Here is a 116,707-nt window from a genome sequence, read left to right as displayed (position 1 = left end):
TCTAAATTTATTATCATTGTCATCTTTTATTCATTATATTGAACTATTGTCTATGTTTTTTTTGGAAAAAAAAATAAAATTAGAATTGTTTATTTGCAATATCAGTTATTTATTTATTTATGATTACTTTACTTTTGTGTTGTTTCATTATTTGTTACGGGTTGTGTTGAAGCAGCTCGGATGATTGTGAACCATTGAAAGTTAGTGGCTTAGTGCTGTGAGCCTAATGTGGGAAATTGGTCCATCTGCGTTAAAGAAATACAATTGAGAGTATAAGATTAATAACCCACCCACCTAGCCATTTCCAAGCAAACCACAACACAACTCATGCTCAAAGAGGTAAAGCTTCCATTTTCTTCCTCCTTTTATGTTCTTCATGCCAAAAATGGATAAAGGAAACAAAATATTGTAAGGATATTGCTAACGAGCGTCCCGGGGCGTTAGATAAGGAGTAATTATATTGGTTGAAATGATATTAAGTTAGGAATGCATGACAAAATCACGCGTCGTTTGGTGTAATTAATGTTAATTTTACTCTAATATTTGCACTTTAATTCTTTTATCTAACGCCCCGCGAGCGCTCATTAACTTTTGCCATATTGTAATACCCCAGGTTAACATATGCCCACTAGTAGATATTGTCCTCTTTGGTACTATTCGTCTATTTCGTAAGACGCAAGTGCTACCCAAAATGCCTCTAATAAGTTGAATACCTTAATATTGGGTTTGATACTTCAGCTTAGTAGAAGAGAGGACAATATCTACTAATAGGCTAATGTTAACAGAGGGTATTATATTTATACCCCTTGATAGAACAATTATCTATGTATTTTTTTGAACGGGATAGAACAATCATATTTTTGCTAATACAGAGACCCTTATACAACTTATATTTCTAATTTTTTAGAGCTCATATCCGTCACTCTAATCATAGTGAGTATTTCACTCACCACTACAATTTTATGGGAGATCTTAGCTTGCCCATACATTGGTGGAATATATATTATTGTTATTCAAAATCCCGATTTAAATCTTAGAATTCTATGATTACGATTATGTATATGTCACATGATTCGATTTACAATTTTACCTGATTTTACATGTTTATCTTAACTAGCGAAATTCTTACAAGTTTAAAACATGTCTATATAGTTATTTGTACATATATATAATCAATTATTGGTTGCTTAATGGTAAACAACTATTTTCTACCAATAATTAGGTTTCAAACTCATAATTTAAACATATTTTATTAAATTTAGATATGATTTCTTGATTATGCATGTTGGTACGATTCTACGATTCGATTCTGATAAGCCCTTTTGATTCAAAGTAGAATCCCGATTTTAATATCTTTGTAAAAATACTATTGTCTCTCCTTTACATCACACAAACACAACGCATGTATTAGTGGTGTATGTTGGTTCTTTGCCGAATTGCCGCTCCACCATTCTTGTATTGGTAGTTAATTTTAGAATTTTCTACTACTTACAACTAGATTTCTATTTCTGGTTATAGGCATTAGTGATTCACTTCTCTGTTTTAAGGTTCACTGTATGTCAAGCTTATAATGGGAATCTAAAATGGTAAGGGGTTTTTTTAATACTTTTTTTTATTTTATTTATTTATTTAAGGAGAGTATCATACAAGTATTGTCAAATTTCAAACTGAAACCGTTTAACTGTCCGAAACCAACCGACCCGTTCAAAAACCGAAAACCACCTGAACCGTATTTTAAATTAGTAAACCCAAAACCGAATGATCCGAATAATGTTAAAACGTATCAGAACCGAACCGAAATAAAACCAAACCGTTTCTAACCCGAAACCGAATTTAACCCTAAACCGTTTGAACCGAGATAAAAGCCGTTTACACCGAACCGTTAACAAACTGCAACCCGTTTGCATCGAACCGTTTATAAACCAAACCACTTACAAACTTAACCGTTTATGAACCAAACCATTTACAAACTAAACCGTTTATGAACCAAACCATTTATGAATCAAACCGCTTATAAATCGAACCATTTACAAACTGCTTACTATAAAGAAAAGATTAAAATCACGTTAAAAGGAATTTTAAATAAAATCAAATTATGCACACATGTTTAATTTACTACAGGTTACATTATTGTTTTCTCCGACTTTTTTTTATGTAATTATGTATTAAGCAAAATTAATCTTCTTCTTCTCTTTAAACAACACAAGCTAAGCGACACACGAACATTCGCGTGTGTGAGTATATCAAGCTCGATTCTCTTTTTTTTTTTTTTTCTTAGATGGTAGTTTTTTTTAGGTGGTAGTTTTTTTTGTTTAGATGGTAGTTTTTTTTTTCAAGAATTGTAGTTTTATTTTTTTAAAAAAAAGAAATACAAAATTAAGAGGGGTATTTTGAAAAAGTGAAAATTATCACTCGAAACCCCCTTTCACTTTATATATAAGATTAACAAACCGCTGAAATGATCGGTGGGGAAAGGGAGGAGGGGCGGTTTTGGCAGCCGAGGAAAGGAGTGTGTCTGTGTAGCTTCTTCTTAAGCAACAAACATTCTCCTCCATACAAGCGAGATTGGCCCAAATGACAACATTACATTTTGGAGGCTCGAGGAACAGAAGGATTAACACACTGTTCTTAAGTTTGGAAATGTTCCTCCTTGATGCATATATGAGCAGCTTGCAAGAGGAGGATCTTGATAGTAAAAGTAAAATAGTGCAGATTTTACAGAAGTGGAAGATTCAAAGTAAAGGTGTGTCATAAACATCTATCAAGCTATCTAGAAACTGCAACTCATTCATTTTTTTTTTTTCCTTTCTTACTTTGACCATCTTTGTTACTAAAACCAAGGGAGTTTTAATTACGTACAATTTTAATCTACTTCAAGTACATACTTGTGTGAATAAATTATTTGAAAATTGTGATTGAATTGTTTGAAAATTTACCAACTGTGAAGAGTGTTTAGTGCCACAATTTATTTCCCAATTCTTCAACATTAATCCAAAATTCCAAATATTGTTTCATGTGAATGAATTGGGAATCTTGTAAGTTGTGACATTAATCCATATTTTGACTATACGTTAAATATCAACTGCTGTAAAAATACTATTTTATCCCTGAATTACTTGTAGAAGACTAGAAGTCGCACTGTCATAACAAAAGCTCTCCATTTTCCCTAATTTTCCTCAACTATCTACTTCTACAAAACCATCCAAATTCAAACACAAGATGAACTAATCTCAGAATTTGGAGATGGAGAAGAACACTCCCAATTGGTTGGAGCTTCCAGATGAAGTTTGGTTCCTAATTCTATCGAAGTTAAACACAATTCAAATAATCGAAAATGGTTCAAAAGGTTTGTATGTTGTTCCGTATGCTCTGCAAACAACCTTTCATGTTCAAGACCATTGATATGACTCTTCTATTTGGAGTGTGTTTGTAATGATGAGACCTTGATGTACATTGTTCAAAGGTAATTTCATTTTGTGGGTTGCTTAAATTTTTTTCTGGGTGTTTACAATTTTTGAATTTTATTAGTTTATGTCAATGATGTTGGTCAAGAATTGTGAGAAATTATATATTATGGACATATTTTGGCTGTTTTCCTCAAATTATGGATATAATGGTATATGTGCAGTGATGATTTTGGTTCTTTGCTGTTTAATGTTTGCTTTTAATTTGTTGCTCAAGAAAAATTGATGGTGCTTACTCTGTTATTGAAATGGTGACATATTTTTGTACATTCATTTTATGATGTGCTAAAGTTGTGAGAGGGAGCATCTAAAAACTAGGTGCTTTGAAATTGTGGGTGCTTGTGCTACACTACAATGTTTGCTCTACTTATGTGTGTACAACTAGTACAAGTAAAATTTTATTGCCTATATTGTCCCATGTGTTTGATTTGGTGACAGTAAATGACGGTAATGAGAATGAATTTATATGCATTTAACCCTTGCCCTCCTCCAAATACGTCTTTTTAATCGTGATTTTTCATTTCATTTGATTTTTAATCGTGAAATTTCAAATTTGTGCTTCTTTGTACTAGTTCCTATTTAAATCTTTGGCTGGTTATTGCAACTCTGAATTATATTTTGAATAGGTGGAAGAATCTAAAGCATCTGCGACTTGGGCATGACACTGATGTTTCAGATGGAAAACTGATTGAAGCTGTTAAAATGCTCCCTGCACTCGAGGAAGTGGTGATTATCATATGTTCTTTCTCTGTTGATACAATTGAAGCTATAGGCCGCACCTGCCCTTCACTCAAGTCATTTACTTTAAATGATATTGCGTCTAATTATGATTTCCTTAGCATTGGCGATGATGCTGAAGCATTAGTCATTGCTAATTTGCGCACTCTTCAACTGATAGGAAATTGTATGTCAAATAAAGGCTTGAAAGCAATTCTTGATGGATGTCTTCTTCTTGAATCTCTTGATTTACGCGCATGCTATTTCATTGGGCAAAAAATGTGAGCAGATAAAGCACGTGCGACAGCCTGATGACTCCACTTCAGACTATAACCATCAAGTTTTTTGCGATTTAGAGGAGGAATTCAATTACGATACGTATGATTCGGATTTGGATTTGGATTTGGATTTGGATTGTGGCTTCTCCAGATACTGAGGATGAATATACAATATACTTTGGTGATTCCCTGCTTAAGTACTCTATGATTAGTGGATTCTAGGACTGATGTTTTTTTGCTCTCTTTTGGCATTGTTCGCTCTACATTCTACAATCTTGTTTGCCTCTTTTATCTTAGGTTAAATTTCTTTGAACTCTTTCATCAGTCTGGTTTTTTTTGCTTCCACAGTCGTGTTTGCCTGCTTTTCTTATGTTGATTTTGGAATGGTTGTATGACTTGTGTCCAATGTGATTTAATATTTGTCCTTTCTTTTATCGGAATTGGTTGAGAGTCTTGAGACGATGGAGGATTGTTGTATGGCTTCATCATGGCTAGGCTTAGTTTATCTTGTAAAATGCCCTTTTCAGAAACTCATGCAGTTCCTGTTAATGAATCTATTTTTCACATCTATTAATCTCCATCGCTTAAAACAATTTAGAATCACTTCATTTTGTTCACTTTTATTAGTATGAATGCTATTGCTTCCCTAACTCTTACTTCGACCCAAAAAAAAAGAAAAACAGAAAAAGAAATTTGTCCAACAATTACAGCTCAAAACTTTCAGGTGGAAATATATAATTGCAACCATCATACCCTGGTTTTGTGCTCTGTGGAAATCATGCAAATTGTGCTGAGATTGGTAGAAGGCTACAAGTATGTGCAATGATTTGGTAGTGTTTATCGCTTAGTTTATCATAATATTATACTTCCTCCGTTCTTTTTAGTTGACACGTTTCTTTAGTCATATTTGCCAATGCACAAATTCAACTGTTAATATCTTTAATTACCGAATATAAAAAATTATAAAAAGTTGATATTTTGAAAATATATATCGTGACGAATCTAACAAGATTCCGCATGACTATATTTTTCATTACGTATAAATCACAAAACACGGTCAAAAGAGAGTGTGTGAATAGTGCTAAAGTCAAAACGTGTCAACTAATAAAAAACGGAGGTAGTATATCAATTAGTACAATATAATTGCTAATGTTCATTTAGCTGTAAGGTCAGGAATCGATCGAATATAGCTCTCACAGGTCCTCTCGACCCGGGTTAGCGGGCTAGACACTTTAAAAGTGAGGGGGAAAGATAAGGGAATCTACAACCTCAAAGTGTCTCTAGTGGGGTTTGATCTCACAACCTCTTGATTGTGAGATACAAACTTGACCACTAGACCAAGCTATGCTTGGTAACAATGATTTGATATTGGTTAATACTTCCTAGTACTTCCTTGGCTTATACGAAGTACAGAGAGTATTACTAGCAACATACGTTTTTTGATACGCAGTTTAAAACGAAGGTTTAAAGTGTATATAAGCAAATCTATATCTATACTAATATATTAAAAGGCGTTTCTAACAACGTCCACGTGTCACATAAACTCTGCTCACTATGCCACATCACTCATGCAACTACTTATAACGCCACGTCACCCATGCAACTAATCATAACGCCATGTGGCTCTCCCTTCCATGTCATGCACTTATATATAAATAAACTAAAACAACAACCGCTGACATTATTACTTTTTCAAATTGTACATTTGTACACATGTCAAGTTGTGGTTAAAATTTTTCCCGCCTAAATTAATTGCTAACATCATATTTTTATTTTTATTACCTTAATTATTAAAAAAAAACGATTATTATATTATATTATATTATATTATATTCCATATATTATATTATGATGAATTTATGAGTTACTATTTGGCTTCAAAATATAATTACTCCCAGTTAAAGAGTACTTCGTATTGCATAATTTACTTAAATTTATACTCTTCTTCAAAATTAGTTAGATCTAAATAGCATTGTAATTAATGGTTATGTTTTTATAATCTATCTCATACGAGGAACATATGTAAAATAAATATTTATTTCAAAGAAATTTTTAATGTCGTGCATCGCATGAGGCTTATCTAGTAATAATAATAAAAAAAGTTCACAACAAGATTTGAACTCACAACCTCTAACTTTGGAACTTAGTGTTTTACCACCAAGCTATATGATTTTTTTATGTGATATTTTGAATACAAACTATTAATATCTAACAAATGACAATACAACAAATTCAATTACAAGAAAATTGAATTATAAATTACAACATATATTACTGATCAGTTCCACGTAATAATCCGGGGCATCGCCCGAGCCCAAAAACTAGTTAATCATATTAAATTAACACTGATGATTTAGAGTTACCTTCAGTTTAGTTTGTATTTTAATCATTTACATACTCTGTATTTGATTTGCTCCTTTACATGCTAAAATATCTTTTTTTAAATTTTTGGTAAAGGGGTTATTGTTGCTAGTAGTGGAAGGAAGTACAATCTAGGCGACAATAAATTTTCATTAATCTAGTCATGCGAAATTTTGAAGGAATCCTCTCATTGTATAATTTATTAGTATTAAGTTTTTATAATTTCTAAAGATATAAAAGAATATACATTTTAAGACATATTTTAAAGATTATAAAAAATTAAACAAAATTAAAACATTAAAATAGGGAATGAGGGGGGTATATGCTTAACAAATACTCGTACGAGTACTCCATAACAATATTGTAAGTTTCATACACATTTCATAGAAGTATTTAATTTTTGTGAACATTAGGAATTTCCTCGCAAATATGGGCATGTACCTCACTCTTTTGTATTCCCTCTGAACCTATTTTTTTGTCCCATTTGATTTTTCAAAGTTTAATCTCCACGTCTTAAAATGTATAATTCGTAATTTCATTACTATAAAATATACCATAAAATGAATCTTTTAAAATTCCATATAATCATTTAATCTCGTATACGTGTTAAAATTTGACCCAAATATTGATAATGAAAAAAAAAAAAAAAAAAAAAAGGGCAAAGAGTAGTCTATCATAAGTATCAAATTTCAAATCCCATGTTTTAAGAGAAAGCAAATATTTACCACATACTCTTCAGTCTTTACTGCAAGGTCTAAATAAGTAGTACTAGTCTATGTTCCCAATCCAATCATAGGGTTTTACTTATTTTACAGAGAAAAAAAAAAGGAACTTCTGTCTAAGTAATACAGTACTTGTTGTACCTGGAGATTTTTAATTTGCTTCTGTCTAACTTCTTTGGCAGCAATTCTCTCTGCATTTTATGAGGTAACTTTTCAATTAAATCAGAAAATCCACTTAACTTATTTTAATTATTCATGTTCTTGCTACTTATAAGTCTTTTGATCATTGTATTTGTAACAGATTTCAACCTGAAAAATGATGAATCCCAACTCAGTGAAGAAGCTAAAGGGGTGTAGTGAAGATGGGAATTGCAAAAAAGATAAGTTAAGTGAATTACCAGATGAATTAATTATCCACATTCTTGGTTTTTTGCCAATTAGAGAGGCTGTTAAAACTGTCCTACTTCGTCGTTTCGGAAACTTATGGACTTTAATTCCTACCCTTAGGTTTGATAAGAGCAATAGCGAAAAATTTATGTTCAACGTTATGAAATTTCACAAAAATCCTACCCTTGATAAGTTTGAGTTGTTTTTTTTTGGTCCAAATATTTTTGAGTTGTCAAATGTGCATAAAATTTCCAAGCAAAATTTGATCAACTTGACAAATATTGCCTTAACCACCAAAAACCCAAAAGTTGTAAGTGTTCAAAATGATGATTTTTGGTCTCCTAGTCCTTACTATCTTCCATCTGATCCCTTCAGAAATCGATACATCGTTTCGCTTTATCTTCATAACATTGAGATCCAATTCCCAGGTAAAGTTGATATGAGTTCATTAAGGAATTTGGAACTTGTTCATGTGATTATGCATGATGGTACTTTCAAAGTTTTAACAAGTGGGTGTCCTAGATTACAAGAATTGGTGATAGAGTATTCTCACAAATTGACTAAGTTGCACTTTACTTCTCCTAGCATTGAAAAATTGGAGCTTTATTTTGATCATAGTGTAACATTAATAGAGGAGCAATCTTACACATTGAATTGCCCCAACCTCAAGATCTTGCATGTTAAAGGAATATGTTTGGGATATCTGCAAGTGATTAATGCTTCATCTGTTCAATTAGCCAAAATCAATCGATGTACAGAGTGGCCTGGGTGTGAGCCGTACTGTGATGACCCGAATAACATGGCTCAGGGTGAATTTGACAAATTACTCAACAAGCTTCGAAATGTCAAGTTTTTAGAATTGGATAATAGAAATGGGGCTTACATTGTGAGTTTTTGCTTCCTTATTCTAGCTTCTAATGAAAAAAGATGCACACTTGTTTTGGTTTGTCTTCTTTGATTACTTATTATTACTCTATAGTATGAATTACTCCCTCTTCTTTTATTTAAGTCCCTTGATTTTTGCACTATTCACATACACCACTTAGACTCATATTTGTGCTTTATATATGAGAGTTATCATAGTCATGTTGCTACACATCATAATCTGTGGTGATACCTATGATGTAATTATTCGGTCTTTTGTGTATCTAAATTGTCATCATTTTTGCAATTTATGCACATTGCACATAGCTTAGTAAGAAGTTGGATAAATTTAGTTGGATTTATATTTGGAATTGTAATGTGACATCTTAATAGGTCCTATGGTACTGATGCATTCATGTTAGAAAGTTTCATGTATATCACATTGGTTGAATTGCTTATGTTTTGTATCAAAAGAAATTTTGCTTTAAAATATTTTAGATTAGAGGTAGTATTGAATTGAAATCCTCTCATATGTAGTTGTGTATGAATTACAATCATTATGCTTTGTTGTGGGATATGAATCGCTACTTGACCCTAAATGTTAGGACAGGAGTATGAAACATAATGCTCATTTAGTTGCAGGCTTGCATGGTGTTTTTATTTATGGGTGATCATTGCTTAGTATAACTGTATAACACAATACTATAACTACTTGTATAAGACAATTATGATATTACTAATGTTGTGTTTCATTCTGTATCAGCAATTAAAACCCTGTGGAGAATATGGACGTGAGAAACTGATTTTTCGAGCACCTAGAAGATATTTACTTCTCAGGCCAGGAATCTATGGAAGCTGTCTGGTAGACATTATCAGGTTACTAAAAAGCTCATCAATCTTGATGGAAGTTACAATATATGCTGATGTGGTAGGTCATCTATCTGCTTATTGATTTATCTAGCTAATACGAAGTAGTTCAGAAGTATACTTCCTTCACTTTTAGTTGCAACAGATTGACTAAAACCGTGAGAGCTTTTGGTTCAAACAGTTTCACTAAAAGTTAAGGGGAGGAAGTATATAATACTACTATACTAGTACGTATTTAATCTGGGCATACCTTTCATATAACATTGAGATAATTCATGTACTAAAATTTCAGGATTTGTTCTGTGATTGCAATATGCTCATGCATGAGCTATCTTCTCCTTGTGTGCTGGAAAACCTTAGATACTTTATCATTAGTGAATACAAGAAGCCATGTGAAGCCCTCGGTCAGCTGATAGCATTTGTGCTCAAAAGTGCAGTTAAATTGGAAGAAGTGTCTATTGAAGTCAATGGAAAGGATGAGCTGTTTTCAGCAGAGGGACAAGAATTCATTCTGCAGCTGTTAGGCTTCCCAAGAGCGTCACCAAAAGCAAAAGTTGAAATTCAATAAAGTAATTATGAATTCAGCATTGGTAATTCGCCTCTGCCACTGTTAATCTGAAGTTAATTGCAATTGAAATGGTTCAATATTAGTGCTATAACTAATCTAGCTATTAGCCTAGAATGCTTTTGTTATGTACAAGTGTATAAATATGAAGCTAATGAAGAGTTTGTGCCAGACTGAGAGAAGGGTGTTCCATTTCTTCCCGCGTGATGAACTGTTTGAGGCTTACAGTCTGGAAATTCCGAGCAACAGCACTGGTTAGCCTCTCTCCTCTGCTTCAGGTTACCTATGAATATATACTACTTAAACCTTTTGTCTTCAAGCTTTGCTGCCCACAACAGATATGGTTGTGCTATTACTATGACCGCCACCTGTTCTTAGTTTCAAACCTGTTGTATTTACTTGTTTCGTATTGTGGTAAGTTTGGTGTATTTGCTAAGACTTATTTTCCAAGGAATTTTATTTTCTCCTTGATGATAAATGTTAATTCCTTTGTGTGTAAATTAAAAAAAGAGTTTACTTTTCGTAAAGTTTGATGGTGCATGCTATACTACGTATTAGAGATCTAAGAACAACATTAATAATTTAATATGATATACTCAGTATTTTCAATGCTTTTTACACAAATGACCTATGTATACATGTCTTGTGTCTTCAATACGGAATATGGATGCAAATAATATAAACTAGATGAAGCCCGTGCGATGCACGGTTTGTTTGATTATTTTTTTTATTTTATTTTTGTATTTATTAGCTAAAATTTGTTATATATTTAGATAAAATTCCTAATATTAAAAGATAATATTTAATATTTAATTATTTTAAACTTAAAAATCTCATTCGCCAATTTTGCTTACGTGGCATTTGAATTATTTAATTCTAAAAGAAATTAATAATCTCTTATTTAATTGGCTAAAACTAAGATTTATAATCCTACATGGCACGCTAAGAAAATTAGATCGTACGTGGCGCTCTAAAATCTCGGGAAAAAACTCCCCTTTATATATATATATTAGATTTTGCGTGATTAATATATATCGTAACAACCTACCACACTAGAATTTTTTTTTTTATCCTAACCCTAGCCTTTTTCGCCCCCTCTTCCTCCATTGTTGTTTTGAACAAAACCATGAATACTACAAAATTCCAAGGCAACAAAAGAGAACGCTTAAGCGAATTAGCAGATGAATTACTTGTCCATATTCTCTCTTTTCTCCCAAAACTACAGACGCAGTTCGAACAGTCTTACTTCGTCAATTCGGAAACCTATGGACTTTGATTCCTACCCTTACATTCGAAGATCCCAATGACGATGAATTTGTATGCAATGTCCTAAAACACCACAAAAGCCCCGTCATTCACAGGTTGAAATTGTGCGATGTCGTTGGACTTTCACAAGCAACTTTAACAAAATGTGCAAATCTCGCTTCAACAAAAAAAACCGAAGAACTTTTTCTTTTTATGGAGTATGGAGATTTATGTGTTGTGCCTCGTCATGTGTTTCGAAGTCAGCACATTGTTACGCTCGTTCTCGATGGTTTAAAACTCGGACTCAAACGCCCGGTTTTCGTGGGATCATTGATGCGATTGGAACTCGTCAATGTGAGATTTTGTAAAGGCGCGCTTGAAAGAGTGATAGACGGATGCCCTTGTTTGAAAGACTTGCTTATAGTGAACCTGATTGGTATACAGGTGTACAATTTACGGCTCCGAATATCGAAATGTTGATGCTTCAACTTCATGAAAGAGATGTGATGGATTTTACAATTGATTGCCCTAACCTTAGCATCTTGCATGTTGAAAAAACATATATGGGTCAACTACAATTCATCAATGTTTCATCTGTTTATTATGCTTCGATCAACCCTTACAACATTCCTCATTGCGGTTTTGGTCAATTAGTTGATAAGTTCCCAAACATTGAGGTTCTTATTAAGGGTTATGAAGCTTATGCGGTGTTTTTATTTTTTGTTTCCAATAATATTAAGGATCCGTTTGACATCGTTGCAGTTTTTTGTTTTTGTTTTGTTTTTTTTTTTTTTTTTTTAAATCATATGATTTATGTCTTATAATGAATCAAAAATCAGTTAAATTTATTAAAATCATGATAATTTTAAAAACTGACAACATAAACTTGTTTCATGTTTTTGGTTTTTACATTTGTGTATACATTGGAATTAGTTTTCAAGTCTTTTCGTCTTACCACTTTGTACGCAATTCCTATCATCATATTTGTCCATGCTCTTGCTGTGCTTTTGACATGAATGTGAGTAGATGCCTAATCGTTTTAGCTAGCAACTTGTGCTTGATGCGATAAAAGGTATGGATAAAAATACCTTATGATGCATTAACAATGTTAACAAATGTCATTTGTTGATTAATTTAGCATTTTGTATCATTGCAAACCAAATCTTTTACTGTTTTATATACATTTTGTGTTAGAAATCAAGAGTACTGAATCGAAATCCTGTCATCATACAGTCGTGTACAATGTTTGCTCTGTTAGGGGTTACAAATTCTTATTTGATCCTGAATTCAAAGCTTCTAATCATGCACTAGGTGATTAAACAGACTTAAGTTTCTCTCAAAATCTCGGTGTTTATTGACTATTACATGTTTGTGGTACCATCTTAATTAGGATACTACTCTGTATTCATGCATCAATCATGTAGTCCAACAGATTGAATGTTCATGATAGATTGCTTGCCAAGTATGATTATCAAAATCAAGTTTGTGTTATGAGTTCGGATATTAAATTGCTAATTATGTTGTTCCACTCCTCATCACCAGCAATTAAGACACTGTGGAAATTCGAAACTGGATTCGGAAGATAATAACAAATGGGATCGTTTATCTCTGAGACCAAGAGTCCATGGAAGCTGCTTACGAAACATTATTTGTAAGCTGCTAAAGGCGTCGCAGTGCTTGCAGACACTTATTATCTATGCCAATGGGGTAGGTCAATCTAATGTATGTGTACTGTATACATATTGTTATATACTTTCATATAACTTGCTTCATTTAATTTGTTCATCAGGATTATTTCTGTGATTGCAACGTGCTTCAGCGCGAGCTTTCTTCTCCTTGTGTGCTGAAGAAACTTGAAACTATCACCATACATGAATGCGAGAAGCCATATAAAGGCCTACTTCAGCTGATAGAATTTGTGCTTAAAAGTGCCGTAGTCTTGGAAAAACTGGTTATTCGCTGCAGTAAGGATAAATTGTTTTCAACAGAGGGGCTCGAATTCATTAACCAGGTATCAAGCTTCCCAATGGCATCGCGGAATAAAGTGGAAATTAATATTATGTTGAGTACTTAGAAACACCCCCTATTGTGATTTTAGCAGCTCGACGCATGCTATAAGGTGACACTATTAATCTGAGTTGGTGAGTTTGCAATGTAAATGGTTCTATATTAGTGCTAAACTGCTAATATACTGTATTAGTTAGCCTTGAATGTTTTGGATTTCTGCCATAATTTGAAGTACTCTGTAACTCTATTCGGTCATATATCTTCAATTCAGCTAGAAAACGATACTACAATCAGAAAAATATTCTCACTGAAGAAACATTTAGCATAACAAGTTACACAAATTGTAACCTGACTTCTAACAATTACTCAGAAAAAAATCTGTAGAGATTGGAAGGTGTGCAGGTGTGCTCAGATATGCAAGTGAACGATCTTGGCAGTCACCCTTACAGCCTTACAGCCTAGATTGACTTGCATAGTTGCATATGTAACACTGCATAGTAACGGACGTGCACAAAGATAATTATGGGGAAAATACAGAGCTTTGCTAAAGTCCATTGATCTGTCAAAATAATGAGCTAATATATACTACAGTGATGTTAGCAAATGACGATCATGAAGTTGATGACTACTACAGATATTGCATATTCTGATAATCATGAGAAAAAAGATAATAATAATTGTAGCAACTCAATGGTGAACTATTACATTGGTGAACAATCAAATGAAAAGAATTGAGTGGCAAGTTATAACCGGAAACATTCAAAAGCCAAGATGTATAAATGAAAATATAATTCTGTAATTTCAAAAGAATTGAAATTGAAAGGTTGTTCATATTAATTGTTCAAAGATAACCCCCTCTTTCAAAAATTTCATTCTTGAAATACAATATTAACATGGAACTAACATAAGGGTCAATATATGATGAGGAACAAAAATCAAGATCAACAATCCTCCGTTGAATACAGAGTAAAAGAACAAAAAGACAATCCTGAAAGCCATATTCAATAGGATCTACCAGTAATTTCCAGCAGATTTGAAGTTCTGTCCGACATCAACTTTGGCATTACTTCTTACATCTTCCCATTGTAAGTTGAGGTATCTAAAAATCTTCTACGCACCTCCCCATATATGCCTGTAGAAAATGATGAGCAAAAGCATATCAATACGACCCTTCAAGTATTAGCAAATGCAAGGCAGACGATTAAATTATGTTAACACAGAAAGATACACTATCATTAAACTAAACTAAAAACCAGACACATAGATTAATCAAATGAATGCATTAGAAAGGTTGAGAGCAGCTTCAGTGCAAATAAAGAGGTTGCAGCAATCACTAAGTTTTAAGCAAACATTACCCCTCCATATGAAAAACAGGAAGTAGGAACTAAAGCAACACCCCTTGCACTACAGGCTGAGACTTGAAAGATACTTCAGATAAATTAAGGTTCATCCTACATAAGATTCAAACATAAATGCGGTTGTCACTTTTTAGCATATAAGATAAGATGTTACAGCATATACTAGATGTTTTTGAGTTTTACTCGATGAAAAAGTGGCCAGTCACTGAAATTATGAAGATAGCCTGTAAAACTTTTTACTGTGAGTGGATAATGTCATACAGAATGATACTCTGGGACTCAATTAAAGGTATTAAAAATTATATTGAAGCACAGTTTTCATTTCCCTATCCATAGGCCAAAAAAATCTCTGAACATGTCTCTTCTCTCTGTCCCACCCACGGCCACCAGTCAGAAAATGAGAAACTTTTGCCGTTGGGCACTAATACACTAACCAAATATACTACAAAAGAAAAACAGCTCCTCTTCGGGTAGTCTCGCAATGGACAAAGGGTTGGTTTTAACAAAGATGACAAATGCATTGCTGAAGAAGGATGCCATATAGAGTCACAAACATCACCCTGGAGTCTATGTCAAAGGTAATTAAGATATACAACAACAAACAGTTCAATCCTAAGAATATAAGAAAAGATCTGCAGACTAAAGCAACAGGACAATCTGGAAGGATATATTAAGAAAGGCCAACACAGAATTTGATGGGCAGGCTCAGAAAGTGATCAGGAGAAGTAAAAACTCCGTACATGATATTAGAAACAGTTTGCAATGTAAGAGTTAAGACAGTTCCAATGCAATCAGCCCCAGAATCTGAACTCGTTAAGAGGATATCAGAAGTCAGAGGGAAAATATGAGAATCTAGTCCATCCTTGTTCTTGATTTTGGTTGGGCTATAAGCCTATAATAAATCCTATCAGAGGATTTAGAAATATCTTAGATAATTTTTTGGATCCTTATGCAGCAATACCCTTCCATAATAAGTCAAAATGTCAAATGGTAAAAGGAACAAGTAATAAATTATATAAGAGGATTAAAGTTCCTCATAAAGCACGACTTATAGGCTATAATCATCTAGTTGATGTCAGATATCCAGTGATGCGCAGGTGCAATATGGTAGGCAATAAATATGTTTACGAGTTTGACAGGATCCTAGCCGGAAAAGAAGGCCAAATTCTATTCTAACAGTACAGGTACAATAGCATACAATTCAGAATATTCAAGGATTTGATCCTTTCAAGGTGAATTGGGATAACAAAAATCATTTATGAGAACAAACACACCAAATCCATTTACACAATGTGCAAAAAAAAATATATATATATAAAATAAAATAAACAAGAAGAAGAAGAAAGTGCATACCCTTTCAACGTTGATTGAGAATGAGCATAGTCAAGGGAACTACAAAGAGATACAAAAGGCATACATGTTAAGCAATATTTTTCCCCTAAAAATTCTATCTTTAACAAAATTCAACAATACTATACATGCCTTTCTCTGATTTAGTCAATATTGATAAATGAGACCATTTCTAACTCACATTTACTTTTAGTAAAAATGATGTCATAAAAATATACCAAAGCACTTCATCACCAAACCAAAAACTCACTCACTAAATCAAGCATGTGGTAAGTTACATTACCTGTTCCATATTTCAGATACTTGCCGTGATCCGTTGTATAAAATAAACCACATTAAAATAACGATTAGTGTATCTGCCCAAGTTAAGGAGCTCAATATTAAGATAAAAAAGAAATTCCTGTGAACAGACTAACTTTGGATAGCAAAAATCACTTCATCAAAATCCAATACAAGGAATTTATAACTTTGATAAATAGGCTTACTATCACATGCAACAGAAAAGGCCATAAGTAACCCAGCAAAACGAATAAAACAATGTAAACCAAGTATCCATCCTCAAGAGTTAAATTGATTTAACAATGTAAATCAAGTATCCATCCTGAAATAAAGGTATAAGTAATCGTAGCTGTTTGCAAATAATGACACCGAGACTAGATTGAAATCACATCAAGGCACCAGCAGTCATTGACAGGAAAGCTACTTCAGAACATGTGTAGGAAACACACACGGAAAATGCCTTATTAGAGTTCACGACTCTAAGCATCACATAGAAGTAACAAATAATACTATAACTCCACAAATAACTAATACCATCGTTCTACACACATAGATTTTAAAAACTCCATGATTTAGAGCTGATGGCGTGACACACAAACATAGAAAGCACATGTTAGAGATTTTTAAAAACTCGAACACAATCAAATGAAGCATCAAGGATACTGAAAAGGTAACGCTCCCACCAATCTAACATATAGAGTCCAAAAGTGACATTGTAAAGGTAGATCTTGCGTTGCAACCAATTCATGATTGCTTGACGACCACGACCTGCAAAATCCTAGATCAATGTCACAACTCAAATACATATATTCTCCTAGATTTGACTTGAAACCTATGAAAATTATCATCATAAACAATATACATCTAATCACAACAATGATTTGCTTCATCACTAATACAAACATAAACTAATGTTGAGTAAACAAGTAATATCATATAAGTATGAATTTCTAATAATTCTTCATCATAATACTACTCATAAATACTGCAATTAATACCACATAACAAATCTAAATGCAGAATTCAATAATTTATCAAAAAAAATAAAAAATCTTGCAACATTTTGTTTGCCAAATTTAAAATTTCCAGAACCTAAACACCGATAATATCAATCAAATTGAAACTTTTAGCTCTTATTATTTCTTGATTGATATAAGTTAATCAAAAATAAAAATAAATTACCCAGAGTACGAACCGTTGCCCTAATTCGAATTAGGTTTCCCCAATTCAGCTGATCTCGAGCAAAAACACAATCAAATTTGCTAATCTTGAGCTAAAACTTGCGAATTCGACAACAAAATCTCAGAAATTCATCCAATTCAGCATGCTAAATATAACGGTTGAATGGAGAAAAACAGTAGTTGAATTTGAAGTATGCGTAATTGGGTCTGCCAACTTTGACCCGATTTGTGTTATTATTCAGTTATATTTTACGTTTCCTAACTTCCTTGAACTTACCAAATAATCTAAGGAATAGTAAAAAACTCAAAACCCAATTATATATGGGCCAGTTTATTATAATCTATCCAATGGACCAATTGGCCTATAAATCCTATAATTACCATTTTTTTTTCTTTTTCTTTGTTTTGGAATAAGGATTGACCACATTCCAACTTTCCAAGTGATTTACAAAGTCCTTTCTTCCTTCTGATTTTAGGGACAGTATAAGACTGTAAGTCTCGACATGGTACGCCATGTTTTTGTTAATGATTGTTTCAAAATAATACGTAGAACACTTCTATGAACATAGATCAGTGTATCAATTTGACAATTTGGCATAAATTCTCATACTATTATCGAGAGAATGATATACCTTAGAGTTTTTAGGTAGGTCGACTTCCCATTGCATAATCAAATTTGGTTAATGTGTGTAGTAGTTGTGAATTTAGCTAAACAAAGAAGATGATGAACCTACACCAATAAACCTACTTGCAATCTTTAGTAAGTAATTGCATATTTCCCTTTCTTTCTTTTTTAAATTGGGCAATATAATGATAAATATTGGATTGTTGTTTGTTTAAAAAGAATAGATTTCATCTCAATTCTGTTTTTGAAATAGCCAAAAATGATACAAATGGAAAAATTCATCAAATTCATCCACTATCCCATGCGTTTGAATTTGTACCTAACCAAAATTTGTAAGATATAATTCAATTTTGATTGTTTAGGTAACGACACACTTGTTTAAATAGTTGGATCTTTGAAAATTGAAGTAAAACAGCAACTTTGCACGTATTTGTACATATTAAAGACAAAATCTCACATTACATGATCTCACTATAATTAGAAGTGCATATTAAATTGTTTAGATATATGTAACTTTCATTCATCTCATAATTGTAAACTAACAATGTTGATAAAAAAGATGATATCTTCCAAGAGCAAAAGCTTTCTCCATTTCAATTACATAAAATTTCAAACCAACAATGATGATCCAATACTTTTGCAAATTAGAATGGAAATTAAATTATATATATACCAAGAAATCCATAACCATGATCATCTTGAATACTAGTACTAGTAGGAAAGAATTAGGTACATATAAAATACGTAGTAGTAAAAGAATACTATAAAATCTATATAATCTAAAAAAATTTACTAACAAGTGAATAAATCACTCATTTATAACAATAGTACTATACTAATGTGCATAAAACACTAATTCTATTTCAATATCAATAAACATTAAAACCCCATCTTTGTCCTTCATTCTCATCAATAGCCAGTAGGAAACTCACAACTTCCAAATTCTGCAAAAAAAAGAAAAAAAAAATCATAAGTCATTTAAAAAAAAAATAATAATAATAATAATGATAATTTTGTTGATTAATTAAGTTAACTAATATAATTAAGGAGCATAATAACAATTAAGACTTACTAGGAGGTTGGGTTACAACATGAGCAGCACCACCAAAATCACACGTACCAGCCGCACGTGTCTTCATTTGATAGTAACTATTAAAAGCATACGACGCATGTGCATTAAGGTTACCCGGATTGTAACACGTGGCACCAGGCTGAATCGGACGGCAGTCCGCTTTCCCCTGACCACAGGCCCAATCAAGCCCAGCTTGCAACTTCTTGGCCTCAACAGCCTCATTAGCCACACACCAACTCTGGCCCTGTTTAGGGACTACCGTCTTTCCGGCATTATTCGCAGCAGCCGGCGCCACCGCACCACCTACCGGAGCCACCGCACTTATCGTCGGAGCCACCGCACCTGTCGCCGGATCCACCGCATCAGCCGCCGGAGACACCGCGCCGACTGCCGGAGTCGCCGCCGCAGCTTTCGACGCGGTGAGAGGGACATCATAGACTTTTTGCTCAGTTGGGTAAAAAAGCCCATAGTTTCTCTCGCTTGTTGGGCCGGGCTTTTGGTTTTCGTTAAACAAAGCGAATAAGTAAACGTCCAATGGAATTTTGGGCCTTAAAGGGGTCCCACCACCTGTTAAGACTCTTTTGATTAAGTTTCCGTTGTATGCTGCTGCATTTTGGCTGCTTGCTCCTATTTCGTTTTCATCTCCTTTTGATGGCCAACCTGTGGAAAAACAAAAAAAAAATTATTAATTTTCATACAAATAATTGTTGTATTGTTTCATGGATTATTTAATAATGAAATATTCATCCATAGAGATTAGCACTAAAGACAAAAACATATACCAATAAAGTTACACGTAACGGTCTTATTATTATACGTAAAAAGAACAAACTTATTTTATCGTAATTAGAACCTACGTCTTATGACAAATCATTTTACTTATTAATATTATACCTAAGTACTTTACAGTAATAAGAAGTTTAGAACATTATTTTTCTTAAATAAATGATTATCATATCGATTTCTATGATTAGCAAGGATACGTTGATGTAACATTTGTTTATGATTATACATAATCTTTACGTAACTAAACGAATAATAAAGAAACGGAGAGAGTAACGCTTAATGAAACAAAGAAATACCTGTTTCAGTGACGACAATTTTGAGGTCGTTGAAGTTAAGGGCATCCATAGCAACATAAACAGCATCCAATTGGGCCTCAAAAAGGTTATTATACTTAAGCCCATTACCCGAATCCACATTACCAGAATTGGGCCTAAACAAGGCATAATCCAACGAAATATCACCCGAATTAGCCGAATAAGCAAAAAACGGGTAAGCATTAACCATCATATAAGACTTAGTTTTCTTCAAAAACTCAAGCATAGGCTTAATAAACGGGTCCATAAGTTCCTGTTTAAACGACCCGGATGAAGGCGGGTACGAGTTCTGGAGGACGGAATAAGAAATAGGAGATGATATCTTTATGTCATTTGCTAGAGAATTCTTCTGTAAAGTGGCATAGACATTGTTCATGGCGGGAACGACGTAGGATGTCACTTTCGAGTCGGCATTCGCTTCGTTCCCGACCGCGATGGCAATGATGTTCGAGCTCGGTTGGTAAGGTAGGATGTTGGTTTGCACCCATGAGTCCGTGAATGACTGACTACCGGCTGCTTCGGCTAGCTTTTCGTTCGGGAGGGCGACGGTGACGGCTATTTTTGAACCGGAGAACGCTTTTAGGACGCTTGCATCGGTGTCGTAGAGCTTCACACGTGTTATTCCTTGTTGTTTAAGGAGTTGTACCACCTTGTCGGGGGTTGGAAGGTTGTTCGCTATTCTTCCGTAGTTGACCCCAATTTGTCCGGTCTCTACAAAACAAAAGATATATTAAAAAAAAAAAAAAAAAAAACAATATTAGAATCATAATATTAATGAAAATTTAATATTATTACCATAGAAATGTAACAATATTAAGTAGTATGGTCCGATACACTTTATAAAAATGTGTATCGGACCATATTAAATCCCTCCCGATACTGTAATAGAAGTATCGGGAGAGGATTATTGATAATATAAATAGAGAATAAAATTACGTACCGGCGGCGAGGGCGGAGGTGGAGAGGAGGAGGAAGGAAAAGAGGAAGGAAGGGAGGGAAGAAGGAGCCATAGTTGTGTTTTAGAGGAGAAGTGAGAGAGGTTAGGAAAAAGAGAGAGGGAGGTTTATAGTTTATATAAGGAGGAAAAATGGGGGGTTAGGAAAGAAAGTGGGGGTTTAGAGTTGACAGAGTGGAAGGAAAGAAAAGAGGAGTAAAAACGTGATAATGGCCAAAATGGGGGGACGTTATTTCAGAAAATGCCGTGGTCTTTGGTGTTGTGGGTTGTTATGTTTTCTTATTTTTAATTAATTATTGTTTTTTGTATTTAGTCAATGTAAATATTTATTAATCCTTTTACTTCTTGTTGTAACTGAGTTTTACAAACAACTACTTTCACCTGTTTTTGTGAACATGATTATTAGGTTTCCATCAAAAAAAAAATTTAAGTTTAGTTTTCAAAGTAAATAAAAATGGTCCGCTTATTTATAATACGCTACTAACAAATATAGTTTATGGCAATCCTTGTTTATATTTATTGATTTATCTTATCTAAATTTATTGACATTTTAATAGATGCATCTATCAAGTTTGACCGGCTAAAAATTTCTACGTAAAAAACTAATAACTAATTCCGTCGAACAATTTTATACTCCATATTTTGTAATCATGTATATATAAGCTGTATTAAAAATAAAAAAAGGCAACTTGATTTTTTTTTTTTTTTTAACATTACATAGTAACATATGATATACAAAGCTTGCATAGCCTATGTGCCGACTTGCTTCCATGAAGTATTAAACTACAACAATTTTGATAGAAATTAAAGTCCATACCTATGCAATTTGATCATCTTGCTAATGAAAACTATCTACGTAATTACGTATGATAATTATAATATTTAGATAGATACCCGAAAAAACATTAGAAGACAAAATTGAATACACATATTCTCCACTAGACGATTTTTTTTTAATTAATTGCCATTTCTTTAATAAGTTTCACACTAATTAGATTAATTTTTAATTTGGACCAACGTCATTTTCCATATATATACCAAAGTTTCCAAGTGTTCATATGTTGTTTTTCACTTGACCCATGGCCCACATATTGAATTTAGAACAACTATAAGGTGACAAATAATTAATGTAGGGACCTAAAATATTATTTTCAACAGATTAAAATTTTAATAAACGTTAGAAATAGTTGTACGTTACGAAGTTATTGCATGGGCTATGAGTGTTTTTTTTAAAATGGAAATAGTGAGTCCAACAAGTACTTGATAGTAAATTTTCTTATTTTTTACTCCTTGATAGTTTAGGTCACGGGTTTTGTGAGAAGACGTACCTAAACTCCTCAATGTATCTTACTTTAAAAAAAAAAAATAAGTGTTTTTTTTTAAATGGAAATAGTAAGTCCAACAAGTACTTGATAAATAGACAGCTAGAATCTATTTGCTGAATGCTGACAATTTGTCATCTAATTGCAACGGTCGACTTAAAATTGTAATCATATTGATGTGATTATATGAACATAATTAATCTATGTTTTTAGATGTTGCTTAACAGTTAATGTTTTGATGTTTGAATGATAGTTGTCCTTGCTAATTATATCAATTGTCAACGATATTATTTTTTTTTGTCTTCAAGTTGAGTAACAATATGATGATGAATTTAAACCTTACAAGAAAAGAACAGTTTATTGTTTAAACATTTAATATTTTCTTGTTCATCTTGTTAATTAATGGCATTAGATTTATTCCTTGAAGGTAGCCTAACATACACGAAGACAGCCTTAGGTGTAATAAAATCCTTAAAGTTAACTAGAAAATTTTAATGAAATCACATTTTTATAAGTTTTTGTCATACAAAAACAATGTAAAATATTGGTAGTACAGTTGAGAAAAATAATGGAAAAGTGCATAGACTTTTTCATGGAGGAATACTTTGTCCAACTGCATATTGACTCATGGTGTTGCGAAAAAGTAGCCAACCTTTTGTTGGTTAATAACCCACTACCTTGACCCCTGGTTATGCATACGTAACTACTGTAATTTTTTAGGTATGGAAAACCCAGATCAAATGAAAATTAAACCTGATTAATTTTCAATCCTTACGATTTTTTAGTCCTTTTAATCTCGAGTGTCAAACCTTCACTATTAGCCATAATCTAGTGCAAGTAGATTAATATTACGTATTAGTGGACCAATTCTACCAAAAGGTTAAGCTCAATGACAGATCATCCAAGAGGCCATTAGGGGCCTGGCCCCTTGTCCAAGCCGAAAAATCATTAGTGTGATTATTGTAATTTATTGACATAGCTAGTAAAAAGAAATACTATAGTAGGCCCAACTTTATGTACTCCTACGTAATGTATATGGTTTTATACATTCTAGTATATTCTACCACGGCAAAGCTAAAGCCTAAATCCCATTTTTGAGTTTTTGACCTTTCTACCTAATTTATCTCCTAGCATTTAGATTCTCTAGTTATTATTATTACTTATTTCTCTAATTTTTTCTAAACCTTAGGGTGTACTAGCAAAGTATAAATTTGGCGACATTGATCTCATTTGTTTTTATTACTTCAGTTGTATAATTGTATTTATATGTAACACAAAATTTTGATCGGCTCCCTAAAGTATTATTTTCAAGATCCGTCACTAGTTGAGCAGATGGTTGAAACTCGTGATCGATTTATATACTCTATCACGCTCCGTCACATGATCGATTTATATACTCTATCATTACATAAGTCCGTATTTGTAATTTGTATCATTGTATGTAGTTCTACTCAAACTTTTTATTATATTGAAAAAGCTCTGCAATAGTTTTGTGACAAATTCTAATGTTTTAATCCAGTCAAAATATAACTAATTCAGATATTAGTGTTGAACAAATCAGCGATGAACCTATAAATCTACCAAAAAAAGGTTTTAACACGTATTTTTGTATAAACATGTACGTAGTACTCCGTACTTGAATCAAAAGGCCTTTAGGATTGGTACGGTATTATTTTCTATTTAACTAATTCAACTATTACTTATGCTGAACACATACGTTAAACATCCACACATCAATACTCCGTATTTGGTTTGATTTGATTTAAGTTGATAGTTATACTATTGTCTAAAAGCCATACGGTTTGATTTGATTTAATTTGATAGTTATACTATTGTCTAAAAGCCAACAACTACAGAGTAAAATAACATCTAACATGAAATACAACAACAAAATGGCATCAACAATAATTACTAATTGTTACACGCTTCTTATAATTAACTTCAGCTTAATTTCAGTTCAGTCCAGTTCAGTTCAGTTCAATTTAGTTCAGCTTCTAATTTTCTTCTCTTATCAAATATTCATTTCAGCTCAGTTCAGTTCAGTTCAGTTCAGCTCTGCTCTAATCAGTTCAGTTCAGCTCCAATCAATTCAGCTCAGCTCGGTTCAGTAAATGTGAACAGACTCGTAATTTCTACCATATGATCTTCAATATTAAATGGAAATAAGTCAAAATATAGTTTGTCTGTATCTATGACAGTTATGTGTTATTTTGGTTGACCTATAAATACTTGGTATAAAAGAAAATTGTAGTTGGGGCAATTCTCATTTGTGGCAAGATGATATCGTGTTTCAATGGGAACTTGGAGAGTTGGAAATACACACATTACGCGGAAAAAGGTAGGAGTAACATCACTTTCATTTGTGCTCATCTTTATTTTGATTTATTACAAGTAGTTTGGGTAACCAAGTGAAATGTGAATGGTGAAGGCGTGAAGCCGAAATTTTTAGTTGGACTCCCTATCGATAATAAATTAAAAAAAGAATGAGTTGAACTTTTATGTATGATATTTTAGGACAATTGATAAGAATGAAGAATTAAAATGGAGAAACATGATAAGATAAAGGGTAAATGCAAAAAATACGTAGTATATAAATTTATTCTTTACTAGAACTACTATATTATGTACAGAACGTTCACTTCATTATTTGTCATATTTAGAAACGATAATATTTTTATATTTGTGTATAGGTAAACCATTTTCCCGAATCATGAGAATAGGCATATAAAGGATGCTTGCATAGCATAGAATCATTTGGTCATTCACTATTACGGCAGCACACCCTCCCTTGAACAAATGTCTATTTCACTGGCATAAATACATATTATACTCTTAACAACAAAGAAAAATCGTACAATAACTATCACTATCTTGCCAAAGATACTTGTCCGCGAATTTAAATGATATGGCACCATATAACTGTTAAGATTTCTCAATCAATAAGAAGTTAGATATACGATGCACAAGATCACTCTTACAGTCTTGAGTTGAAGCGTCCGAGCTTCAATGTTATAAGGATCCCAGCTCTACCGAGCTTTTTTAGTATTTCAGGTTCAAGGGTGGTAGTCATGAAGTTAGACAACATGATCCACTTTCAAGGGTATATTGGTATTATCAATAGTTAACAACTGATACAAAATGTCCGTGAATGGATCATTTGTCCACTCCAACTCTCCAATAGAAATTTCTAATTTTTGGCTAACAATATGCCAGTGCTTGATCCTAACTATTTGTAATAACAACAAAACATACAATACGTGAGAGTGCCCTCGAAATTTTTTCCCTTCTAGCTCCAGTATCTAATTTTCACATCGACAATGATAAGTTTACTTCGAATGGGTCCCTATACGCCAGAACAAATCTATCTAAGCTCAACCTGAAGTCCTGAAGTCATCTACAGTTCATCAATATCATGCAGTGGCATGGCATCTGGCAGAGAAGAAATTCCAAGCAGCTCTCCACCGTATAAGAGGAACAATACGAAAAAAACTAGAAGCATCATAAAGCTTAAACCGATGATTAACCCAAGGCGCCTTTTAGGTGCTACTACGTGTTTTTCATCTGATTTAGCTTCACTTGAATCTTCATTATCATTATTGTTCTCACAAGAGTTTCTGTCTGTTACTTGCTCTGCTCTTTCAGTGCTGACCTCTGCAATCTCACCAGGTTTTTTATCAAATAATCCTTTAAATTGCTGCTTAGCTTTTCTTGCAGTTTCCTGATCAATGGTGAAAAATAGCAGTAAGAATTTGGTACAAACGGTATGGCCAAAATTCATTTAGTAACAAAAATACCTGTTCCCTTTGCTTCAATTTTTGCAAGGCTGCTTTAGCATCAGATTCAGCTGATTTGTCAAATTTCATCATCTGCAATCATTGGAAAGACACAGTTACATTGCCAATTTGTCATAATAGCTCATTAACAGAATACCTTATCGAAATACCTTGCTATTATGCCATCATTGGAAGAGTAGATTACCTTATCGAAATTATTTTTTGCCTCCTCAAATTCTCCAAGTTCCATGTAGGCCATTCCACGGCGATACAAAGCTTTGACATGGACAGGGTTGGCATCTAATACCTGCAGTGATATTTGACATCCTAATTAATATGCATCAATGGAATTCAGAGCATATACTTTTTAAGTACTCTTCTGTTTTTACTGTTTAGAATACGGCATTTAAATTTTAAAACATAGCACAGCTTCATCTATGACTACTCAGGTTGTAGAGTTATGGTTTCAATCCCAACTTAATATCAACTACAGATGTAATTGGTATAAAGTATCAATCCACAAAAGTTCACAGCTATACTCTATTGGTGACGACACACATCACGTAAGGAATTTCTTGACGTACAATTTAAAGCCAAATCAATCAAATTTGTTAAGCAAACTAACTAGAATTGGTAAAAAAAAAACAGAAAAAAAAAAAAAAAAAAAAAAAAAAAAAAAAAAAATCTAAAAACAAAATCCACAATAGGAAGAAAGATAAGCAGATGACAAACAACTCTTCCCATTTTCCATGTCTAAAAGGAGTTTTACACCACAACGTACCTTGTCACATGTTTCAATGGACTTTCTGCACTCCCCCATTTTCAGATAGCAGGCAGCAACATTTAAATGTAACATGTTCTTCACGTCAAATCAAAAAAGTTAGTAATATACTGAGTGAATATTACAGAAAATTAAAACGGGAAAAATAAATAAAAAAGAAATATAAACGATAATAAACCAATATTAGGACCTACTCTTGCATTCAGAAACTCTTTCCCTTCTTCATCATCCTGGGGATTAACATGATTAAAGTCCCGAAGCACCTGTAAGGATAATGATCTGGTATATTAGTAACAAAATTGTGGTGGCTTAGTCCTATTATTGTAAGAATCACCCAAATTTAAACAAATATATAAAAGCCAAGTAGGCATTTTAACACTAATACACTATTCAAAAAAAATAAATAAATAAATAAAATAAAAGAAGGCATTTAACAATGGTACTGAAAAATCTAAATTCTGACAAAAATGTAAGCAATGCTTTTTTTTTTTTTTTTTGAAAGCAAATTACTAAGCAATGCCTTTGCCCTCATTTTTTTTAATGCTTATATAAAGAGTGATCAATATATATAATTAAGATTTAGATCCTCTACATAATTAACATGAATTTTTCACAAGTTTCAAATCATGTAAGTAAAGGTGACCATGTTAAAGAAGGAAACATGTACCTTCTCATATTTAGCTTTTGCCAATCCATACTTTCCTTCCTTGAAAAGCCTGTTACCCTAACAATGGACAATCAGAGAAAGTTTCAATTTTCACATTTTTGAAGCAGAATTAACCAACCAAGAACTACAAAAGCTGTACAAAAATTTTCTACTGTACTTAACAGTAAAAGCATTAATTGCCAAGGTCATTGAAGAGTACAATAATAGAATTAAAATGTCAGAATAGCAAATAGCATTTTTAGACAGCCCATAATGACACAGAACATGATATCACAACAGAATCAGTAACTGAGGCAAAGCAACACTGATCCTGTAGATCAATGATAGTGCAATACCGTGGATCTAATATTCTCTGCCTCGTCCATAATACTTTTGAAATCCAAACCAGTCCAGTCCTGTCAAGAAAGACCGGTGTAATGTTAATCAGAAAGCAAAAAAATCTCACAGTACATGCACAAAAAAAAAAAAAAAAAAAAAAAAAAAAAAAAAAAAAAAACTTGCTAATCCTTCATAACACAAACACCTTGATGTTAATGCTCATGCATCTAACAGTTAAACCAAGAATCTATTACTCTTCGAGGATGAGAGGGCATTGTGTCAAGATGACATGCAATATACATGAAAGGGTGACCTCCCATACAAGTTTTCCTATGCTAAACTTCATACTATCCCGTTCCCTTGAAATCGTACACCGTAATAATGAACAATAAATGGTCCAGTTCTCAACTCAGAATTCATTTGGTGCTTAGTAAATACTACCCATCTACTCCAATTAAATTTCAAGTTAAATTAAAAGAAAGTGGAAACTTGTATACCTTTGGCATCTCGAAATTAAGAAGTTCAATTTCCCATTCCACATATGCCCCTTCTGGAACATTAGCTGGCCTAGTAACCAAAAGCATAATGAGATATGTAAATCAGCACTTTCAAACAAGAAGAATCATTGCAAAAGAAAAATTTTATTTCATAAACAATGAAAAATATTGCTTCTATCTTCTTTCTTTTCTTTTCTTTTCTTTTTTTTTTTTTTTTTTTTTTGAATAAGAGATTGAGAGAAACAAGATGAGAAAGTAACCTTGGAAACTTGTCATATGCATAATCAGGCGGACAAGTAACAAGAGCTAGTTCCCCAGGTAACATTAATCGTACAGACATTTCAAAGCCTTCTGGTACCTACAAAGACAAAGAATATGAGCCATTCACAATGTCACATTATGTGTACGTATGCGAGTATGCAGCTCCGTCCTAGTGAAAGTAGGCAAAGATGATGATTGATCACTTTAAAGAGTCAAACCAATTGACTAACTGATGAGCAATATGCATGTAAGAAATTGGTTATTCCAGACCTAATTGGAAGATGATAGGCCCACAAGGAAACAATGACAAGCAAGTGCACAATGTCAACCAAATGTGCACGATATACAGATTCTATTATTAAGAGCCAAAACAAAGCCAATTGTATTCCCACCATATGATTTCAGCTACACAGCACTCTGCTGCCAAGGCTTCTATGACACCGTTCAATTGACAAGGAAAGATCTCGTCATTTCTCCAACACTTCAAAGGTAATAGAACAGAATTAACTCCTTCCATCCACATTCAGGTGTAGTCTAGATTTATAGGCAGAAATCAAGGAGGGTTAACAAAGAGATAATTATTCTTATTAGTTACTACAGTATTATTTTACTGACGTAGTGACTTTCAAATATAAAAGTTGAGGGCAGATTAAAATAAATACATCGAATATTGGTAAGATCCAGATTAAAAAAATAGTGTCGAGTTGATAAGAATTGCTTTGTGCTTATTTTGAACAAAAAAAGGCATCTGCGTATACACTCTTCTAGCATAATACTAACAAATAGGCCAATTCATATTAATGCAAAGGGCAGGGGAGTCTTTCCCTTCTTGATAACAGCAACTGTATCGAACAATAATTTTTTTTTTAATGCATTTTGTTTTATCCTCTTTATTTATACAATCTACAGTACATAATGTGCACGATAAAGATAACAGCTCACCAGGCCTTCTCCAGAGCAGAACTCTAGTGGCTGACCATAATTATCAATTCTTGTATCATAGAAGACTGTCTTCTTGTCATCCAGAAGCATGCCCTTGTAATGGACACATAGTTGACTGTCCTGAAGTGGGCAGTCCATGGGAAATTCCCCTAGTAATCAGAAAGAATGAGAAAAGCTTAAACATACACCAAATGAAATATTGCAAGGCCTGATCAAAAACAGGATCAAATAAACCATCACAGATTAAAACTCATACCCCTCTCTTTTCAGTATGTAATATCATTAAACCAGACCAGATACCTTTGGGAGGAAAATTTCAGTGTCATAGCTCAAATATATAACTATTTAATGCAATATCAATCAGAAACATAATTATAAAAGCAGCGAAAAATATAATTTTGAATAATGCAACACATTGGAGTTACTGGAGTACAAAAATTACAGTACAACTAGTCATTCAAAACCCACCTAAGAAAAGAAAGAAAAATAACTGTAAACAGAATCGAGAAATGAGTTTTATAAAGAATTCAGAGAAGCCAAAGCCACCACGTGTACATACTGGCCACAGCACACTACAATATGGAATCTGAGGAATGCAAAGCTTGGCAGATCCGTAAATTCCAGCAAAAGAGGAGGTATATACAAACTGAATGGAGAGTACAATTTGCAAGCCACAACAGCCTGCTAGAATGCATGCATAGAATAATCATAATATGTACACAATGTGACTACATCTTTTCACCTCCACTATTAACATCCAGAAGCCAGTGAAAGATGTGGACTGATGGGAAAAAAAAAAAAAAAAAAACACGATGACGATACACAAGATATCATCTGGTATTATCTAATCAACGTATAATATCAGAATCCAAACCACAGACATACACACTCACAAAAAACAAATAAACAAAAAAGAAAAATAAAAGATTCGAACCTTCTCCATCACGGATCCGTCTCTTAATGAGTCGTCCATCTCCAAGCACATCGCGGACCTGACATTACAGAAAACCCATTACCATGACCTCCTAATCTAATCATAAAAGCATTCAGTAGATCACTCAAATTGAACAATAAGTATTTCTAAATTCTCAGAAAACATGGTATATGTTACTGATATATATATATACCAGCTCATGTTGAAGTATCGAGAATTCAACATTGGCACCTGAGGTTTGGCCAAGAGTACGGATGACATAGCTCACAGCTACATCAGAATATATAAATAAATGGGGCATTTATAATCATCTAACTAAACAGCTAAGCAGAGATAAAATAGAAGAATGTGATCATGATGTCAAAATGATACAGAGTAATATTTTAAATATTAACATTCATAAGCCTCTCATATGAATTTCATGTTATCTGCTACCAGATTGTTGCAGTGGCCACGTAACTCACTAAGATGATGACTGACTAAGGCAATTTGGTGACAAGAAACTACTCAACACTTAAAGAGCATACTATATCTTACTGAAAAGTCATCAATGGAAAAAGTTAGTTAAACAATTTTCAGCAAAAAGACATTTTTATCAATCAAAAATAAAATAAATTGATACACACAAGGAAGCTAGAATGCATGATTATTTTAAAAAGATGAAACAAACCTGGACAAAGTGAACTAGTTCCACTTCAAAATGAACTTCTTCCAGACCTTTTATTTGAGGAAGGACTGAACATTCAGTCAAGTATTGATTGGTTACATAGATCATGGCCTTCTCCCTCCTTGTCATAGTTCCGATTCCCATCTCAAGACCTTTAGGCAACTGTCACCACATAGATTTAAAGTGTTTAGGCATCATTTCCATGAAGAACAGGAAGAGAGGTGATCCTCAAGTTAACTTCAACCAATGGCATCTCAAGCCAATCCAAGTGTAACAAACTAACCTCTGAGTTTCCAAATGTAAAGAAAAACGGTTCCCCCTCAACATGACTCCAAATCAACCTTCCATCTGCAGTTTTTGCAGATATCCTGAAATGAAGCATAATTTACATTAAGAAATTAAGGCGTTCATTGTTCACAACAAGCATGCAAATATTTTGATTACAAGAACTTGGTTTTTTTTGGTTAAGTAAATTTAATCTTCAACAGAGGAAACTAAAGAACTTTTCTTTTAACATGTTCAGAAGGAGCCTTTTTTCACAAAAAAAGTTAGATTAATGCTTCACCAAATAGGCACAATCCCCAAATGTACGAAATTTTCATTTCTTCCAAAAAATGAAACTTCCAGGTACAAGGCTCCTAAGCCAATAAGATAGTTTCCCTTACACCAAGTCAATCAAACACCATCCTAACTGCCATATCATATCCGCCATAGTCTAACCAGCACCTTGCAGCCTCTAGAAACCATACTGGAATTCACCAATCAAGCAATGACGAGAGACAACCACTGCAAATTGTAGAGGAAACTAACTTAGCCAAGAATCATGCCCCAGCATTTTCTCTCTCTATCCTTTCCTTGCTCTTTCTAGATGTGGATAAAAAACCAACTGACCCATTGTAGTGGATTGTAAGAGAAATTACTTATAAAACTTCAAACAAGCATCAACTTAAGTTAGATCCAACCAAGAAACTAAAGGAAAACAGAGATATGGCAGTTGGCACAGGAAGAATCATATACCAAGCTTTTACTTCATAAGGAGCCCTTGGCGACTCCCAACCTTGCCCGTCTTTTATGACCTACACATGTAAAGCAAGTATAAATGCACTGGAAGAAACAAGATATTATGCTAGTACTACATGAACTTCATTTTGTGATATTACCCATCAATTTTTTGGGGAAATGGGGGTAAAATGAGACATTATCTTTAATCTTTTTACGTATGGGCCGAGTTCATCACCTAATTACTAATGCTAGACAATGTATCATGCTAAAGGAAGAGAAAATGATATGTGGCTCTGTCAACTGGTTTAACTTCTAGACACTTATTATATCGAAGAGCATCACTCAATCACATATACCACAGGTTAACTGCCAGTATAATTTGTACATATGTATACCTATCAAAACACTCAGACCAGACAAGGATCAGAGGAAACCAGAATCTGAACAAGTGTTCTATTGCAGACTGTATTAACAATCCAAAATCATGAGCCAAAATAAATAAGACAACCATTCTGCACTGTGAAACCTTTTCATGCTTTCTTTTTATCCTAGAACACGTCTTTAGAATATTGAATTCTGCAGTTTTACGACATGTTTGCTATGTGTAATGCATTGGGGATAGCCGGATAGGGGATGGGCAAATTCGGAATTGCATTACAATTCAATTAAACGTAGCTTTAGCAGCAAGAAGAGGAAGATCAGTTAATCTATAATCAGAGGAAATTAGGAAGAAATGATGAAGAATTTTATCATGTTTCGTTTTAGTTTCAATTTGAACCTGAGAGATACCCTCAAAAGCAAAATATCAATTATATCTTCTGTAATTCTCATATAATCAATCAAGTTCATCTCCCTCTAATTTTTGCCCAGAATTTCAGTTTATTACACTATGATAAGAAAAATGGAAATTATATGCCAAACAAGATTGTGACCTTTTACATACCTTTTTCACAACTCCAAGATCTTCAGAAATAACCTGAAAATAAAACAAGTTTGATGTTTTAAAAATAATTGTGATTTTTATACAACAGAAGCTAAACTTCATGCCTAATATTTTATAGGCACCCAAACAGCCCAAGGCACTTGAAATCAAAAAGGACAAAATATGACTTATGAATTTATGATCTTCAATGTTACCTCACAAAACGAAAAGAATCTCATTCTTGTCTTATTATAAATATTGTTTGTCGGTAATTTCCTTTCCAAAAAATTTCACTACAAAGTAGACATTATAGTGTTATCATATCAACATACAAATAAATCTTACCTTAGCTTTGCCAAAATCAATGAGTTCAATCTCAAAGTTGAGATCAACATCCTTTGGGAAGCCGTCTGAGACTGGAACTGGGCAATCAGGTTCACCATAATGCATCCCAGATTTCATCCTGAACTGCATACAAATGATAATAGCAGAATGATAAACCCAAAGCAGGAATTTCAGAACCTAAAAATCATCAAAATGCATGCACAATACAGAAGCAGGATCAGCAGGCCAGCATCTTCCTTAGACATAGAGTATTATCTTTCATTACTTTGTGATGCAAGCAGAGATCATCTATGAGTCAGCACTCAGCACCAATAAGCAATAGCCAACTTTAAGGTGCGTCAAAAAAGGACCTATAACTTTGGATTTCCCGTGTCTAACATATTACGGAGTAAAACAACTTGAGACATAAGCTTACTGTCAATATACAGCACCTATAAGTATCACGAGGAAAGTTCATATGATCAAATGATACACATCCACACAATTTTGGAAGATGCAAGAAGAAAACCTAAACCCTCAACATCTATCGGCTAAAGCTAACACATCTCTTTGCAGCAGGCATATATGTCCTTACAATCTGAAACCACCTGTCTTTGCTTTTCTGTTTTATTTCCCCAACACCCCCTCCCAAAGATGAGAAGATCCAGAAGTTGGACTTTCCTGTATTGCCGTTGATATTGTCTTCAACATTACACATTTATATGTTATGTTGATGTTGTATCAACAGCTTACTAAACAACTTGTCTGTAGCACAAACAGAATATTACCATGCAAACTTCACCCTTCTGCATTGTAGGTATTCCTTCAAGCAATCCCAGTATCATTTTGCTTTTACCCAAAACTTGCCTTATAGGCGCTCCCGTACCTGCTAGAGCAGAAATATTAACAATATACATGGCATCAAGGTGTAAATTTAACTTTCAAAAAGCATCAAATACAAAGTCACCAAAGGCCATAAATGATAGCTAAAAAAAAATTCTGCAAGCACTAAAGATGACATATCAGCACCGAAATCCATTGTAATTAATTGAGATTTAGAAAATTACAACCAAAAGTTAAACGCACAAAAATTATCAAGCACCAAATAGCCGTTTAGAAAGTATCACTAGAGAATAGAGACTCAGACAACAAATTCCTTTCCTAAAGATGATGACAAAGAGGAAAATAATCTAAGAAAAGCATATAAAGAGACCAATGAAAAGACAGAAATCTAGATAGCAACTTCTGGTTGCTGCACATGACACTATATCAAGAATCTAGAATATTTTAGTATCTAGAAGCTCTTTCTAATTTGTGGGGGAGTAAGAGACAACCTTGGAGCCACTTTGGGCAAATGGACTTTGGATATAACGCTTTCCATTTTCCAAGGATACCCCTTTCCAGTCCCTGTTTCACTTACAGGATGTCATATCTTTCTTGCACTTTCATTTTTCTTCCATCCTCAATACAGCATTTTTCAACCTCGTAGAGTCCAGGAGAAGAAACACAGAGATGCAACAGAAAAGTGGCAGACACAGTAGCAGGCTAGCAGTAAGAAACTAAGAAACAGATCGTTGCACTTTTATAATAAGATGCCTCACAACAATTTGACCAATGCTTTGACACTTACATGCACAAAATAAATGAAGTTTCACTAATCCATAACATTACCATGATAAATGGCGAGAAAGAGACTAATAAGATCATTAGATCACAACAAAGAATATTCATTAAAGAGAATAACAGAAGTACAATGCTTTCGTTGTTAGCGCTAAGCAACTAATATAACCACATGGCTGATATTTACATGTTGGAAATGCTTAGCTGAATATACAATTTAAGGTGAAAGACAATTGTAATAACCAACAATGTTACAAGGAAGAACACTAACATCCAACATTAAAGCCATTATGGTTGATTGGTCCAAGAAAGAGTTCAGCAATTAATATAACAACATTAGTTTAAGTCTCGGGGGAAGTACTCAAGACTTCATATTGTATCCTATCCCGTCTACATCACTGCCCTTTGCGGCTTCTAATAAATTCCGAAACCACATATATTAGGACCAAAAAAAAAAAAAAAAAAAAAAAAAAAAAAAAAAAAAAAAATTATACCGACCTCCAAAATCTTTTCTGGTAGAGTAAACACCAACTCCTTCCATTGTACGCACAGTGCAATGGTAGATTACCTAAATAATTACGAGATACAAATTATTTCATCAAAATTAAGAAATACTTTACTATACAATAATCAAGGCAATATTAATCATCAAAATATGATATAATTATGAAAAATTTAATTATCAAAAACCTGATCACCATCAGAAGGTGTAGATTCTCCTCCACCAGGTCTCAATTCAGCTTTCAACAATCCCCCTGGCACAAGATTCTTCTTTCTTCTGAAATTAGAAACAAAATTTATGAGAAATTCATCACAAAATGAAGCAATTAAATCTGAAAAATTGCCAAAAAAAAAAATTAGTCGAAATAACTGAATTGAACCTTTTATCATCTTCGGAAGGCTGCTTCTTCTTCGGCGGAGGCATGGTGTCCTGCTCCACAGATTCCAAGACCGCCATTAGACTAAAATGATGAAGAAATTGCTCGTAATTTGGTAGAAATCTTCAATTTGAGTGAAATTGCCCCAAATTTTGCACGCCAATAGCTTAATTATGAGCAGAATTTGGTAGAATAGAGGAGATTAACGGTAGAAATTAGGGATTTGGATGATTACTCTAAAAAGTTAGGGAGTGAATTGAAGTGGAGTGGTTAAATTAATTTGATGGTTGAGGAGCTAAGTACACCGTTACTAATTACTATTCCTTACCTCCTTAATTATATGTCTATTCTCTTTATTATATGAGTAATAAATGAAAGAAATAGAACTTTGTAATTCAAGTTTTTTTTTTATTTTTTACGGGATAGTCCAAGTTTTACGAGGGTAATTCAAGTTATTTAAGCTACACAAATTCTTGAATATAGTGCACTTTTATTAAATTACTATAAGGCGGATTAAAGTTATCTTAAGTAATTAAATATGCCATTTAAAAAAAAAAAGTAATTAAAGATGTCCTTTTTTTGACAAGGTATTTAGGGCCTGTTCACATTTACTTAATTTCAGTTCAGTTCAATTCAGCTCCAATCAGTTCAGTTCAGTTTAGTTCCAATCAGTTCAGTTCAGCTCTTAATTTCCCTCTCTCATAAAATATTGATTTCAATTCAGTTCAATTCAGCTCCAATCAGTTCAGTTCAGTTCAGCTCCAATCAGTTCAGTTCAGTTCAGCTCCAATCAGTTCAGTTCAGTTAAGCTCCAATCAGTTCAGTTCAGTTCAACTCAGTTTAGTAGATGGGAACAGACCCTTAGTTTAATCGTTATATTACTTATATGTACTCAATTTCCCAAAATAAATTTTACCCTTAAAAACAATATAAATCAACATAAAAATTGCTATTAAAGATCCTATTTTATTAAAATGATCAGATCAAATTATATTTTATTTTCTACTTGTATTTGAGTTTATTTTGTGGCTTAAATAATGGTGAAAGTTTTATATTTGAAATTTGTATTTTAATATAAATCTAATAACATCTTACTACCTCCGTTTTTTCTTAGTTGACACATTTTGACTTTAGCACTATTCATACACTTTTCTTTGTCTGTGTTTTATGATTTATACAAAATGAAAAATAAAGTCATGTGGGGTCTAGTTAGATTCATCACAGTATATATTTTCAAAATATCAACTTTTTATAATTTTTGCTTATCGATAATTAGAGATATTAACGGTTAAATTTGTATATTGGCAAATGTGACTAAAGAAACGTGTCAGTTAAAAAGAAACGGATGAAGTATTTAACAATATTTTATCTTAAAAATAATGTACAAATAAAATCAATGTTTAGTCAAATATGAAGATTAGATTAGATTATGCGAGCTAACCATAATCAGATTATTGTTGCGAACCATAAGACTTTCTCTGAAAAAAAGTGTGGCAGGATAAAATTTAGAGGGCATATTTAGAAACGTGTTAAGCCAAATTCATTACTCCTTCCGATTTTTCAAATGTTACACTTGTCTTAATTTGGCTTTTTTCAAGTGTTACTATTCTTTTTTTTTTTTTTTTTTTACAAACTACTAGTTGCACATTTTTAGGAAGATTATCTGTTTACTCCGTATCTCTCTATTGTCTACACTCATTGTTCCTTAGAGCATGGCAATTATGGAAATAATTGGGTAAAAAGATATGAATTGGTAGCTTGTACTCAATTTGGTTTGTATAAGATTGCCAAAATGCATAGTTTGATGGGTAAGTTACCAATTGTTGAAGGAGAAATTATACTAGTATTTACAACATTAGGCTTTGGTGCGAAACACGGCCACATCATGCAAGTTTGGTCAGTTTCATAGGCTCCATACGGCACCAAACCTTTCACCACAAGTTTGTATCCAAATGACAGCGAGACTGCGAGAGTAATCGACACATTAGACATGGATGAGTATATGCTTGTAACAATATCAACAAAGTCCTGCACCCATATGGTAGATTGGTAGGTGGTATTGGTAAACCAAATGTGGCATAATGTTCCTGCTTGTAAAGAGGCGCCTTGCTATTCCTTTTATGCTCATTATCATAATTAATACAAAAAATAAAATTCGCTGTCTTATTAAGATCATGATGAGATATTTCCAGCACCTTATTGTTTGAAAGGATAGTTAGCATAACTAAATACAATGCACAATGACAACTGACAAGTATCCAACTATCAACCCTTTGGAAGCTGCTTACTAAACAATTTCTTGAAGGAGTCTCTTCACTTGACAATTTCTTGAGGCTTGCACGAGCTTAGAGTTGCGATGTATGAGCAGAGGAGTAATATACACTTGGCACCAGTGCACCACTGTACCTGAAACTCATCATCAGACAATGATAGGTGCAAAGTCAGAGAGGGTAAACTATCAAAATTATCATCAAACCTGACACCCAATAATTCCTTTTATAGCAACATCCAAATTTACTGAATTTGACAAGGTGATCTCATGGTCGCTGCATTTCACAAGGAAGAATTGGTGACATAACAGTTACTGCCACCAAATTCCAACTACCAAGTTTCGAAAGAATGAAATCTGGCCTAACAGGATCACTACTCAATTCAATTCTTTAATATAGAAAGAAAAAAAAATCCCTGTCAAGGTCTGAAAACCATTATCCTTTGGAAGCCAAAGCAAGCCCTTAATTGATGAGGAAAAAGGTGAACAGAGAGGCCAAAAAATAATGTCAAACCCGGTGCATTTCAGGATTTTAAGGCACTAACCAAGTGAATCGTTGTAACATGCCTAAGAGATGAAAATACTATTGACCAAATATCCTCTACAGGTCAAATTACATGTCCACAACATGCAGAGAGAGCAATTAAATCAAAATCTCCAGTTACGTAGAGGGTAATGAAGAGGAAAATCAAAAATTTTCTCCCTGAGTTACTTTAGCCCAGGTTCACAGGTTGGGGGTGTTATTTCTAAGACAATCAAAACTGTAAAACCAAACAAAGTAGACTAGTAGAGCAAGAAAATTACATAACGGGATTGCAAGATTTCATTTTTAAAAAAAAAAGTTGAATCACATCACAAGTCATCTATCTTGAACATGATTTCGGTGGACAATTGGACATGCATCAGTCCAAGATCAGAATACACTTTAGTTGCAATCAAACGGGAAATTCTTTTAATAAGATTTCTGCTCACCTTAAATTAATTTCTACACTATATATTAAAGAGGGAGAGTGCAGAAGTCAGCTCCGGAGTACAGAAATCCCTACTATTTAAATGCCTTGGTTTTTCCCCTAATTATATCATACTAGCACAATAATCTCTCATTATTTACATTCCATTATACTTTTGTGTCACTGTGGTGAACTGATGACAGACTCGCACGGTATTATTTTTCTAGATACTAGCATTATCATATAAAATTAATAATCTGACCTAAAAATTATAAACTTCAAAAACTATCACCAAAATCCTAGGATTTACCTTGGAGGTGGATCTTTTACATATTTCACATAATTTCTCCCCTCATATCAAGACAGAGATTAAGTGTTAAGAAAGCAAAGCTGAAGGAACAAGGAAGCTTGCTGATATTTATCTTTTGGGTGGAGCGACGAAGAAGTAAATCTAACCTGCCACATATCAAGTGGTAAGAGATTTTTTATTTGACTTTACCCGTCATAATTCATCTATCAGAAGACCAAATCGGCTATGGAAACAAAACCCAGGCGAATTTCAGCCTAAAAATCAAGAGGGGCCACATTTTTTGGACCAGAATAGACTAACTGGACTAGAAACTAACGCACATTAGTCCAATTCACAAGTCAAAATTGAAAATTTCAGCCAAAACCTGAACTATATCCTGGGCCAGAACTGATCAGCTCAAAAATTCAGCTAATCTGGATAAAAATAACAACACCACCCCCCCCCCCCCCTTCTCTGCCACTTAAGATCCAAACTTTGGTGGGGTTTGCCAGTCCATTCATTTCAACAGGCGTACAAATGATAAAATCAAGTAAATATTTAAACAAAATACTATATACAAGGAATTTGATCACAAGGACATACCAGACTGTCAAAAGCTTCTTTGGGGACGTAAGATCGTGCTAAAACAGAATTTGCTTGAGCTCAAAAACCATAGACAATGGCAAGTGAATGCAAAGCCAAGAGCAGTTAAAGATGTGCATTTAGCCAGAAGCCCTATGTGGAGGCGGCCCTTTTAAACCTTGAGCTTTCATCATACACAAATACTTGGGGGGTGGCACAGCACCAGCCTTCATGCAGAGATCTATTACAGCAGGTGCGTGTCCGTAATAATTGCGGTCTTCATGCAAAAGTGCTGGAGGGTCTTGAGGCCGACGAAACCACACCATTTTAGGTGGTACCAAATCATCTACACCTGCCTTTTCCCAGAAATGATTACCTCGCCAATTCTGATACTTGAATACTCCACAAAGTCGGGCCTTATGGCCTGATGGCCCCACATGAACTTCTGAACAGTATTTGCAGACCTTAGCTGAATAGACTAACAAGAGCTTTTGCACACCATGTCTAAGAATTTCCCATGCGCTTAATGTTCGGTTTCCTATGGCTCTCAGTTGATCTGCAGACAAGGAATCAGGTCCGCTCAAATCAAGATCTACATTAGGGTCAGACAAACAGTTTAAAGATTGAATATCCAAATCATGAGGAATAGCTCCTGCCTGACAGCACAGTTCAACGACAGCAGGAACACGATCAAAATCAAATCTTTGCTGGTGCTTGATCACATCTTGGACCATGTTATCGAGATGGAATGTCTCCACAGGGACAAGTATATCATTTAAACTTGCCCTGATCCATTGATGAGTCTGATTCTTGTTCAATCGTCTGTGGCCATGGCACGAACGAATAAGGTGACCTGTCTCACCAACATGTACTTCCGGACAGTACCTGAAAGAAGTTGCACCAATCAAAAGTAGAAAAGATGATGTAACTACAAAATCTGAAGCAGATAGTACCAAAAACAAGTATTTGAAAACAGCATTCAAGAGAGAATATTTTACTTGAATCTCATAACTCATCATAAAGGACAGTGATATATAAGTTGCAAGACTTCACAAATACACAACAAACAAATGAGAAATTTTCTGAACCACTTTTGGACAATGCTGGATGAATTATTGGCATCCCCTGTTATACACCCATACATTTATGTTCCTATATAATTATTTCAAGAAAGTAAGTTTGACGTGAGTCTCTTAACTCAACAGAAAGGGGATACATAAGCTTCAAGAATTTAAGAGTACACAACAAACAAATGAGAGAATCGTCGAATCACTAATCTGCCAATGATAATTAAACTAATGGGATTAATTTAAGTTTTAACAGGCTTAACACATATGAATAAATGTTGAAACAGAAACCCAACAAGTGTGATTCTTCAGCTTTCTGTTCTTAAATATCAACAAGGAATTAAATGCAACACAATTAAGGGCAAATAAATCAATATGTTAATAAATAATTAGTAAATAAATAAAAAAAAACCTACTTGCAGGCTAGTACTGGCAACACCTTGAGGAGTGCAGAGACACCGCAGATGACGGCACATCGAGCTTGAAGAACTTCTTCTGCAATAGGAATCATGGATCGGATTGGATATCCACTAGACCTGTTTTCTATCCTCTGCTTTATCATTGGCCTCAGCTTATTCCAGTCAATCTTTGTATTATTAGCATACCATCTTCTTCCCATCTCATTAGTCTCTACATTAGCTATCAACATTCCACTCAAGATTTTAAACCAATTCTTATGCTTAATTAATGCCATGTCTTGAAATGATTGCTCCAAGGAATTAATTTTTCCAGAGTAATAGTTGAAGAAAAGTTTGCACAGTCTGGCTAATGAGTCGTATTGAGACTGCGAGTTTAGGTCCACGAAACAGTCCAAACCTGGCCCAGACGTCTAATACAGTAACACGTAAACAAAAAAATTCAGAGATATTCAAACTAGATGGAGACAGAGATCAGGTCAAATCTAAAAATCAGGCAAACAGATATCTATAAATTCGATCTAATGCAGTAACAATGTCAGATTTAGAGCCGAAAAAAATATATAGAGAAAAGAAATAGTGCAATTTAAATCAAAAGTAGGGAAAGTACTTAAAATTTGGAATGAGGATGCAATTTCAATATCAAATTCATGAATCATCCAATACAATGTTCAGTTATGTAGTTCAATTGAAAAATTGAACTAAAACCAATTTCTTCATCTTCTACATACTAGCATTTCGCTATGAATAACTACTTTATACAATCATATTCTCTTTTTTCTTATCTGATAATTATAAGTTCTAGTATGAAAGGAATCAAACTCATTACACTATGAAATCGAACCTCTACACACCCAACAAGGTAAAGCCCATCACACCTAAAAACACACCCATGAACTTGTGAAGATAAAAACACATATCAAATCGAAACTCATTAGACATAAAACTACATACACCTGTTACATTAAAAGTCTTAGGACACATTGCAACCTGTATTTCACTCTAAAACTCATCACATTCCTTTTCTACAAAGACTTACACTTGATACACCATACAATTTGAGGATAAATTCATTACACTTTCTTCACAGGAAAATCGATACACTTAAACACCTCCCAACATGCAATTCTATTACAATTTTGTACTATGTAAACACCCATATAAAAAAAGATACACCTTCAATGCCTCGCCTTTGCCAAACAACTCAACATCACAAAAAGAACATCCAATTCAGATATTCCCATCAACCGATATCAAATATCCACATCAACTGATATCAAATATCCCCATCAACCCCGTCCCTGATCGAGGGCAAGAGGGGCAGATAAAAGTCCTTTTTTTTTTTTTTTGAATAGTTTGATTCTAACAATTAAAGGGTTACATAAACAAAAGTCAGTCAACAACACATTAGCAAAAAACAACCAAAATTGTATCATTTATCTGAGTAGGCTCGAAAAATTACGTTAATTTCTTCTCACTTGAGTATAGTATAACAACAGCAACAATCGAAACCTTAATACAAGATTTTATCTCATGTACTCATCAACCATGATCTTCTCTTTGAATTCCCTTCTATGTAATGTTTTCTTGCTTAAGTATAAGGATAGCAAAATTCTAGGAACAAAATTGCTCGTTATAATCTTTCATAACTTCGGTAACCATAATTAATAGTTCCATAATCCACCTTGGAAGAACCCTAAATTGACTATACTAACAATTAAATCAACGATTAACACTAGATTTTGAAATTGATATTCGATATTTTACCTCATAAGCAGCTTCAAGAGAAGAGAGAAAGTGCACTTCAATGGAGGAGTGAGAGGGGGGCGAAGTGCAGCGAGTCAGCGCAGACGTTAACAGGACTATAGGAGGGCAAAGGTTAAAGAATTAACTTGAAAAGCATTAGCCCCTCTTCTTTTGAGCCCTTAGGCCAGCAGAGCAGAGCTGATTTCAACATTATTATTAATATTATTAATATTATTATTATTATTATTATTATTATTAACTGCATATACCATTGATTTAGGTGAGTGAAAATATAAATAAATGTGTACCGTATTTAACATATGTTAATAGTATAAAGATAAAAGATAACAGTTTACTTATATTCATTTCACAAAAATTTTAAAATAAAATGATTTAATGAGTAATAATGATTTTACTTATAAATATGTCTTAGTCATATATTTTTAACCCTCAAAATAATAATGATATACAAAGTACTACTTGAAAACAACCTCTTTTTTTTTTTAATTCTTAAATTGTATGGAAAGATTTGAAAAATAATTCAACTCAATAAACTAACAATCCATACTCACATAAGATGTTTCTATACATTGTGATTCTAATATCAAATGTTTATAAAAAGAAGTTGTTATTAATTGTTATTATTATTATTTATTTATTTGAAAGAATTGTTATAATTATTAGAAATTATTAATTAATAATATTATTAAATATTAATTCTTAATAGTTTGAATTATTTAAATATTATTATTGATAATTATTATTATGATTAATAAATATTAATTATTATTAATATTAATAATTATTATAATTATTTTTAATATTAATAATTATTATAATTATTTTTAATATTAATAATTATTATAATTATTTAAAATAATTAATTATTATCATCAATACAATATTAATTATTATTGTTATTATTAATTATTATTTGAAAATAGAGCAGGGCAGAGCAGAGTAGAGCAGATTTGATCTGAGCAAAGCAAGACTCAGCACAGCATAGCAGCTATAAAGAACGAAGCCTTAGTTTGGTTAGGTTTATTGTTTCAAACTTACGGTTTGATTTTTTTTTTGTTGTACCGGTTCACCTTTTGGACTCGTCGGACTTAAGGCTTGGCTCTGAATGGTTAGGTTTCATAACCTTCCCAACTGTTGTTATGGGGGATTGAATACGTGGTTCTCCCTGCCAAGTACAACACTACAACCCCCATAACTACTACGCTAACAATCAATTGATATTTACGGTTTGATTCAAATCAGCAATTTTATTTATTCGATTTTGTTTCTTAAAAAATTAAAAATCAAACTAGAATAAAAGTGTGTTTTCTTTACTTTATTATGGCCTTGTTTGACAATTGGCTGTTGGCTGTTGGCTGTCGACTGGTTTGACTGGCTGGTTTGACTGACTGTTTGTATTAGCTTTTTTGTTGGTTGTTTGACTTTTTATTAGTCTAAAAACATGTTTGGTAAAATTGGATGTTGGATGTTATTAGTAACTTAGGTAGCCAAAAGCTACTCTAAGTAGCTTTTTCATTTTGGCTTAAAAGCTTTTCAGCTGACTGAAAAAACCATTTACCAAACACAAATTTTGGATGTTTGACCAAATGAAAAAGTCAAAAGCCAAAAGCCAATCAAAAAGCCATTTACCAAACAAGTCCTATATCTGGACTTTTAGAACTTATTAGACCAATCAGATATTACGAGGGGCACTCTATCTTAGATTTTACTTCCTAGCTAGCATCTATAAGCAAATTAAGGCAATATGTAATGTCATGTGTATTTTTGGCTGCACTAACTTATCCTTGCTTCAAAATATGTACATTCGCCAAATTGTCTAGTCACATATGAAGTTTTGTGATTAAACTAGTAACTATTTTAAAATAATTAATATACTATGGTATTGTAAAACCACAAACCAAACCACACCAAACTGTTTTGTTTACTTTGGTTGGACATGAAATATGGTTTAATTTGCTTTTTAAGTCTATAACCGTCTTTTTTTTTTAGTGTGTGTTCCACCTGGTCACCCTTTAGGCTAATACAGATTCGGGATCAGTTCTAAGTGGACACAATTTTTTTTTTTATTTTTTTTTTTTAGTGTTTAACCGTTTCTTTGGTAAAATTGTGTACAATTACTCTAATTTGGGCTTTGAGGAACTCAACGAGTCAACTATGTAAAGAAGATAATGTAGAATTAAACTATGAACTTTACCGCCTTCACCAAATTAACTACACCTCTTTTAATCTGATCTATTACTCCCCCTATCGCCACCGTCTCCACCCCGGAATCCGACACTACTTCCACTTTTCAAGTTTCAGAGATACTACTCATCAATTATTAGGTAAACCTTTACCAATTTGTTCTTAAACCTAAAATTAATTCGCTATTCATCTTTTTAATCTCTAATTAATATGTTTCATGTTTGCTAAATCATCAAATATGTTACTTCTTACTATTAATTTGATTTTACCCTAATTTTGGCGCTAGTTAGTTGATGAATTGATGTATAAAATTGAGTAGTTTTGCTTATTTGTTTTTGCTTGTGTATTAGATGGACTAATTCAGTTGCAATGATTTAAAGTCCGGAGATTTGGAGTGAATTTTTCAAATGTGTTACTAATTACCACAAAAAATAAAAAAAAACAAATGAAGAAGAAAGTTATTTCATTTTCGAATGTATTGTATTGTAGTTGTAGATAAACAAGTTTTTATTTTATTTTTTTGAAAGTTTTTTGGGATGCAATATGTTGGATCAACCGATCAAATCAAATGATATCTTGACTAATGTAGAGATAAGTTGATGAATGAAATGTTAAGAACATCGTATGCTAGTAAAATGAAAGTGGAATGGAATAATTAAAGGACCCGAGTTTTTCAGGCTCGGGTATACCCCCATCATTGGTGTTCCTCCACTCTTCGAGATGTTGCGTATAGCGGACTTATACCATTGGATTGAAAGTTTTCTCGCTTTGTGAGGCATCTTGTGCCTATGTGGCTCGCGAAAGAAGGGAAATTTTGTTGTGTATACTTAAGTTGGGTGCAGAGGGAAGGGATGCGAATGGATGACAAATACATGTATAGGCTCTCTATTAAAGTACAAGTAATGTGACCAGTTCTTTATTTCTCATTATGCATTGACCTATAATTCAATATTTGGTCAACTCGATTGAAGTTCTTATTCAATTTGGTGGATATGAAGTTTGTAACTGTACAGTTTATTGTCAATTTTCTTAATATATTGGGTTGATTACAGGTGAGTGAGTAACACTGTAAGGGAGCACTTTGAAGTAGGATGCTTTGAGGAAGTCTTGATTATTCCCTTGCATCTAATATATCTGTGAAGCAATTCAGATATGGCTGCACTTGAGGCCCTGAAAAAGAAGCTTACTCCATTATTTGATGCTGAGAAAGGTTTTTCGTCTGAAACCACCCTTGAATGTGGTGATTCTGACATGGTAAAACTTCCTATCCCTAAAGTTAACAAGAAGGTGTAGTCATGTATAGATTGTTTCATTATTTTAATATGCTATTGTGTTCTTTGCAGCTCTCAGATGGTGGAACCATTAACTTATTGAGCAGATCATATGGAGTTTACAACTTTAATGAGCTAGGATTACAAAAATGCTCTTCGTCTCCAGTAGATGAAAGCAGTCCTAGTGAAAAGACATATCGGATTGCATCCCGTGAGATGAGGGTTTTTGGAGCTATAGGCAGTGGTGCAAGTAGTATTGTTCAGAGAGCTATACACATTCCCACTCATAGAATCATTGCATTGAAGAAGATTAATATTTTTGAGAAGGTGAGTTTTCTTTCTTCTTATGGCTTATCATCATTACTGAATTTATCTGTTTCATCACTAGATGATAAGTGACACTTTAAATTTTTACTTATATCTTTCTCTTTTGTTCTTTGTGTTATTTTAATGATCGTTTAAACTATATTTTATATGAATTTTTTTTGGTGAGATTTGTAAAATTAATACTTTATGTGTCACTCAGGAGAAACGACAACAGCTCCTTACCGAGATCAGGACGCTCTGTGAAGCACCTTGTTCTGAGGGACTTGTAGAATTCTATGGGGCATTTTATATTCCCAACTCTGGACAAATTAGTATTGCTTTGGAGTACATGAATGGTGGATCTCTTGCAGATATCATAAGGGTTCAGAAGTTTATACCAGAACCTCTTCTTTCATCTATTGTCCGAAAGCTTCTATTGGTAATTTGTTCTTTTTTTCTTCTTTCACTTAATTGTACCTAATTTTTTTATGGTGATGTGATGTGGTTTGTTCTATTTTGCTTAAGATTCCTATATTCTGTATTTTTCCTTCAAGGGACTAAGCTACTTGCACGGAGTTCGACATTTGGTGCATAGAGACATTAAGCCAGCCAATTTGCTTATCGACCTCAAGGGAGAGCCAAAGATAACAGATTTTGGTATAAGTGCTGGACTGGAGAATTCTATGGCAATGGTTAGTTCCTATTACTAGGTAGGATGAATTTACTTAAGATATTATCGCTTCACCTATTTGATACATGAATATTTATGTTTCAGTGTGCCACCTTTATTGGAACTGTCACATATATGTCTCCAGAGAGAATTCGTAATGAGTCGTATTCATATCCAGCTGATATTTGGAGCCTTGGTCTTGCACTTTTTGAGTGTGGTACAGGAGAGTTTCCTTACATAGCAAATGATGGACCCGTTAGTCTCATGCTACAGGTTATTTTTATTCTTCTTAATCTTATGTTTATTCTCCCTCTATTTTTTTTTTGATTATATGCTGGTCTCCTACTTGAATACTTTTTGAAGCAATTTATACTGTTCTCTTTTATAATTTAGGTTGTTTATAATTGCCTTGGCTTTGTCAACTCCATCCTTGTTATAGTGGAGGGGCTCCCTTGTTTTTAGCGATATTAATTCACTTTCATTTGTACAGATCTTGGATGATCCTTCTCCCTCACCATCCAAGGAAAAATTCTCGTCAGAATTTTGCTCATTTATTGATGCTTGTCTACAAAAGGATCCTGAGACGCGGCCCACAGCAGAACAGGTGAGTTATATGTCACTTGTGTGATGCTTGCAATAGGATTAGGCCTTTATATCACATATTATGTGCTGATGTGCCAATTAAGTAAGGTTTTCCCTTTGTATGGACTTGCACACGCTTATGCTTGTTGGTGACTTTTGGTTGGACTTGACTCGTCAGGACAATTATAATTGTTGGGACTTGGATAGTTTGCTAGTGGAGGAAAAGAGTTTTTACTGTAATCTTTTATTGATGTGCATTCAATTTCTCATTACAAAATGAGCCCATAAGACACTAACTGTTGTCTTGTTGACCATGCTTATATAAAGTGTTCAAGTGACAAAGCTCTCTATAAAGTCCATTCTAGAAAGGTGCCAAAAATATACAATGCTTCATGGAATTTTCAGTCTGGGTACTCTAGAAATGGCCTTTCTACCGCATGGGGTGTGAATATGTGATTACATAGTATGAAGAATTATCTTTTCCATACATAAATCGATAAATATCCTTTTATCGAATTTTGGTTGGATCATCTTATTGGTCCTTCTAATATGCCCAATTAGCGTTTTGCACACTTGGTTCTCACTCCTAGCTGGACTATAATTCTTAGTGAAACTTTTTATAAAAAGTTCCTGCAGGGACAAACATGTCTCTGTTGTGAGCCTTGGACTTGTGAGCTACCCTGGGCCTTGGCTTGTTACTTGAATGTTGAGAATACTACCTGTGACTTGTAGGCATCTGAGTTTATCAGTGTCATTTCTCTGGATGCCATTTCAGGATTGAGTAAAGTGATCTATGGTTTGAAATTTATATTTTGCTTTTGTGCAGCTTCTTTCACATCCATTTATTACAAAGTACACGGATTCTCAAGTTGACTTAGCAGCTTTTGTTCAAAGGGTTTTCGATCCTGTGCAGAAGTTGAAGGATTTGGCTGACGTAAGCTTCTCGTTCTTATTTACCTTTGTTTACCTTTTAAAGTAATAATATTTTGGATGGTTTGAAATATGGTTTAAATACATGAAAAGTATGAACTTTTCTTTCATACAATTTATATACTCTAGGAACTGCTGCTGAATGGTCACTTTTGAAGTTAATGATTAGTTTCTAGGGTTAGTGTTGTTTCTTTATAGTAGACTACTCCTAAGTCTTTTAGCCAGTCTAGATTTGAGATTTTAGTTTTAAAACGTAAACTTTAATAAAGAATATTAAAATTCTGAATTGTTATCGTTTATTCACCTGTGATGTTTGTATTAGAATGTTTTTTGGGTGTAGAGAGAGCGCAAAGGCTATGATGTAGATAAATCTGACCTCAGGTCTTGGGTACCATTCCCCCAAGATTTGAACAATTTAACTAACCTAGCTAGTGGCATCCACTGTCTACCTTAGAATTTGCAAATGCATGAGTTGCTATTGAAGCTTGAGAGCTGACAGCCTGATGCAACTTGAGCTGAGAACATATAGTTAACTTATAGCTCATGTATTTGCTCTCAATTTCCAAAATTTTGTTTATGCAGATGCTTAGTATCCACTATTACTTGCTCTTTGATGGACCTGATGATGAAGAGTGGCAACATGTGAAGTCGCTCTACAGTGAAGAATCTGTTTTCAGGTTTGTATGTTTCTTTCCTTTATTACTTATTACACTATAAAATTTAACAATTTGAGAAGAAAGCTATCTCATGTTCAAATGCATTGTAGATATAACAGGTCTTTTCATTTTGCCAGTTTTTCTGGGGTGCAATATGTAGGATCAAATGATATCTTCACGAAATTGTCGGATGTACGGAGAACCCTAGCAGGCAAATGGCCTCCTGAGAAGCTCATCCACGTCGTAGAGAAACTGCAGTGTCGTGCTCATGGTAGAGGTGGAGTTGCAATTCGGGTATCTGGATCATTGATTGTTGGAAACCAGTTTATTATATGCGGTGACGGTATGCAAGTAGAGGGCTTGCCAAATTTTAGAGATCTCGACATTGATCTATCAAGCAAACAAATGGGAACATTTAAAGAGCAATTTATCATTGAAGCAGGAGACGCCATCGGATGTTACTATATTACTAGTCAAGAGCTTTACATCATGTCATCGAACAGCTAAGATTGCTACATGCCTTCTTTTAGTAACGAGGCTAGTGTATTCCACTAAGAGTTATAATTCTTTAAGTTGACAAGCACTCTTAAGTTAGAAGTGTGTAACTTGTAAATCCAATTTGTATAGTGGTACTAGCTAGCACTGCAGCCTAGCATCAATTATACTGTAATGTATGTATAACATTGCTTTGTAATTTTAACAAAAATCATCATTATTTAGCTCCAAATCAAAGTCAGTCCTATTATCTCAAGTATGTTTAGTTGTTTACTCTATTTACAACATTAATATTACACCTTAATTTGTAACCCAAAATCGTGAGGAATACTCTTTAGTCAATAATTAATACTTCATAATAATCTTTTAGCTCTAAAAAGTTAATTGGAATAGTCTGCTTGTATATAACATGTGAAAGAAACAGCTACACGGCTACACTTGTATCATTTTTCCTTAAGAATGAAGATCATCCAAGTACAGTACCATCAAGCTTTCAAATACAAAATTTGGGAGGAAAAAAGGTGGGGAAACAGCTAATGGTCTGTGGATGGTGTAAGAATCAACAAAGAGTATATTAAACATATGAAGAAAGACCTGTACATTTCTACAAAGTACAAACAGTTGCTTAACACACGACAAAGTAATCTCGGATTGTTCTTTTTTTCAAGGAAGATGGAGGACTTAAAACAGAAGAAGGGCTCCTCGATGCAGATTCAGGAGTTTTATCAAAGGCTTCATTCAAGTTAACTCCTGGAAGTAATCTATCTCTAAGGAGCTTGTTGGGTATGGTTTCTGGAGTCTTCAACTCGACTATGCTTTGATCTTGTATTACTTCTTTATGACTTGTTCTACACGGGCTTTCCTTCTGCAGAGAAGCCTCTTGGCAGTCAGTTTTAGATACTGCCATCACTCTCCTCCGAACAGCAGTTGTTCTTGGTGACAGATAATTTCTATTTTGTACATTCCAAAAGCGAACCTAGGAAGCAAGGAAATAATTAATATCATAAAGTGGAGGCAAAAAACTGTAAACTGCTTTTAAACTGTAATGTTATAGCTTACTGTGAAGTCATCTGAAGCCGTGGCAATCTTCCCTGGTTCTTGTAGGCACCTGTGGCATACAATTGAATGCTTGGATGAGTTTCTATTTGTTGCTTGATAGTATGATATTGGCATTGACTAATACGTATATTTAAAAACATACCAATCGACTGCAGTGACTTCTTTTTCATGGCTTGTTAATGAAATGGGATCTTGATGAGGATCATCTACCTGATTTCAACAAATTTTGAGTAAAGTACTTTACCAAAAAGGCTATATGAATCACTATTTTTGCTATATTGAAAAGTGAATACAAACCTGCCAAATGTAGGCATTTCCGTCTCCAGATCCACTCAGTATGTGAGATGCATCTGGACTGATGCTTGACTGCAACCACACAAAACCAGAACCAAATTAGAACGATCAAAGCATTTATACATAGAGTTTCATGTATTTGAACATGCAAAGACCGGTTGTTTTACCTTTATAAAAAATGATCCTATTTGGCAGCCTGTGAAGGAGCTGATAGGACCTTTTTCTGGTTGGAGAACATTATACAAATATATTCTGAAACAAAGAAATACAAAAATCAAATTAAGGGAAAATCAAAGGCATAATCTGACATTATGCTTAATTGTCTTAAAGGTACCTATTATCTGTACAAGATGCAGAAAGCAGCACTCCGTTATGATCTTGGGATAGGCTAGTTATGCCATGTTGTCTCCCATTCTGTAAAGATATCGAACGACTCATAGAATTAAGACTATGTACAAAGGACTGGATAAAGCAGAATAAGATAAATATAAAGTCTTGCTGATAAGAGTGATCACAATGTACTTGTGGGATTGGAAAAAGAACAATATTTATACTAACCGTGTTTGTCATGGACTCATGAAGTGGACTAGCTTGAGCAGCTGGAACTCGAAGATGTCTTGTGTCCCAGAACTTTACAACACTGAAATTGAATTACGACAATGTCAAACTAATACAGATCGAGACTTTAAGAGTATTGGCATAGGTCTGATTGGGAGTGATATCTGTAGTACCTGTCTACTGCCCCTGCTGTGGCAATTGAGACTCCATCTCTGAGATAAAGAACTGATGTTACAGTCATTGAAGCTGCCTGAAAGCATGAAATGTCAATTATACTAATACAATCGCAAGGAATTTTCTAATTATTATTTTTGCTAAATAGGATACTTACCTTTCTTTTTATGAACCGCTTACGTTTAGCAGAGGTATGAGCCCCAGTAACCTGTTCAGTTGACCTTTAACAAAGCAATTAAACAACCTATCAGATAAAAGCTTTTGATTCAGATAATATGATTCAAAAGAACTGTCATTCACTTACATTATCCCGTCTCTCCCTTGGCAAGGGTTACACCTCAAGTCCCATAGCGCAAAGGATCCATCTCTTGATCCAGATACAACAAGATCTGTCAGGTTGTAAAGTAACCAAATATTAAATATTGTACACCTCTTAAACACACACTAACAGTTGAGGCAGAAGGACCATATAAACCTATATCCTTACCAGAATTTGTAGGATGGCAAGAGACAGATTTAACACTGCCTACATGGCCTCTTAACATTCCATAACATTTCTTTTGCTCAACATCCCATAACTTGATCTGGCAAGAAAAAGGATAACACCCATAAACAAATTTTCAATCAGAACAGTCTACTCTTTCTTGGTTATGCGCAACAGTTCAATTGTGCTTACACTCATTTTCATTAACTATGGGAATGGCTCAATCTTTTGAACATTTTGTGCTAACAAGCCAAGAGTTTGGAACATTTAGGTTATATGTAATTATATACAGACAAGCCCCAATAGCTGATGTTTGACAACAATCAATGTATTGGCTCATTATATAGCAAGCTAAAATTGTTGACGAACCATGAATGCGCTAAGTAGGTTGTTATAAAGGACAGAAGAAACACCGGTTTGACTTAAACGTTCCTTAAAAACACCTAGTAGGCTAATTCCCTGCTCTACCACACCAAAATATTGCTAATAATGCGTTGAAAGTTTTAGTAGCTTACAGTATGGTCAGCTGAAGCTGTCAGAACCCTAGTGTCATCCTGCAATGAACAATTGCATCACAATACAAAATCATTTAGTCCTCATAGCTTTTTGAACAAATAACATCACCAAAAACCAAAACACACTGTAGTACAAATGTGCCAAATAAAAGGTCAATTGAGAAAAGGGGGTCACCTTAGTCCAGCAGATATCATAAACAGAATTATCATGAGCAACCCAGCTCGAAACAATTGCTTTCTCTGCATTGATCAAAAGAAAGCACAAAAATAGACCTCATTAGCTCATCAGACGGATTCATCATAAAAAACCCCAAATCAAAATTGATTGTGAAGCAGACAATAAATTATTTTTTTCAGAAACCTGCATTTTTTTGGTGGGTTGCTGAAGGTTTAAGCTTCAAACGAGTATTGATTAAGTTCACATAACCTTCTTCATCTGTAACACCCAGAATATGGGCATTCCTAATTGTCTGCATATGTAACAAATTTAAATATTCAGCAAAAAATAACACACACCCACAATTAAATCAATAAAATGAGTAATCCCAGATAAATATTTGTCAAAAATTAAATAATATTTCCAGAAAATGGGCATTTCTATTTGTCTGCAAAATATCAATATGAACAATGAACAAATAGAAAACACCCACTATAAAAAAAACAAATCCTAATTAATAATTGACAAAAATCCAATAATCTCCAGACCATAAACAATCTTCATTTTCTGACAAAATTTAACTAAATCTACAATATTTTATAAAATGAACAAATCAAGCTTACTCACTATAAAAATCAATAAACCCCAAATAAAAATTAGCAAATAAAATCAGAAATTTAGACAAATAATAAGAAATTAGAGGTACCTTAGCAAAGGAGACCGACATCGGTGGAGTAGGAACGCCATCATGTGAGCTCTCTACACCTCTGCTACAGCTGGGTTCATCGTTCCGATCATCTAATGAGGTATTATAAACAAATAATGGTCGTTTTCTTCCTGGAAAAATTAGATTAAACATTTAAGACTTCAAAATAAACCCAGAAAAATTAAGAATTAAGAAGTGAAGAAGAAGGATTGTATCATACCTTTGAACCCGTGAAGCTCTCTTGATTTAATATCATGTAGGATTGAGTAGGAATTATAGATCTCCATTGTTATTGAGGTTTAGAGAGAGGAGAGACGAAGAAAGACAGGAGAGAGAAAAGTTGGAGAATTGAGATTTTTGCAGTGTTTTAAGTGGTTTTGAGTAGGGTGGCGGGAGGAGAGAAGAGCGGGAATATTTTCGAAATTTGATGTTTTGGTGGTCTGACCGCCAATCTGTCCCTCTTTACTTCTTTGACGTGTTAATTTTTGTTTTTGTTTATCTAAAAAAATGGTAAGAACAACCTTGAGGTCCTAGAGTCCTTGACTTAAATTTCAACCGTTCCGTTCAATTCTCAGGCTTTACGGTTTTAAAATTACTACAGTAGTATTACGGATTAGACACTTTGAAGTTTCAAGTATGATTGAAGAGTAACAGAATTCCTACCTCTATTGGCTACTCCATATCACTTCTATTTGACAAGATTTGACCGTGTTAGTGATAGTAAGTCAATAGTCACTACTCCTTCTATTTAGATTGTTTCAAAGAACGAGTAAATTTTACATTGTTTTATTTATTTTTTTTTTTATTGTTGTCTAATCATATTTTGTTCGCTAAGTTCCCCTAATATGCGACATTTGCACGTGTTTTCCTCTTTATCTCTATCCTTATTGCATTGGTTTTTTATTGTTATTCTCTATCTCTCTCCTAAATTCCTAATCTTAAATTTCATGTATTACCCTGTTACTGCAATATTAGAGAAACGGAGAAAGTTTAGGAAGAATTTAAAATGTTGCAATTAATTTCAAACAAGAGTTACTCATAGATTTCAATAATTTAAACGAGCCGATATTTTGAAAATTAAATCTATATAGCGATTCATTTATCTTAGGATCGAAGTTGTATCAGAGTGGAAACCTAATAAAATTGGTCCAAACAAAATATGGAACACAAACAAATGTTCTTGTATAAAATGGTTTTCCATGCCTTTTTTGCATTCCATATCATGTTTTTTTTCTTTTTCTTTTTTTTTTTTTAATATTGCATCGTGCCCCATATGTGCTCACCTCCCCCACATGCCAGCCTTTTCAATCTTAAGTTCATTTTATTTCAACTTATACGAAGTACTAATACTATAAGCTAAGACAAGTTCAAATAAATTACCGTACATAGTAATACGAGTATAGAATATCAATAGACAGATTAATATGAAGTATTCCAGCATAAAATAATCGAATGAACTATACAAAGCCATACCAATTGCTAAATATTTTACCAAGCAAAGCTTGATGGAGTTGGTGGAAAACTCACCTTATGATTTCAATGTCATATGTTCGATCCCCACTAACTACATTATGATTAGTGAGATTCTCTTACCTCCCTCCTGTACCCTAGCACTCTCAATTCTCAAGAATTGACCTACGAAGTTGGACCGACTAAACCTGTAAAAAGTGCCGGCTAAGTAGAGTCCTTTATCTAAAAAAAAAATGTTCAATAGCCCAACATAGGGATGTTCATAAATCGGTCCGGACCGAAAAATGGACCGGACCACCGGTCTTCGGGTCTAGAAATTTATTTTTCTGATCTTCGGTCCGGTCCGGTCCAAAACCCTATAAAACCGGTCTTGGCCTAGACCGATTTTTTTTTATTAAAAATAAACCTTAAATAATGGTTAAGATTATCCTTAATAAGCTTAGAAAACTTTAAATTTATGAGAAAAAAAAAAAAAGTATAAGTGTAAATTTTCCTTTACTTTTTTCGAGTTTTCCATTAAATTATTGAAAAATTGGAATTCTTTTTTTAAAAAGTCTTAAATCGGTCCGAAACGGTCCGATCCGAGTTTTAGACCAATTCTTTTGGTTCGATTCGGATTTGGTCATAGCTTAATCGATCCGGTTTTCGGTTCTTAAAATTCTAATTTTCGATATTCGATTCGGTCTGAAACCGATGAACAGCCCTAGCCCAACATACAATTAAAGGGTCCAATTAGTCCGATAATGGGCTTAAAAACTAAGTCGGTGAAATATGGAGAGAAAATTTTAATTTTTGAATAGGAATTGATTGGATCACTCAAAGCAGCAGGTGAAAGGCGCTTCAGTTGCTTACTTTAAACAGCGTACCATTCAAGCTCTCGTTTATTCTTCTCTAAATTTCGACAAAAAAAAATGTCAAGTACGCCTAATCAAGCTCAGGAAGAAGATAAGAAGCCTGGCGATCAATCTGCTCATATCAACCTCAAAGTCAAAGGCCAGGTTTTCAATTTGTTTTGGTTTAATTGATTTGTTTTTTTTTAGGGTTCATAATTTATTTCAATTTTGGTTTTGTTGCCGTTTTTAATTGTTTATTATTATTTATTTTCTATTATTAGCTAGAATTATGTGTTTAAAAACTAAATTTGTTTATCTGCTATTTTTCTGTGTAGTTGTTTTGCTATAAATTGTTTGAGAGTGTTAATTAGTGTGTGGAATTAAGAATGATTTAAATTATTGGAATATTAATATTATTTGGAGAAAATTAGGTTATATGATTTGTAATTGGTAAATTATATGAGTTTTAATGTGAAATTTAGTTTGAATTTCAAGAACTTTTGGTAATTTCCTGTTTAGTTTAATGCAGATTGACCACTAAATTGTGAATATTACAGATGTGGTGAATATTGATTTTGTTGGATAGGGATTAATTGGCAGCTTTAGGAAGTTTGTGATGTATGAATTACCTGACTTGTATTTTGTTACTTTTTTTTTTTTTTTTTTTTTTTGGAGGAGTATGTTGTAACAAATACAAAGTATGCAATTGACTCCATTAACTCTCTTTAAAATTCAAACTAAATAAATCTGCTCTGAAGTGGTGCTGATGTTGCGTGAATCGTTTAGCATAGGAAGTAAAGTGTAACTCATGTGCATGCTAAGAGAGTATAAGGAGTGAGTGCAAAAATGCTTTGCTCCTTAGAGAATGTGGAATTGTAATTATTAGTTTATTACTATGTTTCGAGGAATCGTAGGGGAATTATCAATTTATTAGTGATTGTAATGACAAGTCTTTTGTCTATGAGATATGTTATTTGGTTCCAGGGGTAGGGTGTTTTCATTACTTTTGGCTGGAGGAATCTTAGGTAATAATGGTAATTGAAACGTCTAGTCATACACACTAATTTTTACCCTTATGAAGAGTGGAGGAGTGGGATCGTGGAGGAATTAAACGAGGGAGAGGGAGACCGAAAATGACTTGGTTGGAAGGAGTTAGGAAGGATATGAAGTATATGGATTTGCATGAGGAGGAGGCATTGGATCGTAAGGGATGGAGGAGGGGGATCTTTGTCGATGATTACACGGAATAATCAAATTTGGTTCATGTAGCCGACCCCACTTATGGAATTAAGGCTTTGATTGATTGGGAAGGGGGGCTTGTGTATATTCATTAGTCTTATGTACGCATTGTATATGGTAAGACTTGATTCTGCCTTTAGATGGCTCTGCTCACGTTAATATGTCATCAGCTCAAATTTGGTCACGTCTAGATTTTTTTATATGACTAAAAAAGTTTCAGACGTTAAGGCAAAGTTGAAATCTGTATGTTTTGTACACTTGTTTGAGATTCTTAGTTCAACATTGTAAAAGTGACACTTTTTAAGACCCAAGACTGAAGTGAGGATTACGCGTAATACAAAGAAGATAAAGATGTATATTGCTCATGATAACACGCTTATCTCATTTAAGGGTTTAACTAAATACTGTTTTCTTCCAAATACTTGCAACACCTTGTCTATATTGTATCCTTAATATTCCTAATGCAAGCGACGTTTGACAGATTATAAATTCTTGGTGCTATATGATTTGAGGAGCTAATGAATCTGATCCATACGCTTTTGAGGCAGTTTATATCAGTCTTTGTCAAGAAAATATGTTAATGGGAACGGAAGTCCTGTCTCTTTCAGCTTTGTGGTGTGTAATATTAATGCCTGGCACTTGTGGCGGTGGTGGGGTTGTAAGCCAGATGAAACTCATTAGTGCATAATATGTGCTGTAAGATATTTTATTTTTTATGATTCTAAGAACGTAGTATGGGCAATTTTGAAGTATGTCATAGTTTGTACATCCTTTCCTCTCCATATATGATTAGCTTCATGTTATTGTTACAGATTGAGATAAATTGTGGTATTAATTTCATTGAATGATCTCATTTTGTTATGTTGAGTGAATCTTGTTTTGTTGTAGTTAGATTTTTATATGTCCAGTCTAAAGCAGTCCTGTATGGACTAATAACTGAATCATGCAATTGCATCATTTTTTGTTATAAAAGCTGCCTGATTTCACATATAATCCTGGCTTGATTTTTTTTTCTTTTCAGGATGGCAATGAAGTTTTCTTCCGAATCAAGAGGTCCACCCAACTGAAGAAGCTCATGAATGCATATTGTGACCGGCAGTCAGTGGAGTTTGACTCTATTGCTTTCCTGTTTGATGGACGTCGACTACGTGCAGATCAGACTCCGGATGAGGTATGTTCCCTTATGCTGCTTTCCCTCTGCAGATTATCTTTTTGTTGCAATAGATCCTTTCATGTCTCTACTTGTCACTTTGTAACCTCATTTTTGCACATAATTTGCACAGTTGGAAATGGAAGATGGTGATGAGATAGATGCTATGCTTCATCAGACTGGAGGCACTCTTGCCTTCTAGAGGATCTACTTTGACACTTCGGTAGGATGAAGTAGGCTTCCGTGTATTGTTTTGTTTCATTGGATAGGCCATGGCATGGTATAGTAACTATATAGTCTAAACCTATCGGCTATGTAACTTCAGTGAAATTATGATCTTTACCATTAGCTTCTAGTACTAATCTGTGTGGATGGTTAACAAGATTGCAAGAAGACAGCTTGTAACTTGTAAGCATAGCAAGCTTGAGATTAATTTTGTGTCTGTACTCTATACATTGTTATTGATTGGTTGCAGGATAACCCCCTCCTCCCCCCCCCCCCCCCCCTCCTCTTTATTTCTGTAATCATAAATCTTTTGCTGTACTTTTCAAAAAAAAAAAAAAAAAAAAAAAAAAAAAGAGAGAGAGAGTAAAAAATGTATACGGACTGTCATAAAATAGGTAAATTTTTTTAAATTAAATGTTGAAGTATGAAATATCCAACATCTTAATCAAAGTAGGGTAAGTCAATCTTAAGATTGAGGGGTGTTCACAAATTGAACCTTGGACCAAATTATGTCAATTGTGTTTTGTGTCTTCCCAAGTTGTCAATTTGATTAATCCTTTACACCGGCGACCACCACAACCAATCCTCATCCCCCTTCCTCACTAGTTCTTTTCCAATTATTCCTTGAGGCTGTTGTAGGGCAGTAATGTTGCTGGGAGGGGCAACGATAAAGGGTAGGGTAAGAATAATAAGCACCAAGTTAACTATCTTGTAATCTTTTTATTTCAAGACAAGATCCCGTCGCTAAGAGTCCATAATCTTCCAAAACCAATCGCAACATTATAAAATAACATTGATAAGTATATTAATCAACATAGGTTCTTAAATCCGAGTATCAAATTTGTCTACATCATTGGATTCATCACCTTTAAATATGATAACATTGAATCCAACCAAGATTTTTCATTCTCTGATCGTAAATCAAAACTATGTAACATACATTAACTCGAGAAATCCCAACAAGTATAGCAATCAACTTAATACCGAGTATCAAATTTGTCTACATCATCTCCTATAAACATGATAACATTGAACTCAATCAATAATTTTCATTCTCTTAGGGCAAATCAAAACTCTGTAACACATACTAACCAAGAAATCTCGATAAGTATAGCAATCAACACAAGTACTTATAACCGAGTATCAAAATTGTCTATATCATCGCCTCTAAACACTATAACATTGAATTCAACCAAGATTTTTCATTCTCTCAGCGTAAATCAAAACACTGTAACACACAATAACCAAGAAATCCCGATAAGTATAGTAATCAACACATGTGCTTAAAATCTAGTATCAAATTTGTCTACATCATCGCCTCTAAACACGATAACACCAAGTTCAACCAAGATTTTCCATTCCCTTAGCATAAATTAAAACTCTGCAGCATATATTAACCAAGAATTCCAGATAAGTAATCAACACAAGTTCTTAATACTGAGTATCTAATTTGTCTACATCATCGTCTCTAAACACGATAACACTGAATTCAACCAACATCATCCATTCTCTTAGTGTAAATCAAAACTCTGCACATACAATAACCAAGAAATCCCAACAAGTATAGCAGTCAACATAGGTACTTAAAACCGAGTATCAAAATTGTCTGCATCATCGCCTATATACACGATAACACCGAGTTCAACCAAGATTTTCCATTCCCTTAGCGTAAATCAAAACCCTGCAACATACATTAACCAAGAATTTCCGATAAGTAATCAACACAAGTTCTTAATACCGGTATCAAATTTGTCTACATCATCGCCTCTAAACACGATAACATTGAGTTCAACCAAGATCTTCCATTCTCTCAGTGTAAATTAAAACTCTGCACCTACAGTAACCAAGAAATTCCAATAAATGCAGTATTCAACACAGTTACTTAAAACCCAGTATCAAATTTGTTTACATCATCGCCTCTATATACAATAACATCGAGTTCAACTAAAATTTTCCATTCTCTCGTCGTAAATCAAAACTCTACAACATACATTAATAAAAAAACACCAAATAAATATAATAATCAACACAAGTTTTTAATACAGAATATCAAATTTGCCAACATCATCGCCTGTACAATTCCATTAAAAAACAAAATCACCAAAACCGAATTAATCATGATTGGGCTATGTTTGTATTGGGCTTCAAAACTTGCAGTCGCCGCTGACTCCATATTTTTTTTTTTTTTTTTTTTACAAATAAAGTGGAGAAGACCAAAACTCCAATTATAAAAGAGAGACTCAAAATTGAAAAAAATAAAAAAGGGGGAGAAAAGTGGTGCATTCAAGGAGGGAGGGAGACTGTTAGCGTGATAACGAAGCGAAGCTCGAAGAAGAGAGAGAAAAATGTCTGGAACTCAGGAAGAAGACAAGAAGCCCGGTGACCAAGGTGCTCACATCAATCTCAAAGTCAAGGGTCAGGTAATTTTTTCAAGGATTTAGGGTTTATTTTTTCTGATTTTTATGCTTAATTTTTAATTTTTGTGATTTTTATGCTTAATTTTTTAATTTTTGTGATTTATATGCTTAGTTTTTAAAATTTTTGTGGTTTGTGTAATTCTAGGGTTTATGCTGCTTTGTGTGGTTTGATTTTTGGTGGTAATTCACTCTATTGTTTCGTTTAATTTGATTTATTTGTGTTTTTCATTAATTTTTGTTTGCGATTAACTGTTAGTGTTTCCGGATTGCTTGAATTTAAGTAATACGAGTAGATGATTTTAGTAGGCATTTGATTAAAGTGATCTGTTCATTTGATTTTGAGTTGATTCAATTGTTACAATTAAGTACAAAAATTCATTAATTACTTTATTTTAAAAAATTGATTAAATTATTGCTGATACCATGGGGTAGAATCATTGAATCAATTGTCAATTAAGCCTTTGAATCAAATTATGTGTTGTTTTTAGAATTGCAAGATCTTGTCAGAGTGAATTACTGGTTTGAGTGTACAATTTTCCTTAATTTGTTTTTAATTGTTGGATGCTGAGTACAAAGGATGTCGCTGGTCCTTGGATTTAGATTTTCGTATTCAGGGGAGGAACAATCTGTTTACCAGTACGCGTTAGAGGTGACTTAGCGGGTTACAAGGTCATGAGGCATTCACGGTTTTATTTAAGACCATATTAGTTTGGAAATAGTTATAATTGATGGATAGTTTGGAAATAGTTATAATTGATGGATAGTTTGGAAATAATTATAATTGATGGATAAGTTGGAAATAATTATAATCGGTGGATAGTTTGGAAATAATTATAATCGGTGGATAGTTTGGAAATAAATATAATCGATGGATAGTTTGGAAATAATTATAATAGATGGATAAGTTGGAAATTATTATAATTGATGGATAATTTGGAAATAATTATAATCGATGGATAATTTGGAAATAATTATAATCGATGGATAGTTTGGAAATAGTTATAATTGATGGATAGTTTGGAAATAGTTATAATTGATGGATAGTTTGGAAATAATTATAATTGATGGATGGTTTGGAAATAATTATAATTGATGGATGGTTTGGAAATAATTATAATTGATAGATGGTTTGGAAATTGTTATAATTGATGGATAGCAAGGGGCGAGTGTGAAAGAGGAACAAAGATTGAGTAGGATTTACCTTTTATGTATTACAAGTTAATAAATTTGTTGTAGAAGCACCTTATCTGTGGTGCAATTTTAATTTAAACGTCCATGTTTGTTGCTCACTGCCAAGCTTTTGTGGTGTTCTATGATGTTGGAACATGTTTAGTGATAGGTTACTGAGTTTGCTGGATGAAATTGTAGTCGATATATCATACATGTGGGCTCTATCTGACTATCTGCATATCGTTTTTGTTGGTGTTTGATGGTTAGTAGCTGTGTTAAAGCAACCTCATGCACTAGACATTATGAATCGGTGATATTAATTGATTGACAGCTGATTTAATTTGATTGACAGTCAATTATTAATCAAATTCCTTCACATCACCACTAGATGCAATACAATGAACTAAATCAAATTTATTCTCATAATCTGTATCTTATATAATTGCATTATATCTTTTTGATTTATTTCCATTATTTCCTAATATCTTTCCTAATTGTATTCAATCATATTTTTTCCCTTATTAATACAATTTCATATTACAGCATACATTTCTATAGTTTCTCATGTGTAATTATTATAATCTTGATAATGATGGTTACTGTGTAGTGTATAATACAAGTAGTCAAGTATTGATTTGTGATATCATATTTCAATTATAGCTGAAAGCATACTCTTTCCGTCTTTTTGAAAATGCTTGGTTAAAGAAGTAGGCTACAGGTTCTATTGCCTCTATGGAAGAGGGGGATGATGAGTGAATAAAATATGCTCGATATATACTACTGTTGCAAAATTTTTGCAATGTAGTTATCCATCTGTTATCCATGAAACTAGACCATTGATCATTCTATTTTCCCAATTTACTTAATCCTGTCCACTGCAGGATAAATTAGACGATCTTATATATATATATATATATATATATATATATATATATATATATATATATATATATATATATATATATATATATATATATATATATATATATATATATATATATACTTTTCTGTCGATGAAATTGGGCGAACATCTATTCATTGTTTCACTTTACCCTTTAGCTTTGTAAAATACTAAAATCAGTTACAGAATATTTAAGTTTCAAATAAATTCTATGGTTTGAGTTCTAGATCATGAGGTGCCATTTTTGTAACCTTAAGGACTGATACCTTCTCAGATCTAGTTAGTTATGAGTTATGACACAAGTTGCCCCCCTGCCCCCATTAGAACAAGTGGATTATCCCTAATGATCTTTTCACATGAATATCACTTACGGAGTATCTGAAATAATTTGATCTTTTTTGGGTCCTTGTACTGAACTTATTTTTAGCTCTGAAATGAGCCTCCAACTTTGTAGCCGTTATCTAAACTTGTTTGAACTTATCATAACCTCCTAAACTAATATGAACATTTTTTTTTTCCAAAATCTTTATTTTTTAAGTTGAGGAATTGAGAAGGCGGCCTTGAAGCTGGTATTAAAAAGCATTCCTTTTGCATGCATGCGTGTGTTTTTACCGTTCCCTTTTATCTCTACCACATGGCTTTGCTGATGTCAAGTTAAAATCTCCTGGCCATGATTTCTGTTCCAGTGTCTGATATGATATTTACCTCTAACTGAGCGTATTACACTTTTTATCTATTTTGAGTATATGCATCAGGACTGCTTCAGTTCTTAATGTGTTTCTGTTTGGGGCCTGTTTTAGGATGGGAATGAGGTCTTCTTTCGTATCAAGAGGTCTACACAGCTGAAGAAACTTATGAATGCTTACTGTGACCGACAATCAGTGGAATTGAACTCCATTGCTTTCTTGTTTGATGGGCGTCGACTTCGAGCCGAGCAGACTCCTGAAGAGGTGTCTCTCTTCTTCTCTCTCTTTTTTCTGTTTTACTCTGTACTTATGTATCCTGGTTTAGGGGGTCTATATCGGTTTTACTTTTCTTATTGGTCTTGAGTCAGATTGTCAGAACAATGATGGGTTTAATGGGAATACTTGCTTTTTCTGTTCCTATATCTCTCTAACTAATTTATGTTATTTGCAACAGTTGGAAATGGAGGATGGTGATGAGATAGACGCTATGCTTCATCAGACTGGAGGTGCTATGATCTAGTTATTGCCGTACCTCAGGTTTACTAGGTTGAAAAAAAGGTTTAGGTTATCTCTGAGATTGGCTTTGTGAAAGACCATGTCTAAAACTTTATTGTAACTTGATGAGTCTATTTTGAACTTAATTGCTCTGTTGGATCTCTGTTTGTTGTCGTGAATTCTGGATGCTTGGTATGTCATTACCTGTTAGGGCATCGCCCCAAAGCACATCTTATTATCTAAACTACATGGAAACTATTTTGTATATTCTCATTGTCTGTGGCTTTGGAACCAAATTCATTCTTTGTTGTCAAATGAAATATCTTAGGATGTTTATAAACGTGCTCAAAGTTTGAGTTCGATTGTAATTAAGCTTGAGCTATCCGAGGAGTACTATGCTTGAAATTTGATTATCTAACCAATGGTTATTTGGTTTTGCGAGCTCAGTTTGAAGCTTGATTACTTTTCCCTTGGGAATTAGTTTGGTAAAGACTAGTAGACTACTGTGCTGGAAATTGCTTTCATTGTTCAGTCCCTTTTGACAGTTTGACCTATGTATTTGATTTTCTTGTTTCAATTGCTTGGAAATCATAGTTCTTGCTAATTTGTGATATTAGTAATGTGTCTGCATCTGATAGCTGAACTATTACTTGCATTGTAATTTTTATTTATTTATTTATTTTTATTTTTAGAAAACCGATTTTTTCTCGCCGGTTTTCATTATACTAAATTTGTATTTTATTTATTCATAAAAAAAAAAAAAGTATATAATCGGAAATGGTTATCATTATTTTAATAAAAAAAATAAAAATTAATTTGCACCTGTGCCATTATATTTTAAACGGTATCAAAGTCGGTATCCAAACTACTTTCGTATCCAATCTCATGCAACCTACTGTATTTTGCTATGGGCAGAATAGTTCATGAAAACTTGACTCCAATCAAGGCCACAAAATAATTGAAGCCTTTTTCCTATGTGGGCCTTATCCAATTACACAACCACCTTTTCTTAGCCACAAAATTCCCACATCATTCAACAAACACTAGGAATAGTAGTGACAAACTAATTTCTGATCTTTTACTCTATCCTTTCCCTAACGCCATTACTCGTAACACTCTCACCTTCTTCAATGGCTACCACATCCACCACCACCTCCCTCTTTTACTCCAAATCTCCCATCAAACCCTCTATTACTCCCTTTACTCCTACGGTCCTCCCTTTTCTAACCACTCCAACTCGTCGCCTTCGGCTCACTCCAATGATGGTCACAGGAACAGACTTCCTAGGCGATTTCGGAGCCAGAGACCCTTTCCCAGCTGAACTAGAGAGCAACTTCGGCGAAAAAGTCCTAGGAAACGTGAGCACAGAACATAAGATTCTCATCCCACAAACTAAAGCTCTTGCTCTTTCGGAACAGCCTTGTATTCCTATATCTCCTACTGATGCTCCAATGTCTAAGGATGATGCTAAGCAGCTCCTCTTGAAGGTCGTGGGATGGCGATTACTCGAAGACGTAACCGAAGATGGTAAGGTCGTGTTGAAGTTGAAGTGTTTGTGGAAGTTGAAGGATGTTGAAGCAGGAGTTGAGTTGAAAGATAGGATTTCTAAGGTTGTTGAAAGTGCTGGAACTGGAAATTTCCCTGTTTTTCATCAGGAGGATAATAATCAGATGACTGCTGTTTTGTGGACTGAGCAAATTGGTGGGTTGAGTGTTAATGATTTTATTGTTGCTGCTAAAATTGATAAGGTTAAGATTTCTGATCTTCTTCCTAAGAAGAGATTTTGGGCTTAGTATTTTTTGTTCTTGAAAGATGTAACAGAAATTGGTTGAATTAATTCAATTGATTACATTATCCCTGTTTTGCAACAATACATAGAGGTTTATCTTCACTTTTTTCCCCAAAAACATCTTATCTCTATGTTAAGACAAAATTCTTTATTTTTGCATATTTCACTTGTCCGAAATTAGTAGTTAAGTATATGAAGTAAATTTCTTTAGTAACTATTCAAAATAATAGATACATAAATGAAGTTATTTCGTTGATAATTATTTTGATCAAATTGGCGTATTTAATGGCACCAATTTGGGTAGAATTTTCTTGCCTAAAATTGTGGTTCGGTCCCATTGCAATTTGTAGTTGATTTACTGTGGTCTTTTTAAGATGCGACCATATTGAGAACTATGAGAAGTTGAGATTCTTGAGAACTGAGTTGGAGGTGACTTCAACTTCAATCACTTAAAATTTTGTCATTGAAATAAGAATCTCATGTCCATTATTACTGAATTAGTATAGACCAATTTTAGGAACATATAATGGAAGAGGAAGTTCTTGCCATTGAAACTAATTTCCATATGTAACCATTGCATAATTGCTTTGAGAGGAGTTTGAGACATAAATTGTGTTAGTGTTGCAAATTTGCTTTGATGGGAAAAATATTACTCCGTAAATCTAATTGGTTGATTATATTATAGCTCTGTCCAAATTGGATTTTTAAAATTTTTTTTACATCGAATCTATGAGAAATGCAAGCTCTCAAGTAACACGAGTGTACATACAATATTGTAAGATAGATATAAAATTATTCTATATGTGTTTAAAAATCGTTTTGAACAAAAATAAAAATAAAGATCACCTATGTGTTTTTTTAACCAATAATGTTGCCTTTGTTACAACAATAATTAAAATAAATAATAAATTCTTAAGGATCCACTCATAATGTAAAAAAAAAAAAAAAGAAAAAAAAAAGAAAAAACCATTAGTATTTGAAAAAATTAACCCTAATATATGACGTTGCAAAATAATACTGTCTCCACTTTTAAATACTTGCTCCATTTTTTAATGCGCGGAGTTTTAGGAGAAATTGAAGAAAATAATAATACTGTATATGGAGGTAGTGGGGTAGGTGGAAGAATAAAAAATTGTAAAAAACAAAAGTAGTGGAAATGATTGGAAGAGGGAGAATATGAGATTAATAAAATATGATCATGGTGAGTCTACTAGGTGAGTGAAATTAGTTAAATACCCCATCTGTTTTTTTAAAATGCATCATTTGATTTTTGCACTATTCACATACCATGGTTGACTTAGGGTTGGTTCACTTCAGCTTAATTTCAGTTCAGTTCGGTTAAGTTCCAATCAGTTCAGTTCAGTTCAGTTCAACTTCTAATTTCCTTCTCTCGTAAAATATTCATTTCACCTCTATTCAATTTAGTTCAGCTCCAATCAGTTCAGTTCAGCTCTTATCCGTTCAGTTTAGTAAATGTGAACAGACTCTTAGTTTTTTCACCTCTATAAAATAAATAAATGTTATTATATAAGATTTGTCATAATGTCTAGTTTCATAATATAATTTTGTTATAATTTTACTAATTAACAATTAAAGATATTGATGGTCAAAGTTGCGTCTCGGCAAATGTGCCGGTCAAACCGATGCAAATAATAAAAAAAAACAAAACAGAGGGAGTAGTGTAAAAGTTTTCAAAATAAGAAAATTGAGTAAGTATTTAAAAACGGCCGAAAAAAAAATGGAGCAAGTATTTAAAAACGGAGGGAGTACTTATTGTACACTTGTAACTGGTAAGTATGTAACGAACAAAATATTTGTACTCTGTAAGAGTAAACCATAAAATGTCTTATAAGCAAACAAAAGTTTTAATCATTGATGTACTTGAAATTTGAAATTTACACACATTTCATGTTTGGCAAACTATTCTCTAATTTTCTTCAGAAAAAAAAAAAAAAACTGTTCTCTAATAATGCTTCAATATTTGGAATTATCTGGCTGAAATGGTAACAAATCCAACTAAATAAAATTTTATTTTATTTTTTAAAAAAACTCATTAATGTTTATTCATATCATATTATAAACATCTCAAATGTACGAAATAGTAACTGATATAGTTTCATTTTAAATTGAAATTTAATGTTCACGTAAAATAACTAAAAAAACTTTATTATAAATAAATTAAATAAGGCAAAAGCTGATGAATGCTTCGGGACATTAGATAACTAAATGTAGAAATATTGAATTTAAATAAAAATTAATTATCTCAATTAACGCATAACTTTAAAATGCAATACTAAATTAATACTCGTATTAGTTTAGAAAATATTTTAAATACTTATCTAATATCCAAAGATGTCGCTAACAAGAGCCTAAATATAAGAAAGAGTATTTTTAAAAATTTGAAATACCCATCAAATCACACACTCACATTAGTGATATGTTAAAGAGTGAAAGTTAGTTCAAGTGATTCTGAAATTGATTGATTCTGAAATTGATTCTCATCACTTGTCTCTCTACTCTTTAAAAACAAAAAAAAACATTAGTGGTATGTTTGGAAATCGGGTCATCAAATGTGAGGGTTTAAAAGACACAAAGACTTCAGATTTGTAATTGGCCCAAATTGTTGACATTCAAAAAATAAAAGCCCAAAAGTTGAAATTTAAAAATACCAAAAATAAAAACTTTAAACATAACTCCCGTAATTTTCTCACAATCTCACCGACATTCCCTCTTTCTCTCTCCTCTTTCCCTTCTTTCCTTCCTTCCTGCAACCACTACTTACTACACTACTACCAGTCATTCCAACTCAAACTAACAAAACCAAAAATCATGAAAACAAATTCAAAAAATCATAATTTGGTTCTCATTTTATTCATATTTGCAATTATACCCTTTACTTTCTCTGAATTTACCTCTAAACATTATGTTGATGCTCTTTCTAAGAGTCTTTTGTATTTCGAAGCGCAACGTTCAGGGCATTTGCCTTATAATCAAAGGGTAGTTTGGAGACATCATTCTGCCCTTCTTGATGGGCTTGGACAAGAGGTACGTCGTATTTTCAGTATCTCAATTTGACGGAAATTTCTATTATACACTCAGGGTGTAAACTGTATCAAGCGTGCAAAAATAATGAGAAGGTTTTTTTTTTTTTTTTGGTGTATTGTTGTGATGATAGAATATACATTGGGGTTATAATGATTTATTTTGATGTATTTTGGTGTATAATCAATTTATAAATCTATAATGCTCTGTTTTATAATTAGGAAAGTGAAATTTTTGAAAAATGTTATTTTATTATTATGCTGTTCATTCTGTTTCAATTTGTTTGCTTGATCTGCAAATGTAACCATAAATAAAAAAAAAGGGAGAAAAAGTGAAAGTGAAAAAAAATGAACAAGTTAGTGTGGGGCCCAAGCTATGAAGAAATAGTACTTTCTTTTGATTACAGGTTAAATGCAACAATATGATTTTTGCAATAATTTACCCATGTTTTTAACTTGTTCATAAGTTAACTACTTCGTACTATATGATTAGATATTTTAATATGAATTGTGCATTGACAATTGTGTTTGTCACTGTTGTACTTTTATATAACTTGAAATAAAATGATTAGAGTACTCGTAGAAGTTTACAATAAAAGGAATGAAGCTAGTAATTCAAGACAATTAGAAAAGGGGATTGAGACAATTATTTTGAGATCGATGGAGTATATGTTAAAAAATTAAGTATGCTATATTGATGACCGAGATGCACTAATGACCAATTTACTTATCATAAATAATTGGTACTCCGTAAATTATAATAAAACAGCATATAAGAAGTTAAAAAGAAATTCACAAGAACAACACATTAATTACAACAATCTACTGTGATTTTGTTATAAATTCTCGAACTCGTTGTACATTTGCATATAACGGCACCCTAAAAACTTGCCATCTGTACCCAATTAGGATGATTTGATTTTCTGTTACAATGAGATATATAGAGTATTTCATGAAAGCATCATTTATTCAGTACGATCGATTTTGCAGTTTTGGGAGAAAACTTACTAACCTTTATATACCTCTCTTCTATTAAAAAAAAAAAAAAAACTAATGTAGATTTAAGTGAAAATATGAAATTTATTTTGTGTTCATATTGCCTAATTTCATTAAAAAATATGTGTACATGTATAGATTGATTTGGTGGGAGGGTACTATGATGCCGGCGACAATGTCAAATTCGGGTTTCCGATGGCGTTTACGGTGACAATGTTGTCATGGGGAGTCCTTGAGTATAGAAAAGAGATGATGGAGGCTGGAGAATATGATCATGCACTTGAAGCAATTAAATGGGGCACAGATTACTTCATCAAAACTCATCCTCATCCAACTGTATTATGGGCTCAGGTTTAATTTGTGCCCTTGTAACGCTTTCTTTTATATTGTTTGTTATACCAATAATTGTTAAATTTTAATATATTGGTATAAGGTATGAATGTATGATGCATTCAGGCATCATTTTAATTATATCAAGGTTGTTACATCTTACATGATAAAACAAAAATTAACTAAAGAGATTTTTCAGGTAGGTGATGGCAACTCTGATCACTATTGCTGGCAACGCCCGGAAGACATGACAACCTCACGGCACGCTTATAAGGTCGACGAAAACAATCCGGGATCAGATGTTGCTGGTGAGACGGCCGCAGCAATGGCAGCTGCATCCTTGGTGTTTAGGACAACCGACCCACATTACTCTAATATGCTCTTGGACCATGCTCAACAAGTAAGCATTTAATAACTTTATAATCTATGTTACTTAAGCTCTTATTTTTAGCTTACATACTTTTGTTAACTTTTTGACTGGATATGAGTATGACCCTTTTTACAATTTTATTTTGGACTAAAGTGGTCCAAAAATTTTATTTGGTCTAACTATTGATCACTTACTTGATCCAAACACTTTTATTCGAGTCCAAATACATTGATCATACGAGTATTTTATTTGTATCAAAATCATAATTAACACGAGTTTGTTACAAAAATGATTTTTTTTTTTTTTTTTTTTGGGTAATTTATTCTATCGGGGTAATATACTTATTTTTTCTTCTTCCTTTTTTTATGAAGTTGTTTGAGTTTGGTGACAAATATAGAGGAAAATATGATGATAGCTTAAAAGAAGCAAAGGGTTATTATCCTTCATGGAGTGGGTACAAAGATGAGTTATTATGGGCAGCTTTGTGGCTGTATAAAGCCAGTAAAAAGGAAAATTATTTGGACTATGCAATCAACAATGCCGTCTCTTTTGGTGGAGTCACTTGGGCCATCAATGAATTCAGTTGGGATCTCAAGTATGCTGGACTTCAAATTATTGCTTCCATGGTAATCATACATTTTACTATGTTTATTACTTGCTCTTTCCCAAATAATTGCAACATATTCAAAGTTTTCCACATTTCTAAATAAATGCATTGTTCCCTCTTCAATTCATCATGTTTACTTGTGTCCACATATTTATGCTCCCACTACTATACACATTTCCATTCAAATAATGTAGACTTTATAGAGTATGTTTTGTATAACTCGATTAGACGTCAAACTGTACCTAAAACTAAATAACTCGATACGATTCAAGTTGGAAGAATATTGATATAACTGTAGTTTTGTACGTACATTACGGTGCTTAAATTGAACTGAATCTGAACTAAATGACTCATCATCTTAGTAAGACTCGAATTAAGCCTAACCTGAATAACCCATTTGTCACATGCAGAGCTTAGTGATTTGCATTGTTGTATTTTCTTGTGATAAACTTACTAGCTCTAAATTTCTTATGATTCATTGTGGCAGCTATTAAGAGAAGAGAAGAATGATAAAAACAGGAAAATACTAGAACAATACAAATCAAAAGCAGAACACTACATTTGTGGTTGCCTCAACAAAAACAAAGTCAACAATGTGAAACGCACCCCAGGGGGCTTACTGTACACCCGCAGATGGAACAACTTACAGTACGTATCAAACGCTGCGTTTTTACTTACAGTCTACTCTGATTACCTTCAAACGACGAGTCAGACTCTAAGCTGTTCCTTGGGAGAAGTAGGCCCAAAAGAAATCATGGGCCAAGCCAAATCACAAGTGGACTACATATTGGGCTCAAACCCAATGGGCCTAAGCTATTTGGTTGGGTTTGGGCCTAAATACCCATTAAGGGTCCATCATAGGGGTGCATCAATCCCATCCTATAAAAAATGGAGAGATTTTATTGGGTGTACTGAGGGATACAATAAGTGGTATGGACATCCAAATCCAAACCCAAATCTTTTGGTTGGGGCCGTTGTTGGTGGGCCCAATGATAAAGATGAGTTTACTGATAAGAGGAGTAATTATATTCAGATTGAAGCTTGTACATACAATACTGCCCCATTAGTTGGAGTTTTTGCTAGGTTGCATAGTATTAAGAATAATACCATATATTGTTCTTCTATTTAGAGTTCCTCATGCTTTAGGAACTTGTTACTTTATATATATATATTTATATATAAATTACAATTTTGAAGTGTGACTCAAGGTGAAGTCCGCTCTCTAAATCTCTTACTCTGAAGTTTTGTGTTTGGACTACCTATAGCCTTGCCTCGCCATGTGAAACTATCAGAAACTAACCTGCATCTAACCTGTAAAATTGCACGAAATTGAGGAACTATGGGAAATGTAGTTAGTACCAACAAATATGAGATCTATATCTATGTAATTGCACAAGATAACAATCATTGGTATACATGATATTTGGGGATGATCAAGATTACTACTATAGTACGCAGTGGCAGATCTTGGCTAAAAATATTAGAGGGGTCGAAATTTAAATCTTTTACCTCTCATTTAAAACTAATCACTATATTCTAATTTTTTATTAGTAAAATAACGTTATTTAATTTCATTAACTAATTAATTACAAATTTACAATAATTTACCATGGACCGGATCTCAAATGGCCCTGGTGGAAGGTTCCCTCCTCCCCTATGATAGTACTATATATTTTGGAAGCAAGAGAGGTGCCACAATAAATTGATATATATCTAAAAACTTGTATTCAAAGTGTCTTATTAGTTATTATAACAAAATTTCCAAATAAATGACATAAGCAGGTAGAACAACTATTCAGCACTTCGACTTCCAGGCAGGAGGGCAGAGGCCTACATGTGAATATCCCGAATTAAGTGGGCTCATTGGTATCCATACCTCAATCCAAAAAGAAAGCACATTGTATACAACATCAAAAATGCATAATATTTAGTAGTCGGTCCAAATTAAAGATTATTACTGTGAGGCTTTGCACTTCTCGTTAATATCATCAGGATTATCATTACCATCATCAACATCATTGATCACCTTATCAGCATAGTTGTGACTTACAACACCTTGACCAGAATTTTCATCCAAGCTTCTTTCCTTCTCATCAGTTAGTTGTTGCAACACCTCTGCCGTTGACGGCGCCCTCTCTCTTCTGTCCGATGATGACACCGTTTCTTCCTTTCCTTCTCCTTTGTGTTGGCTGTATTTCTAACCATCACATACAAATTCACAATTCGTACATAATGTTAAAATTTCATACATCGTATTATGTATGTGTAGATGTATAATTTGTCCCACGTTGAAAAAAAACCTACAGTAATAAAAATCATATTCATTTTGTAAGCTAACAAGTTACGTATCACCCGTATTACTAGCTACTAGCTAGTACGTTAATTTGTTTTATAAATATTTTAGATTTTTGGTATTTTTTTTCCTCGGATTGGGAGCTCTAAGCTCTAGATACGCATACCTTTTCAATTGAAAAAAAAAACTAGAAGAATCATCATATTGCATCTTTTCAGTACGTGTACAAAGAGCGAGGTAAATGAGATTTCTAAACTACTTTCTAGGATATCACACGTCTTAAGACTTTAACCAATTAATTTAATTGATCGTCAGATTCAAGAGATCAACAACTACGAGAACATAATATAATAACGAAAGATCCTACTCGTACTGCTTAAACGTACTAATCAAATCAAGCGATTAAAATTGATAACAAAAACGAATGATAGTTCAAAAATTAATACCTTGATAGATTTAGAAGCAGCATGTGAAGTTGCAAGAAATGGATTAAGTTGTGGAGATTTGCTAGAAAAAAGTTGAACTAGTCGACTCATATTGAAGATCTATTTTGGTGTTAAGATTATCGAGTTTCTAATAATAGAAATAACGTAAATACACATATACACCCCCTTAACGTAGGCATATTAGTTCGTTTCCTCAAAACAAGAAGATCGAAATAAATTTTGTAGTTCGTATTATTATATTATGTATGCATGTCGTGGCGTTTAAAGAGAAGTTTTGTTAACACGTGGTGGAATACAAAACCGCCACGTACTAATTGTTCTTTTTTCATTCTATTTTACCTTTGTTTAATTTCAATTATTATAGAAGCATTATCCACAACTCAACTCAATGATGAAGTCATTTTATTTAATTCAGCATTTTATTATACACATCATGTATGTTTGGTAAATTATGCCAATATTTCTTTTTTGTTTGGTTGTTGTTACCACTTGTTAATGTTTTCTTATACAAGTTTGGAGCATATTTTTCCTACAATCTCCTTTTAGATTTGTTTGCATTTAGGTAAAATTTGTTTATAAGTTGTGAATATTTGGAGAAAAATAAATTGACATATGATGAGGAGAAAGATAGAAAGAAATAAAAAGAAAAAAAACATTTGTTATACTTCTTTTGTTTCTTTCACAAACTTCTTTTATATGTGGTTGACCACAATACACCTTGTGGCCAACCATTATAAGAGTTACTTTGTTAGTGTTATAGGGGTTACTCACTCGGTCAGGGATTACTCGATCGGTAAAGAGTTACTCACTCGGTCTGGGGTTATTAAGTCGATCAGGGATTACTCGATCGGTCAAGGATTACTCGATCGGTCAGGGGTTACTCGTTGATCAAGGATTACTTAGTGTGTCAGCTAGTTGCGCACACAAAAGTTATTGTGTTTCTTTTAAGATGCATCACTTTATAAATTCAAGTTATAATTAACGCATGCAATATATTTGATTAATTTTGTTATTAGTTCTTTCTCCCCGTTGTTGCAACCTTCCAAATATCCAATCAAAGAAGATAGACTTAATACAAGTGAGAAACAATATTGTGAAGAAACCTCAAGAACTGAGGAAAAACTTGCGGAAGAAGATAAAGACAGAGAGAAAATTGGGAGAAATTTTGAGGAAAATTTTATTATGAAAAACTTGTGTAATAATCTTACAATTACAGCTATATATAAACAAGAGAAAATACATAACAAACTCTAACAATATTCTGTTAGAACATAACAAACTTGCTGACTGTACATGCTGACTGTACATAAGGGTATTAGCTCAACACCCCCCCTCAAGAATGACAGGCTGAACATGAGCCAGTCCATTCTTGAGTACTGGCATTTTGAACCAAACCAATTTTAGAAGCTAGAAATCTATGTTGATCAGTTCCCAGTGGTTTGGTCATAATGTCTGCTACTTGCAAAGCAGACTTCACATACTTGAGCTTGATTAGACCAGACTGCACCTTTGCTATGATGTAATGAACATCAATTTTCTGACTCTTGCTCCTCATGTGCTTGGTCTTCTCATGACAACAAGGGTTTTCAGCTATATGAATAGCTGAAATGTTGTCACAATGCAGGGTTATTGGTGTAGGTACATTAACCTTCAGCTCATCCAATAAACCTTCAAGCCATACAACTTCATCGGCATTGTGACTCATGCTCCTATACTCTGCCTCAGTAGAACTTTTAGACACAACCTTCTGTTTCTTTATTTTCCAAGAAATTAGAGAATTTCCTAGAAAAACATAGTAACCAGTGAGATATCTTGCTGAATTTGTACATGTACCCCAATCAGCATCACTATAAGCTGCCAAGGAAAGCTCAGAATTGGTAGGATAAAATAATCCCAAGTTGATAGTACCCTTGAGATATCTTAGAACATGAACTGCTGTAGACCAATGAAGATCCCTAGGCTCACTCAAGAACTAACTTAGTTGCTGAACTGAATAAGAAATATCAGGTCTGAAAAGATTCAAATACAACAATTTCCCAACCAATCTTCTATAAACCTCAGGATCCAATAACAACTCACCATCATCCTTGCTCAATTTCAAGCCTTTAGGCATAGGAAAAGTAGCAGCATTGCAATTTTCCATATTATGATCTCTGAGCAAATCCAGAATATACTTTCTCTGATTCAAAAGAATACCAGAATCAGATCTTGTAACTTCAATACCAAGAAAGTACTTTAGAGCACCATGATCCTTGATAGTGAAAGCACTATGCAGATTAGATTTCAAGGCAGTAATGACAGCTCCATTACTACCAATCACCGGTAAATTATCAACATAAGCCACAACCAATGTTAAAGAATGATAAGTTTGCATAAAAAACAAGGAATAATCCTGTTTCGATTGAGTGAATCCCCAATTGATCAAAAATCTGCACAATTCTTGATTCCAGCACCTAGATGCTTGTTTGAGACCATAAAGTGACCTCTTCAGCTTATATACTTGCCCTGGAACTGCTTTAGAATAACCTTGTGGAGGATGCATGTATACTTCTTCATCAATATAACCATGTAAAAAAGCATTATTTATATATCTAGCTGCTGAATATCCCAATTTTTCACAGCAGCCAAAGCCATTACAACTCTCACAGTTGTCAATTTAGCCACAGGACTAAAAGTATGCTTGTAATCCTTGCCTTCTACTTGTCTATCACCCCTGGCCACCAATCTAGCCTTACACCTTTCAATGTCTCCATTTGGCTTGAATTTTGGTTTTATAAACCCATTTGCATCCTATATCCTTTTTTCCTTCAGGGAGAACAATCAAATCCCAAGTGTCATTGTCTTCTAAAGCTTGAATTTCTATATTCATAGCCTCAATCCATTCAGGATGCTCTTTGGCTTGCTTATAGGAAGAAGGTTCATAAGCAGACATAACCATATTCAGACTATGTATAGACTCAGGAAGTAAAGATGCAAGAGAAGGTTCTGCAAACACATTAAATGTAGCAGAAACATCTGAATCTGACTGAGAAACAGTCCTGTGAGAAGGTTTAGCCAGAATAAAATCCTTGTACTTAGATGGAGTTTTGCACTGTCTGGTAGAATGTCTGACAGGCTCAATGACATTATCAACAGGATCAGGTTGAGGAATATCATTTGAAGATAAAGCAGGAATAGAAGAACTAGAATCAGAATTTCCAGAAATATATGTTTGAAAATCATGAATAGGTGAAGAATTATAGGAATTAGAAGGAGAAGAAAAAGAAAGATGAGGAGATGAAACAGAAGAATATGGTTTTGAATTCTGAGAAAAATCTAGAGCAGGATTCACCATAGGTTTAGGGGTAGGAGCATGTGAAGAAGAATCAGGAGTCTGAATCTGAGTCTTGAAAGGAAACTCAGAATCTACAAACAAAACATCTCTGCTTAGAACAATTTTGTGAGTGTCAAGATTATACAATTTGTACCCCTTTTGTCCAAAAGGGTATCCAATGAACACACACCTAGAAGCTCTAGCTTCAAACTTATATGAAGTTTTCACAGCAGGATAACACAAACACCCAAGAACCTTGAGATGAGAGTAATCTGGAACCTTATGAAACAACATTTCATATGGTGTTTTCCACTTCAAAACAGAACTTGGAATCATATTGATCAGGTAGGTAGCAATCAGTAAACAATCACCCCAAACTTTAAAGGGTAAACCAGCATGTAACCTTAAAGTTCTTGCAGTTTCCAAAAGATGTCTATATTTCCTTTCTACCCTTCCATTTTGTTGAGGGTTACCAGGGATACTCCTCTGATGAACAATGCCACAATCAAGAAACAAACTAGAACAAGCATCCTGAATGAGTTCAGTACCATTATCACTCCTAATAACCTTCACTGTGGTACCAAACTGAGTGGAAACATATTGCAAGAAATGCTTGATAACAGAATACACCTTAGTTTTAAGTTTCAACAAGAAAGTCCAAGTAATCCTTGTATGATCATCAACAATAGTGAGAAAATAAGTGGCTCCAGTCAATGAAGGTCTTTTATACTTTCCGCAAAGATCAATGTGAATTAAATCAAAAGCAGCAAGAGCATGAGAATCAGAAAGAGGAAAAGGCATTTTGTGATGTTTCCCTAACACACAAGCTTCACAGTTAAAATCAAGAGTTTTATTCAAATTGCCAAATGATGGAACTGGAATATGCTTCATACAACCTATGGCAGGACGACCTAGTCTAGCATGAACAATAACTAAGCTAGGACTAGTATTGTTTGTTGTAATAGCATTATTTATAACTTGAACAGAATTCTTAACACTGGAATTGTTGTCAACAGAATCTAAAAACTTAGAGAACCTATAAAATCCAGAAGTTCTTAAACCAGCAGCCAATATTCTTTTAGAAGTAAGGTCTTGAAAATAACAAGCATTATGATCATAAACAGCAATAAGCTGATTATTATCCAACAATTCCCCAACGGACTACAAATTATGTCTAAATTCTGGTGTATAAAACACATTATCCAGAACAACTTCAGAATTCAACCTAACTACACCAACATATTCTACCAATTTCACAGTTCCATCAGGCAAAGAAACTCTAATTGATTTTATAAGCTGTTTTAATGAAGCAAATAATGCCAGATTAGATGCCATATGATTAGAAGCACCAGTATCAATTATCCAACTATCATGTCCAAAACAATGCTGTAAACTATCCACATTAGAGATAGAAATTGTACCAGCAAAATTGACATTGGCAGAGAGAGGATTATCATCTGAAACACTTGAATTATTCTGCTGTGCTTGAAGCAGGAGCACCTTTACCAGCATCACCGGTAGTGTTTTCCTGAGGTGATTTGCCAAGTATACCAGCAGCATGTGTATTGTTCTCATCAGAACACACATTATTAGCAAACCTAGATGAAAACTTAGGTTTATCCTTGTTCCAAGAATCAGGAAAACCATGTAGCCTGAAACAATTATCAATAACACGACCTCTTTTCTTGCAATGCTCATAAATCAGATCAGTTTTTGGCTTCTTGAATTCTCTTTTGTAATTCTGATATGTAGGCCTAGGATACACCTTAGCAGCATGTAGAGCATTAACCTCAGCAGGTTCAACTACAGAATTGTTTAGCTTATTGTGTTGTTCAACTTGCTGTAAAGTATAGTAAGCCTTATGAATATGTGGTAATGGATCAGAACCTAAGAGAGTAGTCTTCACTTGATCATAATCTCTATTCAAACTAGAAAGCAACTGCATTAACTTATTTCGTTGATCATTCTCCAGAATCTTCTTGAGTATACCACAACTGCATTGCCTAAGAGCACCACATGTACAATCTGGAAAACCTTCAAGAATCTGCAATTGATCCCAAATTGCCTTCAATTGACCAAAATATTCAGCAATAGAAGCATTATTTTGCTTAATCGATGTCAAATTCTTATGCAATTCGAAAATTCTTGGTGCAGTAGTACGCCCAAACCTCTCATTCAACTCCTGCCAAAGCTGATAAGATGAATTAACAAACATGAAAGATTCTGCCAAAACCTTGTCCATTGAATTCAAGATCCAGGACATGACCATGTAATCATTCCTGATTCATTTTTAACGATCCAAAGATTCAACAGCAGGCATAGGAAGAGTGCCATCAACAAACTGCAGTTTGTTTCGCGCAATCAACACCATTCTCACAGTTCTACTCCAGTTCAAGAAATTGGAACCAGTCAAAATATGACTGCCTAATTGCATACCAAGATGATCGCCATTGCTGAGATAATAAGGATCGTTGAAATTGATAGCATTCGAAGCTGAATTTGAAGAATCATCCGCCATTTCAACATAAATCAACAGAAAAACAGAGAAGAGAAGATGATCGAAGAAGATGAAGAAGAATTAAGAAGAAAGAAGAGAAGAAAATCTCAGAAAACAGCGTCTGAGCTCTGATACCATGTGAAGAAACCTCAAGAACTGAGGAAAAACTTGCGGAAGAAGATAAAGACAGAGAGAAAATTGGGAGAAATTTTGAGGAAAATTTTATTATGAAAAACTTGTGTAATAATCTTACAATTACAGCTATATATAAACAAGAGAAAATACATAACAAACTCCAACAATATTCTGTTAGAGCATAACAAACTTGCTGACTGTACATGCTGACTGTACATAGGGGTATTAGCTCAACAAATATCGTATGTATTAAAATAGAAAATTTATTTTTAATCCATATTTCTTCTTTTTATTCAATTCACCGCCCCTTAATAAAATATGGAGTGTTTGTATGTATGATATACAATTAGCTAATCAAATTTACTAACAGATCGAGTCATTTAGTCGAATTAGCTCACATAGATATATACTTGTATATCATACTTATTACTTAATTACTTACATATATACTCCATAAGTCTATAACCAACAAATTCATTCTATGGACAATTAACATCATAACATGGGACATGTTACGTTGCAGCTTCTTTCCCTCGAGTGGTTGCTCCTCCACCACTGCCTACTAGTGCCAATTCTTCTCTTTCGACCACCTCCGGCGAAACACGACGATTCAATCCCTCAGTCATCATCGCCACCATCATTAGTTCCTCTAGCATTTCCATCTTGTTGGTCTCGGTATATACCATAATCCTTCCCCATGTTGGCACTATACAGTTTTACAATAATAACACATGCAATAATAATACAAATTAATCAATACATTATTCTACGTTAGTAAAAAATATAAGTATTAATCCATGCATGATATTGTATATAATTGAAGATTAAAAGAAATTTAATAATATAAGATGAAATAAAAGGTTTCAACACATAAATAATGTACCTGCTAACGTAGTCATGAGCAAGAAGATGGTAAGAATGGCCAATTTCTTCATTTTTTAATATTTTGGTGCGTAAGCTTCACAATTTTTGCTCTATTTATTATGATAATGCACAAAATAATTATTATGGCATATAATTTATATCTTCGAGAAATTTAAAAAAATAAAAATCTCACACGGAAGTAAAATGGGTGGAGTGAGGCCAATCCATTGGCATTATCTTTTTCATTTCATATGGACAACATTTTTTACATGTATATTTTTATATGGCTAACATTTTTTTGATAGGATTATATGGACAAAACTTAGATAAAATCTTAATCCACAAGAGGGTGGTGGCCAAAAAAAAAAAAAAAAAAAAAAAAACTATGTCTCTCTCAGTTCGACTCCAATTCCAACTCCATCTCCCTCTCTATAACCATCATAATCTTCGACACACAAACGGTTGTAACTGTTGGATTAATGGCTTTACAAGGTCTAAAAAAAATACCTCTTTATCATGGTTTTCTAATGGGATTTTTTTTCTAGGATTCTATGAGTTACATTTTAATACATGCATGTTAGAAGTCATAACCTTTTTAATTTTGTGATGATCTGAGCTTCTTAATGTTTCATTAAGCTCATTTATATGGTGTTTATGGAGGGGTATATCCACATTAACATCTTATTCAATTACTATTGTAGAATATACTACCTCTGATTTTTTTTAGTTGCAATTTTGAAATATTTTATATATCTCAAATAATACCCCAAAGTTATAACTAAAAAAATTGGAGATAGTATATAAAAACAAATACTTTGTATACAATATCATAGCAAGGCCGCTCTACTTAAATCGTGCTTTCAATTGGGTTAGGCCACATTTCAGACCAAAAACAGGGCGCTAATACTTGGGCCTAATTTGTTACAAATCCTTGGGCCTATGTTGGATTGTGCTAGACACAATCAATTTTTCATGTTGGCGCAGTCCGGCATAAGCCATGAGGGCAAAGGTGTGAACTAACAAGAAGCAAATACAAGTTTATTTCCTTATAGACAAAATACGGATTATGTAGTAAATGGCAAAAATGTAAATAACAACTTGTTAAACATGGGCTTATGTTTTTTTTTTGAAGAAAAATATGGGCTCAAAATTATTGATTTAGTTACAAAAATATCATGTTGATTGGACAAAAAGTGAAATTATTTGTGTATTAAGATTTAAGATGATAATAAATTGGAACTTTCTCATTAACATGTGAGTATGTTAGATATGGGTCTGGGCTGCACTTTTCACGGGAGAGTGCAAGTCCACCACTTCACAAGACCAAGGAGGTTCCACCTCAAAATCATATGGCAATGAGAGGAGTAGCCCCTTAGCCTATATTTGTGGTGGTAAACTGGTAACTCTTGAATTCTTTCAATGTGAGATTCCATTACCACTACATTTCCCCTTTTTAGTGTTTTAGTGTGGGACAAGAGAATGCTCACATGTGGGTTGTTCATTCCCGGGCTGAAGAGAGCAAAAGAAAGACAAACGAGTAGAGGTTTTATAGTATACCCTTCGGTTTCAGAATAATTGACATATATGATATTTTTCATTATTAATAAACTATTTAATATTTTAAGGGTTTTTTTTACATTATAAACCTCTAACTTTCCGTTTTCTACGATGTGTCCCATTTTTGAAAAATCCACACTTTAACCCCAAAATACAATTAATTTTTATACAGTAACCTTGCTGTTATCTCGCCACTAACTAATTCTATTAGTGGGGCCCAATCTCCACTTAATAATATTTTTTTATCAATTTGCATGTTGGAAATTATTCCATCAAAGGTTTTGAGAGCTATTTTGGCTCTGAAGGATCCAAATTGAGCTCAAATTTTAGAAAAAAGCACACACACACACACTTCTTTTTGCGTATTATGAAATGTCTCGATTGCGTGTTTATGTATTTAATACCCAAAACGAGGCATTCACGCTATTTTTTATGCCAAATCTGAGTCAGTTTGCTTCCTTAAGGATCAAAATAGCCCCAAAACCTTTAACAAAACAATTTCCAACATGCAAATCGATAAAAATATTATTAAGTGGAGATTGGGTCCCACTAACAAAATTTTTTTACTACTATAGTGTGGATTTCTTAAAAAGAGGTGGCACATCATAGAAAACGGAAAATTAGAGGGTTACCATGTAGAATAAACTATATTTTAATTTTTTATTAAGGTTGGATAGACGTGGACTTGTGGGGCCGGATAACTGTATTGTAGTCTCAGGATTCGCCTCATCATGGATAACTGTGTGTGCGCGTATGTGTGTTCTAACAAATGTAAATTAAAGTTATTGAATTAAAAAAATTAAACGATGATGCAAGAAAGTATACAATTATGTTTAAATTAACATCAAAGATTTCTCTAACAACATAAAACTTATACATGATCCTTTTTTACTCATGATCCACAAAGATGATAAAGAGTAGGTATACATTGTAGGTTGCATATACATGTATATAACAACCATGCATAACAGATTACAAACATATGAAACATCACACAAATTAAGACAGCTCTTTTGAGTCTTGCTTCCAATTGTTAAGTAAAAGCTAATTTAAAATTAACTTTCACTTTTTTTTTTTTTTTTTTTGACCACAATAATTAATTATATATTAAGAAATTTTCTGAGCATCTGAGGCCAATCAGGAGAAGGATAGTGTTCTATACAAACTGCATTGTATGGACCTCTAGAACAAGTGACAGGATTTCCAGCATTGCTAGTCGGACAGCATGGGACAAATACACAATTTTCACCCACTCCGGCGCAACCGCGCAACCTCGCCGTCTTTGGTGGCTCCTCCACTATTTCCACCACTTCTTCTTTAACAACCACCGGTATAACCTTAAAGTTTTGTCCCCTTTCCATCTTCATCACCTCATCAAGTATTTCTTGTTGCTCGTTTTTGGTATTTCCCATCCTTCCCCATGTTGGTACTATATGCATGTAAATCCATGTAATAGAAATTAGTTACATTAATACGTACATATTGTAAATATACATGTAAATGTAAGTAGATAATATACTACTACTTTTTATTAAATAGGAAAAATTGTCAAAAATAATACAAACTTTGAGTAATCTGCCAAAAACAAGTCAAATTTTTAATTATTTTTGAATAATATAAACTTTTAGGGTTATCCGCTTTAAACAAGTTAAAATCGATTAGTTACCTCATGAATAGGTTATATGGAACACGTGACATTGTATTATTTTTTTAAAACTATTAAACAACTTTATAAGATAAATAAAAAAAAACCCGGTTAAATAAGATGTAGGTAAAATAATTTGTTTAAAGCAGATATCCCTTAAAGTTTGTACTATTTAGAAATAATTAAAAGTTTGACTTGTTTTCAACAGATCGCTCAAAATTTGTATTATTTTTTACAATTAAAAAGAAAAATAATAAAATGATATACTACGTACATAGTACTTATGTTCGGTAAGTTTTCAAAATTGTTTATGTCAAAAATAATAAAATGATATACGTAGTGCTTACGTTCTGTAATAAGACTGGGAAAATATGACCAAAAAAGAGATTTTATATAATTTAACTAGGAAAAAAGAGTTGAACCAAGTTGGTTAACAAATTGTCTAATTTAACTAGGAATCACAATAACTTAGAAAATACATTAATACAATGAATCTCATAAGAATTGAAATTTTACTGAGATCAAACAACATATTGACATAAATTGTATGATATAACTGATGATAAAATACCGTACTTCAAACAATATTGTATGAAAAAAGTAAATAATACGGAGTAAGTTTTAGGCATAAATGAATTGAACCTGCCAAAGTAGTAGTCACGAGCAAGCAGAAGATGGCAAGGATATTCAATCTCTTCATAGTTTAGTGTTTTTATTTGTATGAGAGTTGTATTATTATGGCAAACAAATTTTGCCATATTTATAAAGCAAAAATTACCCTATTCGTTTCAAGATAGTTGACATTTTATATATTAAGTGTGACTACATTCCCCCACCACACTTAAAAACGTAGTAAAAACAATATATATCTCAATAGATATGTTGTAATCCCTACAAAATTGATGAAGTAACATCCTATAACACTAACAAAATAACCCCATAATGAATTAATGAGTAATCATACCGTTTAACCAACCACATATAAAAATGCATGAGTATTTTATCGTGGCTTAACTGCTGTAATAATTATAATATATTATCCCATTAATTTTATAAAAGAGTTGGTTAGTCTCCTAACAACTCCTACGACTTTCATGTATTGAGGATGTCATTGTGTGGCCCAGAATAAAAATGGGAGAAATTTATAAGGGTTAAGCTAGAGTTGGGCATTGGATGTGCCGTTACAACTTACAAACACGTACAGGCCAAGAAAAAGTTGTGGCTTGGTAGGCTCGTGTTAATCTTCTATAAAAGTGGTTTGTTACAAGTTAACTAGCTAAGTACTTGTGCATAGAGGTGTCAATTTAAGTGTTTGGATCCATGAAATTGAGTCGGATCTATTTTAAACTTGAGTCATGCTAAACTATTATGTTCATATGAGTCAAGAATCCTTTTTTCCCCTTATGTTTTTACTTATGATTTTGGTTTTTTTCCCCTTATGATTTATTATCATGCGATTAAAACTTTTATAGTTTGATGACTAATTGACTATGCCCTAGTCACCTAGTGTTTGTAACTTATGTAAAAATTAATTTATCATTAATAGTATTATTTTAGGGTTACATTCTTTTCATTCCCCTTATTACAATAAAGTATAAGATAAATTAGGTCTGACCTTTTTCTACTCAAACAAATTAATATTTCTTGAAATTAAAGACTCAACATTAATGATTTCTAAATCGCAAAATTAAAGTTTATGCAAAACCTAATTTTTGTACGTAGTATGTATTTTATTGGTTGAATATGTAAAACTCCAAACCTCAAAACTTCACAAAAAAACACATGTTTGCTTTTTTTTTTTCTTTGGCCGCCAGTTACGTCAATGATTGTGTCTTTTTTATTTCTTTATCTTCCAATAAATAATGAATAATTATTTTCCCTTTTGACAAGGAGATGAAGTAGTATTATTATACTCTTTTCATTTTTTAATCCAAGGATCCACCATTTTTGTAAGTACGGAGTATTAAACTTATTTTTTACATAAATATAATCATCTATCATTAGTTTAAAACAAATACTAAAATTTTAAAATTAATGGTGGATGTTGTGACCCACCATGACCTAGGCTAGATTTGCTAATGGCAGCTAGTAATTGATTGCAATATTGTGTGATTATATATCCACATAATAATACTTGTATTTAGTGTTTATAATGCACAAAATTGTTATGCTAATCTCTTTTTTTTTTTAAAAAAAAAATTGTTATGCTAATCAATCAATATGCTAAACAACTTTATATAATTAGGTACTTAATTTTTTATTTTTTTTTGTTAACATAATTAAATCCCACAAAAGCTATTTATTATACAATATTTGAGATTTTAATAATTTTTGTGTGAAAGAGAAATTCATTTTTTCCCTCTAGTGTATTCTTTCATTTTATTTTTTATTTTTTTATTATTTTTTTATTATTTTTTTTTTCAAATTGCAACACTAGTCTTTACACTATACATCTATGATGACTAGCTTTGATGAGATATATACTTTTATAACCATTAAATTTTTATAATTTTACATACTGAAAATTTAAGATATTAGCGATTGAAATAATGCATTAAAAGTGTAAAATAAGAAATATAGCAAGTAAAAAGAAAAAAAAAAAATCAAAGGAAGTATATTGTTGTTTGGGTTTTGTTTTGAAAATACTTTGTATAAAATAAATACATGACATGAAATCCCTTATACAAATTCTTATATTGGCTAGCCACATGGTGTGGCCACTTCACATAATCACATATAAGACAATTAATTAAGTAATAGGGGTTATGATGATTGGAAAATGGGGTTACCTTAACGTATACTTTCTCCGTTTTGAGGTCTGGTTTGGTCATAATCTGCTTCGGATAGAACTGCTATGTTTGGGTGAATTCTATTCTTTTGCTCTCTAATTTCGATCTCTTATTGTTTGTTGTTGTCGGTGGGTTGTTAAACCTTTTGTAGACTGAATTGGGTTTATTTTACCCTCAATTATCAATAAGAGAAGCTAGGGTGGACTCCTTAAACGGTCCCGTGGTTTTTATCCTTCACATCGAAGGGGTTTTTCACGTATAATCCGTGTGTGTTGCTTATTGTTTTTTTTCTTTCGATTATTGTTGGTATTGTTGTTGTTTTGCTACTGCATTATTGCTGTCTTGGTTGTTCTGTATTGGTTGTGTGAGAATTTGGGTTATTTGGATTGAATTGGGGTTGATTGTTTTGGTTATGTGACATTGTGGGTGTCTTAGTGACCCCTTCCGATCCCTACAAAAACACCCACCCAAGTCGAACCTAGAGCCACGAAACCCACCCCAACTCGAACCCAGAACCACGACCCACCCTAACTCGAACCCAGAACCACGACCCACCCCAATTCGAACCCAGGATCACCTAAGAAATCGTCACACCCACCGAAAAGTGGCGAAAACTCATCCAACCCACCAACAACAACTTACATCGTATTTTTGTTCGTCGTCTTCTTCTTCGTCGTACCTAATCTGGAACGAGGTTGAAGGAGGAAAGCGAAAGGTAATGGAGAAGATGAAGAAGGTGAAAAATTAGGGTATGAATGTGGAGAAATTGGATGATTTTTAGTATATAAGATGAACTAGTTTGGTTGATTTCATTGAGTTATTGGGGAAGATGAAGCGAAATTGATTAGAATAGTTAGATTAATTAGGTTAGATTAGCACTTAATTAATTCTGGTCTTAAGAATGTAATTGGTGTTATAAATTTTTAAGTAAGGGCGTTTCTGTGATTTTGTTAAAAAACTTTACTAAAAATGGAAAAATTTGAAAATGTTGCATATAATTTTTAGCGTCCATTTTTGGTAATAGTTGCAGATAACCATTAACGAAGATAGTATGTTTATCAAATGATAAAAATGTAAATAAATCATTAACTTTTGATTCATAATTTACAAAAAAACTGTTGAAATATTTACAAAAATGTCATGCTAGTTGGACATGCTACCCCGTTTCTGAAAGTTCGACCCACTTACTATTCATGTGGTCAAGATAAAATAATTTTGACCATAATTTTTGAACAATACAATATTAATAAATTAACATGTGATCCCTAAAAAAAAAATAACATGTGAGATCTTATTATATTCCCCTTATTCAAAATATTCCAAATATTAACTTATTATAATTTTCAATTATACACAACCCGAGTTATTCATGGTCAAAGATATTCATTGGAGAACGTGCAATTGCAAAGTGAGTCAAACTTTCAGAAATGGAGGGAATATTATTGATTCAATTATGTATTTGTCACATAATAAACAAATTTTGTATATCCACAAGATAAACTTGAGTGGTATCCTCATTAACAAGTGGAGAATATACATGTTTATCATCACGATAATTATTCAATGGTATTTTCGTAGATAAATCAACTTTTTATTAAATGCAGGCTCCATAAAAGTTGATCCATTAAAGTTGATTTATAATATTTATGTAAATGTCATTAGATAAACGATTTTCACTAGCTATGTATATACTAACCTTGACCATAGTTTTATGTGTTACTTCGTAGATAAGTATTAATATAAGTTTATAAGGTTTCGTAATATCAACTTTTAAATACGGAGTATTTATTTTTTATTGACATTTAATTATATTTATTTAAGTTTAAAATAATCCGTTGACATGTGTACCAATTTAGAATGTGTAAATTATTCTAGAATAGAAGGAGTAAAAATTCAATATAATTTTATTTTTACTCTTAGCGAAAATCTCACACCGGTGCAATGTTGGTACCAAAATACCAAGCAATCACGTACATGTTTGTATCAAATTGTATTTAATTTAATTTGTATCAAAATATGTGGTCTTCGTAACAAATATTTCTTGTATCAAAATTTTAATGTACGGCGTATGAGATTTGTTATATAACTCACCATATATGAGGCACTATAATCTTCGTCTCACTAAGACTGCACAATTTTATTTTTATTTTTATTTTATTTTTGTAAATTTTATTAAACTTGACATATACTTCCTTTTGAAGAGGAATAATAGACATGAAATCTTGTAAAAGGACACAAAACAAGAACTTACATTCCTGAGATGAATCGAATCGAATCATATTTAAAAAAATTGTTTGTCTGAGTGGAATGGAGGAGTTTTTATTTAAAAACACTTCAAAACTTATTTGGCTTTTGAATTTATATGTTTTAAAGTCCTATAATTGAGGTTCATTATCATTTACGCGGGGTTTGTTTGATGGGAAACTAAATATTGTGAATAAGTGATGATGTAACTTTATTAATAATGCATAGATAAGTTTTATTCAATTTGGAGAAACTTTAATTTATTTTGAGACAACTTGATTAGTAGTGCGCGCGGATGTACAATATCACCTAATTTATTTTTTGTGTATTAAATTAGCATTGCAAATTAAAGTTATTGAACTTAAAAATCGAGGATGTAAGAAGTATACAATACAATAATGTTTAATCAACATTCAAAGAATTAACTAGCAACATAAAACTCATACATAATCCACTTTTATTTATGATCCACAAAGATAAAGAGTGTACATTGTAGGTTGCATATACATGTAATGTATTATGTATATAACAACCATGCATAACAAACTTACAAACATATGAAACATAACACAAATTAAGATAGCTCTCTTGCAGTTTTAATTAATTTGCTTCCAATTGCTTAGTAAAAGCTTTTCACCCTCTTTTATTTATTTATAATCACAAAGTACTGCAAGAATATTTATTTTATTTCAAGCAAATCAAACCATATTAATTAATTATATTTTTAGAAATTTTCTGAGAATCTGAGTCCAATCAGGAGGAAGATATATCTCTACACAAACTGCATTGTATGGACCTCTAGAACAAATGACAGGGTTACCGGCATTGCTAGTCGGACAGCATGAGACATGTACACAATTTTCACCCACTCCAGCGCAACCGCGCAACCTCGCCGTCTTTGGTGGCTCCTCCTCTACTGCCACCACTTCTTCGTTTACAACCACCTGTATAGCCTTAAGGTTTTGTCCCATTTCCATCTTCATCACCTCATCTAGTATTTCTTGTTTCTGGTTTTTGGTAATTCCCATCCTTCCCCATGTTGGCACTATATGTAAATCCATATAATAGAAATTAGTTACATTAATACATGTTCCTACATGTTATTGTAAACATGTAAATACTTATGTTCTTTCCACTTTTCATATTTGTTACGGAGTAATCTCTATAATTTTTTTTACATGTATATTTTCATTCTCTTTCATGCAAACACGTTTATTATCCACTAGTACAGTTTAGGTTATTTTCATTCTTTATCCACTTTATGCAACGTACATACTTCGTATTACTAAATTCATTTATTATTACTTAAAACAATAATTTAAACCAAATTAAAAAAGACTAATGTTAAATAGTATTAATTTTGTTTCCTTATCAAATGAGACTAGGAAAATACGAGAAAAGAGAATTAAGACCATATATGATATAATGCAGGATAAAATTCAAACTTATATTTAAAAGAATAAATATCCATTTTACGCTAAAAATTTAACCATACATTATAGATTACTACTATATAGATTAATGTTAGAAATGGAGTTTGTAATTTAATAGTTGTAAAATACTTTCATGATGAATTTGATATACATAACTTGTAAAGTTGTAACATATATAGAGCATGGATACATAAATAATAGAATTTAAAAAGACAATGTCTATAGAAAGAAAATGTATGCGCTACGTATTAATAGAAATAAAACCTATTATTGAAAGAATGTGTAAATATATGCGTAATAAATTTAAAGAAATCAAATCAAATAATTGAAAGAACGCATGTATGTACGCATAATAAAATTTAAAATGAGTAAGACATGTACATGTATGATGTAAATGTAATTGCTACAATGCTACTTGAGTTGCTGACCAATAGCAAGAGATCCGAGGTTTTTTTTTTTTTTTTTTTTTTTTTTTTTTTTTTTTTTTTAATAGGTGTTGATAAATTTAATAATCCATCCGTTCTTTAATTATATGCTTATTTCTTTCATTTATTAGTCACATAATAGAGAAATATAAACATATAACTAAGAGACCGAGGGAGTAGTTGATTAACAAATTTAACTAGGAATCTAAAAAATTACATTAATTCAATGAATCTCAGAAGAATTTTAATTGTACCCAGATCAAACAACATATTATATGATATATATAAGTTTTAGGCATAAATGAATTGAACCTACCAGAGTAGTAGTCGCGAGCAAAATAGATGCCAAGGATATTCAATCTCTCCATTGTTTAGTGTTTTTATTTGTAAATATAACCTTGAGAGTTGTACTATCTATATTACTATTATAACACATTCAATAATACATATTAATAATAACATTAATATTATCAATAGTTAGGGCATGTTCTCATTGACTGAAATGACATGAACTGAACTGAACTGAACTGAACTGAACTGAACTTATTAGAGCTGAACTGAACTGAAATGAATATTATGAGAGAAGGAAATTAGGAGCTGAACTAAACTTATTAGAGCTAAACGGAAGTGAACTGAAAATATTCTGATGAGAATAGGGCCTTAGTTATTCTGCGTTATGAAGAATATAATTATTTATTCATTCATATAATTGACTAATATAAGAAATTTATTGCTAATTCTATTGCAAAATTTGTGCAATAATTAGGTATTTTTTATGAGACATAAAAAATTCAATTATTACACATAATTTAAAATAGAGGTAGTATAAGATGAAATAAAAGATTTCAATGCATGAATGTACCTGCCAACGTAGTCATGAGCAAGAAGATGGCAAAAACGGCCAATCTCTTCATTATTTAATATTTTTGTGCGTAAACCTAACACTTTTTGCCCTATATATATTATGATAATGCACAAAATTATTATGCCATATAAATTATAGTATCTCCTAGAAATTATTTAAATTAAAATCTCACACGCAAGTAAAATGGGTACATGTCAAAATGCAAAGGGATTTTTTTTTTTGAAGGGGGGAGATTATATTCATTAATAAAAAGCCATACGACACTTACATAAGAGATCATAATCGAACAATACAAAGACAACCGAACCAATTACAAGTTCGAAATAAACGAAACTACAATTGCACGCGCAGAATGACTTTCTTAAGTACCCTTGGCTCATATAACGCTGTCCTATGCAGCCTCTTGCAAGGGGGTCTGGCAATATGATGTAATTTCTGACGAACCTTCATTGGCTCAGAATCCCGTACTCCTCGACCTGAAATCAAAATTGGTGTCGTACACTTCACCATAGACAAGATCAACTCCGATTCAAACACGGATATCGGCATGGAAGCAAAACCCTTTAGCCCAAACCAACAGAAGATCAAACCGAAGCCCCATAGCCAAAAAACCCGGCTTAAATCCTGCACCAGAAGATCGGTACACAGATCTGCAAGCCCCATATCACTCCAACACACCACACAAACAGAAAAAATAATAAAACTAAAAAACACACAACGACTTCTAAAAGGAAAAACAGAACGAAAACTAAACCCTAAAACAAAAAACGAAACCCTAAAATCCCACCCCGCCGCCAAACCGAGTCCCACCACCCAAGCTCTGGGATTCACCGACCCAGCCCACGAAACGCCGGAAATAAACGCACGGACCACCGAGGCCCGCCTGAGAAGCCCGAACCCCACACGCCCCTGAGCCGCTGCAACGACAACCCTACATGAGGGACTTAGAACAGCCCTACACGAGGGACTCAGAGGGAGGAAACCCCCCCTCCCCGTTCTCGTAAACCACGTCGCGGCAACGGACAAAGGGGTGGGGCGAAGGCGCGGCGGGGAGGCGGTACAAAGAAACGACGGCAGGCCGGCCTCACAGTCGGAGAAGAACAACGGCGGCGGACGAAGAGGCGGTGCGGCGCCAGATGAAAGGTTGAAAAAACGAAAAACCATAACGGAAAAAGAAATAAACAATCTAAAGGGGTAGATCGGAGGCTCGCCGACGCTGTGGCGTGGGCGGTGAGCCACACGCCCGCCGGCGAGCCTCATAGTCGGAGAAGAAGAAGAGGGGCGGCGGTTTATGGGAGAGAGAGAGAGAGGATTTTTAGAGAGAGAATGTTCCTCTAATGTATTTTCTAATATATGTTCCTCTCCGTACTTTGTAAATGCAAAGGGATTAAGACGAGACATATCCATTGACATTATCTTTTTGATTTCATGTGGACAACATATTAAATACATGCATATATGTTTTTTATGGCCAAAATTTTTTCATAAGACAAAACTTAGATAAGAATCATAAGATCTTAAACCACAAGAGGGTGGTGGCCCAAAAAAAAAAAAAAAATCAATAAGTCTCGTGTAAGGTGAGTATATGTTAATTTTATTGGAAGACGGTCAGCTTGAAATAAAGTTTAACTATTTTTATGGTAGCTTTAGGGCCTGTTCTCATTGACTGAACTTAGTTGAACTGAACTGAAATGAATTGAGATGAACTGAACTGAACTAAGCTGAACTTATTTTATTAATTAGTGATTTTCAATTACGGATTAGTGATCTTTAATTATTTATTATTATACATATGTGTATATACAAATATACATATTAAAATATTTAAGAAAAATATACTATATAAATAAAATATTTATGAAAAATATAGTAATAACATGAAACCCCAAAACATTTTAAAAACATATACTATTTAATTAAAAAAAAGAAATTAGTTTAAATTGTGTAGTACTCTCATTTTGTCAATGAGTTTAACAGTAAAAATGTGTATAAAAATATAACCATTTGAACAATAAATTGTATCAATATTATTATTATAATTATTTTTTTTATTTTTTTTTGAAACAATATTATTATTATTAATGTTGTTGTTGTTGTTGTTGTTGTTGTTGTTGTTGTTGTCGTCGTCGTCGTCGTCGTCGTTCACTACAAGAAAAGGGCCGTTTTGCGACGGAAATAATTCGTCGCAAACTGGCAAAATTCCGTCGCAAAAGTGACTTTGCGACGGATTTCCGTCACAGGCATGGCGTCGCTCGAACTTTCGTAGCAAACAGTCCTTTTGTGACGGAATATCCGTCGCAAAACGAATTGCGACGGATTTTGCGACGGAAAGGTAGTTGTAGCTGAAAACAACATTTGCGACGAAAATTCCGTAGCAAGAGGAGTCATTTTGCGACGGAATATTCCGTCACAAATTTTGCGACGGAATGTATTTCCGTCGCAAAATGGATTCTTTTGCGACGGAATAGTCCGTCACAAATTTTGCGACGGAATTTAATTCCGTCACAAATTTTGCGACGGAAATTCCGTCGCAAAGTTATTGTAATTTTAATTTTTTTTTTTTTTTGTATTTTGTTTTTTTTTCCTGGAACCTGTATTCCTGCAATCCTGTTTAATTTTTTTGTATTTTGTTTTGTTTTCCTGGAACCTGTATTCATGCAATCTTGTTTAATAAAATACGTGCATTTAAAATAATTTCAGTCAAAAAGTCCACGCCCTAACATAATTCAAATATATACAACACGTAGCCGTAACTACCAAGTACGGTACATGATATAATTTTTTAAACTACAATGTCATCCATATACAAAAATCGAAAAATGACACCTAACTAAACACAAGCTGGCTGTCCTTGGCCTGCACCACCACCACCACCACCACCCGGGTCGTTCCTGGGGTCTCGAATCTGAGGCTGAATCGTAGAACAAGTGAAAGGAGTGGTCAATCCTGTAAATCTACTGGCTAACTCCTCTAAGAACTCCTTGTTCTTCCTCTCGATTTCAGCCATCCGTTCTGCCACTCGAGCCTCCACTCGAGCATCGAGCTGTTCCGCCACACGGCTATCGATCTGGCTCTCAATTGCTTCCACCCTCTCATTCAACTCCTTGTGGAAGTTTTCCTGCATTTGAGTTATGACCGACGGTACGTATTGGCTGGAAGAACCCGATCCTCGTCCCCTAGATGTGCCGTAGTACAAGTCAGCACCAACACCAAGACCTCTAACACGACCCTTCTTATTACGACCACCAGCCGCCTCAAAGAAAATTTCATTTTCAGACAGTTGGGAACCCTGGGTTCTTGATTCCTCCTGTCTGTGTTGGTACGCCTCCTGTAACAAACAAAGGATATACAATGCAGAAATAAAAATAAAGAATGAGAACCAATAGTTTGAGGCTTGATATAGTTCATAAGTGGCAATATAGGTTCACTAGGTCCTAAAACTAGGAAAATTGGGTGAAAATGGGGCGTTTTTGGTTCTAACTTGTCTATTTCTCACATTTGTTATCTAATGAACCTATTTTTGTGACCTTAATACACCTAACTAACATAGTTACTTGAGTTTGAGGCTTGAAATTGTTTATAAGTGGCAATATAGGTTCACTAGGTCCTAAAACTAGAAAAAATGGGCGAAAATGGGGCGTTTTTGGTTCTAACTTGCCTATTTCTCACATTTGTTATCAAATGAGCTTATTTTTGACCATAATACACCTAAATAACATAGTTACTTGAGTTCGAGGCTTGAAATAGTTCATAAGTGGCAATATAGGTTCACTAGGTCCTAAAACTAGAAAAAATGGGCGAAAATGGGGCGTTTTTGGTTCTAACTTGCCTATTTCTCACATTTGTTATCAAATGAGCTTATTTTTGACCATAATACACCTAAATAACATAGTTACTTGAGTTCGAGGCTTGAAATAGTTCATAAGTGGCAATATAGGTTCACTAGGTCCTAAAACTAGGAAAATTGGGTGAAAATGGGGCGTTTTTGGTTCTAACTTGCCTATTTCTCACATTTGTTATCTAATGAACCTATTTTTGTGACCTTAATACACCTAACTAACATAGTTACTTGAGTTTGAGGCTTGAAATTGTTTATAAGTGGCAATATAGGTTCACTAGGTCCTAAAACTAGAAAAAATGGGCGAAAATGGGGCGTTTTTGGTTCTAACTTGCCTATTTCTCACATTTGTTATCAAATGAGCTTATTTTTGACCATAATACACCTACCTAACATAGTTACTTGAGTTCGAGGCTTGAAATAGTTCATAAGTGGCAATATACAAATGAACTTGAACATCATCCGAAGATAGAATTTTCTTATTCTTGCATTTCACACAAGGACACCTAATCTCCTCGGGGTCACTACTCTCAGGATGATCTTTGCAATACTGAATGAATTCCTTAACCCCTTTCACGAATCTAGGATCAATAGAATTCCGCCCACACAACCTCTCATACATCCAGCTACGCTCTGTTCGTTTCATTGTCACAACTTCTACACAACTCACGCATATAATCATATCAGTCACAAACAATAGTAGCAAAGTATCAAGCTAAGTTCTTTTCTTCATAAAATCAAACCTACATGAGGTTTTAGATGACATATATCCAGGGGTCCTTATCACTCCAACCTAACCCATCCTTGGACATCTTATCTCACTAGTGAATGTATGCCTAGTGATGAAACACATATAATTAACACACAATTACCCACATTCAAATAAACATACATACACTAACATGTATTTTTAAATTAACATATATTTTAAACTAATCTAACATATATTTTAAACTAATCTAACATATATTTTAAACTAAACTAACATACATTATAAACTAACTAACATATATTTTAAACTAAAATAACATACATTATAAACTAATCTAACATGTATTTTAAACTAAACTAACATACATTAAACTAATTCTAACATTGCAATATATCTTAAAAATTAAACTAATTCTAACATTGCAATATAAATTAAACTACACTACACTAAACACAAGTAATTAAATAATAAAATTTAGTTACAAATTAAATTAAAAAACATAATTAGAAAAAGTTAGGGTTTACATTAAAATTAAATTGAAAACAAAAACAAAGGGGGATAGTGGAATACTCACCGGGATTTGAGGGTGTTGTGGCGGAAATCCGGCTGCCGGAAGGAGGGTGGTGTGGTGGCTGCACACCGCCGGCGAACGGAGGGGCGTGAGTGGGCTTGAACGGAGGGGGTGGCGTGGGTGGGCGTGAGTGCGCGTGAGTGGGAGTGAACGGAAGGGGTGGGCGTTAGTAGGTGTGAGTGGCCGGATTCCGGTCGTTCCGGTGGCGACAGCGGCGGTGAAGTGGCCGGATTTTCTTTCTCTCTCTACGCTTTCCTCTATCTCTCTCTACGCTTTCCTCTTTCTGTTCTTCGTTTTCTTTTTCTCTCTCCTTCAGCGAAACTTCAGTTTTTTTTAAAAAAATTTAAAAACTTTTTGCGACGGAATTTCCGTCGCAGAATCCGTCGCAAAATGTTTTTTTTATATTTTTTTTTTAATATTGTTTTGCGACGATTATTTCCGTCGCAAACAAACTTTTGCGAGGGAATAAATTCCGTCGCAAACTTTGCGACGGAAATTCCGTCGCAAAAGTTTGTTTCCGTCGCAAAGTTGCGACGGAATTTATTCCCTCGCAAATTAACCCTTTTTGCGACGGAATTGTAGTCCGTTGCAAGGTTTCCGTCGCAAAATGACCTATTTCTTGTAGTGGTTGTAATAAGAGCTTAAAAGAATGAAATTTGGCTTTATATCATTAGCAATATCATTAGACATAAACTAAACTGAACTGAACTGATTAGAGCTGAAATGAACTGAACTGAATTGAACTGATTAGAGCTGAACTGAACTAAAATGAAGTGAACTGAAATTAAATGTATGAGAACAAGCCCTTAGCCCCTTAAAGAGTATAACAACTTTTAATTTGTCGTTAGTTTGATTTTTATTTTAACGTATACTTTCTTATAGATTCATGATTACATAGTATAAAGGCTAAAAAGATTAGTCAGATAAATTATAGTTTTTTGTAAAATAAAATTTATTATTAAAATATAATAACTTTTGTAGTATAAAGGGTAACTTTGAAAACCTTTAGGATCCCTAAAAAAAAAACTTTTAGGAAAATTTGCCGATTGCAGTCATTTAAAGTTTGTACTTTGTAAATTGCAACTATTTAAAAAATTAAACTGCAAATTGCAGTCCAAAAGTTCTTATAAATTGTAAATTGCAACCAAATTCAATTTTTCATCGGTTTGTGTGTCGAAAAATATTCTGTTAAGGTTTTAGGGGCTATTTTATCCCTTAAGTATCCGAATTGAGCTCGGAATTAGCAAAAAAATAACGTAAGTGTCTTGTTTTTCGTAATAAAAACATATCGATTTATGAACATCTATTTTATGTTGTAAAAACAAGTCACTTACGTTAATTTTTTGTCAATTTCGAGCTCAATTTGGGCCTTTAAGGCCTAAAATGACCACTAAAACCTTAATCGAACATTTTTTCGATACACAACCGGATGAAAAAATTAAATTAGGTTGCAATTTATAATTTATAAGAACTTTTGGAGTGCAATTAGCAAATTTTTTTTTTAAAAAAATGGGTACATGTCAAAATGCAAAGGGATTAAAATGACGCCTATGGCCTATCCATTGACATTATCTTTTTGATTTCATGTGGACAACATATTAAACACATGCATATGTATTTTTTATGGCCAACATTTTTTGATAGGACAAAATTTTGATAAGATCTTAATTCACAAGAGGGTGGTGGGCCTGGTGGCCAAAAAGAGAAAAAGAAAAAAAAATAATAAGTATTGTATAAGTTAATTTTATTGTAAAACGTTCAGTTTAATTAAGAGCAATTTTAATTATTTTTATGGTAACTTTAACCCCTTAAAGAGTATAGCAATTTTTAATTTGTCGTTATTTTAAATTTTATTTTAATGTATACTTTCTTATAGATTCATGATTACATATTAAAGGCTAATATAATTAGTCTAATTAATTATAAGTTTTTTGTAAAATAAAATTTATTATTAGATAAATAATAACTTTTGTTATATAAAGGGTAACTTTAAATACTTTTTGAAAAATTTGTCAATTGCAGCCATTTGAAATTTGTACTTTATAAAATGCAACCATTTTAAAAAAAATTGCAAATTGCAATCCAAAAGTTCTTATAAATTGTAAATTGCAACCCAATTCAACCTTTTCATCGGTTTGCGTGTTGAAAAATATTCGATTAAGGTTTTAGGGGCCATTTTAGCCCTTAAGTGTCCGAATTATTGAGCTTGAAATTAGCAAACATATAACGCAAGTGCCTTGTTTTGCGTAACTAAAATGAATTGATTTGTGGGCAACTATTTTTTGCTGTAAAAACAAGGCACATACGTTAATTGTTTTCCAATTTCGAACTCAATTTGGATCCTTAAGGGCCAAAATGATTGTTAAAACTTTAACCAAACATTTTTTCGACATATAACTTGGTGAAAAAAATTGAATTAGGTTTCAATTTACAATTCATAAGAACTTTTGGGCTGCTATTAACAATTTTTTTTTTAAAATGACTGCAACTTTCAATTTCTTCATACTTTTAAATAAGTTTAACCCGTTTTACAATAAACTAACGTACACCCACTTTTTGGAAAATTTTTGAAAAAAATTCTCAATCTCATTCACTTCCTCTCAAGCCACTCGGCCAACTCCCTCTCCCTATCAATTACTGTAGAACCATAATCATCATTGCTTAGTATATATAATCGGTTGTATCTATTGGATTAATGGCTTTAAAAGGTCTTAATTAATTATTTACCTTTTTAAATACTATTCTAGAATAGACTCAATGTACAATATTTTAATATTTTATTATGCACCCAATCATTTATCTATTATTTGAAATGTGATTATATCATATAAAAAGTGATTGTAACATTCTAAAGGAAATTTGTTTCGCTTTTGACCCAACATGTTTTATTGAGGTTGATAATCTATCATTTACGTAATAAAGTTCAATGGGGAATTGGATAAATAAAGTGAAAAATATGATAATGTAATTTTATCAATAATATATAGATAACTTTTATTTAAACTGATGAAGAGACTTTATTATTTTTAATTTTGAGTCAACTTTTGAATACTTTCTCCCATTCGCGGTTACATAAATCACTTTTCATGTAGATGCATCACTTTGACACTTTTCCTTTTAATTAATTACTAGTTTTGTGCCCGGGCGATGCCGGCCAGACTGTCTTAAATGCTTTAACTTAAATGTTAAATACGATCATATAATCCATTTTGATAATGTGAAATATTTATACATACGATATCATATCTCTTATTTTTATAATAATGTACTTTTTGTAGTTTTATTTGTAAATAGATATTTGTGTTGTTATTAAATTACATTTAAATTATTTCTAATGAACTAAAATTATTTTTATCAAACTAATTTTATTTTTTCTGATTAAAATTTATTTTTACTAATGTTCTATTTTTTTTTTATTAAAATATATTATAAATGGATCTCATTTTAAAGAACTTTTTAAAACGAATTTTATGATGGAATTAGTATCGAGTTATAAGATATTTATTAAAAGCTACAATTAATTTTGTATATATGAAATATTAGAAGTATATCAATAATAAAACACTATACGAAATTTTTATCTTTATTAAATATATAAAAAAATTCGCTTAGTTTTGTTCCCGGATTGTCCTAAACTTTTTAAAAAATAACCCCTTTTGATAATGTAAAGTATTTAGACACACGATATCATATTGCTTATATATATATTTTTTGAACGGAAAAAAATATATATATAAATAAGCGATATGATATCGCTTATTTATATAGTAGTGTACTTTTTGTAGTTTTATTTGTAAATAGATATCTATGTTATTATTAACTTGATATTTTTTTAATTGCACTAAAATTAAATCTAATGAACTGAAATTATTTTTATTAAACTAAAATTATTTTTTTTATTATAATTAATTTTTTTTTACTGATTTCCTATTTTTTTTAAATATATTATAAATGTATCTCATTTTAAAAAACTTTTTAAAACGAATTTTACGATGAAAGTAGTACTGAGTTATAAGATATAAAAATTGTAATTAATTTTGTATATATATGAAATATTAGAAGTATATCGATAATAAAACAATATACAACATTTTTATCTAAAAAATCTATCCAAAATTCGCTTACTTATTAGCATCTTAATTATGTGTCACAACACTTTACAATAACACCTATTTGTTGCCTACATGGCTCGACACTTGGCAAAAAATTGGAATGTCAAGTGTCGATGTCTCGTAGCTTGGCTGAGAGACCGGCTTTATATATTAGTGATTTTCTCTATCTCTTTCATATCACATGGACCCTCTCTATACTAAAAATTGCCTGGAAGCCCACTATTTTTAAAGTGATACATCTAATAAAAAATGGAGAAAATATATATTGTTATAATGTTATTATAAGCCAACTGTATAGTAGATGTTTGTTAACTTGAGATTTTTAATTTTTAATTTTTTATATTATATTATTCTATTTTATTTTATGTTATGTTATTTTTGTGTGTTTTAACTAACATAAATTAAAGTTATTGCAATATAAAAAATGAGGATAATCGGACATATACAATAATGTTTTAATTTACATCAAAAGGTTTCACCAACAACATAAAACTCATACATGGTACACTTTTATTCATGTTCAACAAAGATAAAGAGTAGGTGTACTGTATACATTGAAGGTTGCATATACATGTAATGTATATAGCAACCATGCATAACAAACTTACAAACATATGAAACATCACACAAATTTTGATAGCTCTCTTGCAGTTTTAATTTGCTTCATTTTTCTTAATAAAAGCTAATTTAAAATTAGCTTTCACTCTTTTTTTTCTTTTCTTTGCTTTTTTTCAATCACAAACTGCAAGCATATTTATTTCATTTCAAAAAACCACATTAATTATATATTGAGAAATTTTCTGAGCATCTCAGGCCAATCAGGAGGAGGATAGAGTTCTACACAAACTGCATTGTATAGACCTCTAGAACAAGTGACGGGATTTCCATTATTGCTAGTCGGACAGCATGAGACATGTACACAATTTTCACCCACTCCGGCGCAACCGTGCAACCTCGCCGTCTTTGGTGGCTCTTCCACTATTTCCACCACTTCTTCTTTTACAACCACCGGTATAACCTTAAAATTTTGTCCCATTTCCATCTTCTTCACCTCAGCTAGTATTTCTTGTTTCTCATTTTTGGTGTTTTCCATCCTTCCCCATGTTGGCACTACATGTAAATCCATATAATAGAAATTAGTTACATTAATACATGTGTTATTGTAAATATGTAAATGTAAGTAGATACTCCCTCCATTTCAATATGATAGTCACATATGGAATCAATCACATAAAATGAGAAAAGAATAATATTTTGAATCTAACATTAAAGTAAAAAACAATTCATAAATAGTTTTGCCTTATTTAAATTGTTTTGATTTTTTTAGGAAACCGTCAACCAAAACTGTATAATTCAAGGGAATAATTTCTTTACTTAGAGTCATGTCATAAATTCACAATCAATTAACTTAACCAATTAGAATTTTATATGTATAAAATAGGAAATAAAAACTAAGTTAAAAGTGGAATATATTCAATATGGGTAGATGTTTTTGAAACACCCAAAATAGTATATGGGACTAACAAATTGAAACGGATGGAGTAATATACTTATGTTCTTAATGCTTTTCAATCAAATTTGTTTATTTCTGTAATATATTACTAAATTCATTTATTATTACTTAAACAATAATTAAAACCAAAAAAAAAAGACTAATGTTAGGGCCTGTAAGCCTGTTCAGATTGACTGAACTGAACTGAACTGAATATTTTATGAGAGAAGGAAATTAAGAAGTGAAGTGAAAATAAGCTGAAGAGAACAAATCCTTAATTTAGTTTGGCAGTTCAATTCCTAGTTAAGTTGGTTAACATATTTAACTAGGAATTGAACTGCCAAAGTATAATAACTTAGAAAATATACATTAATACAATGAACCTCAAAAAAATTTAAATTGTATGATATAACTGATGATAAAATACCATACTGCAAACAATATTGTATGAAAAATTAAATAATGAGTTTTAGGCATAAATGAATTGAACCTGCCAAAGTAGTAGTCACGAGCAAAAAGATGGCAAGAATATTCAATCTCTCCATTGTTTAGTGTTTTTATTTGTAAATATAACCTTGAGAGTTGTATTATATGGCAAACAAATTGGCCATATTTATAATGCAAAAAATTACCCTCTCCGTTTAAAATTAATTGACATTTTAACCTTTTTCACGTACTACTCATACATATTAACTTTGACTACACTTTTCGATCCCCCACCTAAAAATGTAGTAAAAACAATCTTTCTCAAAAAATATGTAATAACCCGTACAAAACTGATGAAGTAACCCCTATAACATAGACGAAGTAACTCCATAATGAATGGTCACACTGAATAGCCAGCCACATATAAGAATTTGTTAATGTTTTATTGTGGCTTACAGATCTGGGATTTCAGCAAGAAAGGAGGTTGACATAGGGTTGTCTAGAGGGAATGACGGGGCCCTCAGACCTGCCGATGTGTTACTTTAGTCATGGGATCGATAGTGGTCGTGATGTATGTGTCGACTTCACAGGGTCTTCTCCTTTGACACAAACAGAGCTATCTAACTTTGTTCCTAGACGGGTTGTAGCTGATGCGGCTCATCGGAAGCGGATTAAGTATGAAGCTCGTTGTCGGGTGATTGGATATGGTTTCATTCCCTTCTCCTTTTCTTCACTTGGGGAATTAAAGAAGGAGGCTGTTGTGATGCTGAAGCAGATTCAGAGGTTCTCGACGACGCAAGACATTGGGGTTCGTGCTGCATCTCATATTTTCACTAGGGTAGACTTTTCTATAGCTAGAGTAGTGGGGCCCAAATTATATCCCGGTTTTCCACTAATTTACTATAGGTTGTATGACTTTTGTTTTTGAGATATAATAATAATAATAATAATAATAATAATAATAATAATAATAACAATAATAAATAATAATAATAATAATAATAATAATAATAATAATAATAATAATAATAATATGTTATCCCTTTTTTTTTTAAATGAGTTAATTGGTTAGTCTTCTAACAAACTCCTACTTCTTCTGTTTTTTTTATAGTTGCAACACTTCTCTTTTCACGCTTGCCGATGCATATTTTGAATCGTTAATATCTTTGATTACTAATATGTAAAAATTATAAATTTTAGATATTAAAATTATACAAATTGAGACGAATTTAACAAGATCCTACATGACTATAATTTAATTTATGTATAAAACATCAAAGCTAGTCAAAGTGAAACACATGAATAGTGTAAAAGTCAAACTGTTGCAACTATAAAAAAACGGAGGAAGTATGACTTTCATGTATTGAGGATAGTCATATTGTAATTGTGTGGTCCAGAATAAAAATGGGAGAAATTTATAAGGGTTAAGCTAGAATTGTGAAATATAATAAGAAAAATCGACAAGAATAATCCCAACTTTGCTCGATTCGCCCAAAATAATCCCAACTTTCGATTATTTTTTTATAATCCGAACTTTTATGTGAATTTACTTCTAATGGTCCCTACCGGTTATATAACTTGTTATCACAAGTCACCTAACATGTGTCAACATGCAACTAATTCAAAAAAATAAAAATAAAATAAAATTTAAAACAAAATTAAAGGAAATTTTAGAAAAAAAATTAATTATTAACAAAATAAAAACACCACCCTCCTCGACCAGCCATACCTACCTTCTCGCCTTCATCCCTGCCGGCGACCGGCTACCGGCTACATCGGCGACTAGCCTCCAACGCTGGCTAAGACCCATCCCCACCCTTTCCCCCTTACCTGACCCTCTCCTTTCCTCGCCGCGCGACGACCCAACCAAACCCTAACCCCTTAATACCCACCCCTCCCTTCCCCACCACGAATAGCTCCCTTCCCTTGAGCTGCGATGCTGTGCGTGAATGCTAGTGCGAGCGTTGCTAAGCTGCAATGATACTTGGTGTTGTGCGTGGCTGCTGTGATGTTTAGAAGCTAATTGGTGCGTTGGGAGGGGAGCTCGGGCAGCGGCAATGGTCGTGGGCGTAGGGTTAGGGGGAAAGGGAGGGGGTGGGGCGACTGACGGTGGAGATGGTGAAGCTAGGTGTCGTTGTGGCCGCTCGCCGGGGCGAGGGATGGATGAGGCTGCTGTTGGTGGTGGAGGTGTTTTTGTTTTTTTTACTTATTTTTAAATCAGTTTTTTTTAATTATTTTTAGAAAATATTAGTTTTAAAATTGTTAGTTAAATGTTAATTAGTAATTAATTATCTTTTCTTAAAACAAAAAATAAAAAATAAAATAAAAAATATAATAGAAATTTATTTTCGACCAATCTGTTAGTGACATGTGTAAATTAAATCTACATAAAAAAAAATTTACCTATTCAACAGGTTGAAGGTGATTTGGGATCATTAGAAACAAATTCACATAAAAGTTCGGATTATTAAAAAATAATCGAAAATTGGGATTATTTTGGGCGAATCGAGCAAAGTTGGGATTATTCTTGTCAATTTTTCCAATATAATATTTTATACCACCCGGGTGTACAGTGCACCCAACTAATTCAAATTTAGTTTTTGCTTTTTATTTGATGATTAAATAAAAAACAGTACAATTATCAAAATGAGAACAAAATGTTCATTCATGGGTGTACCATGCATCCGGGTATATATAACAATCTCTCCTAGAGTTGGGCATAGAATATGCCGTTACAACTTAGAAATTAAACACAAGCCAAGAAAAAGTTGTGACTTGCTAGGCTCATGCTAATCTTCCATAAACTTATTGTATACATAGCCTGGCCTAGGTAGCCGACATGTTGTGTTAGCAAAAAGCAAACCCTTGATATATACACTTTGCATTACACAAGATAATAATTTTGAGGGTTTTTTTGTCAGAAACTACCAAATAAAATCTAAATTTTGTGAGAAACTACCAAGTAAAAATTTTGTAAGAAACTATCTAATAAAAGGTAAAATGTTGTAAGAAACTACCTACTGATAAAAAAAAAAAAAAAACAAAAGAAGTATATTGTCGTTTATTAGGTTTTGTTTTGATAATACTCTGTATAAAATAAATACATGACATGAAATCCGTTTTTATTGGCGAGGCAGGGAATATATTATGAATAGAGGTAAAACCGTAAAAGGGGCAATAGTGTAATTTCAAGTGGCAGTAGATAACTAGATATTAATTCAAGTGGCAATAGAGGTAAAACCGTAAAAGGGGCAATAGTGTAATTTCATCTGTCCTTAGAGTTCGAGCACGTGTACTAATTCAAATGACAAACTAATCCACTAAGCTTTGAATGAATGACAACTAACAACTAACTAATCCACTAAGCTTTGAATGAATGACAACTAACTAATCCTAGGCTATTAATAGTACTATCCTAAGGTGGTTTTAAGGTAGTTGAAACCACTTATTACAATTAATTAATGAAATAAATGCTGACCGTAAAAATACCTAACAAACTAAGAATCAGTTATAACTACTTTTGGTGAGCTGGAGTTTTTGCTAACTGGACCAAGCTCAGTGCTTCTTGAAGTTTCTACTCAATACATTGTCAACTGTAAAGGTGGGGAATAGCTTAATTGGTTAGAGATTTTCTCTCGATGTCAGGAGAGTTTCTTATAGAACATCCCTAGAAAAAAAAATTAGATGAAATTTTGGAGGAGATTAAAACTCAAAAAATGAGCAGTGGTAAGAATGCCATTTTTTAGATTTATTAGACTTATAGAAGCAAAGATAGAGAGGTTGAAGATAATTAAAGCTAGCTAAGTTTGTTTAATTAGTTGAGTTCTTATTCTTATCAATCTGACCTAGTGATCTTTGTATATCAACTAAGGAAAGACATGAGAAATTTCTGATTAAATGTGAGATTTTGTGGCCTCGTTTATTAATCAAGATTTCGTAAGGCTATGTTTCACATTGCCTCGATGTTTCGATCCAACAATTCCAAGATCATTGAACTAAAATCATGTACTTAGCTAGTACAATACATAATACTAATTCGTCGATTTAATTAGCAAGCTATTCTAATTATCTATAATATAGACGAGTGACATTGACATTTCTAGTAATTAATGTAATAAATATAGCAAAATCAAGTTTAAACTTCATTTCAAGGAATCTCAGTGAACTTAAGGTATCTTTATAGGCTAACATTATTTATGCCATTCAACAAACAAGTCAATGCATAATTTGACCATCTTATCCGATCAGGATCAATTGCACTTACTGTTGTTTTCAACTTCTACCGCTTGGGAAAACCGAACAAGGGAGGAGGAGAGTTCGATCCACAAACAAGGCCATTGGAGGTTACAATGTGACAAACAAAGTGAAATCATCTATCCTTTTTCTCCAATATGGAACACTTACAAGTGGGCTATAATGAGTTTCAACAAACTTTTATCATAGTTTTGACTATCAATATCTTTAATTATACATGATAAAAAATTGTAAATCTTAATACTTAATTTCAATAATACGGAGTATATAAGATAAATACAACACCAAACTTGTTAATAGTTTATTCATATCACAATAGAAAAAAAAAGGTCAAAGTTATGATAAAAGTCAACGTAGACTTGCAGTTAACACATTCATCATTTCATTCATAAATCCAGTAGATTTCTAAGAGAAAATGATATACTTGTATTAGTTGTACATTGTGTTGGAAGTTCTTAAGTGAAATACAAAGAAAGGTGAGAGGAAATAAAAGAGAAAGTCCCACTTTGATAATTTACCAAAACTTTATGTCGTTTATTCTTTGGAGTAGTTTTATATTACTTGTTTGAGAAGCGGTAAGTGGGTTATGGGCATCTTATCTCTTGGTACCCGTTATTCTTTAACGGTTTATTGTTATTGGAATATTGTATCTATTACAATATTCATTCATGATCTATTCGTTTGAATTAAGTTGTTGAGAATGCCATTAATAATTCGGGGTTACGCTCATTCATAGTCGATTATTAATGCCTAACCGTTGCCTCCTTGATTACCCATTTTATTAGTTGGCCAATGGCACATGATACTCCTCTTTTTAAGGTTGGCAGTTTCCCTTTGAAAAATATGTTGGCCGTTGCCCTCTTCTCTACACACATATATTCAAGCTTCCTTGGCTTCCACAAGATACACACAAAATCAAAACATTCTCTTATTCTTTTTAAAAATACTCCTTTGATTTGAGTGCACACATATTTTGTCCCCGTGCTTATCCCAGAGGGCGACCACTTAATGTCTACTGCACCGGGGTAGCGCGAAATCGTTTTTTAGGTTAGTGGTTCACCACGACGCGACAATTGTCAATTTGGTCTACACAACATTGAGATAAGTATTTTCCGTTTAATTGATTATTTACTTACACATTGTACATATACTGTGAAGGCCAAAAAGTTGGAGATAAAATTGGTTTCATACTTTATGATTCTGTTAAACTACTAGTTCAGAGCCAAGCAATAATGTCAGCTAGTAATTTTTTCTTCTGATTTTCAGATGTAGAGGTAAGTAGGCGATTGTTGATCCAAACATAAATTAAGAAAACTGGAATGCAATCGAACACAAAAAAATTGAGAGATAATGTACTGTGTATATATTGTATAATCTGTACAAGAACTTCCATTTACATTTTGCATGTATGTACACAATATGTATTCTGTCCTAATTACTGAGGATATTGAGAAAAGCTGATCTAGTCTTAACTAGATGCCTAAACCAGGATTCTAAGGCTTCGCTGAGAATTAGAAATTCGGAGTCCAATTTAGTATTCTTTAGGCTTATAATTGACTCGAGAGTAGCATCGACAACGTCGAATCCACTGTTTGTTGTCGATGCTTCCTTGGCACCACCCTTGTGCATCAACTTGGAGACAATAAACCATTTACTCTTTGGCGACTCCACTTTTGCACCACCGATGTAGGACAACATTGTCTTAAAAATATCAACGGTGATTGCCTCTACATCTTTGAATATGCTTCCGATGGCATTGACATCGACATAAGTTTGCACGACTTCAATATTTTTCAAGCACTTTTTGATCAATATCTTGGCAGTCTTTCGAGTTTCAATTACTGAATAATTTCGTTGCTAATGTTAAGTTCAACGTTGCACCTTCTCCTTAACACCGATTGTATGTCTTGGAAGCGTTCCCTGGATTGTACCAATACATCCCTCCTCGGTCCACTTTGATCGTTGTGACACGGCGTGTTGATTAAATGGAAGTTGAAGCAACTCATCAACACTTCCGTATAAATCTTTAAGGCTTGGTTTAGCGATGATTATGAAGAAGCAGCTAGAGGCCTAGAGGATACCTCAATCGACACAATTGTTCAACAACTGTGTGGGAAGACCTCAATCGGCATAAAAATTTGTTATAATGCATAGATAACGAAGTTTTATTTAAATTGGGGGAAATTTTTATTTATTTCGGAGATAACTTTGGTTATTATAGGCCAACTTTATAATGGAAGTACATTATTTATTGTATAGTTGATTTGTGTGTGTGTTTTAACAAAGGTAAAATTAAAGTTAATTTAAAACACAAATTTTTATACGTGTCTAGCCATATGGTGTGAGCAATTCACATAATCATATATAAGACAATTTAATTAGTAATAGGGTGTCACGGTGATGAGAAAATGAGGTTATTTTAACGTATGTAAGTTAATTAAACGAGACAAAGAGGTTACTCTTAAATAAGTGGAATTATTTATTCATTTTTTAAAATAAAATAATAGGGATTACTCGAATGAATAAATGAGGTTACTTATTTCTAAATCACTTGATTTTACTTGTATAATGGATTTGGGTTATTTTTATGGACAACATTGAGTTACTCTTATGAAAAAATGAAGTTACTCATACATATAAATGAAGATTACTCTTATAAATCAATGTGACTCCACTGTGTGGCTGGCCATATACAAGACTTATCCATTTTAAAAAACTAAATGACGTTGCAGATAGGAAGTATATACAATAATGTTTAATTAACATACAAAGACTTCTCTAACAACATAAAACTCATACACGATCCACTTTTATTCATGATCTATAAAGATAATAAAGAGTAGGTATACATTTGTAGGTTGCATATACATGTATATAACAACCATGCATAACAAATTACCAACATATGAAACATCACACAAATTAAGACAACTCTCTTGCAGTTTTGCTTCCAATTGCTAAGTAAAAGCTAATTTAGAATTAACTTTCACTCTTTTTCTTTTTTTATTATTTTTTATTATTTTTTATTTATTTATCACAAACTGCAAGCATATCTATTTTATTTGAAACAAACCACATTAATTAATTATATTCTTAGAAATTTTCTGAGCATCTGAGGCCAATAAGGAGGAGGAAAGAGTTCAACACAAACTGAATTGTATGGACCTTCAGAACACATGATAGGATTTCCAGCATTGCTAGTCGGACAGCATGAGACAAATACACAATTTTCACCCACTCCGGCGCAACCACGCAACCTCGCCGTCTTTGGTGGCTCTTCCACTATTTCCACCACTTCGCCTTTTACAACCACCGGTATAACCTTAAACTTTTGTCCCATTTCCATCTTCTTCACCTCAGCTAGTATTTCTTGTTTCTCGTTTTTGGTGTTTTCCATCCTTCCCCATGTTGGCACTACATGTAAATCCATATAATAGAAATTAGTTACATTATACATGTAACATGTTATTGTTATTGTAAATATGTAAATGTAAGTAGATAATATACTTATGTTCTTAATGCTTTTCAAATTTGTTTATTTTTATAATTATATTACTAAATTCATTTATTATGAATTAAACAATAATTAAAATAAAAAAGACTAATGTGAAATATTGTTAATTTAGTTTGGCAGTTCGATTCCTAGGTAAGTTGGTAAACAAATATAACAAGGAATCGAACTGCCAAAGTATAATAACTTGGAAAATACATTAATACAATGAATCTCAAAAAATTTTAAATTGTATGATATAACTGATGATAAAATACCATACTGCAAACAATATTGTATGAAAAAGTAAATAATAAGTTTTAGACATAAATGAATTGAACCTGCCAAAGTAGTTGTCAAGAGCAAAAAGATGGCAAGGATATTCAATCTCTCCATTGTGATAGCGTTTTTATTTTTTGTAAATATAACCTTGAAAGTTGTATTAATGGCAAACAATTTTTGCCATATTTATAATGCAAAAAGCTACCCTCTTCATTTCAAAATAGTTAACGTTTTAACATTTTATTTTTTTATTTTTTTTTTACTATTTACAATATTAACTTTGACTACAAGTTTTATCCCCTTGAAACGTAGTGAAAACAAATTTTCTCATCATTTTGTTTAATACAAAGTAGGTATTAGTATATAGTTTTCTTAATATCAATTTTTAAAATATTTTATTGAAAATTAAGGTCAAACTAGTATTGACATGTGTACTAAATTTGACTTTGTTAATTATTATGGAATGAAGGAATACTCTCGGCCTTCGTTTCACAATGATTATTTCAATTTAGCCAAAATCTTATGATATTAAAAATAAGAGGAATATTCTAAGTTCATCTTTGTATATAAGAGAAAACATTGTCATATCCCATATGAGATGTCGTTTGATTCGTCTCTATGAATACATTATAGAGTATTCAATTTTTGTTGTTTTCACCATTGTAATATTAGAATATTTGCGATAAAAAATTTGCATTCTGCATTTATGCCTTAATTATATGTTATCCCATTAGTTTTTTACTTCGTAAAAAGAGTTGGTTAGTCCTCTAACAAAATCCTATGACTTTCATGTATTGAGGACGTCATTGTGTGGCCAACAGGCCTAGAATGAAATGAGAGAAATTTACAAGGGTCAATTGTAGCTACTGGGCAAGTGGGATGGGATGTGCCGTTACAAGCTAAGTACTTATGTCATGCCAAAGTGTTTTGTGCACAAGCGGCAGTGTGTGGGCAGGTGCCAAGAAAAAGTTAGTAACTTGCTAAGCTCTTGTTAATCTTCCATAAACTTGGTTTGTTAGGGCCCGTTCTATTTTACTTAAATGAGCTAAACTGAACTGAACTGAATATTTTATGAGAGAAGAAAATTAACTGAACCGATTGGAGCTGAATTGAACTGAACTGAAAGCTGAAAAAAACAGACCCTTACAATTCAAACTAACTACTTGTGCGTAAATTAAAGGTGTCAATTCAGGTGTTCGGATCAGGTTCAATGGGGTCGAATCGGGTCTAATTTCAAACTTGAGCCATGCTAAATTATTGTGTCCATGCAAATCGAAAAATGAATCAGATATTTTTCAATTTGGTTTTGGATCGAGCTGGTCGATCAGATTTTAACACCTCTTCTTGTGCGTTGCGCCACGACAAAGTATCTTGTGCTTAAGCGGTAGTGTGTGTGGGTCAAGAAAAACTTATGACTAGCTAGACTCTTGCTCATCTTCCTTAAACGTAGTGTATACATAGTCTTGCTCATCGATTTTCCTTTTTTCCCCCTTATGTTTTTACACAAGATTATGATTTTGAGTTTTTCCATTTATATTTTATCCTGCTATTAAAGCTTCTATAGTTTTGATGACTATGCCCTAATGTTTGTAGCTAATGTAGAAATTAATTCATCATTGATCGATAGTATTATTTTAGGGTGTATTCTTTTCACCTTATAAGAATTATGTATAAGTCTAATTAAGTCTGATCCTATTCAAACAGGTTAATACTTCATGAAAATAAAGACTTATTTTGTCTAATAAATTTAGTTTAGAAAAATTCAAGTAAAGAGAATGCAATTTTTTTTGTTTGATGGGAAGTAAAGAGAAATGATTTCTATATATAATTTTTAAATAAATAAAATCACAAAATTAAAGTTTATATACTACGTATGTAACACCAAATTTTTGTAAGTATTGTAACTTTATTGGTTGAGTATGTACCGTAAAACTTTAAACCTCAAAACTTCACAAATTAAAAAACGTGTTTGCTTTTTCATTGGCCGCCAATTACGTAAGTCAATGATTGTGTCTTTTTTATTTCTTTATTTTCCAATAATGCATGATTTTTCCCCTTTTGACAAGAAGATGAAGTAGTGTTATTATACTCTTTCCCCTCGTGCACCAAATTTTTTTTTATATGTAGCTTGGGTTAGGCCCTGTTCTTTTGAGCTTTTGGGTAGAGCAGAGTAGAGAAGAGCAGAGCAAGGGTCAGTAGAGCAGAGCAGATTAAATTTCAGCAAAGTAGAGCAGAGCAGATTTCAGGATAGCCGAGCAGAGCAGAGCAGATTTCAACATTATTATTATTATTATTGTTATTATTATTATTGTTACTATAATTATTCTTATTATTCTTATTATTAATATTATTATTATTACTATTATTACTATTAATATTACTATTATTATTACTATTATTATTATTATTATTATTATTATTATTAAGTGCATATACTATTATTACGATTTAGTTGAGTGAAAACATAAATATATGTGTACCATATTTAACATATGTTAATAGTAGAAAGATAAAAGACAACGGTTTACTTATATTTATTTCACAAAAATTTTAAAATAAAATGATTTAATGAGTAATAATAATTTTACTTATAAATTTGTCTTAATCATATATTTTTACCCTAAAAATAATAATAATATACAAAGTACTACTTGAAAACAATCTCTTTTTTTTAAATCTTAAAATGTTTGGAAAGATTTGAAAAATAATTCAACTCAATGAACTAACATTCAATACCCACATAAAATGTTTCTACACGTTGTGATTCTAATATCAAGTGTTTATAAAAGAAATTGTTATTAATTGTTATTATTATTATTATTTATTTTTTTGAAAGAATTGTTATAATTATTAGAAATTATTAATTAATAATATTATTAAATATTAATTCTTAATAGTTTGAATTATTAAATATTATTATTGATAATAATTATTATTATGATTAATAAATATTAATTATATTAATAATTTTTAATATTAATAATTATTATAATTATTCAAAATAATAAATTATTATCATCAATACAATATTAATTATTATTATTGTTGTTATTATTAATTATTATTTGAAAATAGAGTAGAGCAGAGCCGAGCAGATTTCTTTTGAGTAGAGCAGATTTGATTTGAGCAGAGCATTGCTCAGCAGAGCAGAGCAGCTCTAAAGAACGGGGTCTTACTCGAGTTGCTCGGTTAGGAGATATTTAAGGGGTTTAGTTAGGGGTCACTTGAGGGGTTTGATCAGGAGTTACTTGAGGAGTTGCTCGGTTAGGGGTTATTTGAAGGTTTCAGCTTGGGGTTACTCGGTCAGGGGTTACTCGATGAGGGTTTTTCTCGGTCAGGAGTAACTTGAGTTACCCTTAACTGAGTAAATCTAGTAACTTTGGCTACGTACATGGTGTAGTCAGTCACACAGAAAATCCCTCTCTCCCCCTCCTTAAAAAAAAATAATAAAAATAAAAAAACTCCATTTTTTTTCCAGGATCGATATATTTTTTTTTTTTAATTTTTTTTAAGTATAACACTTCTTTTTGACAAAAAAACTATATCTAAATGTTATATATTTCCTTTTTATGGTCCTTACTCAAATTATTACTTTTTTAAAGGACTATTCCTGTTTCTAAGTATCAATATAATATATATATTACTAACCTCGTTGAAGGATGTATTAATTTATTCCTCTCACATCCATTCATTTTCAATAAATTATTAACCTTATTATCTTTATTTTGTAATATTTTAATGGAAAAACTTAAATGGACCCAGTTCATAATAATATTATTGTGAAACTAGAACCACGCCCGCCAACCGATATTAGAGGTGATTGCACTTATTGAACTGGATTAAAACTTAGTTTATTGAAACTTATTAAACCTAATTATTTGAACTTGTTTGGACTTGATTGAAACTTAAAGGAGCTTATTATTGGACTTGATTGAAATTTACATGAACTAATTAGACTGGAAACTTAATTTTTAAAGGTGAAAAGAACACACCTTACTATAATTCGGTCAAACAACTTTAAGTTCGACAATGAATTTTCAGCAAAATTGTAAAAAAAAAAAAAAAAAAGGTTATACATGATCTTATAAAATCTTTCAATATGTAGTTTCTACAAAGTAACCTTTTATTATACTTGATGATAGTCATTTTTGTAAGTGCGACAAGTGATCGGCACATTTGTCAATTCACTATTTCAACCATTAATGTCTTTAATTTTGAAACTTTGATAATTAGAGAGATTTACTGATATGTTTGTTATGGTTACATACTAACTTTAGTTTTGAACTAAATGGATATGAAATTGTGTATTAAAGCGTTATTATTAGACAAATTAAAGCTTTCTTGATCTTAGACCTGGAAAAAGATAAGATGATGAGATGCTCTTCATGGCAAATGAGGCCTTGGGTGGTTACTTGGGGGTTGAAAGATCAAAACTATCAACTTTCTCTCTTAATTTTAATTTAATTAAATAGGTGGATATATGGACACACCTTTGATCATCATTGACTCAAGGCCCTATCTCGAGCATTTATGTAATTGACTAATGACATGCTAAGTGATAATATTATTCCAAACATTGAACCTTTTATGATTTTAGGATGCACTCCTTGCTTTTCTAT

The 116,707-nt window shown here is 32.8% G+C and overlaps 17 protein-coding genes, 1 long non-coding RNA gene and 1 pseudogene across 21 annotated transcripts; 8 read left to right on the top strand and 11 right to left on the bottom strand.

Annotated features, from left to right (window-relative positions):
- The first annotated feature begins 3,243 nt into the window (after positions 1 to 3,243).
- Positions 3,244 to 4,583, top strand: LOC145575769 (F-box protein SKIP19-like; annotated as a pseudogene).
- Positions 4,584 to 7,858: 3,275 nt separating this feature from the next.
- On the top strand, positions 7,859 to 8,887 carry LOC145575768 (F-box/LRR-repeat protein At3g26922-like). Its single transcript, XM_081633577.1, has one exon. The coding sequence runs from the start codon at positions 7,859 to 7,861 to the stop codon at positions 8,885 to 8,887; it is 1,029 nt and encodes a 342-aa protein (XP_081489703.1).
- Positions 8,888 to 10,370: 1,483 nt separating this feature from the next.
- Positions 10,371 to 13,939, top strand: LOC145575767 (uncharacterized). The gene is made up of 5 exons (XM_081633576.1): positions 10,371 to 10,479; positions 11,915 to 12,177; positions 13,013 to 13,192; positions 13,290 to 13,481; positions 13,862 to 13,939. The coding sequence occupies exons 1-5, from the start codon at positions 10,371 to 10,373 to the stop codon at positions 13,937 to 13,939; spliced, it is 822 nt and encodes a 273-aa protein (XP_081489702.1).
- Positions 13,940 to 14,251: 312 nt separating this feature from the next.
- Positions 14,252 to 17,880, bottom strand: LOC145574960 (uncharacterized). 3 transcript variants are annotated; one of them, XR_014098227.1, is made up of 6 exons: positions 17,647 to 17,880; positions 17,128 to 17,232; positions 16,469 to 16,541; positions 16,189 to 16,227; positions 14,833 to 14,928; positions 14,252 to 14,609 (listed from the first exon to the last, which is right to left on the bottom strand). It is a non-coding gene; the product is annotated as an uncharacterized LOC145574960 (long non-coding RNA). The 3 variants fall into 3 exon arrangements; XR_014098226.1 differs by having other exon boundaries at positions 17,128 to 17,242; positions 17,647 to 17,876; XR_014098228.1 differs by lacking the exon at positions 14,833 to 14,928 and having other exon boundaries at positions 17,128 to 17,242; positions 17,647 to 17,870.
- Positions 17,881 to 18,905: 1,025 nt separating this feature from the next.
- LOC145574959 (O-Glycosyl hydrolases family 17 protein) lies at positions 18,906 to 21,555 on the bottom strand. The gene is made up of 4 exons (XM_081632863.1): positions 21,383 to 21,555; positions 20,425 to 21,153; positions 19,343 to 20,002; positions 18,906 to 19,214 (listed from the first exon to the last, which is right to left on the bottom strand). The coding sequence occupies exons 1-4, from the start codon at positions 21,450 to 21,452 to the stop codon at positions 19,180 to 19,182; spliced, it is 1,494 nt and encodes a 497-aa protein (XP_081488989.1). The 5' UTR covers positions 21,453 to 21,555; the 3' UTR covers positions 18,906 to 19,179.
- Positions 21,556 to 25,806: 4,251 nt separating this feature from the next.
- Positions 25,807 to 36,567, bottom strand: LOC145574958 (peptidyl-prolyl cis-trans isomerase PASTICCINO1-like). The gene is made up of 20 exons (XM_081632862.1): positions 36,309 to 36,567; positions 36,118 to 36,205; positions 35,926 to 35,995; positions 34,596 to 34,693; positions 33,829 to 33,951; positions 33,505 to 33,537; positions 32,577 to 32,635; positions 31,843 to 31,927; positions 31,563 to 31,721; positions 30,893 to 30,950; positions 29,959 to 30,107; positions 29,016 to 29,113; positions 28,756 to 28,825; positions 28,276 to 28,335; positions 27,941 to 27,997; positions 27,468 to 27,536; positions 27,274 to 27,351; positions 26,698 to 26,799; positions 26,514 to 26,585; positions 25,807 to 26,437 (listed from the first exon to the last, which is right to left on the bottom strand). The coding sequence occupies exons 1-20, from the start codon at positions 36,383 to 36,385 to the stop codon at positions 26,114 to 26,116; spliced, it is 1,929 nt and encodes a 642-aa protein (XP_081488988.1). The 5' UTR covers positions 36,386 to 36,567; the 3' UTR covers positions 25,807 to 26,113.
- Positions 36,568 to 38,344: 1,777 nt separating this feature from the next.
- LOC145576930 (APO protein 4, mitochondrial-like) lies at positions 38,345 to 43,782 on the bottom strand. The gene is made up of 4 exons (XM_081634629.1): positions 43,646 to 43,782; positions 41,879 to 42,291; positions 40,417 to 41,280; positions 38,345 to 38,711 (listed from the first exon to the last, which is right to left on the bottom strand). The coding sequence occupies exons 2-3, from the start codon at positions 42,154 to 42,156 to the stop codon at positions 40,536 to 40,538; spliced, it is 1,023 nt and encodes a 340-aa protein (XP_081490755.1). The 5' UTR covers positions 42,157 to 42,291; positions 43,646 to 43,782; the 3' UTR covers positions 38,345 to 38,711; positions 40,417 to 40,535.
- A 2,039-nt stretch (positions 43,783 to 45,821) lies between these two features.
- On the top strand, positions 45,822 to 50,963 carry LOC145576928 (mitogen-activated protein kinase kinase 3-like). Of its 2 annotated transcripts, XM_081634628.1 has the most exons (11): positions 45,831 to 45,969; positions 46,507 to 46,728; positions 46,882 to 47,083; positions 47,173 to 47,427; positions 47,627 to 47,845; positions 47,961 to 48,098; positions 48,182 to 48,349; positions 48,567 to 48,680; positions 49,485 to 49,592; positions 50,171 to 50,265; positions 50,382 to 50,963. In XM_081634628.1, exons 3-11 carry the CDS (start codon positions 46,982 to 46,984, stop codon positions 50,749 to 50,751), a joined length of 1,569 nt encoding a protein of 522 aa, XP_081490754.1. In that variant the 5' UTR covers positions 45,831 to 45,969; positions 46,507 to 46,728; positions 46,882 to 46,981; the 3' UTR covers positions 50,752 to 50,963. The 2 variants fall into 2 exon arrangements, with proteins under 2 accessions (XP_081490753.1, XP_081490754.1); XM_081634627.1 differs by lacking the exon at positions 46,507 to 46,728 and having other exon boundaries at positions 45,822 to 45,969.
- A 305-nt stretch (positions 50,964 to 51,268) lies between these two features.
- LOC145576927 (uncharacterized) lies at positions 51,269 to 55,015 on the bottom strand. Its single transcript, XM_081634626.1, has 16 exons — positions 54,907 to 55,015; positions 54,687 to 54,817; positions 54,185 to 54,293; positions 53,999 to 54,063; positions 53,824 to 53,862; positions 53,312 to 53,408; positions 53,129 to 53,213; positions 52,982 to 53,045; positions 52,824 to 52,900; positions 52,651 to 52,732; positions 52,427 to 52,506; positions 52,260 to 52,344; positions 52,096 to 52,164; positions 51,941 to 52,008; positions 51,799 to 51,847; positions 51,269 to 51,715 (listed from the first exon to the last, which is right to left on the bottom strand). The coding sequence occupies exons 1-16, from the start codon at positions 54,971 to 54,973 to the stop codon at positions 51,365 to 51,367; spliced, it is 1,518 nt and encodes a 505-aa protein (XP_081490752.1). The 5' UTR covers positions 54,974 to 55,015; the 3' UTR covers positions 51,269 to 51,364.
- A 1,953-nt stretch (positions 55,016 to 56,968) lies between these two features.
- Positions 56,969 to 59,858, top strand: LOC145574957 (small ubiquitin-related modifier 1-like). The gene is made up of 3 exons (XM_081632861.1): positions 56,969 to 57,154; positions 59,250 to 59,399; positions 59,512 to 59,858. The coding sequence occupies exons 1-3, from the start codon at positions 57,068 to 57,070 to the stop codon at positions 59,578 to 59,580; spliced, it is 306 nt and encodes a 101-aa protein (XP_081488987.1). The 5' UTR covers positions 56,969 to 57,067; the 3' UTR covers positions 59,581 to 59,858.
- A 1,988-nt stretch (positions 59,859 to 61,846) lies between these two features.
- Positions 61,847 to 65,690, top strand: LOC145574956 (small ubiquitin-related modifier 1). The gene is made up of 3 exons (XM_081632860.1): positions 61,847 to 62,023; positions 64,892 to 65,041; positions 65,232 to 65,690. The coding sequence occupies exons 1-3, from the start codon at positions 61,949 to 61,951 to the stop codon at positions 65,295 to 65,297; spliced, it is 291 nt and encodes a 96-aa protein (XP_081488986.1). The 5' UTR covers positions 61,847 to 61,948; the 3' UTR covers positions 65,298 to 65,690.
- Positions 65,691 to 66,305: 615 nt separating this feature from the next.
- On the top strand, positions 66,306 to 67,126 carry LOC145574955 (putative pterin-4-alpha-carbinolamine dehydratase, chloroplastic). The gene has a single exon (XM_081632859.1). The coding sequence runs from the start codon at positions 66,403 to 66,405 to the stop codon at positions 67,063 to 67,065; it is 663 nt and encodes a 220-aa protein (XP_081488985.1). The 5' UTR covers positions 66,306 to 66,402; the 3' UTR covers positions 67,066 to 67,126.
- Positions 67,127 to 69,588: 2,462 nt separating this feature from the next.
- Positions 69,589 to 73,619, top strand: LOC145576926 (endoglucanase 11-like). The gene is made up of 5 exons (XM_081634625.1): positions 69,589 to 70,106; positions 71,237 to 71,449; positions 71,628 to 71,828; positions 72,170 to 72,424; positions 72,893 to 73,619. The coding sequence occupies exons 1-5, from the start codon at positions 69,891 to 69,893 to the stop codon at positions 73,532 to 73,534; spliced, it is 1,527 nt and encodes a 508-aa protein (XP_081490751.1). The 5' UTR covers positions 69,589 to 69,890; the 3' UTR covers positions 73,535 to 73,619.
- Positions 73,620 to 79,285: 5,666 nt separating this feature from the next.
- On the bottom strand, positions 79,286 to 82,230 carry LOC145574954 (uncharacterized). The gene is made up of 2 exons (XM_081632858.1): positions 81,973 to 82,230; positions 79,286 to 81,795 (listed from the first exon to the last, which is right to left on the bottom strand). The coding sequence occupies exon 2, from the start codon at positions 80,724 to 80,726 to the stop codon at positions 79,929 to 79,931; it is 798 nt and encodes a 265-aa protein (XP_081488984.1). The 5' UTR covers positions 80,727 to 81,795; positions 81,973 to 82,230; the 3' UTR covers positions 79,286 to 79,928.
- Positions 82,231 to 90,609: 8,379 nt separating this feature from the next.
- Positions 90,610 to 93,067, bottom strand: LOC145576925 (uncharacterized). Its single transcript, XM_081634624.1, has 2 exons — positions 92,909 to 93,067; positions 90,610 to 91,233 (listed from the first exon to the last, which is right to left on the bottom strand). Exons 1-2 carry the CDS (start codon positions 92,958 to 92,960, stop codon positions 90,905 to 90,907), a joined length of 381 nt encoding a protein of 126 aa, XP_081490750.1. The 5' UTR covers positions 92,961 to 93,067; the 3' UTR covers positions 90,610 to 90,904.
- Positions 93,068 to 95,487: 2,420 nt separating this feature from the next.
- On the bottom strand, positions 95,488 to 101,240 carry LOC145575766 (uncharacterized). The gene is made up of 3 exons (XM_081633575.1): positions 101,226 to 101,240; positions 98,036 to 98,299; positions 95,488 to 96,239 (listed from the first exon to the last, which is right to left on the bottom strand). The coding sequence occupies exons 1-3, from the start codon at positions 101,238 to 101,240 to the stop codon at positions 95,742 to 95,744; spliced, it is 777 nt and encodes a 258-aa protein (XP_081489701.1). The 3' UTR covers positions 95,488 to 95,741.
- Positions 101,241 to 102,776: 1,536 nt separating this feature from the next.
- Positions 102,777 to 104,258, bottom strand: LOC145576924 (uncharacterized). Its single transcript, XM_081634623.1, has 2 exons — positions 104,127 to 104,258; positions 102,777 to 103,254 (listed from the first exon to the last, which is right to left on the bottom strand). Exons 1-2 carry the CDS (start codon positions 104,179 to 104,181, stop codon positions 102,926 to 102,928), a joined length of 384 nt encoding a protein of 127 aa, XP_081490749.1. The 5' UTR covers positions 104,182 to 104,258; the 3' UTR covers positions 102,777 to 102,925.
- Positions 104,259 to 109,747: 5,489 nt separating this feature from the next.
- Positions 109,748 to 110,448, bottom strand: LOC145575765 (uncharacterized). The gene is made up of 3 exons (XM_081633574.1): positions 110,437 to 110,448; positions 110,248 to 110,386; positions 109,748 to 110,157 (listed from the first exon to the last, which is right to left on the bottom strand). The coding sequence occupies exons 1-3, from the start codon at positions 110,446 to 110,448 to the stop codon at positions 109,748 to 109,750; spliced, it is 561 nt and encodes a 186-aa protein (XP_081489700.1).
- Positions 110,449 to 111,308: 860 nt separating this feature from the next.
- On the bottom strand, positions 111,309 to 112,215 carry LOC145576923 (uncharacterized). Its single transcript, XM_081634622.1, has 2 exons — positions 112,148 to 112,215; positions 111,309 to 111,730 (listed from the first exon to the last, which is right to left on the bottom strand). The coding sequence occupies exons 1-2, from the start codon at positions 112,200 to 112,202 to the stop codon at positions 111,402 to 111,404; spliced, it is 384 nt and encodes a 127-aa protein (XP_081490748.1). The 5' UTR covers positions 112,203 to 112,215; the 3' UTR covers positions 111,309 to 111,401.
- Positions 112,216 to 116,707: the final 4,492 nt, after the last annotated feature.

Source organism: Chenopodium album, chromosome 13 (assembly GCF_948465745.1).
Source record: "Chenopodium album chromosome 13, dcCheAlbu1.1, whole genome shotgun sequence".
NCBI lineage: Eukaryota > Viridiplantae > Streptophyta > Magnoliopsida > Caryophyllales > Amaranthaceae > Chenopodium > Chenopodium album.
The sequence above is the reverse complement of the archived record's forward strand: the minus strand, read 5'-3'. Positions and strand labels throughout refer to the sequence as shown.

Coding starts and splice junctions, on each gene's coding strand:
- LOC145574954 (XM_081632858.1), bottom strand. CDS start 80,726: ATGGTCATGTCCTGGATCTTGAATTCAATGGACAAGGTTTTGGCAGAA.
- LOC145574959 (XM_081632863.1), bottom strand. CDS start 21,452: ATGGCTCCTTCTTCCCTCCCTTCCTTCCTCTTTTCCTTCCTCCTCCTC. Junction 21,154..21,382: donor CACCTCCGCCCTCGCCGCCG/GTACGTAATTTT, acceptor TTTGTTTTGTAG/AGACCGGACAAATTGGGGTC. Junction 19,215..19,342: donor TGTTGTAACCCAACCTCCTA/GTAAGTCTTAAT, acceptor TTTTTTTTGCAG/AATTTGGAAGTTGTGAGTTT.
- LOC145574955 (XM_081632859.1), top strand. CDS start 66,403: ATGGCTACCACATCCACCACCACCTCCCTCTTTTACTCCAAATCTCCC.
- LOC145576927 (XM_081634626.1), bottom strand. CDS start 54,973: ATGGAGATCTATAATTCCTACTCAATCCTACATGATATTAAATCAAGA. Junction 53,863..53,998: donor ATGATATCTGCTGGACTAAG/GTGACCCCCTTT, acceptor TGTTCATTGCAG/GATGACACTAGGGTTCTGAC. Junction 51,848..51,940: donor GAAGTCACTGCAGTCGATTG/GTATGTTTTTAA, acceptor TGTATGCCACAG/GTGCCTACAAGAACCAGGGA.
- LOC145574958 (XM_081632862.1), bottom strand. CDS start 36,385: ATGGCGGTCTTGGAATCTGTGGAGCAGGACACCATGCCTCCGCCGAAG. Junction 36,206..36,308: donor CCTTCCGAAGATGATAAAAG/GTTCAATTCAGT, acceptor TTCTAATTTCAG/AAGAAAGAAGAATCTTGTGC. Junction 26,800..27,273: donor CCATTGAAACATGTGACAAG/GTACGTTGTGGT, acceptor ATATCACTGCAG/GTATTAGATGCCAACCCTGT.
- LOC145574956 (XM_081632860.1), top strand. CDS start 61,949: ATGTCTGGAACTCAGGAAGAAGACAAGAAGCCCGGTGACCAAGGTGCT. Junction 62,024..64,891: donor ATCTCAAAGTCAAGGGTCAG/GTAATTTTTTCA, acceptor GGCCTGTTTTAG/GATGGGAATGAGGTCTTCTT. Junction 65,042..65,231: donor CCGAGCAGACTCCTGAAGAG/GTGTCTCTCTTC, acceptor TATTTGCAACAG/TTGGAAATGGAGGATGGTGA.
- LOC145575768 (XM_081633577.1), top strand. CDS start 7,859: ATGATGAATCCCAACTCAGTGAAGAAGCTAAAGGGGTGTAGTGAAGAT.
- LOC145576923 (XM_081634622.1), bottom strand. CDS start 112,202: ATGGAGAGATTGAATATCCTTGCCATCTTTTTGCTCTTGACAACTACT. Junction 111,731..112,147: donor CTTGACAACTACTTTGGCAG/GTTCAATTCATT, acceptor ATTTACATGTAG/TGCCAACATGGGGAAGGATG.
- LOC145576926 (XM_081634625.1), top strand. CDS start 69,891: ATGAAAACAAATTCAAAAAATCATAATTTGGTTCTCATTTTATTCATA. Junction 71,829..72,169: donor TCTTGGACCATGCTCAACAA/GTAAGCATTTAA, acceptor TTTTTTATGAAG/TTGTTTGAGTTTGGTGACAA. Junction 72,425..72,892: donor TTCAAATTATTGCTTCCATG/GTAATCATACAT, acceptor TCATTGTGGCAG/CTATTAAGAGAAGAGAAGAA.
- LOC145576928 (XM_081634627.1), top strand. CDS start 46,982: ATGGCTGCACTTGAGGCCCTGAAAAAGAAGCTTACTCCATTATTTGAT. Junction 47,084..47,172: donor AATGTGGTGATTCTGACATG/GTAAAACTTCCT, acceptor TGTTCTTTGCAG/CTCTCAGATGGTGGAACCAT. Junction 47,428..47,626: donor AGATTAATATTTTTGAGAAG/GTGAGTTTTCTT, acceptor TGTGTCACTCAG/GAGAAACGACAACAGCTCCT.
- LOC145575766 (XM_081633575.1), bottom strand. Junction 96,240..98,035: donor CACAACACCCTCAAATCCCG/GTGAGTATTCCA, acceptor TGTTTGTTACAG/GAGGCGTACCAACACAGACA.
- LOC145576930 (XM_081634629.1), bottom strand. CDS start 42,156: ATGGCATTAATTAAGCATAAGAATTGGTTTAAAATCTTGAGTGGAATG. Junction 41,281..41,878: donor TTGCCAGTACTAGCCTGCAA/GTAGGTTTTTTT, acceptor AACTTCTTTCAG/GTACTGTCCGGAAGTACATG.
- LOC145575767 (XM_081633576.1), top strand. CDS start 10,371: ATGAAGCTAATGAAGAGTTTGTGCCAGACTGAGAGAAGGGTGTTCCAT. Junction 10,480..11,914: donor AATTCCGAGCAACAGCACTG/GTTAGCCTCTCT, acceptor ATTGGTATACAG/GTGTACAATTTACGGCTCCG. Junction 13,482..13,861: donor GGCTCGAATTCATTAACCAG/GTATCAAGCTTC, acceptor AAAAATCTGTAG/AGATTGGAAGGTGTGCAGGT.
- LOC145576925 (XM_081634624.1), bottom strand. CDS start 92,960: ATGAAGAGATTGGCCGTTTTTGCCATCTTCTTGCTCATGACTACGTTG. Junction 91,234..92,908: donor GCTCATGACTACGTTGGCAG/GTACATTCATGC, acceptor ATTTACATATAG/TGCCAACATGGGGAAGGATG.
- LOC145576924 (XM_081634623.1), bottom strand. CDS start 104,181: ATGGAGAGATTGAATATTCTTGCCATCTTTTTGCTCGTGACTACTACT. Junction 103,255..104,126: donor CGTGACTACTACTTTGGCAG/GTTCAATTCATT, acceptor ATTTACATGTAG/TGCCAACATGGGGAAGGATG.
- LOC145574957 (XM_081632861.1), top strand. CDS start 57,068: ATGTCAAGTACGCCTAATCAAGCTCAGGAAGAAGATAAGAAGCCTGGC. Junction 57,155..59,249: donor ACCTCAAAGTCAAAGGCCAG/GTTTTCAATTTG, acceptor TTTTCTTTTCAG/GATGGCAATGAAGTTTTCTT. Junction 59,400..59,511: donor CAGATCAGACTCCGGATGAG/GTATGTTCCCTT, acceptor TAATTTGCACAG/TTGGAAATGGAAGATGGTGA.
- LOC145575765 (XM_081633574.1), bottom strand. Junction 110,158..110,247: donor GACCGAGGAGGGATGTATTG/GTACAATCCAGG, acceptor GAAATTATTCAG/TAATTGAAACTCGAAAGACT.